The sequence below is a fragment of the Copadichromis virginalis genome, linkage group LG23, assembly GCF_057382275.1.
Source record: "Copadichromis virginalis isolate Kocher_CV1m ecotype Utaka linkage group LG23, C_Virginalis_male_GT1.1, whole genome shotgun sequence".
Lineage (NCBI taxonomy): Eukaryota > Metazoa > Chordata > Actinopteri > Cichliformes > Cichlidae > Copadichromis > Copadichromis virginalis.
In genome coordinates this window covers 46,023,619-46,145,678 of record NC_140639.1, presented here as the reverse complement: position 1 = coordinate 46,145,678, position 122,060 = coordinate 46,023,619, and the positions used below count along the sequence as shown (strand labels likewise).

Genomic DNA, 122,060 nt, shown 5'->3' with positions numbered 1-122,060 from the left:
GTCTACCACCAGCTCCTTGGTTTTACTAGTGTTGATCTGGAGGTAGTTCTGCTGGCACCAGTCCACAAAGTCATGGGTAAGTTCTCTGTACTCCTTGTCGTCCCCATCAGTGATGAGGCCGACTATTGCAGAGTCACCAGAGAACTATATATATATATATGTATATATATGTATATATATATATTAGAGATGGACCGATCCGATATTACGTATGGGTATCGGTCCGATACTGACCTAAATTACTGGATCGGATATCGGAGAAAAATAAAAAATGTAATCCGATCCATTAAATATCACGAAAGCACCTCACAAAACTTGCAACACGCCGTAACTCACCTCAGAACGTTAGCATGTCGGAGCAGTATGCATCACGTGATAGAGCGGCTGTGGCATGCAGGACCTGTCGATGGTCTGGATAGCATTTGGAGCTTCGCTAGCAACCCGGCATTTCATCTCCGACAAAGTTATCCCGAGAGAAGTAAAGCAAGTGTGTAAGTCCATCTCTGAATGTTTGTAAAGCATTCCTGCGTTAAGCTTAACAAACGATATATGGAGCGACTGCCTCTTCTTGCTGCTACTTCAATCATGAAACTGCTTAACGATCAGCTGATCGGCTTTTCTGTCGCTAGTCCGTGTCTCTAGTTTGCTTTTGGCTCACTTTGCACCAGAAAGAGGAAACCAGCGGCTGAACAACAGCAGCACGTTTAAGCTTGATCAGCTGTTGTTAGAATTTATTTAATATTACTTTCTACTCGAGGATCTTTTTCTACGTAGCTGACGCTGGTAACTGTGCAGGGGCGGATCTAGCAAAGTTTAGCCAGGGGGGCTGATAGGGCATTAACAGGGAAAAGGGGGCACAAAGACATACTTTTCTTTCTTATTCTCATTTAAAATGTCGAGCTTTTAATAAATAATTATCTGACACCCAAAGTTTTAATTTGATGCAAAATGAATAGAAGTCCATTACTGTATATAGTAACTATTAAGTCTAATATATATACCCTAGTAAGCTATAGTACTTTTTCCTTTGGGAAGGTACCATCTGTGCAGTCTGCAATTTTGTTGAAGAAAGATGTTGAATCTATTTAATATTTCTTGAAAAATAATTGATTTCTGTGCATTTTTTTTCCACACTGCATCAAATTAAGGTTGATTACGTCGATTAAGCATCATGAGGTGGAGCGTGAGGGGTGGTTCCCTATTTTTTATTTATTTATTTTTGTTGTTGCTGGGAGTTGGAACCCTATTAGTTAGGTTGCTTAATATTTATGCTAAGTACTCTTTAAAATACCAGAATAGGGAGGATGGTGTAGGTTTAAGTTTATTAGATTGATCAGTATTGCTGAACTATGAAATATTTTTTTTTGCATACAGGTATAACAGAATAGCTTTAGTGTAGTTGTTGTTTTAAACTTGAGTATGAACTTATACAAAATGCAGCAAGATATTTAAAAAACAGTTTTGTTGATTAAAAAACACTATATCGGATTCATATCGGTATCGGCAGATATCCAAATTTATGATATCGGTATCGGACATAAAAAAGTGGTATCGTGCCATCTCTAATATATATATATATATATATATATATATATATATATGTATGTATGTATGTATGTATGTATGTATATATATATATATATATATATATATATATATATATATATATATAACATCAGCAACATCAGGAAGAAGGAACACGAGAAGCTCGAGAAATACCAAGGGCTCAGAGAAGAGCTCGAGAGGATGTGGAGGGTGAAGGTAATGGTGGTCCCCGTGGTAATCGGAGCACTAGGTGCGGTGACTCCCAAGCTAGGCGAGTGGCTCCAGCAGATCCCGGGAATAACATCGGAGATCTCTGTCCAGAAGAGCGCAGTCCTGGGAACAGCTAAGATACTGCGCAGGACCCTCAAGCTCCCAGGCCTCTGGTAGAGGACCCGAGCTTGAAGGATAAACCGCCCACAGGGGCGTGCTGGGTGTTGTTATATATATATATATGTATATATATATATATATATATATATATATATATATATATATATATATATATATATATATATATATATATATATATATATTTGTGTGTGTGTGTGTACTTAATTACTGTGGTGTAGTATGTATGGCAACTGAGGAGGTCTTTATCAGTAGTAAAACTTTCACATTTTCTGCAGCCATCCAGTGGGCCAGATTGGAGTCTGTGTTGGGCCACTTCTGGACCCCAGACCTTATGTTTGACACCCCAGATCTAAAGCCCTAAATGGGTCGCGTAGTCTTCTTCTTTTCTTCCTTTTTGTTAATGAGCGAATAACAGACTACAACTTTGTTTTGTGGGCGCGTTCTTTTTTTTTTTTTGGACGTCACGTGGGCGGGGCTTCTCTGAATATTCATCAGCGAGTGGCTGAGGCGGCGCACGCGAGGAGAGAGCTGGAAGAAGCGCCGACGTCTCAGCGACACGCAACTGGAGGAGGATGTGAAAATTTGACATCTGTCAGCGCTGAACAGTGAGAGAGAGAGAGAGCAGCAGCAGCTGGAGTCACACACAGGCGGCGCGAGGCCGTGTGAAAACAAACTGCCCGCTTTTTAATGGTCTGACTTAAAGACGCGCACAGCTGTCCATCCGTCCGGTGAGCTGCAGACAGACACAGGCAGTCATGATGGACTCTATCTTAGACAGTTTAACAGCGGAGAAACTCTATCCGTCCGGAGGGACCAACCTGTTGGACCTGGAGGAACTCAGCGACGGAGATTTTCTCACTAATGTGGTGAGGCTTTTTTTTTTATTACATTTTTATCACCGCAAACTCTTAGTGCTCTTTCTCTTTCTATCTTTTTTTTTTCTTGCCATCTACGTTAAAATCAAACGCACCTACACTGCCTGTTCCGCCCGGAGCCGGACCTCAGGAGGGCGGTGTAGCTGTTAGATCCTGACAGACATCCGGGGCTCGTAACCTGTGCTCATAACCCCATGTGTGTACGTGTGTAGGGGTGTGTGTGTGTGTGTGTGTTTAATTGTGTAAACTAATGTGTTTACGAGATCGGGAACACACACAGGCTGGGGTGTTACTGGTTAACTTGCGTGTGTGTGTGTTCAGCTGGCAGATGTTGCAGCATTCACCAGCACACCTGACTATTAATTTAGTTTGTGTGAGTGTGTCAGTGTACTAGCTCTTTCACTACAATCTCAAGTGTTTTTATTTCATTAAATCTTAATCATTTTATAAAGAAAAAAGAAAATAGTCTTTAATCCCTCCTTTATTGTAATCTACCTAATTATTGTATTTATCTCGTGATGACTTCATCCGATTTCCAATCTGTCTTTTTATGCAACCTTGTGGAGTCATCAGTGATAACCCTAACCCCAATTCTGTGCTATCACTATATTTTTTACTTGTATTGTTATTTTATTTATTTAATTTTTTGGCAATCTTTCTGATTTAAAAAAACAAACCCCCAAACAAACATTTTTTGCTTCTCAGAAACATGGGGTTAGGATTGGGGCTGGTCATCATCACTCATGGCGACTTAAACCCCCGCACACCCGCGAGTCCAACGGCACCTGTTTCCCTCGGTGCTCTGAGCACATCCCCATCCTTGCAGAGACACCTCGTCTGTCACTATTACAAACAACAGGATGTGGCTGTATAGAATCATGGTTGTTCATCAGTAGCACCAACAGTAGATTTCTTGATATAGCAAAAGTGCTGCAACAGCAAGCCAGGATTTGATAAAGAATCAAGGGTTCAAATTGCTCCATGAATAGTGAGTCATTGTTATGTGGAGATTGTCTGTTTAACGCTGGCAGCCGAGCTCGTGTTTCTGGTTCTGCACTTTTTTTTTAGCCACACTGTTGAATGTAAACACAGTCAGAGTTAATAGTGATGAGAGGATCGATAAAAGCCTGTGAGCATGGCGGGACGCGTTCATCCTCGCCAAGTACAGTGAATGTGCGCCGTGCTCCAGAGAGTTCCTGCACCCTTCTCTTTAGGGACTTAATTGCTGCAAACCACAGAGGGCAGACTCTGTTAAGAGCAGCATCTTTTGTCTTTGTTTCCCTTCATTCGCTCACTCTTTTTCCACTTTGTGTCATCCCCACTTTCCATTTTTTAAACGCCACAGGTTTTTTAGGCAGACCTCTATTCTAGTCGGTGAGTCAGCCGAGCAGTCTGCTCGTGGTTTAAAACCCCACAACACTGTTCTAAATAAAGTAGTCCACTCTGCTGTGAAGCCACTAGGCTGGGCTGCACCACAGAGGACATGGGAAAGGATGCCTGATTAACTGAAATTTCAGTCTCTCTCAAGTCTGCAGCATGAGCTGAGAGTTCTGCATGCCGTTGGTTCATTTTTCCTTTTATTTATTTATTTTTTTTCAGGTGTATATAACTCTATTACTTTTCTGTAATAAATGAGTTCTTATTTAAACCCACAGTAATGTGCTTTTTTTGTTGTTGTTGTTTTTTTTTTTTTGCTTTCCTACTAACCATAGTAGGAAATTGCATATTTACTCCTTTTTGGCTCCATTTTAGTCTCAACCAACTTAGTTGCAGTTAACAAGTCTTTCATGTTACTTGTTGTCTTTTTATTCTCATTTAAAATAAAAATTACAATTCTTCTATGTTTATGTACAGAATTGTTTGAGATTGTGGTTTGTGCAGAGATGAGCAGAGAACTCTGTTATATATATATATATATATATATATATATATATATATATATATATATATATATATATATATATATATATATATATATATATATATATATATATATATAAGTGGCATTTATTACCACAATGGACAAGTTTTTAATAATGTGTTAAAAGCTGGAAGGCTCACTGCTTGGATGCAGGGAGACCTCAGCTCTTTGGTTTTTAATAGGCTGTGCACTGTGGTCCAGTCCAGCAGGGGTTTAAACATTTTTTGTTCTGCTTTTTATTTACCTTTTTACAGTATATAGCTTTTCATAGCCAGTGGGTACAAGAAATAGGTGTGGGCAGCAAGACAAAACAAAAATCAATTGTCAGCTAATGGGACAATTTACTGCAAATTACTGCCCGTGAAATGAATTTGCCGGGCCTGACAAAGAGCAGAGTGCGACCAAATATGAGCACAGACGTGGAGTTTTATTGATTTATCATTTTGAACTCATATAATTCCTCAAGCAAATTCCTCAAATTTCCAAACATAAGGTGTTTGTACAAGAAACCCTCCTCAGCTCTTCGTCTGATGACTACTGAATAATAACAAGAAAGAAAAATTAAGACACACGTAAGCATTAAGCGCGAATCACTTTAAAAACACAAGAGGCACGGTTAAACGGGAGTGTCCTTCGGCTACTGTTAAACCTTTACAGATGCTTTGATCATGCGTAGAGAGCACCAAATTACCACCTGCCAGCAACTCATAAATGTTCTCCTTAATCCTAAAGGAAATGAGATTGGAGGCACAGCTAATTATTTTCTCAGAATGGATTAATGTGCCTTTTATTTTATTTCGTAGTCATATGACCCACAGCTACATAAGGCAGGGGTAACGAAGTTGTAACTATGGCAACAACAATGCAGCCTGTTAACAACTTCAAGTATGAATAAAGAGAAGTAAAGCCATTGAAGTTTTTTTTTTTTTTTTACTATGTCTGCTTAATAAAATAAAAATCATTGATTAATTTTTAAAATCTTTTGCTTATAAATTGTTCAAAAGGCAAGATGAAAAATTTCTAGTATACATCCTGGTTAATCCACTAACCCTAAACTCAAATGTATCCAGATTACTCTCACACATGACAACAGAAGAAACAAGTGCTCACTTTGACGATGCTGTTTAACTTTATCACTTAAAATATTACAAAACTAAAATGAGTAATGGATAAACTGACATAGAAATCACTATATACACTACATGTGTGTGTGTGTGTGTGTATATATATATATATATATATATATATATATATATATATATATATATTATTAGTATGATATGCTGTTTTTTCAAGTTGAAAATCACACAAATTGAGCTCAAGCAGTAACACTGTTAAATATTTAGGCTGTAAAGCTTCTTTCTGCTCTAGTCTTTTCACCTTCCTCTCCATCCACACTCAATTCTTTTTTATTATTTATTTTATTTTATTCTATTCTACTCTCCATTCAGACCCTGTACTCCAGCTTTAAAAGGACACGCCCAACTTATTTGCGTACTGGCTGCCCATTGGCCGCTCAGCTGCCAGAAGGAATGTGTGCAGGCATGCAGCAAAGTGTGTGTGTTTGTGTGAGAAGAGAAGGAAAAATACTCTTCTGCTGTTTTATTGAGAACTATAGCTCATTTCATGTCTGTCTCACACACACACACACACACACACACACACACACACACACACACACACACACACACAATAACCACAGCTCCCTTTTCTCTTGCTCACAAATGTAGTTCAAGTGAGGCCAAATCCAGCCAACCCACTGCAGCCACACATCACCACATGAAGCCAAATACAGTAGAGAACATTACCATTTTCTTATCTGCGGCAGCCAGCGTTACAGGATAATGACATGATGTTTCCAGGTCTCTCAAAAATGCAGTTTCATTTTACACACAAAAAAAAGGTCTAGGGCAGTCATTCAGTATTTTACTGAATTTTAAAACCTGTTTGAAAACTCTACCAGTGCAGTGAAGGATAATTTCACCTGTTTCGTGATAAAGATGGAAGAAATTCCTTTAATCTAGGAAATATCTCCTACAGACTGGAGCAACCAGGAATTTTTTGGTATTTCTTTTTTCTTTTTTTTTTAAGCATGCAAAATAATCCCTGCTTTTATGTAAGGAAAAAAAAATCAAGGCTTAAATCAGAGAAAGCTAAACATAGACTAGACACATGAAACACACGTGCGGCTCATATAACTCATTTATAGGAAACACTTTAAACAAATGCATCAGGAAGAAATTTATTTCTTCACTTTGTCTGGATTTTTTTCTTATTTTTTTGAAGGCATAAGTCATGCGCATGGTCGGGTATGAGAACCAGATTTATTTCACTGTGGGATTCATTATAATGGACCTTAGTCCTGCAGGGTTTTGGACCTAAAACTGTCCAGGTTACTGCCAGCAATTATGTGAGCGTTTGAGCTAATGCTAACAACCGTTGCTGAGGCAGTGGCACAGAAGTGCATAATCAGAGAGGAGGTCTGCGTAATACAGGGAGTGCAGAATTATTAGGCAATAGAGCTGGGCGATAGAACGATAACGATATGTATCGCGATATAACTTTTACTCGATAGAGAAATTAAGCTATCGCGATAGACCTCGCCGCTCTTGTCCTCTTTAAAAAAAAAAAAAAAAAAAAAAAAAAAAGGTCAGCCAATCCAAATTAAGTAGCGCAGAGCCGAACCAATCACAGCCGCAGCGTCACATCGCGTGACTTGTTACGTACAGCACAAGTGCCAAGCCGCACGTGTGTTTGTTTGGGAAGCAGCCAGCGCATAATGGAGGAAATGAGTGTGCCGACTAGAAAAATCAACCGAGCGTGACCGAAGAGAAAACAGATGATGGTTCCAACGCCGGAGAGATTGTCGAACGGAAGAGCCATAGAAGCTCCGTAGTGTGAAGGTATTTCGGCTATTTCAAGTCTGACAAAAAACAGAGTAGCGTGCACTGTAAATTGTGCCGAAAGCAAGTCTGGAAATACAATAAACTGGTGCATGCGTCACACTGTGCGCCACGTTATTGTTTCGGTGAAATGAATTTCTACAATACTGTTACTGTTAATTCTACTCTCTGCAGTGTTTAAATGCTTACATATACACACAGTTACTGTCCCTCCACACATACGACTCGGTTCTGCTTCTATGCCCCAGCTTTGTTTACTTTTTCCCACCGAGGCTTCTAGACTTCTGATTGGCCAACATTTCTGCACGGTTAGGAATCTAGCGCCACCTGCTGCTTTGGCATGTTCATAGCAGCGTTTTCCTTCATTTCTGCCTTTATGTGTGGACGGGATTATTTTTTAAAACGAAAACGGAAAATCTCAGTTTTCAAAAACTGAGATTTTCCACACGTGTACGTGTACGTGTGGACGTAGCCTCAGTCTCTGAATGGAAGCGCTAATTCGTCATTCGGATTTTGTCAGACTAAAGTAACTGTTAAAAACTGTTTGAAAAGCTCAGCTATACAACAAGGAGAGATTGAGAATTTCCTTTTAGTTCTCAGTTTATTTGATATTGACAAAAGTTAGTCAGTTTTGTCTGTTCTTCTGTAAAACAAACTAAGATTTATTTTTAGAATTAATATTTTGTTTCTAAGTGGATTTGACAATTTAGTCGTCTGTTTCGTTTGTTCTATTTTGAAACTTAAACGCTTTAGCGGCTGCCTTTTGTGTAGTTTGCAATATTTGCCTTTATTTATCTGAAAAAGTCTCATGTTCCTTAAGTACATCTACCCTGTTGAACTTATTATGGGAAATAAATATTTAAATAAAAACAAGCTGCTGATTATTTCACATTTTACTTGTGAGCAACGGCACATTTAAATCTTACAAATATAGTTATTTGGCTTATATCGTGATAGATATCGTTATCGCCTGAAATGAAAAAAACATATCGTGATATGAAAAAATCTCATATCGCCCAGCTCTATTAGGCAAGTTGTATTTTTGAGGAATAATTTTATTATTGAACAACAACCATGTTCTCAATGAATCCAAAAAACTCATTAATATCAAAGCTGAATGTTTTTGGAAGTAGTTTTTAGTTTGTTTGTAGTTTTAGCTATTTTAGGGGGATATCTGTGTGTGCAGGTGACTATTACTGTGCATAATTATTAGGCAACTTAACAAAAAACAAATATATACCCATTTCAATTATTTATTTTTACCAGTGAAACCAATATAACATCTCCACATTCACAAATATACATTTCTGACATTCAAAAACAAAACAAAAACAAATCAGCGACCAATATAGCCACCTTTCTTTGCAAGGACACTCAAAAGCCTGCCATCCATGGATTCTGTCAGTGTTTTGATCTGTTCACCATCAACATTGCGTGCAGCAGCAACCACAGCCTCCCAGACACTGTTCAGAGAGGTGTACTGTTTTCCCTCCTTGTAAATCTCACATTTGATGATGGACCACAGGTTCTCAATGGGGTTCAGATCAGGTGAACAAGGAGGCCATGTCATTAGTTTTTCTTCTTTTATACCCTTTCTTGCCAGCCACGCTGTGGAGTACTTGGACGCGTGTGATGGAGCATTGTCCTGCATGAAAATCATGTTTTTCTTGAAGGATGCAGACTTCTTCCTGTACCACTGCTTGAAGAAGGTGTCTTCCAGAAACTGGCAGTAGGACTGGGAGTTGAGCTTGACTCCATCCTCAACCCGAAAAGGCCCCACAAGCTCATCTTTGATGATACCAGCCCAAACCAGTACTCCACCTCCACCTTGCTGGCGTCTGAGTCGGACTGGAGCTCTCTGCCCTTTACCAATCCAGCCACGGGCCCATCCATCTGGCCCATCAAGACTCACTCTCATTTCATCAGTCCATAAAACCTTAGAAAAACCAGTCTTGAGATATTTCTTGGCCCAGTCTTGACGTTTCAGCTTGTGTGTCTTGTTCAGTGGTGGTCGTCTTTCAGCCTTTCTTACCTTGGCCATGTCTCTGAGTATTGCACACCTTGTGCTTTTGGGCACTCCAGTGATGTTGCAGCTCTGAAATATGGCCAAACTGGTGGCAAGTGGCATCTTGGCAGCTGCACGCTTGACTTTTCCCAGTTCATGGGCAGTTATTTTGCGCCTTGGTTTTTCCACACGCTTCTTGCGACCCTGTTGACTATTTTGAATGAAACGCTTGATTGTTCGATGATCACGCTTCAGAAGCTTTGCAATTTTGAGACTGCTGCATCCCTCTGCAAGATATCTCACTATTTTTGACTTTTCTGAGCCTGTCAAGTCCTTCTTTTGACCCATTTTGCCAAAGGAAAGGACGTTGCCTAATAATTATGCACACCTGATATAGGGTGTTGATGTCATTAGACCACACCCCTTCTCATTACAGAGATGCACATCACCTAATATGCTTAATTGGTAGTAGGCTTTCGAGCCTATACAGCTTGGAGTAAGACAACATGCATGAAGAGGATGATGTGGACAAAATACTCATTTGCCTAATAATTCTGCACTCCCTGTATCCCTGCAGAATGCAGCAGGTTTGATACATTTAATAGTAGTTGTATTACTTCATGATTAGCTAAAGCATGGATTAATGAAGTCTGGAAGCTTTGATTACAAGTAGTCATTATGTTTTACCTATTAATTTACTTATGATACACAAGAAATACTTTCTTGCATAGGCCATTATAAACATTATTCATCAAATCCAAGTGCCAATTTTATATGTGTGTATGTATGAATTGATTGATTTGTTTATGGCTTGAGGACCCGAAGACAATTTTCCATTGATGTGGATAATAAAGTTATTCTATTCTATTCAAACCTCGAGACTTAAAAGTCGAGCCATCACAGATGGCCACTTGAGGTTGGTACAGGATGTGACTTTCCATAGACTTCCTTTTTAAAATGTCCAAATTTAGAGCAGAAATAAACATGTTTACAGTAAAAAATAAGATTTTTCTCTCTCTTGCTGAATTCCCCCTTCAGGACAACTGAATGGAAGTGAATTTCAATATAACATCCATCTATCTATCTATCCATTCCATTCTGCCACTCATCTGGGTCTGGGTCGTGGGGGTTGCAGTCTAGGTAGAGACTCCCAGCCTTCCCTCTCCCCAGCCACCTTTTCCACCTTATCTGGGAGACACTAAGTTGTTCCCAGGAAAGCTAAGAGATATAATCCCCCCAGCGTGTTGTAGGTTTGCCCCGGGACCTCCTCCCAGTAAGACATGCCCCAACCACCTCGTCCAGGAAATGTCCATGTGAAATACCCAGACCACCTCAACTGGCTCCCTTCAATGTGGAGAAGCATCGACTTTCTCTCAATTGACCAAGTTCCTTACACTATCTCAGTCTTCATAAAAGTGTGGTCCGGCTCTCTCTGGTGGTATGTGGGAAATCTCCAATTTTTTTTAAGATGAAATAATATACCATTGTGAAGATATGCAAAGACGACACGAGAGTTCCCGAGGCTCTTCTGGGAGCCGGAGTCAACTCCCTGAGCATGAGTTCTCTATGAAGAGTAGCCTTTCCTTATCCCCAGCGGTCACGGCCGCTACAGAGCGCTGGCGGACTAGTTTCCCTCGGCCTTAAAACTGCAAAGGCACACTGGTGCCACCATCCCAGCCACCATCGATGAGTCGTTGAGAATCGGTGGGGGCGCGGGAGATGCCATCGGTGAGTCAGGAACTATTGCTTGGATGCCGAACCTCCTAGTAGCCAGGAGAATGCGATCCGCTTCTTCTGCAAGTGAGTGGTAATCCTTCACAGCCAGCAGCGGGGAGTTGGCGAGGCCAGCTCGCACCGGCAACTGTCGGAGGAAGACGTGTGAAGAGGAATCTGCCGTCATCCGTTCCTAGCAAGGACGGTGTGCTCTCCATAAGCTTGAGTGCGGTACCATCATCCAGGCACGAGAGAGGGATTCTCGGGCAGCTCTGCATTTGAGAGGGAGTAGCACAACAGCAGCAGCGCCTTGAGAGCGGTGTATTTCCTTTGGGTGGGGGGATCCTGGAGGAGGGTCATCACACAGCAGGTGGACAGCGGATCCAGCGAGGCCACCACATGATGATATTTCGTGTCGACGGCTGAATTATCAGCGCCGGAGAAGCGCCCGATAAGACATCGTGAACGCTTCCTGGCCATCCGGTGAAACTGCTGGGAAGACAACGTTGGAGAAACGTTAACATTTTATTTGTACTGCATAATCTGCAGATTCTGACAGAAATCTGCAACTATCCTTTCATCAGGCCATCACTTAAAGACCGGATATCCCACCTGCTGTGAATGTTTTAATGCCGTACAGTTGTTATTATTATCACTTGAACCACTCCAGTGTGAGCTCACCACCTCTATATGACTTGTGCATTTAACTTAATGAGTAGCGTGGCCCACTTGATTGACAGGTGGCTGCAGTTGTGAGCTGTAGCTTCGCTAATTTGAATCAATGAACAGGACTACAGACTGTGGTGCTGGTGAATTTGAATGCAATTATCTAGTAAATTAAAGGGCTTAAGCTTTCAAAACATTCCTTTTATAAAGTAAGTAAATCTCCTTTGTCAACATTAATAGCAGGTATCAGTCTCTGTGTCTCTTGCACCTTGCTAAACAAGTTTACTAAAGTTAGCAGAAACGTAGCGCTCCACCATTTCATCTAAATTTCATGGTGACAGCCAGTATGCTTGATGGGAGGCCTCAACACAGTAGTCCACAAACCGCTGGGGGACGTCACAGCGGCTACATCCAACTTTTCTATGAAGCCTGTGATCAAATCCACATGATTGTCAGTGACAGTTTACAAGGCTACATGACTTCATAAAGATATTTTTCTTTCAGTGTATTTTCCTTTGGCCTTTTACATGTTGTTCTGAAGATTTTTACGATACTTTCCACTGCTGTATTCCCTCCATAATGACATACAGTTTTTGGCCTCAGTGATCCAAGTCTGTGCTTTCAGTCCTCGTAAAGATATAGGAGGTGGTTCTTCTTGCCTGTGAACTCTACTACCGCTGACTAGTGGCTAGGCAGTTTAGTCCATTTTTTTTCTGCCATCTTCACCTGAACCAGCGAGGTAGCTGTATGAAAGAGAGAAGAGAGAGATGTGTTAAGACTCCACACGGTTAATTACAGGCATAGCAGAGCTGCTCTCTACATTTATAATTACCCCATACCTCTGTCTTTCCCAGTTCTCTTTGTGTGGTTTATCTCTCAGCTTTGTCCCCTCTAATGACACATCAGCCCTGAAATGAGCTATAAAACTTGTCAACTGCTTTTTAACACTGTTTTCTTCTCTAAAGTGGATCTTTTCCCAGCAGAGAGGGGAAGCGTTTCAGGTAATAACAGGTTCAGACTTCGGCTCCTCCATTCACGGATGCAGATTTTTGAGGATCGAGTATCGAACCCGAAGACACTCTGTGTTTATTAAGCTCCCCAATAATAAAAGTATTCTTCTAGTGTGGCTGCGCTACACAGGGTGTTCTCGGTACAGATTATAAAATAGTTCATTGCGATAATAAATTAATTGCAAAGAAGGCAGTTCTAGGAATGGGAAATGTTGCCGGTGCGTTTGCCATTTGAATGTCAGGTAGTGCAGGTGTGATGCAGATTAGCATCGGTGCATTTAGCTCAGAGAAATTGTCAACTGAATATTGACCTTTAGTCTGAAAACGGATTGGTGGGGCACAAAAACATTGCTTTATCTGCGTGCATAAATTTACTTGTGGCCCACAAGTTAACTCTGTAGCTGCCACAACAACAGCTTGGCTTTCTCCATAGAGTCTTATTTGTGTCAGCAGCTCTTCACATGGTGGTGTGAGGGATGATTGATTGTAAAGGAGGTTGTTGCTGCTGCTGCTGTGTTGAGATGCAGGGACTTTTGGCAGCATCTGATTATTTCAGTTATTACATTTGGCTCAGTATTGTGGTGTATACATCTACACTCTACACAAACTGGAAAAACATTTATTAACATTAAAATGAAAGATTTCTTAAGTTGTCATCGCCACACCCCTCTTGCAGCATATTCCATTGCACGTGAAATTCACCCTCCAGGTTTTTTTTACCTTTAAGGTTTACCTGGAAGGATGAAACTTAGCCGAGTCTTGAAACTGCAGATTTCCCATTGTTTTTCTAGTGAAAGGAGTCTGCACATGTCCAGCCACAAGAGGAAAAAGGCTTATCAGCCAGAATACTTGAATGTGCAGGATGCAGGGGGGGAAAAAAGTCAGCGTGGCCGCGCATACATCAACCCAATGCCAGGTGATGGATAAGCAAAAGATTAACCTCACACAGGATTGTGCTTGTATTGGGTGAGAGCTGCATCGAAGGCTCCAGGTGTGTTGGAGGTAAGCAAGTGGAAAACAAACCAACCCCCCAAAAATAGAGTCGCTCTTCCAGCTGAATGCAAAACTGAAGCCAAATGTAGACAAATATGAAGTAAAACCCAACACAGTATAGCAGAATAAAGAGAAAACCACATATTGGCTGCACTGTTGAGCTAATGCAGCTACTAGAACTAATTTTAGATGCATAATGCTTCAATTATGGACCTTTCTCTGCTTTTTCTCTGTCCCTCTCTCTACATCACTCCCATTATGACCGCAATTAGGAAACTTTTCTCGATTTGTTTTTGAATAGGGTGGTTTTAAATGTGACCTATATTCCCTAATGGAGCAGTATTATAGGGGCAGTGTCGAGGTTACTTAAACTGATATTTTGATGGCATTTAGTGCAACAGGGCTTCTCTTGTCACGATGCATATGCTATTCCTGTATGTGTGTATGAATGGGCGAGTATGCACATGTGAAAGAGGATCACTGAGTGTATGCTAGACTGATACTAAGATATGAGCTAATATCTGGTCATTTTGGATTACTGTATACATGAGTTATATTCAAAAGGGAAAATGATGAGATGACTGCACCTTCTGCATTGTATTTCACCACTGAGTTAGGTTCACACTAGAGGGTGTTTTGGACCATCCATGTCAAAAGAGCAACCGCCAGGCCCTGCTAAACACAGTCCTTTACCGCAGGAGGTCTGCAGTGAAAGACTTTGCACCTCGGGAAAACTGCACAAAAGCCACAGGGAGGACGACGGGTGGCCAAGACCCCGCAGGTTCACTGCTACAGAAACCTTGACTTTACTTCTTGTTCATAGATGTTTTTGACCTGAGGCTTGGCTTATGCTGTCTTGGCTTCAACTGCACTAAGCAGCGACTGCGTTTTTATTGGAATTTGCATGACTATAAACAGAAGGAGTTTGCTGAGTTTATAATAGGCAGCACAGTCATGTAGTGGTTAGCACTGTCTCCCTGTAGCTAGAAGGTTCTGGGTTCATGTCTGCCTTTCTGGCAACCTGTCCAGGGTTTACCCAGTCGTTTGCCTTAGGATAGGGCAAACCCAGAGGTGGATAGGTAGTAAAGGAAGTGAAAGTATGGATGAATTCAAAACACAAGATTAAAAGAGAGCGACATTGAGAATGTGAATATGGAACAGAAAGCTTTTTATTTGATGGAGCCACCGTCCTGGACAAACTGCGCTGTTGTTTGCACGCTGATTTGGAACCAACTAAACTTTTCATATCATAGCGTGAGCTATATATCATTCGGGTTCTTGCGTATGTACACACTTCTTTTTTGCCTGGAGGTTCAGTGAGCCTTGAGGTTCAGGTACAAAAATTGATCTGGTTCATGGACTTCCTTTTATCTTTTTTTTTTTTTACTCCAGCGGACCATGACTCACACATGCGTAGGTGGGTTTAAAAGATGCATGTGTTGATATAGGACAGAAATACATATAATTACAGTTGCCGTTGTGTGCAGGACTATTTCCTGGCTTACTGTCAAGGCCACCCGGAGCACCTCAGTGTAGCAGAGATCTTTAAAATTTTCATTTGCACCTGTACATCTGCTGCATGTCTGCTGAACCTCCAAATCCCGAACCTTCCTCCCTACTTCCAAACCTAACTGTCCCCCTGTGAAAAAAGTAACTTCCCTCATTGTTAAATCATGAATTAACAGTTATTAACCACATTTTTCTTAGAAACTTGAGTTTAATGTCACCAGTCACACTCCGTCCTGATTGCTGCCAGTCCTCTTGAGTCACGAAATCATTTAAATACAACATGTCTGATAAAGTGAAATAGGCTTGATCTAAAGAAACAGATAAGAAACAAAGTTATTGACATCTATCATTCTGAAAAGGCTTATAAAGTAATTTCTATGGCTTTGGGACTCCAGTGAACCACAGTGACAGCCATTATCCACAAATGGAGAATACCTGGATCAGTGGTGAACCTTCCCAGGAGATGACTGCTTAACAAAATGACTTCAAGAGTGCATCGACGACTCATCCAGGAGCTCACAAAAGAACCCAGAACAAGATCTAAGGAACTGCAGGTCTCACTTGCATCAGTTAAGCGAGCTCTGCAGAGTTTTTTTTTTTAATGTTTTTTGATGGATACATTCAGCAACATTTGAATAAAGCCAATTAATAAAAGTCAGATATACTTTTGAAGAGGTTAAATCTGTTAAAAGTAAATTGCTCATGTGAGCTCTATCTGATAGTATTAATTCACAGGGGGAAAAAAATTCCCCCATAATAGACAGACACGGGAATCTAATCATAACAGGAACGCTTAGAAAGTAATGTTTACCTATCAAATTTAAAATGTGCTCTAAAACTTAGTGTTTATGTCAGCTCCGTTGGTAGCCCTCAGTCGGTTTCTTACAGTTCTTACAAGCCCTTTCCCTCCGTGCATATGATCCATTGTTAGTATTTGAAATATTGAGGTAAGCCTTGTATTTATTGTCCCAATCATGTCTTTATTGTTGCTCCTGCACTGATTTTATCTGTTGTGACACTTCTGGCAGTTCTGGGAGCTTCGCTTAAGCTAATTTCCAGGAATAAAACATGTAAATCAACTTTTGTGTTTCTTGCTAATTAAATCAAGTTATTTCTGTCACTGTGTCTGAAGAGCCTCCAAGCAGTGTGTTGATGGGTTTCCAACCAACCCATGTGTATGTGCGCATAGGCTTTGGTTCAGCTTTTCCCATGTTTTCTGAAGACCAGGGTGACTCATATCGTGTGTGTGTGTGCGTATTTATGTGTGCATAAACCAGTGAAATCAGAGCACCGTGCTGTCCCTTGCTTCCAGAACACCGTCTCTCTCTGCTCAGTGACTCATTCATCCAGACTAGAGGATTAATCTGTCAATGCTGTTTCCCATTGACTGACTCTTCGTGTCATCAACACAGCCTATGTTGTCTTGTTTCTGACACTGAGAGATAAGTCTGTCGTAGAACTGAAACTATAGGTCCATTATTTGATGAGTCGATTTGCAGAAAATGAAGTAATTTTCCAGCTATTTTCTTGTCCCAGCTTATCTAAGGTTGCCACTTTTGTCTTTTTTATATCACTGAAAGCTGGATGTTTTCAGATTTGCACTGTTGGTTGGAGAAAGAAAAGCATTTGAGCGCCATACCTTGAGCCCATCTTCCCTTGTCTTTATCCTTGTGCTTTTCATTGAACGTTGAATTGCATGAGGTTCATTGTACCAGAGTGGTTTTATAAAGTAACGTCAGCTAAATACTCCTTTGTCTGTGTCTGTTTCTGTATATGTTTTCCAGCCTTTCTCGGGTGACCAGATGGACGACTTCAGCAGTGAATTATTTAACAGTTTCTTCGACGACCATGTATTAGAGCGACCCCTACTGGCAGAAAGACCTTCATTTTTACACATTGACATGGACAGCAGCCCAGGTGAGCTCCTCTTGTTTTATTATGAGAGATAATCCAAATCCACCTGTCACACCCACCCACACACAGCTCCTTATGGCTGGGCTTTTTTTGCTCCGTATCATCCCTTTTAGTTGTTTAGTTCTCACTTGTTTTCCGTAATCACCAGTAATTCCAGGAGCACTGATTGATCCTTGGATCGAATACACATGGGTACAGCACCAGGTTGGACTTACGTATGCTGGTATGATGACAATAGCTATTGAACTGTAAGCTAAGGCCAGTTGCTGCAATTCATTTGCTGTGTGTTTCCATTCTTTGTACTCTTCTTTGGCGCAGTAATAACAGATGTCTGGAGCCGCGACTCAAGAGAGCACCGCAGTTCTTTTTTTGTTGGTCTTTGTTCATTGAGGGCAGCCCAGAACTGTACATTTACCTCTTTTTCACCAATGAAGCACCAATCCTGGTGCCTACTCTAGAACCAGTTTCATGCATTTTCACCAAATGACTGGCGCCAGGGCCAGAATTGCTGGGCACAAGTTAGAAAGTTGGAACCAGTCACATCTGTGGTTATGGGAAAAGCCACTGTAAGAAGTTCACCGTTCAAACCTGTCTAAAGGTCAGAACTAGCTCAACTGTGGCAACCATATCATTGCTTTAGCCAACCTTTGGGGAGAAAAGTCCCCAGTCTCATTACTTGGGTTGAATCAAAAGCCTTCTCTGACATCAGCGCTGGCTCCTTCTGTGCCCAAGAGTTCAAATTTCATGATATGAGAGCCAGCTTTTGTTGCCAAAGTCTGACTTCCAGAACTCCTGCCTGTGGAACGGAACAGATTAAACTCACTTGTTACTGGATCTTGTTTATCAGCTCAAAGTTATTGCAAAATAGGCGCTCACAGCCTGTGGAAGCTGTCATCAGCTCATCACTTGAGACAAATGAGTGTCACTGTTAGTCGTTGCCATAGTCACAAAGTCATTAGAATGATTAGAAGAAAGGACAAAAAGCAGGATGTTATGTTATTATCATGTCTCAAGAACGCCTGAGTCACTTTTACATTAAAGTCTTAACAGCACTCTCACTATGTATGGACATATGTATATGTACTACATGTGGATATGTACATAGCATCATGAATGTATACATTTATCCAGAAAATAGTACTTTTAGTACTCTGGAAAAGTTTATTCTAATGAGTTTGGTAGTCACTATTTGGCATGACCACCTTTATTCTGAACTCTTTTAGTCAGCTTTCCTTTAATTTCTTTAAGTAGTCTTCAGGAATAGTTCTCAAGGCTTGTTGAAGGACATTCAAACCTCTTCTTTGAACGTTGGCTGCCTTTTCCCTCTGTCCTCTGTCAAGATGTTCCCACACAGTTTCAGTAATGTTGAGGCCTGAGCTCTGGGGAGGTCAATCCATGACTGGTACTGTATGCTTTTACTGCATTGATAGTGTGTTTTGCATCATTGTCATACTGAACAATGAAGCTGTTCCTGATTAGTTGCTTTTCAGATGGTATTGCATTGTGAATCACAATCTGATGGTGCATTTCTGTGGTCATAATTGCATCAGTTTCGGCAGGAACTCCAGCACCACTGGTTGAAATTCAGCCCCAAACCATGATAGGGCCTCCACCGTGTTTTACAGATGACTGTAGACACTCACTGTTGTACCTCTCTCATAACCTCTTCCACATATCCTGACAATGATTCTAACCACATTTGAATTCATCACTCCATCAGACCTGTTGCCACTGATTTTCAGTCCAGTTCTTGTGTAATTTGGCATATGTCAGCCTTTTCTCCTCATTTCTCTTTCTTAAGAATGACTTCCTTGTTATCCTTCCACTGAGACAATTTGTAATGAGCCTTCGCTGAACAATAGCTGATCACCTAAAAGTTCAGTATCATCTCTCAGGTCCTGTGTCAGGTCTTTGCTGGATTTTTCCTGTTTCCTACGGACATGAGTTGCAGATACTGTTCATCCAAAGTGATTTTTTTTAGGTCTGCTTCTTCTTCTTTTGTTCTCAATTATTTCCTCAAGATTTTAAGGATACACTCAACTTCATGTTGAGATATGGCAAATTTTCAGCTAATACCTCTTTGGGAATCAGCTTGTTGGTGCAACAATACTTTTTTAATCCTGTGTTATTGTTGACATTCTTCATAGATTTAACTATGAAGAAATGGGAACAAATGATGTGTTTTTGTGACAGTCTCCTAGCAACAAAGTGCCTAAAGATACAATTTAAAATGGGTTCTTTGCTACATTTTTTTTTATTTGTAGGATCAACACTGGTTCATCCTTTGAGTTGTTACATGGCTTAATAAACAAAACATTCCTGTGACAATAGTCATGACTGGACTGATAATAGGTCAAAAGGGAGCCAAAGGGAAATTGTTGAAAGACCTTGGAGAACTATCGCTCCTTGGAAGCAAACTATAAAGAAATGATAGGTAGCTCGAGACTTATGCACAGCACTGGGAGTAATTGTGAGAGTCTTAAATCTTGGACATCATGAAGTTCCCAGCAGATTTTTCTGTCTAATTAAAGAAAATCATGAATATTGAGGGGCAGCATTCATGAGGAACCCGTGCTCTCATGATCATCATCGATTAAGGCCTTAATGACAAGATATGTCTTAATAGCTATCACTGATGCAGCCAAGAGACCGGAAGAGCACTGCAGTGACACCGCTCATTCATGAGGTGTCGGGCACTGAACTGGCTTTGTGGCTTCCTTCTGTAATCGTGCTGTCATGTTATAACTCTGTATTTACATGACAGAGAGTGTGACTGAAATCTTTTTAAAAATTGGAACTGAAAACAATTGACTCAGAAGATGAGAAAGCTCTCAAATATGCACACACAGAGCTTGCACTGCTACATTTTCCATCCTTGTGAGACGGCCTTGTTAATCTCACAGATATTCAAGCAGAGCACAGCTACTCCTTGAGTGAAGACTCAGCCCCCCAGAGCCCAGCCCTGTCAGTCAAAATGGACCAAGACTCTGGTAAGTTTGATCTTTTCATTATTTCTTAGCCTTGGCTTCTTTTTAAACCGCTCAGAGCCAAGCAAAGCTCTCCTGCTGATGTTTAGTCTGGCTCTTTATCACGCTGGCTGTCCCCTGGTTATCTGGTTGGCTCAGGTTTCTGCCTGATATAACACATAGCAGGCAGCCTGACCCTCTCTGCTGCCTGTCAACTGTCGTGCACTTCGATTGGCTCAATCCTGTCATATATAATCAATGGCTTAACGATCCACTTGCACTTTGTGTGCAAGTTGAGGAGAAATGTTGCATATTCTGAGTCCTGCTTTCTTCACCTTCCTCTGTCTATTCCTGACTCATCTTCCTCATTATCCCTACCCTCCCTGTCTGCGTCTCTACCTGTCTCGCTCTCGCGCCGTCTGTCTGGGTGCTGTCTGTTCTCCGTTTGTCCCGGGGATCCTGCTGTATGAACCCAGTATGAGCAGCTTTCCTCCAGCTAAGCCCTGCCCACCTAACACACACAGACACACACACACACACACAGACACACGCACACACACACAGACGCACACAACACTATGACAAGCGTATGGTTTTAAATCTGCAGCTTTAGCCGGAGCCAGCGGAAACTCTCTCTCTCTCTCTTCTGTCAGGTTATCTCTCTCGTTCTCTCTCCTTTTCTCTGTCTCTCTGATGCCTGTTTATCTTCTTTTGCTTCTCTGTCTCCTGTAATCCAATAAAATCCACTTCATTCGTATAAATATCAAATTATCTGCACTGCCAAAATGCCACAATTTCTTGAAAAAAAAAAAGCACAATCCTTGATGGACAGATAATACTTTGCTCCTGAGAGAGAGAAAGAGAGAGGGACAAAGGATGAAGTCATATCAGGCTGAATAAATCAGTTTACAGTGACAGTCACTCCGGTCGGTCCAAACTTCAAACAAAATATGAATATCTGCACAGTGATTCAAACCCAAACAGGAAAATGGAAAAGAAATACAGCATTAAATATTTGATATTGCACAATTAAAAAAATTGCTTAGTTGTGATTTCATGGTACTTTGTGGATATTCTTTTCTTTATTTCTTCACTGTGCAGTTGGAGCACTATCAGTTCACATATGGTGCACACACACACACATTGACAAACCCACGTTGTATGCATTTGTTATTGGACATGTGCATGCATGCATTTTACAACCCGCATCTGCTGCATGGTGCCTTAATATTTCACTCTAGAGGCAGCGTTCGAAAGTTTTAAAGGGAAATGGTACAATATCGCTTAACCAACTGTGCCCTAACATGCCTTTTCCGCTTGTACACTGGCACAAAAATAAGACGCTGCAAGACTATGTTAATGTTGCTTTGCTTTTCTTTTAGGACGACAACATCTTGTCTTCTTCTCTGCTTTTGCATGAATGTTAAAAAGTTCTCCCACGCGTCTCTGGCAAGCAAATGGCAAACCCAGCAATGTGTTATAAATAATCATAAAACGGATTTAGTCCCTGTTTTCCAGCATTTCCTTTTAACCTTAACGTGGTTATACTGGAGAGGATGACCAAAAGGGGTTTTACTGTGTGCAGCGGCGGTGAAAGAAAACTGTCTTGCATGCAGCTGGTTGTACATGTTGTCTCAGCGGTTTAAGAAGCTTTTAAGAAGTTTTTTTTTAGCATTAGCTACTATATTAGGCTCTGTTTTATGCACAGTGCTGTGCCTGTTGAATAAAGAGCTGCATGTCAGATTAGGCCACTTGTTGAATGCTCAATTTTCACTTCTAGATTTGACACTTTTCACAATGACAGATAAGTTGTGGCACTCCTGGACTATTAGCTGTCATATTGGCATGTAGCAGTGTTTTGACAAGACTGCTGCATCTGAGAAGTTCTGCGGTATCGCTGCATGAATGACTTTTCAGGGTTGGACTTCTGCGCACAGTTCCATTGCTGTGTGTTATTGCTTATGCAGTTTGGAGAAGGGGACTTTGATAATAATAATAAAAAAAATGCACATGTGGTCACAGCACATGTCTTGTGAGATTCCAGGCCATTTAGCGTGCATGCTAAAATGTTTCTGAGACGGCAAGTCTTGGTCATAAATCCTAGTATCTCAGTTCCCAGAATCAAACTCTAATCCTTGCAGCCTTGCCAAAGATGCGCACATCCTTGCAGGCCTTTCCAGCTTCAAACGAGAGCACGGCAGTAGAGCAGCTGCTTGTTTGTCACGATGAGTCAGGTTAATTAAGCACCAAGAGGTGTTAGACGTTTTTGACCTTTCAGAAAGCACGTCAGTTCTGAATGAAGGGATTTGTGGATCTTAGTGTGCTTTGTTGGACAAGAAGGTCCTGTCCAATTAGAATTACAATGATGGGTAAAACAGTGGATGCAAGGATCATGTAGCACTCACAGACAAGATCAGACTTATTTGACACCCACTGCTGGGCTGTTTATACGAGAAGCGTCCTGATAAACACCCAGAAAAAGTTGCCCCTATTGCCCCAGCAAGTATCACCCATGTTGCATTGCTTGAATTGCACAGTGGTTGATAAAAGTGAGATCAGATATTAGCCTGATGAACTGCATCCAGGCCACTTTTGTCTTAAAGTACCCATCACATACAGTGAACACAGCACACAATAGATGGAAGGTCATTACGGTTTATATGGAAATCAAGAAATCAGTTAGTGCTTACTTAGCCTCAGTCTACAACAGCAACGTATCACTGTAACAATAAAAGATTATGATGTCCTCCTATTTGGGCGGTTCCCAACAAATCAAGTCAGTTCAATCCTATTTTATTTATATAGCACCAAATTGCAACAGCAGTCACCTCAAACTCATTTTACATCACGGCCCACTTTGATTTTAGGTGAGGCACACTGGGGAAACTGCCCTCTCTATTAGTGTAAAGAAGTTTAACTTCAATTTAATCTCCCAGTTATCTCAATGTAAGAAACAGAAGTGCGATTTCACCAGCACATTTTTAGTTTTTGTGATAAAGAAATGTTGCTGTAGTAAACAAAAGAAATCTGTCAGCACGACTGTTTGGGCTTAAACTGTAAGAAATAAATGTGTAAAATTACAGCCAAAGTTTTGGCAGCTGACTGCCCAGACTGTTAATTCACAAAAATGTCCTGTTTTATTTATTTATTTATTGCACTGTGAACACAGTGTAAAAATTCAAAATTTATGTAGCCCACGGTGAAAAAAAATCATTTTTTCTGTCATTTAATTGTTTATCTGAATGGCTGTGGTGGACAGAGAGGCAGAGATTAATAATAACTAATGATTAACTTATAAACACAGAGAGAGTTAAAAGAGGTGAGTGAAGAAGAACCACTCAATGCATCATGGGAAGTCTCCAGCAGCTTAGGGCTATTGGAACATCAATAAGGGAGGATTCAGGGTCACCTGATCCAGCCCTAACTACAAGCTTTGTCAAAAAGGAAAGTTTTAAGCCTAATCTTAAAAGTAGAGACGGTGTCTGTCTCCTGAATCTAAACTGGGAGTTGGTTCCATAGAAGAGGGGCCTGAAAGTTGAAGGCTCTGCTGCTTAAAATCAGTAGTGATCAAATGTGGTTTGGTGGTTTCTGGAGGTCTTCAAGGGTCACTTGGCTGCCTTGCTTTGTTGTTACTGCAGGACTCACACTGCTTCCAGCAGAACACAACAGCGTACAGATTGTCTGTGGTCATTTTAAACTTTCTTTCTTCCTCTCAGCGTGTGGTCTTTGTTGTTGTTGTTGTGCCTCTTATTCGGTTAAAGAGAAGCTGCGTGTTTTACTGCAGCTCCTTTTTGCGCTGATCCATTGAATGTTTTAATGCTACTGCTGCCCCGCTGAGATCAAACACAGCAACCACCTCGCCTCCATTAACCCCCCGTGGTGACTGCCAGGAGCCATTTGGTCATTAACGCCGGATTTCTTACCTGAGCTTACAGCAATTTACCCACACAGGAAGACCTTTAAAGCTTTCTTTCTTTTTTTTAATTAACAACATTCAACGAAATTCCAAAACGTGGAGAGTGAAACAATTGGTTTTACTTGTCCTAAACCTTACATTTACATTTAGACAAGTGTGTCACTGTGATGTCAGTGGAAATATCACAGTGGCCTCTCCGTGTTCAGGACCATTTTCTTATGCATTGGCTAACAGCTAAGAGCTTCTGGTATTCATTAAAAAAAACAGTGTTAGAGGACTTAACGAGGGCAGGAGGCTTAACGAGACTCAGGCGAGCAGCAGGACTGGCCTCATTAAGGAGAGGACTCTTTCTGATAGGCAGGATGTGTGGCATAGGTAAATGTCGGATCCACCCCCAAAACTGGATTCCTGTCTTCCTCCTGATGCCTTTTGTGCGCTCGTTGATTTCCTAAAACATTTCAGGCTCACGTTGCTAATCAGCAACATTAGCGGCGAATGATATTTTTCACAGGTAGCTGAGCCGTAATGAGTGTGAGATCATGCAGGAGTCGGGGCAGCATGGAAAAAAATACTGAAGTGGGACTAATGAGCTGTTTGGGGTGGGGTCCTCGCACTGCCAGTGGAGGTTTTTATCCAGCTACATTATCATTATCATCACTTCTATGGCAGTTACGCTTGCTAAAGGGACGTCTATTACAGTGATGCCGTGGCGTGGAAAAATGCGATTAACTGATTAGGCATTTGCTTTTTGCTTCACTGCAGTCAGATAAAAACCAAAAAATGTTAGGATTTCCTGCTTTTAACTGTTTTTTTCTGACTTTTGAGGAGTTGGGGGCCTGTTGATGGGACAAAACAAGATATTTTGAGATGTCACCTCAACCTTCAGGAAGTAATAACAGGGATGTTTTTCATCAATTCGCAGACCTAAGGACCTTTTTTGTGTAGAATAATTGAATAAATTAGGAATAAAAGCGCAGCGATTGTTAGCTGCAGCCTTGGACTTAAGCTCTTCCAGCTCAAGGGGGAAGTGCTGCGGTTGGACTTATTAAGCCCAATTTTCTACGCTCATGTACTACCTACTGATGTACAAACTCAGATAATGCACAGTCCATTGATGGCAATAATTCGTCCCTCTATTGCCTGCATCGCTTTGAACATTCAGTCAAGTATAGGCTAAAAGGCAGATTTTTATAGGGTTGAGAGACCCTTGTGATTTCAGAAGCAAATGGCTATCCATGTTTGTGCCCACTGTGATTGAACTATTGGGTTCAAATAATCAGCAGCAAGTAGATTTAGATATATTGTAGCTCATAATGCTTCTTATCATTGTTTTTCACTGCCCTGAGGTGTTTATTCCTCACATGGCTGCTGACTTTGGGCGTTACCCACACGCCCAAAGTCAGCAGCCATGTGATTTATTCTCTCTCTGCTGTAGTGATGGACAGGATACAGACACAAAAGCACGCAAGCAGCTGTCTGATTGGGAATACACCTCCGTCCCCCCTCTTTGCTCTCACCAATCACGCACACACTCACGGCTTGTAAACTTCAGTCCGTTTTTTACCAGCACAATGTTGCTAGGAAACCAGGATGTGATTAACGTGACGTTCACACACACAGACGCATGCACGAAAAAGCAAAAGCCCTCTTTCAATGCACCAGGGGAGCCTTTAGGATGCGTGTTTGATGCGACAAACATCAAAGTCACTGGCGTGGCGTTCGTGTGTCAGTGCTGACATAATGAAACATCCTCACTCCTCCCTGTCTGCCCGCAGTTAACTCTTTAAAAGTTGTGTCGTGGTTTCGCTTTTAACGTTGTAGGAAGAAAACTTTTAATGCGTGACTTTTGCCTAATTATGCCCCGTGGAGCAGCTCACCTTTAAAGGGCCTTAATTCAAAGCATGTGCAGCTGACCCTTTAATTCTGGTTAGACATACTCGTATGTCCCAGGGTTATAAGCGCTGTTCAAATAAACAGGACAGTTGTATTGAAAATTTCCATTTGAAAGCTCGCGGAGCCTTTTAGACTTTAACTTTTAGACCTTCACTCACTCTTAGGAGTAGATTCAGAAATAGGTACATTAGAGGGACAGTTCAGGTTTGAGCAGTTTGGAGACAAAGTTAAAGAGGCACAAGATGGTGCGGGCAGGTGCAGAGGTGAAGATAAGGGAAGAAGCCACAACTAGGACCTGTCTTCTAAGGCTAAGAAATACTTCCTAAGCACTGATCAGCCTCCTGAGAACTAGGGAGGCCAGGAGGTTGCTGTCACCAATGCATCCATTCTGAGACATTAGGTGAAATAAAAGGCGACAAAACTTATCTTTCTTTCTTTCTTTCTTTCTTTCTTTCTTTCTTTCTTTCTTTCTTTCTTTCTTTCTTTCTTTCTTTCTTTCTTTCTCTCCTTCATAAGCTGAGGTGTGGCATTTGGCATGTGTAGTTGGCATTCTTCCAGTGACTGTGTGGGTTCTCTCCAGGTACTCGGCTTCCTCCCACAGTTCAAAGACATGCACTTAGTGGGGTTAGGTTAACTGGTGATTCTAAATTCCCCATAGGTGTTAATGTGAGTGCGAATGGTTGTTTGTCTCTCTGTGTTAGCATCAGATCGGCCATCTGTCGGGCGTGTACCTCGCCTCTCACCCTGTGTTAGCTGCCAACTTGCCATACAATTGTGAATGAGAGAAACAGAAGACAGTGGATTGATTGAGTGGCTCCATTTTTTTTTTCAATCTAAACATTCAATTGACGATTGGATTTCTCTTTCATCAACCACAGTGTCACATGACTTATAAATTATTGCACACCACTTTCAAGGACAGTTTCTTTTAACCAGTGCCTCAACTTGGCTTGACTCGGGTTTTGTTTGGTTTTCCGTTATATTTAAGTACCACCTCAATGTTTTCCATTTAAACGTTTGCCCACACACACACACACACACACACACACACACACACTTCTGAGATGAATCTGGCACAATTGCCTCTAATGCAGAGTAAACTGAACTCCATGTGCAAAATTGGTGGAACGCTACTTTAAAGCCACCTATTTGGAAAGGTCAGAGTTGAGTTGCAAGAAATAGACCACCGAGTAATGTATCTATGGATTAGATGACGCTGTTGATTGCAGCATCTGGATTCTGACTCGCAAACAGGAATCTTGTTAGTTGGATAGAGCAGCTTGGAAAATCTGGAACCAACCAAATCTGTAACCAAACAAAACAGCTGTTTGAGGTTTTGTTCTGTGCAGTTATCCAGCTAACTTGGTCATTTTGTTTTGTGAGACAGGCTTCAGGAGACACGACACTTTCTTGTGGATTTTCCTCCGACCCTCTTTCAGGGACAAAATATCTCCAGAGGGCTACTGTGCTGTGTGGGAGTTAGCAGAACTTGTGCTTAGAAAAGGCTTTAAAAAAATAAAAGTCAACGTCTATTTTAGATCGTCTTGCTTCAGGTACTGGTAAGAATGTGAAATCTGGTCCCGGGGGTGCAAATGTGAGGAACAGGTCGATGAGGTTACAGCTGTTTATCTATTTATCCTTTCCACTCGTCGTTCTTCTCTTCCCAGGATCCTTCTGACTCAGCACCCCTCATGAGTCATGGCAGTATCTAACAAAGCTTCCAGTGAATTTTTTCTTGTCGTCTGAAGACAGTCTTGTCAATCCCCTTTTCTTAAGATCACTCAAAATCTTCAATGTTTAGTTAAAACAGTCTCAGAGATTTGAATGCTGCTTTCATGCCACTGTTTAAGAAGTTTTAGACAAAAGAAACAGTCCAGCAAAGATATGAGGCTTGTCAGAGTGGAAAGAAAGAAGTTCCTCATTAGCTGTCATCAGTCACTAACAAGCAGCACGATGTTAGTCAGGCCTTGTCAGCTTTGTCTTGCCTCAGGTCGTTTCAGGAGGTTGGATGCACTGGCATCTCTGCAGACACACTAAAACTTCCTAAAAATACTTTCTGGATTTCAAAGCAGACTAAACAACGATTTACCTGTGCTCCTCTAGAAATATACCCACATCGTGTTTAGGTGAACCCTCCTTTGAAATTGCACTCTCGCCTCATTGCCGGGTCACTCGATTATGCATATTTTCAGTGTTTAAAGGCGGCGACTGTTTCTCTTCCCAGGAAGCATAATGAGGGCGAGTTGCTGGTTCAGCCCATCTTTTATTTCAGGGTATATACACCAGCTGGAGGGAAATTATGCACCGCAGTTGCCAGAACGACATTGTCCAGCCTTGTCAGGAAGAGCTCAGATATTTTGAGCTCCTTCAAAGTGTGATTTGGAAGCTGTCAATTACTTCCCGTTGGAAGACCTACAGCAAAGCCTCCCTGAAGAGAAATAAGGTCAACTTTGCTCAAGTTTCTCAGTTAACTAGAACCTTCTTTTCTAAAGAATAGGAACACTTTTCTTGAATTCTTGAGACTTTTTGTTGTTGCTGGTGGTGGTTTTTCATTATTGCCACTGGTATTTCATTTGATAGTTGAAAGGAGTTAGCGATTGAACCTTAAGTTGGGATTGTCTGTTCCAATACACAATAACACTGTGGCCTTTAATTGTGAATGCAAAAGTCAGGGCCATATAGTCGGGGTACAATCGTGGTTGTATGTATATGGTTGTATTGGAGTCATGGGGGTTAGGGTTAGGGTTTGCCAGGGTTTGTGTAGATGGGACGGTGTTCCCATGTTGCACTGCTATGACATCAAAACAATGTGATTGCCCGTTCCCCCCCTTCCCCTTGTGACACATGGAAAACATCTGCAGGTATTTCTGCAGTTTTTTGCTCTGCTTTAGCTTTTTCTTTGTGTTTTTGTTGTTCTCACACATCAAACCATTTGGTTCAGATTAAATACTTCAGTATAAGAAAGCTGAGGATGACTTTAGGGGAGCATGATCGTTTGGTGGTTAGCATCGTTCTTTCACAGGAAGACGGCCTTTCTGTGTGAAATATTCTCTCCAGGTACTCTGGCTTCCTCCCACAGTCCAAAGAGATGCCTTGGGTTTAGGTTAGTTGGTGATTCAGTATTGGCCGTAGGTGTTAATGGTTGCCTGTCACTATGTGTTCGCCTGCGACAGATTGGCAGTCTGTCCCGGGTGTATTCTACCTCTCACCATGTGATAAATGGGATAGACTCCAGCCCCTTGTGACCATGCCTGTGTCTGTGGTGTCTTTTCTGTAGAGTTTGAGTGGAGCTTCAGCCAGGACCTGTCAGCTATCTTGGTGAAGCAGGAGGAGCCTGATGTTGGCCAAAGGTTAGATCCTCAGCCTTTGGAAGCCCCGCCTCTCATATTAAGCCCTGCCCCTCCACACAGAGGCTCACCATGGAAACACACGGTTAGCATCCATCTGTCCTTTGCCTCAGTGATGAAACATTTAAAAAAATAAAATGAGTGGTGTTTTTGATGTCAGGTACGTTTGTTGTTTCTACAGGAGTGCAGTCAAGAGGATATGAAGCTCATTGCTATAAAAGATGAACCCAGAGAGATTGGACAGTACCTCAGCCTGCCCAGCGGTAACAGACACACTCACAGTGCTATAGTGGTTTGTCTGACTCAGATTATTTTAATGTTAGAAGTGGCTTCCTAGTGTAGTGGTTAAGACATTTACCTAACATCCCTGGTTTGAAACCAGAAGGAGACACAAATCCCTGGGATGGCTGAGTCAGGAAGGTCATCTGGTCTAAAAAATCTGTGCCAAATCAAATATGTGGATCCACCCATTGTGGTGACCCCTTGTGAAGGAAGTGAGCAGCTGAATGAGTTAGTTAGTGCACATTTTCACCTAAAGTATTACAAAATAAATTACCTCAAACATTTGTTGGAACAAAAGCCTTCACTTTAAATATGATGAGGGCTTAACCACCCCAGCGTTAGAGGCACTACTACCTTGCAGACCATAATCAGGGCAAAAATACTCGCCGAGCTGTCTCTGCATATGCCACAATAATCACAGCAGTATAATATTTGGGGTCTGGGAGAATGGACTTACATTAGCTATGAATATCTTCAGTGGTCATTTGTTTAAAGTAGAAGCACTGATTCCTTTCACGTGCTGCGCTCCTTTTTAGATGATGCTCTCCAGCTGCCGCCCACCCCTCCCAGCAGTAACCACGGCGACAGTGATGGCTCACTGCCCCCCTCCTCCCCACACCTCCCTCTGCCGCCGTCTTCCCCTCAACCACAACAGAGGCCAGGAGGTCGCGCCTCGTCCTCATCCTCATCTTCTTCGGCCATCTCCTCTTCGCCCCTCCTCACCGCGCCGCATGTGAGTTAAAGAGCCCCTACCCTCTGTGCCCTCTGTTGTTTTTTTCCCTCTCCGTGCCCGTTCTGCAGCGCATGTGGGGGATTTAATGTGTCAGTGGTTTGGTGTTTGCTATAAGAAATGTTCAAATGACTGTGTCCTTATATAGCGCTGTGAGTTTCATAGGCTGCCCTTCTGTTGTGAAAGCAGACACTGTAGAGTTGGGATTTTTGATCTGTAAATCAGCTTAATTTGGGGTTAAATACATCCCATAATTTGCTGAAAGAACAGAAAGTCAGAAAATCCGTCCGTCTGGACGTTGTTTGTCTGATTCAGCAGCTTTTCTTAGAATAAATGAATCACATTTGCACTGAGGCCATCGTGACCCAATCTTGTTTACTCACAATTGTTCAGTGTCAGCAACATTTTTCTTTTTTCTTTTTTTCATTTTTATTAATGAAACACGTGAACAGCTAAACCATCGCACAAACTCCAACAGTGTTGTTCTCGGGTGTAATGCAATGTAAGAGAGATGTGAGATTTTGGTGTGCTCGCTGTCAACATGCAAATTAAAAGCAGACCGACATAAATAAGAGACTGAATTATGAGAGCTTATTAGCATTATGCGCTGATGAAGTGCTTGTTTCACTGTGCAGAAACTGCAGGGTTCGGGACCCCTCATGCTGACAGAAGAAGAGAAGAGGACCCTGGTTGCGGAGGGTTACCCGGTACCTAACAAACTTCCTCTCACGAAGAGTGAAGAGAAGGCACTGAAGAGAGTCAGACGAAAGATCAAAAATAAGGTAAGCAGGCACTGCACCTTTTTGTCTTCTGTTAGTGTGCACGGCTGAACTGAACATTTAATTAACCAAAAAAACAAAAACGTGAGCTATTCCCAGAATCTTGGACTGCCTTGTGTTACTATTTCAAACAGAAATAGTAACACATTTACCAAAAATTTTGCTCCAATTAGAAATGTGGTTTTGTGGTGGAGCAATGATTGGTTTTGTGCCCGTTTCTCCAGATCTCAGCTCAGGAGAGTCGGAGGAAGAAGAAAGAGTATGTGGAATGTCTGGAGAAAAAGTAAGGCTGGAAAAAATGTTATCTTTCCGCTCCATGCACATTTCTTTTGGTTTACATTCGTAACTGTCGTCTGTGCTTTCCAAAGCCTTTAAAAAATAATAAGAATTGTAGTTTCCTTAAAATTATATTAAGAGCATTGTTGTCATTGTTTAGAAGACTTTCACACCTTAAACTGCTGACTCGACTCAACTGCTGACTGCTGTTGTCATGCCAGCCCAGCAGCTGTGCATGACTCTCCTAGACTGGCTTAGCATGATTCACATTTCAAAACAAGAGCACTCAGAGAGTGCAGCTTCCTTCGAAGGGCAAGGGCTTTACTAAAACTTTTATTTTTACGAAGTTTTTATTACAAAATGACGTCAGCCTGTTAAGGCGTCACTGTGAAATCACAGGGCGTCGTATTGAACTGCTCTCTCCATCCTCTTTAATATAATGTGTATATATATAGATATATATATATATATATAGATATCTTTGTGTCTGATAGAGAATTTAAAAAAAGCAAAACGCACAAAGCATTTCTTCAGCACTCGTCTCCTCCACTGTGATTCACTGAAGAACAGCAAAACTTAACAGAGACTGCTTTTCTCTCCTCTCTACTTTCCATTATTCCAGCCATTCCTTGCTATGGCAGGACTCCAATAACCTGCTTAACACATGGGCCAGATTCACTGACTTTCCTGACAGTGGCAGTGAAATAGAGTTGAAAATATGGGTTTTCTTTTACACAGCTTCCACTGCGACAAATACAAGTGCCAACAAAGATTTGTACAGGTATACAAAATGCCCCATTAATCCCATTAGAGCGAGGGGAGAGAGGTGTGTCAGAGTGCAGCCTCTTTTAACTGAATCAAAGCAACCAAAGCAGCAGAGACATAAGAGGACGTGCATAAAAACAGAAATCCATCTCCTTCTATTTTTTTTTTTTCGGACATGAGGAGGGGATTATTGGACGAACCTTTAAAAAAGAAAACAGCGGGATGCTTTCCTCAAAGGAGTGTGCATGAATGAGTCATATTCCAAGCAACACACAGCGGGACATCGGGAGGATTAAAGGAAGCGAGAGATTAGCGAGACGTTACCCTGATAATGGAGATCAGTAGGATTAGTAGAAGACAGACAGAGGAGGAAAACGGGGTAGGGAGAAACTCTTGCAAGTGAGGCATTTTTCTTAAACTTTGTAACAGATTTGTGTTCTCAAAGATGCTAGTTTGACACTGTGCAAAGTAAAAAAAAAATGGTGTTGACATTACTGGGACCCACGGAGTGGTTAAAGTACATCTGAGCCGAGCAAAGGATTCTTTTCTTGTGAAATGATGAGCTGGTTAAATGAATTTGAGAGGCTTTGTCAGTTACGATAAACTTATTGACCTCATAGTTCTGAATTAGGACCTTCATGTTTTGCATCATGTAGTTTTTTCAAAGATCCAGCTGTTAGCGCAGTAACTTAGAAAAGCTGGTATGAATCAGCAATCGGCTGTTCACCTCCTTTTAAGTCAGGTTAGCTGATTAGGCTAGGTTAAATCATGTCGTAGCTACAGACTGTACCTAAAAGATGACTGCCCATTGCTTTAATTGGGGCATATTTGGATCCAAGGATGGAGAGCCAAATTTATCAGATTACCAAGAGTTCAGTCACTAAAATGAGCAATGAAGGGAAGCTCAGGAGCTCAACAGCCATGGCTAGTAGGGGAACTGCAGCTTTTGGCACTTGTGCATTGCCTTCATTTGTCAGCTATGAAGTTTGTCACTTGATGATCCACAGTCACTCTTCCTACTACAACCTTCAACCACCTACAGAGGCCAAGCTGAGATGGTCTGGATAAACAGAGGCAGGATAGTGGCTATATTGCTCAAAGTATATTGAAGATAGAGATGCCAGGCAGGAGGAAAAGAGGAAACCCACATAGAAGATTCATGGTTGCATCTTCCATTGTCCTCCAGTGGAGCTAGTTTCACTCATTGTGCATGTACTGTTTAAAAGGTTGCAGAAACCTTCAGTCAGCTGAGACTGAAGACGTCACTAGGATGAGTGACAAAACATTTCTCCCAGTGAACACACTATGTCCAGGTGAACACAATTAACCTTTTAGGATCCATGGATGTAGTGTAGAAGGACATGCAGGGGGTTGGTGTGTCGGGATAGGGTTAAATGGAAGCAGCTGACCTGAAAGGGAGCAGTCTAGAGAAGAAAAAGAAGTTTTTCACTTGGCAGAAGATTTGATTTTTTGTGCCTCCTCAACAATAACAGATAATTACCGGTCAAAATGTTGTGGATTAGTGGTCAAAATGTACCGTTCATGATACTCCAGCCTTTGGGGATAACGCTGTTTTTCATTAGAGCAACATATGCAGGGATAAGACAATAAAAACAATGTGTGTATCTCTGACTGTGTGTGTATCAGGGTGGAGAATTACACGTCAGAAAACAGCGACCTGTGGAGAAAAGTAGAACACCTGGAGACAGCCAACAGGTGAGGTTTTCACTCACATGCACGCACACGTGTGCCAGCATACTTTACTTTATCTTCCAGCTTTGAACAGACTGAAGCTGTTTTATGCTGGCTCCACACACCAGTAATACAAACCCACCATTCATGTAATGATGTTTGGATTGCGATCACTGAGAGCAGCAAGTGTGCAAAGAATGCAGCCTGGTAAACTGAGAGCCGGACGAGCTGCAGAAGGCCTTACGAAGATGGTTCTCATTTTTCACCCAGAGAGAATGAAGATGCAAAACTACAAACAGGACTGTAGCTTATACACAAGCGTATGCACACACACACACACACTCACACGCGCTCTGTGGGTAAAACCTTTACGGGATTTTAATATCTATGCAGCGTGAGAGAATTAAAGGGGTCTGAAGTGAAATTTATCTGTGCTCTATAAGCAAAGCGTAGACTCACCGAGGTGCCGCTGTCTCCTCTGTTATTATAACAATATGAAACCAATCTGCTATTATCCTGGAGTGGGTGGTTAGAAGGGTGGGTGGGTGTGGAGGGTTGGATGGCTGAGGAGGAGGGGGTAGGAGAGTCTGTCTGTCTGTCTGACTGTGGCACACTCAGCCTGTCATTAAAGTGGCGAGTTAACAGCAGCTTTCATCATGGAAGGCAGCCCCCTCCCTTCCAGCCACACACACACACACATCGATGAATATGTTAAACCACTGCAGGGAGGAACAATGAATTGGCGCAAACTGGGAAACGTGAGTCAACACGCAGCCCCGTTCACTCTCATAAGAGTAAATGTGAGTTTAAAAAAAGGCTTTAAACAAACGCACTAAATTTAAGCTCCCAGTTCCTAAAAGTGTCCCAGATGCAGTTATTAGTGGTCATTTTGTTCCCCTGTGCTGTTTTCTTTCCGTCTAGTCGGATCCACGCAGGACTTGGTTAGGACTACCAGTTTGTTAGTTGTGTAACTCACACTCGGGGTTGGATTTGGATTAGCGTCTGCATATCCACATCAGACAAACGTTTAGGATATGTTTCGTTTAGCTTAGCTTCCAGCACTGAATTTTAATTACCTGACAATCATTTCCATTGTCCTTGTTGCTTTTTTCACACACGTTTACTCGCTCACTGCCGTGTATTTTAAGCTGCAATAACTTGAGGTTTTACATCAAAGACTCGTGCGAGTGATGCAGGTCAGCATCATTCCTACACGAGTTTACTACAGCTGACAGGTCGCGTTTCCCTGCTCTATTCTGGGGCCTGTCATCGATTTCAGCATGGAAATTTGAAACTATAAAAGCAGCAACAGATGACTAAGCGTCTGACTTTTTAAACGTTTAACTGACTTTCTGGTTTGCATTGCGCGCGTGTGTGTGTTTGTGTGTCAGAAACTTGATCTCTGTCTCCACTTAGTGGTCAGAGTGTGTCCTCACAGCCACAGACAGCTCATACCATCAGAGCCCTGCTCCCCAGATCCCACTAATATGCTGTTTTCTAGTGGTTTTATTCATGCACTCTATTCAGCTTAGCTTTGCTCTCTGCTTGTTTTGTTGGACACGGAAAACAAAAGTAAATCAGGTGGTTAGAGTTCTCTTTGATGTAGAATAAACCTGATAATGAGAGCCGTGCATCTTTCGGCTGAAACAAACTGTACGTCTGAGTTTGTGTGTGTGAGACCTTTGTTGTGGGTTGGGTGGAGATCGAAGCCATGCATGCACGTTGTGGGTGCAGCCATATACATATTATAGAGATTGAAATTCCCAAACGCTCTGAGGCCACAACCTGTGAGAGTCAAAGTCTTCTCTGTACACTAAATAATGACTACTGCCCTTCTTGTTCTTTAATCCCTGCCTCTGTTCCTGTCTCCAGGTCTCTCCTACAGCAGCTCCAGAAGCTTCAGTCGCTGATTTCAGGGAAGGTCATCCCCCGTTCGTGTAAAATGGCCTCAACTCAGACAGGAACATGCCTCATGGTAAATACTACTGCCGCTGTTGCTGTTCACACACATTTATGTTAATATTTTTGTTGTAATTGAGGTGATTTTATTTGCTTTTGGACAGCATTTGGATTTATTATAACTGTATAAATATTACAATTAATATGTCTCTATGATGTTAGCCTACCTGCCTCCCATTTGAAGTTTAGAAGATGCATTCTCGTTTGGCTAAATCATCTTAAAGCGGTCAATGATAATGATTGGCTCCTATCACTATATGTATGCTAAGCACAACTGTAGTGGTCATATTACTCATATCAAGCAAACTCATATTGATGATCACATGCATCTCCTCTTTTCCATCAGTCTCTGTTGAATGGATCCATTTTTCCTCCTTTTTCCTTTTGCCGTCTAAGAAGTTTAAAAAAATGTTTTTTGGTTCTTTTTTCTTTTCTTAATTTGGAATATGCACTGAAATTCAGAATTCAATAAGTTTGAAGTGTCTGCATGAGCCCAATACATCACGAGCATCACAGTCTGAGCGCTCTGGTGATTATTATTAACACGAGTGTTATGTTCCCCTCTCTCCGCAGATGATGGCCCTGTGTTTTGTCTTGGTGTTGGGCTCCTTCTCTCCCTGCATTTCTCCCCTCTCCCTGGTCAGTCACACCTCCTCTTTGCCCTCCTCCCCCGCTTCTTCTCAGTCCTCCCCCTCTTCTCATTCTTCTCCATCGGCGGACCTCTACACCACCAGTCAGGGTAGGTCTAGAAATATGTTCGGTATTTAGCATCTTAGTGTTTATGGCAGATTTGTCATCATCAAAAGGTGTCTATCCTTTGCTGAAGTTTCCTTTTGTAGCTCCAGTCTAATGCATTCAATGCATTTCCAGTTATTAGACAGAGCAAAGAGCGGCATCACATTTTAGAAATATAATTTTCTCCATCTTCTCATATATACTGTTACAATTTTCTTCAAAATGAAAGCCCATTTGGAAAGTGGATACAGGTTTTGATTTTCCTTCCGAGCTGTTTTGCACTTCCCTATAAATTCACTTCCTTTAACAACTCACTCCTGGGAAAGCCCTACTGAAACCAGAAGTTAGGCTGTCATCAAATTAAGTGCAACTTCCTTCTGCCAGCAACCATCCTCTGAGTGGTGAGGTTTAATAAGCTCTAACCCCCTAAAATTGACCAGATTCCTCTGCAACTGTCCAGGGAGAGAAAGGCACAGTTATATGTTCCCCATACAAATAATTAAAAGTGGAAAACACATAAGTTAATAATTAAAAACAAAACTGGAGTCACAAGAATTCTGTATCTGGACTGTTTTCAATTCAGTGTTAAGAGTTGTGGTCATATTAGATTTTCTCCTCTGCTCCCTGTTTCACCACACGTGTGTAAGCCCCTCCCACCAAACACAGAACCGAGCAGTCAACCAATAGGAATCAGCTTTTAGCAAAAAATATGAGAAAAGCTCATCCAGTTGACTTTAAACTCAGCATAGAATTTCCTTTGTTTCACAGTTGTTGGAAAGTTTATATATGATCATTTCTGATGGGTCAGGGTCTTATAGTCAGGCCCTGACCCTTACTATGAGAATGAACTAAAAAATGTAACTGGGATGTTGTTCGAAATGGGAGATATTTTGAAATATGTACAAAAAGCTTTTGGTTTCACATAATTAAAAGCAACGATGGCTCACAAGGGATGTCCAGTGAACGGTGCATGTTTCTGTGTCGTAGTCCGCTCCCGCAGCCTGCTCTTCTACAACGAAGAGGCTCCACTGGAGGAGAGTTTAGCGACATCAGAAGGAGAGAGGCTACAGTCAGAAGGCCACTCCCACAACCAGATCAGCCGATACACAGCTGACGGCCACAGCAACCAGACAAGCGGGTCCAAGATAGAGCAGAGGTACAAACAAACTCCACTGTATGCTGCAATATTTACACGCCACTTGTCAAACATTAACCAGCCGTCTCTGCCTTTCTCCTCTCCTCAGAGAAACAAAACCAGATGGAGACTCTGAGTTTTTCTGACACAGCTCAGCCTCTCCTCATCTAACTTCTCAGCCCTGAATCCCTCCAAAGGACCCCAATGCTCCAGGTTGCTGAAATCAACATCCAGCTGGACCAAAAAACGTTTTCTGTTAAGTTTGTTAGAAAATCCATTATCATCATCTCCTCTAGTGAGCTTAGATTACGGCTCCCATCCTGCACCTCTGTTACCATGCCTTTATCTACAGCGTCACTTCTCTGCTTTGACAGACTCTGTTGTACTTGAACATTCTCGATTTTAAACAGACCTTCGTGCTGGAATCTCCATTGTTATGCACAAAAAAGAATCTTGCATCATTTTAAATACTCAACGAATCTTTTTTTATATGTAGTTATTAAAAAATAGTTTATAACTCACAAAACATTAAAAACACAGTCGCCTTACTAAACTTTAAAGAACCTGCAGTCAGAGCTTATAGATTTGACTGGCTTAAACAGGCCATGAGCACAAAATAGCCACAGCTGCCAAAATGAAAGGCATATATGAGTCACTTATGCTGTGATCACGCGTAAAGACCTTTTGTGTTACTTTGTTAGACAGCCCTAAAGATGACCATCTAAAACAGTTGTTTCCCGTTTCCAGAAATATATTTAATTCCTCCCCAAAACAAATGAAGTGTAGCGTTCCTGTTCAGAGCAAAGCAACGCGGTCTTTTTGCAAGAGCAAACAGAAAGAATTATGGGAATGTGGCTGAAAGAAATGTAAAAAAAAAGGCAGTGTGCATTTAAAAACAGTGAAAACGTGACGTCCACTGTGGGATTCTAGTTTTTATCATGTAGTTCTTGTACTTTTATTCCAAGATGCTCCTGATGTGCCACATTAGGTTGGTGAACAAAGCACGAAGGGCTGCATCTGCTTAATATGTCATCAATGTGTATTTTTTCCGCAGTATGAGCCTCTGTTGTGTTTTTAGGTCATCTCTCCTCTGCTCTCTGTTTCCCCGTATACGTGAAAGCCCTTCCTGTACACACAGAGTGGAGCAGAGCAGTTGACCTAATAGGAACATTTGTAACAGGAAACACTTTTAAGCCAAGTGTGAAATAGATAACAGCATGTGTAAGCACCAACACCAACTAGGCATCAACATATGCTTTTGGAAGCCGTGCCATTCTGAAAGTGCCTTCCACTTCGCTCAGTTGAATATGACCAACTTGGCCTTACACCTAAAGTCCCACATGGAAACACAGGCCTGAAAATGTTCCTCGAACTAAACGATTTGTTTATTCTGTTGCAGAAAATGGATGAATCATCTTTTTTTAAATCTGGGTGAAACCTTTTTATTTCACATTCCTTTACACATTTGAGATCACAACAGTCGCAACTTGTTTGACAAAGATCTCTCTTACAGATCCAAAAAAAGTTTCGCTTAGCGCAATCAACACAGGGTGTGGATCTTTTATCTGGCTTTAAGAAAAAAATTCTTTCCATTACGCTTCAGCTTTTTTACATCTGCATCTGACATTTGAATAATTGAATAATTTTTTCCAGCTCTGACCAAAATTCTGCTCTGTTTCTTTTGGGAGAGAGATCATATTTTCATACCGAGGGATCATAAAGAGGTTGGGGAAACATGACAAAAGTATTTTTATGAAATTATAAAATGTATATGTAATATATTTGCAGCATTAAAAAAAGAGCATATTTAATTTATGCATCAAAAAAAAGTTACTTTATCTTATTGTCTCCATTTTTTTTTAAAAATAACGTTTAAAAAAAGCATAAAAATACAACTTATAATATATTCTGAGCATCAAAAAAAGAGCATATTTATTTTATGCACAAAAAAAAGGAAACAAGGAAATAGTGCTACGTCGTGTTTTGGCATTTAGGATGATGTAACGTTTTACATGCTGATTCATCAGGTGTAAAGCTTTGACATGATCTGTTTCTGTCTTTTAACTGTAATACAGTGTTTATGTTCCACTGCTGTCGCATGAAAATCTCTGAGGGTTCCTCGCAGTAATTTGACCAAAAATAATCTCCAGAATATAAGAAAACAAAATATTTGGGAAAAAAGTTTAATTTCTATATATATTTTTTTGGTAATTAAATGTAAAAAGTAAACTTTGAATAAACTACACAAAAAGTATAGCAATCCTGATATAAAAATGTGGTCATGCGACAGCAGTGTATGTTGTATTTATTCCTGTTTGTAGAAAGTTTGTATATATTGATGAAGCCATTTAAATGACTAATACATTCCAGGCAGTAAAACACCACTAGTTTTGTTAATTACATAACTTGATTGAAAACTGACCAAAAAAAAACAAACACTTTTTGACAAGGTTCAAGAAACAGTGGGAAAAAAAACACCCTTAATGACTGGTATTCCTTCAAAATAAAAGCCTTATTCATTATTTAAATCCTTTAAGAACGTTCTGCCACTTCAAAATCAATTTTAAGCGCCAAAAATTTAGCTACCACAGATTTTCTGCTTTTCTTACTCACGTCGTCTGTATCTGTTTCACGTTGTGACTGTTCCGTCATGCCGCACATGCTCCAAAAAAAAAGAAAAAAAGAAGAAAATCATGTGACTGCAGCCTGTCATTTTCACCCGTGAGTCTTAATGCACCGATGTACATAAAAAAAAAAAGACAACTTAATGTGCAGTTGTTGTAAATAAGGGTCTTGTTTTTGTATTGTGACATAGTCCAAGATCTTAACCTGTGGAATCTAATGGGGAAAAGAAAATTAGAGGGGTGGGATTTAAAAAAATAAATAATGGGGTGGGTGATTTTTTTTTTCAACTTGTAAAGAAACCTGGATGACGAAGCAGCTGCACAGTTTGAATAGTTGTCAAACACCAGGAGGTGCTTGATTATTCCAACCACTCCATGAAGATTTGGAATCTATTTGAATGTCCTGAGGGAATAATCAAGCATTTCCAGGGAGTTCACTTATTTGAAATGTGTATGGATATGTCGCCTTGGTTTGTTGTATAGCGTCTTGCATGTTTCTCCATACATAAATATATCTATGTTATCTTAGTATAGTCAGTAGAGTAGAATCCAGCAAAATATTAAAAAACTGCATCAGCAACAGCGTGTCGGTGAACGTTCTTGCTTTAAATGTGTTTCTTGTGATATTGAGCTTTGCACTGGTCCCAATCTTCGTCCCCTTTAACCCCCACAGCTTCAGCTGAAGTGTTTGAATATGAGCTGCCTTCGAAGATCCTCTGCCTGGCTGTCACGGTCCTCGGGTCTCTGGTTGAGGCTCTTTGGCTGCTCGAGAGGCTCTGTTCTTTCCAGAGTCCAGGCGTCTAATCCAGACTGCAAGGAGGCGTTGTGGAGAACACAGCAGGCCAGCAGGATGGATGAACTCCTCTCTGGAGAGTACTGTAAACAGGAGAGGAGGGGTAGCGGCTACAGATGCAAAAACCAACTCATTACTGGCAATACTACGCCAGATGCATTGCTATATTTCACTCACAAATAAGGTAAAGGTCTCATTTTCGGTTATGACCGTGGCCTGTTTGACTCTGGTACTGATGGTGTATCATTCTAATACCGTGAACTCAGCAGATTGTCAGATGTTATCAGCAGATATCACCTATTTGCCGATCTATCAGTATTGGCTTTTATGACATCTGATAAATAAAAAAAATAAAGAGGACACTGGAGAAACATCCTTCAGCTTTTTAGTTTGTCCACCAGAGGGCACTCTGCTGGGCAGAACGTGAACAAATAAATACACTGTTTGGAGGTTAAAAATGTCTCATGGTTTATTTCTACTAAAATGTTTGGGCCTGATTATTGGCTGTGACACATTTGCCATACCTGTAAGTATCCTTTGGTGCCATCTAAACATCTGAATCTGGTTTGGATGGCTCTGAAGGTTCGATCCACGATCTCACGTGTAGCCGCGTGGGCCAGATTGTATCGAAACTCTGCAGGGGATTCTGGGCAGTCAACTGGCGTCATCAGCCATTTCCTCAAAGGGTAACGGCTGTCACCTGAAAATCGGAAAACTTATAACCTCTGACTCCAACGCCACAAGCTAACTTCTAATAAGGAATAAAAAGTCCAGAGCTCACCCAGCAGCCAGCCCTGCTCTGTGTCCTGCAGCTGTTTGTAAAGAGCAGATCTTTCTAGAACAACAGTGTCTTGGAGTCCACCTGCCCAGTGCGTTTCTGCGCTAAGTAACAGTCCCCGGGGATCACAAACCAGCTGACAGGCCACAGAGTGAAAGCCCTTCTTATTCACATATGAGGAGTCTTCGCTGTTTGGTGCTTTGATGGCCACCTGGAAATTAAATTAAAGTAAGAGAGATGATTAGGTTACCCCTGTAAAAACAAATGAGTGCATGAGCGTGCATGCACATAAACACACACACTAATTACACAATGTCATATAATGAACCTGAACACAGTCCAGCACCCCCAGGACTCCAGGAAATCCTGCGACCCTCTGAAACTCCCGGAAGGACTGCTCTACGGTGGATAAATCTCTGTTTGGAAAACATCATTATTATTATTATTCAAGTGAGATTTTCTTTTACTTCTTTTGAAGTAAAAACAAGTTTCTGGGAACACAAAGTTACAGTTTCAAATTTTTTTGTCATTCCTGCCTGACATCAAGTGGCATAACATCATCGTACCTGTTGAACGTGATGAACTGAGGTGCTTTCTCCACCAGGGCTCTCGTCACATTGGACACACATCTCGACATTGACGCCTGGCTTATACCGATCGTATCCCCCATAGATGTCTGGAATGAACCTGATGTGTAGAAACCCAGTGCGGCCAGCACCTGGACCTCAGGACTGATGGCTCTGGAGCGCTGGGTTCGCCTGCATAGACCCTGGAACACAACAGAGTAGTGTTTGCATATTTCATAAAGACAAAGTTAAATTGATCTCTTAACATGACATGAAGGCCCACAAACCTCTCTGAGTAATTCCACCAGATACAAGATAAAGTCTCTGGGGAAGCCAAATTGCGTGATGAGGAAACTGTCTGAGACTGAGTCCAGGTCAAAGCGGTCAAGGGTCTTGTGGCCTCGACCATGCAGGAGTAGATCACAGTCCAAGATGGCTATAGGGATGGCCATGCTGAGGATAAGAAAACGTTTCCTTTTAATTGCTAATAAGTGCAACTCAATTTAAATACTTGCTATAGCCTTATTTCCTCAAACCTGGGAGGAATTTTACATACAGATTAATCTGCAGCATATATTATTCCACTAAACATTGCTACAATTATTAATGTGCTATTTTGCTGATATTATATTTTCGCTAATAAGGAAAACCACGTTCACGTTCTTTGTATACAAGAACCCATTAAATACCGAGAGTTTAATACTAGGCGGGAATGTCCTGATGTTTTAAACGTTATTATCAGCAAGCCATCATTAGCTTTAGGGATAGCTCCAGTACATGTGAGCCAAGTCAAGCCAGCGTGCTAACGTGCTACCCTAGCTTGCGTTTATTATTATTATTTTTTTCTTTGCTCACTTGAGATGACGACTTTGCTGTCATGTAGTAGTGGGACAGTTGCAAATCGAATTGAAAGCACTGATAAATAATTTTTGCACGATTAAGGACAATACTCTTACCTTCAGATAAAAAAACAAAGCATTTATGGACCCAAAAAACAAGTCATTGAAATAGCTAACGTTAACCTGCGGCTCTGAATTCGCAGATTCGCCACACAGACTGGCGTTTATGTTTTAGATATAAGTTCAGTGTGGTTATAATTTTTTTTCAAATCGCGTAAAAATACTTCCTGATTATTTTGTCAAAAACTTGTTTTTTTTACTCTAAATGTAGCAGTTTTGTATTTTAACGAAAACGCCGCGGTGAACACGCCGCTACACAAACACGTCGACATGGAGAAGATAAACAGAAAAGTGGCACAGCAGCTGCTGACGTTGTGTACATCTCAAATGGGCGTATAAAATGTCTGTGTGACACAGCTCTGGGTCTCGCTTGCATTAAACTGGCTTGCATTTTATTGAAGCTCCGTTGTTAAGGTCACAGCTAATGTAAGTACTGTTGTTTCGCGATCAAGTTAAAGTACGTTATTGAGCTGGGTAGCTAGTGTTAGCTGCAGGCTAACGGCAGCTGCTCCGTGGGTCAGTATCCTCATGCTTCACAGATTCGGCTTTGCGAACCTTAAACCTTTCGTAGTTGTCCAAAAAAAGACGGTACTGTAGAATTTGAATTTACCATCGGTTGTTGTGTAAAGAGTAATAAGGCTGTCAGGCTTTTTTTGTTTTCTAACATGACCTCTAACTATAATTTGGACAATTTCAACGTGGAGGCCTAACCTGCTAGCCTGCTTTTATTATTATTTTTTTTGTAGTCCACTGTTGTTTGGAGGGCTAAGACCACGGTGATAAAGTTTTCCTTTTATTTATTACTATATTGTCCACGTTTTTCAGTTAAAACGCTAAACTGTTGCCAGTGTGGTGAAAAATGCTTATTTTGTTAAAGTAATTGAAATATTTTCTTAGGAACTGTAGTCCTGAAATGGGGAGATAATGGGGGTTGAATTCAGCTTTTCCCCAGTATTTAGGTTTTTCAGTCACTTTTACTTAAACACATGTAATTCCGCATGCACATGTATGTACATGAATAGTTTACGTTTTGTTTCTCACTCTTGTTTGGTTGAATGTATACACCATAAATCTGTTTTAAAAAGCTGTAAGAAGGTGTATTTTTGTATTTTACCCTCTTGCAGCTGTTTCTTAGATTTATAGTGCACATATTACTTATTAATTATTTTATTTGTTAATGTAATTTGCACTACTTGTGCAATTTCAGTCTTATCTTTTACTTTCTTTGTGTTTATCATTGTTTTACATGTAAAGGTTTTGCACTCCCACAGTTTAGGGCCCTCACTGTGCTTTTACACTTTTACTGTAACTATCCTCCTTATTTGTTGTGGGCTGTATTATTTTTATTGTGTTATAACACAATAATTTCCCTTGTTTCCTCAATAAGTTTCCATTGATCATCTATCTTGCAGGGTTGTAACAATATGGAGAGTGACCTGAAGCCCCAGGATCAAAAGGACTTAGACAAGTTTATTAAGTTCTTTGCACTTAAGGTGAGACACTAACATAACTTTTTCTATACATCTGTAATTGCAGGTTTCTAAATGGACATTTGAGGCTTCAGAAGTGAATAAATAAATAAACAATGGAAAGCCAGGTTTTTATTAGTGTGGCTCAAAGCACTGGAATTAAAACAATCTTTTCCAACATATGTCTCTTTCATAAAAGTGCCTGTTATATTTTGGACAGGCTTGTCAGCAATTTTCTATGGATTGTTTCTGTAAAACCAGCTCATTGTTTGAGCAGCCTGTTTCTGTATCTGTAGACTGTCCAGGTGATAGTCCAAGCCAGGCTGGGAGAGAAGATCTGCACTCGCTCGTCATCATCGCCTACTGGATCTGACTGGGTAAAACAACGTAGTCATTCTCTGTCATGATTGTTTGGCTTTCAAGTTAACTGTGGATCTTTTCATGGCATGGATTATGGATATTCAGGTTAATATTCCTTCTAGTTTAATTTGGCCATCAAAGACATCCCAGAGGTTACCCATGAAGCCAAAAAGGCACTGGCTGGCCAGCTTCCAGGCATCGGGCGCTCCATGTGTGTTGAGATCTCTCTGAAGACATCAGAGGTAAAAAAAAAAAAAAACAAACAAAAAACCTGCATCCTGTTTTCTTGTTTTGTAAAAACTGGGCTTTGGGATTTATCATTGTTTTACACATTTGCAACACCAGCCAGACCACATCATTAACTAAATATGCAGCCTCTTTAATGTAACTGTGTTCGTTAGTTTTTCTTTGCTTTGTCTTCCTTCAGGGGGACTCGATGGAGTTAGAGACTTGGTGCCTGGAGATGAATGAAAAGTGAGTGAATTTTGTTTTTGCTTTAGTAAAAGTCTTCTGTAGGCCATGTGGTTCAGGGTTGCTGATTTTGCTTCTCCATGTTTGCACAGTATCAGCCAGCAGGACCACAAATCTTTTAACTATAGTATCTGAATCAGTACTGTTACTGATTTTCTCTGCCAAAACTTAGCTGTCAGACACCCGTACTAAACGTAGAGCTTTGTGAGCATCCAAGTCATGAAGAAGCTCAGAAATGCAGTAATAACCAGCAGTTTGAGTAAAATAATTTGTATATAAACAATTGGACATCACCCACTTTAATGGACAATGAGGTCCTATCCTCAAGCCTCAAGCTGAGAATTTTGACCCTCACCTTCTTGGTGTCTTGAAGCTTATTTCATTGTAGGAACTTGTAAATCAGAAGGGAGTTCTCTGTAAGTGTACTCTGGTCTATGGCTGTTTTTTTTCTCTAATGAGAACCGTAATTTAAAATAAACGAGTGTCTTGCTGTATTCAGTGAGATGTGAAGTCAGTGATTGAGCCCATAAACACATCAGTAAAGTGGGTCAGTGACGAGTGGCATTAGCTTCTCTTAAACCTCTTTAAAATCAGACTTCTTTTAAAACTAGAAGAGTCGAATGATAATTTGACCTAACTGCTGAAGTGTTTCCGTTTGAAAACTGTGTCTGAACTATTTTGTTTCTGTAGGTGGTAAAGTGAGCCTGTCGGCACCCTGTCAGGTCCACCAGCACTGTACAAAACACTGTTTTAATTTTGGTATTACTCTGTGCACCTGTGCTTTTGAAAGTACAGTCAAAATGATCAGTAATGGTCTCCATTCCCCAAGCACCACACTGCTTTATTCATACAAGATAAATTTAGAGAAGGGGTATCAAAGAAAGGTAGTCGGTGAGAAGCAGACCTGGAAACACGAAAACGAGCTGCCTTGCAGAGATATTTTTAAAATCCCCTTAAGCTGCTGTATTGTAACACATCACCGTGTTTTCTGTCTGCTGCAGGTGCGATAAGGAAATCAAGGTGTCATATGCAGTCTATAACCGTCTGTCTGTCCTCTTGAAGTCTCTGCTGGCCATCACCAGAGTCACGCCTGCTTATAAACTGTCCAGAAAGCAGGGACACGACTATGTCATACTCTACAGGTACATTTGTCCTCACTTCCAGAATGCATCATCTCACTCCTTTTTATCTTTGTGCTGTTTTCAGTCCATTCTTCTAAACTGCGTGTTGCTTCTTCTGTCTAGGATCTACTTCGGGGAGGTCCAGCTGAGTGGATTAGGAGAAGGTAAGTTTAAGACCTGATTTAAGCTTCTGTGAAAAAGCTTTGTAGAGCCTACAACTGTTAAATATTCCTTATATTGAGACAATGATTGCTGTTCTTTCTCTGATAAATTCAAAACTGCGTTGACAAAGTAGCTGTAAATGCCCCGGAGGAGTTGATGGTGCTAAACAGGCCATTCACAGTAGTTGTAGACTGCAACCTGATATGTAATGACCCTTTTTTCAGACTCATGTGATGAGGCACATGATCAATAGTGGGTCAGCGATCCTTTTAAGGGACAACAACATTAGGGCTTCAATACCTGGGACTAGAGCTGGGCGATATGAGATTTTTTCATATCACGATATGTTTTTTTCATTTCAGGCGATAACGATATCTATCACGATATAAGCCAAATAACTATATTTGTAAGATTTAAATGTGCCGTTGCTCACAAGTAAAATGTGAAATAATCAGCAGCTTGTTTTGATTTAAATATTTATTTCCCATAATAAGTTCAACATGGTAGATGTACTTAAGGAACATGAGACTTTTTCAGATAAATAAAGGCAAATATTGCAAACTACACAAAAGGCAGCCGCTAAAGCGTTTAAGTTTCAAAATAGAACAAACAAAACAGACTAAATTGTCAATTCCACTTAGAAACAAAATATTAATTCTAAAAATAAATCTTAGTTTGTTTTACAGAAGAACAGACAAAACTGACTAACTTTTGTCAATATCAAATAAACTGAGAACTAAAAGGAAATTCTCAATCTCTCCTTGTTGTATAGCTTAGCTTTTCAAACAGTTTTAACAGTTACTTTAGTCTGACAAAAGCCGAATGACGAATTAGCGCTTCCAGTCAGAGACTGAGGCTACGTCCACACGTACACGGGTATTTTTGAAAACGGAGATTTTCCGTTTTCGTTTTAAAAAATAATCCCGTCCACACATAAAGGCAGAAATGAAGGAAAACGCTGCTATGAACATGCCAAAGCAGCAGGTGGCGCTAGATTCCTAACCGTGTAGAGATGTTGGCCAATCAGAAGTCTAGAAGCCTCGGTGGGAAAAAGTAAACAAAGCTGGGGCATAGAAGCAGAACAGAGTCGTATGTGTGGAGGGACAGTAACTGTGTGTATATGTAAGCATTTAAACACTGCAGAGAGTAGAATTAACAGTAACAGTATTGTAGAAATTCATTTCACCGAAACAATAACGTGGCGCACAGTGTGACGCATGCACCAGTTTATTGTATTTCCAGTCTTGCTTTCGGCACAATTTACAGTGCACGCTACTCTGTTTTTTGTCAGACTTGAAATAGCCGAAATACCTTCACACTACGGAACTTCTATGGCTCTTCCGTTCGACAATCTCTCCGGCGTTGGAACCATCATCTGTTTTCTCTTCGGTCACGCTCGGTTGATTTTTCTAGTCGGCACACTCATTTCCTCCATTACCCGCTGGCTCCATTACCCGCTGGCTGCTTCCCAAACAAACACACGTGCGGCTTGGCACTTGTGCTGTACGTAACAAGTCACGCGACGTGACGCTGCGGCTGTGATTGGTTCGGCTCTGCGCTACTTAATTTGGATTGGCTGACCTTTTCTTTTTTTTTTTTCTTTTTTTTAAAAGAGGACAAGAGCGGCGAGGTCTATCGCGATAGCTTAATTTCTCTATCGAGTAAAAGTTATATCGCGATACATATCGTTATCGTTCTATCGCCCAGCTCTACCTGGGACTCGCCACCGTTTGCTCTTAGAACTGAAGAAGCTTCTCGGATGAGAGGTGGAAACGTCTTCAAGAAACTTCAAGTCCAGTCGCTTTTCTTTCCAAGCTCCTTAGATTACTATGACCTGGATGACCGACAACCTGACATGTAGTTAAATTTCTAGGGAGGTGTGCGCCAGGTTATGTTGTACTTTCTGTTGTTCAGAGGTGTTTGTGGTTGTGCCATATGTCGCAGTGTTTTCCAACTGAAGCATCACCAATTTATGCTTCACTGGGAAATCTATGATGAAAACTGACGTGCACTTCCAGAGATACATAAGGAACAATAGTCACAGCGTCAACATAAGGACTCGTGGTAATTAACACGTAATGCACCCGCACAAGCATAAAAGTCTGCAACGACATCAGCCAGTCACATAGGTTGCGATGTGGGCTCTGCAATGGTGTACCACAGAAGTCTAAATCAGGACCAACTCGGCTCCATGACTGACATTTGTTAAATCAATACAGAAACACTGAACAACACACATCTCTCCATGTTTTCTGCTCCAGTTTGACACAGCAGTTTGATTTGCTTGTACTGTAAACATTTTTTCAAAAGTAAGCTTTCATCACTACTGTATTGCATTAAGTACTTTCACACTATAGGGCTGGTTTACATTTGCTTATGTTGTGCTTGTTTTTAAGGTTTCCAAACGGTGCGCGTTGGAGTTGTTGGCACCCCTATCGGTACAATCACGCTTTCGTGCGCCTACCGCACCAATCTGGCATTCATGTCTAACAGGTAACCAACAAATCAAAGCCACAACAGCTGTTCTTCAGAGAAGGTTCTTGTATATTTATTCCAATGGGAAACGCATCTTATGAGCAGTTTAACTGTCCTCCTCTTCAGGCAATTCGAAAGGTCGGCTCCCATCATGGGGATCATCGTGGATCACTTTGTGGATCCTCCCTGCAGCAGCCAGCGTCCGGCAAACATGGGCCATCCCTGCAACTACAGGTAGCTTCGCCACTCAGTCTGGTTTTGTCTCCCACAACTGCAGAGAAGTTTAAATGACCTCCAAGTGCAGAAGTTGAGTAGTCAGATTCAAGGTGATGCAATCCATCATTCTGAGGTCACACTTTATCTCCCTGTCCTTTATCTCCATGAGAGTCGAATCGGTGTATCAGAAGGAAAACATACAGTGTCTTAATCTAATATCACTCTGTGTCATTTGACCTCAGGCTTTCTGTTATCTTTCAGTAAAAGAAACAAATGTATACATGTCTGCCATCAGCTCAGAACTTCAACTACAAATATCTCTGTGTGCAGGGCTCCCGATGAAGAGGACGGAGGGCAGTTTGCAGGCGTTCAGGACTCACAGGAGGTCTGCGCCACCTCCTTCTCCACCTCCCCTCCCTCTCAGGTTAGCGTACGCTCCCTCACCCCTCGTCGTCATCTCTTTCTTTAACCTGTGGATTCTTCTCTCCATTTTCACTCCTGTTTTTCATTTCGCTTTCTCTTTTTCTCTCCTTGTCTTTTTTTTCTCTTTTCCTGTTGTCTTGTTGTGCGTTCTATCTGTGTGTGTGTGTGTGTGTGTGTGTGTGTGTGCGCGCGCCTGCTTTGGCTCAGTGTGTGTGTACGCTGAGCCCGTCTCCCTCTAAACTGCCCAAGCCCCTCCCGCTGGATAGTCTGCAGCTCCCATTGGCTCCTGGACTTGTCACTCACACTGTGAGTCTATACTGACCATTGGGAGGGAGTGTGACTCTTTGTGTTTTTGTGAGACACATCCTGATTCTGCACTGAACAGATCTGTTTTCTCAGACTTAACATTTGCTTTTGGGCGTGTGTTCATCTAATCCTGTTCTTTCCATCTTCTGTTTAAATTTCCACTACTTTGTTCAGTGCACAGCTTCAGTTTGCTGCTGATCACTAGACATGTTTGATCATCCACATCACATGGCACCACCTCAGTAAATCTATCATTGTGATAGCTCAGCATGTCCCTTAAAAGTCACACAGTATATGATAAACCTGAACTCCTCCATGCTTAATCGTTCCTCCTGTGTCTCTTCCTGTTCAGCTGTACGCCTCCAGGTTATCCTACCAGCCGACAGCTTTAATAGGAGCTGCAGAGTTTTGTCACCCTGCTTCCAATCCAAACCAGGTGATAACGCCATTCACACCATCAGCAGTTAATTATGTTTTATGCCCAGAGTTTATTTTTCTCTTCACAAGAACACAATAGGAAGACAGAAACAACAGAACTCAATTAAACAAGAATCACCAGTGGCTACAATGATCTGAAGAAGTGTCAGAAAATAAAGGTTTAAGATCCGAGGCAGCCGTGGAAAGACATCAAAGCTCTCAGCTCAGTAGTTTGTGATGGAAGAGGTCAGGCATACTTTTTACACTAAACAAAAAGCTGTGTTTTATTTTAAATTATTGAGCCAGCTGTTGAACAAGAATCTTCCAACTTCATATTTGTAGGTCATAGTAAGAGGACCTTCTTGCTGCAAGGCTATCACCGCAACATTTTAAAACTATGATTAAAGTGTTAATAAGTTCATAAAATTAGTTCCACATAAAAAGAAAACTGACACTGAAACACTGACTAAAAATAAACATGATTAGAAAGAAACGGCAGTGGACTAAGAATCAAACCCTGTGGAACTCCATTTCTGAGGTGATTGCAGGAATGCATAAAACGTCCCACTTATGATGAGGACGATGCGATCAGTGAAGCAAAGACTTCTGACTGTTATAAATAATGATGTTATGGTGGTTTATTCTCATAGTTTGATATTCTGTTTTCCAGAAAGCCTAATGAAGGACTGCAGTTATGATTTCTTCTATTTACTGATTAACATTCTTATTTCCTAATTAGCTTCTTAAATAACTAAACAATGTCCATCAAGATTCTTGTTTATGTCCTCTCATAACCCTGCCATTGCTTCTTCTCTAGGTCTTGCATGCTGGGAAGGAAGGCGGGGCTCTGTTGATGCCTCCTCATGGAGCAGATGTTCATCTGACAGTAGAGCATGCCCCCAACACACCGAGCAGCAGGTGATTGTCCGCTGGCTTTGCATTAACCAGTGAAAACTGTAACCTATTTTTATTCCCTGAACTCCAGTGTTGGTCCGTAGTTCCGTTAAATCATTTTGAAATTTAAACTTCCTGTCTTGTCCCTCTCTCTCCTCTCAGTGGCGATGATGACGGCTTGTCGCAGAGCGGAGAAAGACGCAAAGAAGAAGGGCGGAGGAGCGTTTCTCCCTCGGACCCTGTGGAGTCGCTCAATGCGTTCACAAGGAAGGTCGGAGCCTTTGTTAATAAACCCAGCACACAGGTACGTCATCTTAAGCTGCTTTTTACACCGATTTTAGTTTCTCACCCACCACACTGAACCCTGCTCTGTGTGTATCTATGTAGATAACAGCAGCCAGTCTGGACCTGCCATTTGCGGCGTTTGCTCCTCGAGGCCTGGACTCAGAGGAGAATGATCCTATGGTAACTTCAGTGTTATGGTGGACAAAAATAATGCTCCCAAATGTCTTGTCTTGCACAACAAGTACAGTTGAGGTTCACTTTAAGGCTGACGCCTTTTCTGCTGTGCGTGTGCGTTTGTGTTCAGGTTCACCCTCCAGATTCTCCTCCCTGCCCATCTCCCCTGCAGGGCAGCCTTCATTCTCAGGGCTCAGAGGGGTCAGGGCAGCAGGACGACTTCGTCATGGTTGATTTTGTATGTAGTTATTTTTTTTATTAGGGGAAAAAAAAACAGTGCACAGCTGGGTTCAAACAAAAAAAAAAGTCCAATTTAAAGCAAAACAAGATTCCAGGTGTTTTATTATGAAGCTGAAGTGGTTTCTCTTCCCGTCTACCTAGCGTCCGGCCTTCTCTAAAGACGACTTGCTGCCGATGGATCTGGGCACCTTCTACAGAGAGTTTCAGAATCCTCCACAACTGGCCAGTCTCTCACTTCACATCAGTTCCCAATCGATGGCCGACGACCTGGTAAATACCTTCTTATTTGCAATTGTGTTGACGGCGAAGCTTTTGGCGCCTACAGAATTGACAGCACGGAAATGAATCTCAGTAGTCACGTGAGTTTGCGTTCTCCCTCCGCAGGACTCGCTGCCGGAGAAGCTGCGCGTCTATGAGAAAAACATAGACGAGTTCGACGCCTTCGTGGACATGCTTCAGTAGGCGAGGAGTGAGGGGGGCGAAGGCTGAAAGTAGAGAAGGACTTCCTGAGGAGACAAAGACAAAGAAATGGACACTGAAAAATGAATGAAAGGGAGAAGCAGACTGGAGGCTCCTCTGGTTGTTTGTCCTGTGGAAATTACTCTGACTTAATCACCGTGTTTCAATGTGAAATTTCCCTCTCCTTCCTGTCAAGCACACTTAACAGCTTGTACATCTTCACTGTAAATACTATGTTATCTCCTGTGACACTGACACACACACCCCTTTGTGGTCCGGTAGGGTTGATCCAACTCAAAGGTCTTCATTTTCTCTGTGGCGTAAATCGGCTCTCATCTTCAGTGTTTAATCAAATCAGATGATCGTGGCGTTTTCAGTCACTTCAGACAACCACCCACATCCGAGGACAGGCTACCTGCATTCTTGAGAACTGTAGCTCACCGCCGAACACTAAAATCACCTTGCTGATCATATCTGAGCTGAAGCTGACGGATCTACAAGTCGAATGAGTACGTTTCACATTATGAGTTTTCTCTTTAAAGCCAGTCTGGACAAATAAAGTTGCACATGGCCTTGTAAGAGGATTTCTGTGCTCTGCTTTACAGCGAAGGCGGCGCTCGCTTCAATGTCCCTCAGCAGGTTTTCCCAGCTGGTCTGGGGATTTAAACTGCCAACTTCAGCATTTGCAAATGTCCCCAGTGGAATGTAAAGTGAATTAACTGCTGTACAGAAAACATTTCCACGCTTCAGTTTGCTTTGCAACAACACTCAGTTGCCAGTTAAACCACGTACTCCTAGCTGAAACTAATACAACATCCCACCCCTGCGATAACACGTCGGTTTTTGTTGAAACTTAACGATCATTTTGAAGGTTGGTAATTGTGAATCAAGGGGAATAATGACCCCCCCAGTTCAATAAAATTTACCACCATCTTAAATCGCAGCCTTGAAAATGACCATGAGGTTTAACCAGCCCCAGTTTAATCAAGAAGTCAACATAACCTGCGTGGATACTGGATTTTATTGCAGGATGTTAGTTTGAGCTTTCCAGTAGCCTGGTGTTTACCGTGCGCTCTTCGACATGCTTATGTTTATTTTGATCTTTTTTTGATTAAAAGAGGGAAACATTTCCAGTTGTCTTCAGAGGGTAACATCCATGACTGTTCAGTTTGGTTGAAAGCTTTAAACTTTTCTTTTGGTGTAGATGTCCCAATAAAGCTCTGTACAAACTACATGGCAAACCTGTGACTCGTGTCTTCAGTGGCTGGGATGTTTTACCAGGATCCAGAATTACCCAATAATTCATAATTTAAAACTTTATATATTTTTAAAAATATATACATGTATAAATATAAGTGCGTAATATAATAGACACTTAAAAAAAATTTCTTTTTAAGCGTAGCAGTTATATCTTGCCATTTTAGTGTAACAGCACCTGTAAACACACTGCAAGAATTTGAGTTGTGACAAAGTATCCTGAATTTCCCAGAAGTACAACCTCAAGAGGAGCTTTCAAAACCTCTGAGACAAGATGGGGAGAAAATTTTAAAATTGATTTTTAGTTGTGCCATCCAGGAGGGGCTCAGAGTAGAGCAGCTGCTGCTCCACATCGAAAGGAGCCAGCTGAGGTGGTTCGGGCATCTGACAAGGATGCCCCCTGGGCGCCTCCTGGGTGAGATGTTCCAGGCATGTCCCACCGGGAGGAGGCCCCGGGGCAGACCCAGGACACGCTGGAGAGATGATATCTCTCGGCTGGCCTGGGAACGCCTTGGTATTCCCCCGGATAAGCTGGAGGAGGTGGCTGGGGAGAGGGAGGTCTGGGCCTCTTTGCTTAGGCTGCTGCCCCCGCGACCCGGCCTCGGATAAAGCGGATGAAGATGGATGGATGATTTTTTATACAGAAACTACTTTCAGCTGTGCCACATGTTTGAACACTTTAATCCTGGCTGTAAACACTACTTTGGGTTAGAATTGAACTGAATTTCAGCTTACAGAACATGTTAATCAGGATGGCACTGGCAGAATCAACATCTTATGTGTTGCGAAATTAAAGCCAGTTTAGACAAAGCTTCAAAATATGCGCGTGTAGACATGTGATGACAGTTTCCCCTGGTTGTCCAAGATGCCGAATGACTGGAAGTTGCAAGCAGAAAATGAAGACCACTTTTTCAGAATTCTCAAATGTAGTTTTATTCTTGGTAGTTTCTGGATTTCCATCACATACCTGCAGGACTGCAAAGGGTCAGAACTGTAAAGTTAAGAGTAAGGTAGTACTTAAACAAATACGTTTCATTCTACACTTCATATTTCACCAACGCGCCACAGGCTTTACAGCTGTGACCAACTTCTTAGAGAGCGCCGAGTCGTTATGCTGCTACCTAAAAAGGGCCCTTAACCGTTCAAATGCTTCACTTCCTGTGAACAGCTGTCTGGAAGGCTATGGAGGAAAGCTGCTCAAGTCGATATCAACTCTCCCAGACAACGATGACGTAAATTTCCTAACGATGAATATTTTCTAGGGTTAGCCACTTAAACATGCCATTACTTTTGAAAGCTCTGAGCTGCAGTAGTCAGAGGACATTTCCCCCCAGGAAATGCTGGGGTGATGTAACGAGAAAAGAATAAAAATAAAAATACAAAAAAATAAAATAATAATTTCACAGGAGACAGGCAGTGATTGCCCAGTGTGCATTTCCACCTCGTTCAGTTGCTCAGTCCACTAGAATTGTCCTGTCCCCACGTCCCCCCCCCACTGTAGCTCCTCCTGAGCCCGACTGTCCAATGAGTTTGTGTAGGGCGACTTGGTGATTGAGTCTGGGCGCGACAAGACCGGTCACATGTCTGGGAATGGTTGGGAAAAAAATAAAAACATCCGAGTAGAAGACGTGTAACGGTGATGAGACAAAACCTTTTACTCTTATCCCACTCCCGTCAATACAGGTAAAAAGTCTTTAAAGCAGATGGCCAGAGTCCTCCTTCGTCATTCATATCCAACCTGCTCCAAGTCAGTTGAATGTAGGTGGAGTAATGTAGTTGGTAGGGGGTTGTGGTTGGGGTGAAGCCAGCATCCATATGCACTACAGATCAGAGCAGGAGGAAGAAGAGGGAGTGTTTGGAGGAGGTTCAGGAGTTCAACTTTTCTTAATGGGCTTGATTTTTAATTTTTAAAGAGAAGGGAGGTGACGGAGGCGAGGTTCAGGCTCAGGCAGTACTCAGAAGGTCCTGTATGGCTTTCTGCTGCGTCTCATTGAGTGTCGATATGCACTGTGTCCACAATCCTGCTGAGGTCTGGAAGATATGACAAGAATATGTTTAAATGCTTTGCAGATTACCCAAAGTAGATTTGAGGGCTGTGTCTACATTTCTGGGCTTACCTGCACTTGACGGATCACGTTAGCGAGCCGCTTGCTGCACGCGTCTTCGCTCTTGATAGATTCATTTGAGACGCCGTCGGCTATGATGAAGAAAATTTTAGGAAGATTTGCGTTCTCTGGTCCGAGGACAATCGGGTTGTTGCTGTGGAGAAAGGATTGAGAGGTCAGGTGTGCAGGGTGGAGGTGGTTCATAGACAGTCAGGAAAATGAAGTCTCGGTACCCTACCTCTCAATGAGGTCACAGAGGAAGTCAAAAGTGTGGACCGCCTCCTCTTTGTCCTCTTTGAGCGGTAGCCAGCTGAGCCAATGGGGAAGGACCTCGTTAACGTTGACGCACTCTGGTCGGAACCTCATGAGCTTTCCCACAGCAGAGACGCAGTTCTCTGTAGCGTTGACGTTTTCCTTTGAGCGCGAGTCAGCTGCCTGGATGACTCTGACCAGCAGGGGGAGGGCCTCTGTGACGAAGAAGAAAGACCAGAGCACATCATGTAGGTGTCGCTAAACAACTGAACTGCCAGCAGGTAAAGTAAAGACCAGGTCATACCTGTGCAGAAGGGGCGGTAGTTCTCGCCTCCGAACTGAGCCATGACGCCGACGCCGTAGGCAGCTGCCTGCCGGACCTCGGGGCTCGTGTCGCAGAGTGACTGGATCATCGGCCGCAAGAAATATTCTGCGTATTTGAACGAGGAGGGGCTGCAGTGCTCCACCACATCGTCAAAGATGCACAGACCCCACTGTCTGTCAGCCCAGGGCCTGTTAGGACACTGAAGACAAGTGAGACAGTTTAGTAGTATTCATTTCCAGTTTCCATGTACATATGATACTAAAAACAGTGCTCAACAATCACTCACTATTAGCTGGACAATGAGCTGCAGCAGCTGCTCAAACCAAGGCAGCACCTTCTCTTTGTAACTGCTGAACACCGAGTGCAGGATGTCAGATACTTTGGTCAGAATGTACACATCGTTCTCATCCTGGGAGAAGACAAACACCATGATGGCTTGGAGTGTCTTGCATCATCATCATCATTTTTGAAGGTTAACACACAAAGCAAAAATATTTACCTCATCTTGTAGTGTTTCCTCTACCTGCTCATCATAATCTTCATCCTGTCTCTTAGCTGGATAACACAAGTATGTGTTAGGATTTTGTACCAGCATTTAAAATAATCATGCCCTCATGGTATTTGTGATGTATCATTTGTCATGGGTAAAATATTTGTGTTTCTGAAGTCTCACCCTGCCTGAGCTCCTGGTTCTTAAAGTGCTCCTCCAGCTTCCCCTTCAGGATGCCGCCCAGCTCCTCAAAATGCTCGCTGTTCAGACAGCCGTCTCCCATCAGCTCTATGCACTTTAACAAACACACTTTTGTCAGTGCACAAAATAACATGGCTCACGGGGAGGAGAAAAAAAAAAAAAAAAAAAAAAAAAAAAAAAAAAAAAAAAGCCCAAAATGTAGCTACCTTGGCAAACGAATGCATGATTTCTGACAGGACATCCGAGTCTGGCTCTGTGCCGATGGCCTTGATGAGGGCGTCACACATGAAGTGCCACATCTGGGTGAGGTATTCTGGTCCTCGAACCCGGGCACACTCAAGCAGCAGGGGCATGGACTCAGCTGCTGCCACCCGCACACGTGAGACAGTTAAGGCCAACGTCACCTGTATTTTCACTTAATCTGAACAGTGGAACCATCAGAGACGTTCATGCTGAAGTCTTTAACATCTAAACATGGAATCTGATCGTGCTGCCTCCTCCTGAATGTTTGAATCCAGCTAAACTATTTTAAAGGTTGAATGCCCCTGCCCCCCCAAAATCATGCAGCACTGAGTGCCCTGGAAGAATAGGAAATTGCTATATAAGAATCAGACCATTCAATTATACTGAAGTTTAAAATGTCATAACAAGAGGATATCATCATGAAAGTAGAACTTGAGCAGAGGAACCATGAGTTTCACCACCTGCTCTGTGTACTCAACAAAACCTTCCTTCAGCTCTTTGGCATAACACACCTGAGAAAAAGAAAGAAGAGGAAGAGTGAGTGATGACCACATCCACAGCTTCTCAGGACAGTCTTGAGTCTCATTTTCTTCTCACCAGCATCTGACAGGCAGTAGCCTTCTCCTCCAGGCCAGCTGTCTTGATTCCAAAACTCTGCTGGTCTCCCAGGTTGACAAACTCCCAGCCATCATCCTCTGATATGTTCTCCATGTCCTGGGCTTTAAAAGGAGAAAAGTGAAAGAGTTTTAAGTGAATCCTTTACATTACACATACAAGAATCACATATAGAAGTCCCAGCAGGCAGCACATTACTGCAATATTAAATATGAACACGTGACAGTGAGCAGATATTCTTCAGAGATTTGTGACTATTAATCTACGGACACTGATTCGTTGCAATATGGGTAAAGGTACATGGCTGCAGCCTTTATTCACCACTGGATTGATCAGGTTTAAAGCATGCTTTGGTAACTGATCATTTGAATGCCTGCAGACTTTCATTTCAGGCTTATAGAACAAACTGGACACGCATCAGAAGTCAGTGCAGGAGGCACAGGCGGCAGCTGTCTGTTACTTACTGTCAAGCAGGGCCACCTCAGGCTTGATGGAGGCAGTCTTCATCAGGGGGCCCATCACCACCGGCAGATACTGCTGGAACTCCTTCCCCAGAATCTTGCACATTCTCGCCCAGGCTGAGATCATGTAGGAGATCTAAACCGAGAACAAACCATAGCAGCTGACTGTGTGTGACCACCACCTTGAACTAGATAGTTTTAAGTTTTGTTCAAGTCGTCCTACCTGGGGATCATCATCCTCCAGATCGTTGAAGTCAGTCTGGGTCTTGAGGAGCAGCTGCATTACAGCCGATGCATCTGGCATGAACTAGAAGGGCAGAGAGAAAGATGTGCGAATATGAGGGTTAAAGCTTAATTTAAAGGGAATAACCTTGAATTAGGATCTTGGCACATGGTATGCTTTGGTGGTCAAAGTATACCTTCTCCTTGCCGACAGCCAGGCCGATGAGACTGATGCACTCTATGGTCTTGCCGCGCAGCAGCCGGAGCTCCTTCTGCACGGCGTTTTCTACAATGTGTTTGAGCGAGGGCATGAACATGTCGTAATATGGCACAAACTTCTCCTCTGCGGTGTCGGCCACTGAGGCGATGGATGTCACCACCTGCTCCAGCACCAGCTTCGTGCCCTTCTGGATCAGCTGAAGGTTGAAGAAATGATTTGTATGAAACAGACCACACACACACACACACACACCGACTTTGTGAATGCACGGTCTCCTCAAACACTTTACTGTACCTCCTGCAGCTTGGCAACCATGATGACATGAAGGTGCTGCACCAAGTTGTCCAGATAAAGGATGAGCAGCGATTTAGGACAGTCCTCTGTAAAGTTTATGAGGGCGGCGGCGGCATGGGCCTGCACCCGAGGGTTACTCTGGTCCTCCATGGTCTGCAGCAGGGCTGAGATCACCTAAAACGAATAAACAAACTGTCTTTGTAGCCATGAAGAAAATGAAAATGCTTGCACAGCTGTTTAAGTCACTTCAGATACCTTATCATGGAATTTCTTTTGGAAGGTGGGGGCAAAGTCTGTGGCCATTTGTCCAATAGCATTGCAGGCGGCATACCGCACCCTTGGGTGCTAGGAAGGAGAAAAAAAAAAAAAAAGTGTAAATGATTAAGAAATGGGAAATGATGCGACTAAACATTGATCAACCAACCATTAAGACAGTTAAGTAAACTGAGTGGCACTTTTGTACAACGGCTGCCGTTTCCTTACAGGGTCGGCGCAGAACAGGAGGACAAAGCTGACGATCTCTTGGAGGATGGCCTCCATCTGCTGGTGGCAACCCTCACCGATGGCCGACAGCGCCATTAACCCAGCATGGCGATACTTCCAGTCAGCTAGCAGGAAACACATAATTGACACAAATTTAAGCACTTTAGTACCAAAGCAGCTGTTAATTTTGCTGTATGAAAACAAATGGTAGCTTAATTAAAGTTAAATCAGTGCTGCAGTAATGTGCAGCTTTACTTACGATTCTGCAGCATCTGCATGATATGCTGTTTGATCATGGGAAGAATGATCTTCCCTCCCAGACCACAGGCAATTCGATCAAGCGCGCTCTCCCCAGCCACAGCGTTACTGGTGAAGCACAAGAAACATCCAGGAACTTATGGACATGCACACATCTACTGAACTTCAGAGTACTTTAAGAAGTAGGGGACGCAGATGCTGTACCGACCCCTCAAAGATGGAAATATATTAGTGCATCAGGACGTACCTGTCAAAGTCTTCATCTTCCAGCTCATCTGCCATCGCCCACTCATCATCATCCTCGAGATCCACCATCATAGCCAGCATCTGAGGCACTAATAAACATAACAGACTTCTATCAAAACTACTCCACTCATCTTATTTGGGCACATCATTATAGAGGCCGCTGAATCAAACTCTTACCACTCTGTGCTACAATGGCCGTGTGTTTTCTTAGCATGGCCGCTGCCGTCTCTGATAACGTGACGATGACTTCCAATGCCAGCTGCCGTTGCATATTTGTAAGGTTGGTATCAGCGCACAGCTGAGGAGACAGGACAATTGCACATGAAACGATGCCTCGAGTCTTGATCAGTGGTAAAGAGATATTCACCATTTAGAGGTTGCAGCTTACCCTCAGACAGAGCTGCAGTGTTTCCTCCAAGTTGGGTCTCAAGTATTTGGGTGCCGTGTCTGCAATTTCCACCAGAGACTTGAGCACAGAGTCATCTCCCTGGTAGCATGACTCATTCACTGCCTGATGGGTAAATCAAACAAACAGGTAGGTTTGTAATGCAAATATATTCAACAGGTGTGGCAAAGTTAATGCCACATTCTGTCCTGACTTCCTCTTCCACCTTTATGAGTCAAACACAAAATATGCTACTGCAATAGAAGATTTGCTACAGGATCCAAGATGCCCAATATTTCATAATGATGCTGCATTATTATAACCTGCAGGAACAAACGCTACCAAACACTTGCATGTGTATTTGCTTTCACATGACTTCAATAACCTCTCAATGCAGAGACTGTCGTCAGAATCGATCATAACAGTATGAAAACATGTCACTCCGAGTAAGCAGTAGACCATTTACTTTGAAGTTCCAGCCTCCATTTGCAGATATCCAACATTAAACTTTAATTAATAGATCTTAAATGACTGATGCTCTTAGTGCTCAGAAGCCATTACCGGTGCAAAAACACAAGTACTGACAGGTTCCGTATCTACAGTACAAAGTGATCCGATCTGAAATCACAAACACACCAATGTGTTATAGCTTACCTGCAGGATTCCCGGCAGGAGATCAGCAAAGTGTTTCAGCAGAGCTGTGTTGCTTTCATTGGACAGAACAAAAGATGCTGCAGCCCGAGCCGCCAGGGTACGAATCTGTGAGATTAATTTAAATACATAAAAGCAGCTAAGAAAGGGAACTGAGAGGTGTGTGATATGAAAGAAAGATCCACACAAAGTTAAATGACATCACGTTTCAGCTACCAGGCCATGCCCCATCCTAAAACCTTACCTGTGGGTTTGCCTGGTCCTGCATGCACTGAACAAGCATGCGCTTGATAACTTCCATATAATGCTGCTGCTGGTTGCCAAAGATTCCTGGAAAGTTCCTAGAAAGATATCATTGGAAGACATCAGTCAGCCATCAGTGCATCCGCCTGAGTAAGAGTTTGAATTCATCATGCAACATGAGCTCACCAGAATATGTGCAAGGCAGCTTCTCGGAGGCCGACATTCTCAGCGTTGACAGAATCAAACAGAAACTTGAGCACCTCTGGCCACTGGTTATTCCCATCGTCATCTACATTAAACAAAAACACCAAACATTCCTCAGTAATTTCCACTTTGAATGTTATTTGATCAACATCTGAGAATTTCATTAATGACCCATGAGAATGTTTGCCCATTATTCCTGCATAACATGGGAAATACTGAGTCATGGCTTATCCATAGCGTTTAATCAACAGCCACCAGAAGAGAGTGAGAGAGAAAAAATAAATAAATATAAAAATCACCGATCAGGTTCCGGGACAGCTCGGCTGCAATGTCGCAGATCTTCTTGCGGATGGTTGGGGAAGTCTCTTGTTGGATGCCCGTCAGCAGCTCTGTTTTGATGGCTGTCTGCATCTCCACGGTCAGGCCTGGGTAGATCTCCTCAAAAGAGGAAGACAGCAGCCGCCGCAGCAGCACTGCTGCCATCTGTTTGACCTGTGGGGGCAAAAAAAATTATTAAATACAATGCTGCTTTCAACATGACGTCATACCTAAACAGTCATGTCAGACACCCATACACAAGTGTTCCTTTTTCAGTTTAGTTGGGCAGTTGGCTTACTGGACCAGCTAGTTTTATAGTTTATGCTCTCTATTTAACAAGTGTTGTGAAACAAATCGTTTCCTTCTGCAAAGACATGTTACCCGTTTGGTAAACCAAAACCTTTAGAGTGAGTGGTCATTAAGGGGAATAAAAAAAACAAAAACAAAACCAGACCGAGTGTCTTAGAATGGCAGAGTCACTCTCCCTGGGCCAAGCACCTCTCTGCCTGCTCCCATTTCAAGCCTCTAAAAATATCAGCCTTGAGGTAAAGTAAAGCAGAGGAAGCATGAGGACCCAAGCAGCTGGTGGATTCAGAGTAAACATGACTGCCTGAATGCCAGAACTGTGACTCACAACAAGCCGTAGTCAGGCAGCGCCGAGGCCTCACATGTGATAGCCGGACTACATACTTGAAATGCCAGCAATGTTGCATCTTTTAGAGAGAAAAGGTATTGCAGGCTTCAGTGTCACGCATTGCATCACTCTTTCCCATGTGTACTGCCATCTGAATGGGTAATAATTACGACAGACATATAATATTTCACCATCCTTTTATTAGATTCTGACAGAGGCTGGAGCGCATCCCTGATTACTTTGGATGATGTTTTTCCAAGTTATTGTGTGTATTAAAACCCACTCAGTACAGTATTCATATAGGGCAAAAATGCACATAATTCATTTATTTAGCATGTAATGTCTCATATTAACTGTGACACAGCACCCAAAAAACCCACGGAGATGTGAACGAGTGAAAAACAAATTTCATACGCAACATTTGTTGACAACTTAAGATTTTAAAGGTGAAAGAATTACGTCAACTTTGTCTGACCTTTGGCCTAAATGGTCCGTTTTTGGGTGTGTCAAGACTTCATTGAGCACAATACAACAGATCATAAATGTCTCAGATGGGCTCTTAAGTGGCCAAGTTTTTGAAGTTCCCCTGCTTCAGGCTGAAAAAATTCACCATGTCATGCCACAGATATGTTCACAATCCGTGTACAAACCTCCTCTGCAGCAGACGCATCTCTGACAGCTTGTAGCAAGAATGTGATCTTATTCTGGCCTGGAATATTGTCGTAGGTCTCCTGAAAAGAAAATGAAAGCACCGCGGTTAGGATCAGACAGGCCATGCACAACATGAATTTCTACTGCCAATACAGCATCATGTTCCCTTTACTGCAGTTACAAAGAAAACCAAAAAAACCCCCCCAAAACAAAACACTCAAGCTTAAACAGATGCTGTGGTCAAAATAATAAGGACTGTCCAGTGAGGTCATATCAGGGATTACCTGAAATATAAAGGCAGGACTGAATATTCACTTTTCCCATTTTTACTGAGGGTTAAGCTACAGAAGCATGAATATATTTTCCTTGTAAAAATGGCAAAAAAAAAACAAACAAAAAAAAAACCCCACAGGAAAATACATAGACATCTGTCAGGTAAGGTAACACTCTGCCTCAACTCACATTGTGTTTCTTTGCATAATCGCACCCCAAATGTCCAGTTCTGAGCCAGGAAAAACCCTGTACATCACTGATGTTTGCTATAAAGACAATCAGTATTTTAATGAGCAGTAAAAGTGTGACATTTGTGCAAGTGTACCAAATATGGCTATAAACTGAACATGAGCCCTAATGGGCTCATACACAAGAGCCACCCATTTATTTTACCACTGTTATGCTGGTTTACCCAAGTTAAATGAGACTCCACAGGGATACAGTGAAACCTCTGGTGTGCGCTCTGGTAAAAGTCACTATGTGCATGTAGTTTCAGCATCCCCATCATGTGGAAGGATCGAATACAAACTCTTAACACAACTGCACGGGAGAGCCACCTTCAATGATTCCCAAACTGACAAAATGAGACAGGGAGGAGCACAGATGTGCCAACGGCTGGGCTAAAATCAAATCCCAAACAATTAGAATCAGAATGACCAAGCGCTCAGGTTGAGCAACCCTTGAATTACCTGCAAATCAATCTGCAAAGTCCACTCCTCTTATAACCTGACTTGAACTACTGCACTAATCCATTTGTCCACCTAAAGCCTAAATGAGTTTGGTTGCCACACAAATTCAAATGCACTTCATGGCTTCTCACAATACCACCACTTGGATGAACTAGTGATGGGATTAACTACAAAAAAATTAAAATAAAGGGTGACTAACTGTATCTTTCAACTGTTAAAATGTGAGTTTAGGTCCCATACAGGTGGATCAATTCCTATTATGCGAGTAAAAGAACGGGAGGAGTTCCTATAAAGGATGAATTCCAGTGAGCTTAGCATCCCGGCAGACAGTCTGAGTTTATCAAAGAAAAACGCTGACTGGTAGAGAGAGGCGGTGTGTGATAAGATTCAACCACCTCATCCAAAAGTCGGGGTGCCGGAGAGGGAGGGGGACGCTGGTAACAATGCTCTGCGGCGACAAGAGGCTAATAATGGTGGTTGTGAGGGGGGGGGAGAGAGTGAATAGACGAGCTAGACACAGCCTAAACAAATCCTCTGAGAGAAACTAATCCGAGGAGACGAGCCTAGCTACTGACGTGTCTGAAACTGAGATGATCAACTTCACGAAGGGAAACACGGCTGCTAGTTTAAAACTGTCTGGTTAAGACTTGACTTTTAGTTAACACGACCGGAGGCCATTGCATAAGTAATCGCCCCTTTGAATGAACTACCTCACCATCTACAGCCTATCCCTTTGATGGTTTGTTTATCACCGCAGCAGTAACTCAGCATATGTGCCACGTTCAGTCTCAATATTCCGCTTTAATATTTTAGCAAGCCAATGTGCTGAACCCTAGCGTGCTAGCTAACAAACCTAGCAGCACTGTGGGTAGCTCATTAGCTTGCTGCTACTTCCTGTACTCTACAGGCGCCACTGTCAGCTGGAGGTTGGTTCCGACAAACGGGTCCGTTCACTTTTTACCGAACAGCCCGAGCTTTGCCGAGACACGTACGGCTACATGGTGTCATGACAGCGCTGGTATCTGTGACATCGAAATTATGTCCACGTATAACTACGCAACATGGTGGTAGTTAGCGTTAGCTGACTAGTACTCGGCTTCACAGCGCACGTGGGCTACCGAGCTTGACGTGAGAGGCTGCGCGCGGCCAGGATGGACAGCTAAGTGGTTAGCTTCTGCTAACTTGGCCACACGACTTCCAGCATTCGCCGAACTTGTCAGCCACTAAAAACTGTTTTTTTCCTCGTCTTACCTCTGCCTGTTTCCTGACGTTGTTGTCAGGGCTCATCAAGTTACCCAGCAAGAGGTAGAACTGCTGCTGTTCCGCCATTGCAGTGAGATCCAAAAAGAGCAGCCGGGTGGAGGAGCGGCGAAATGAACCCGGCAGACCCTGCCTCGGTCACACAATGCTGCTAGCGTCTTATTGGCTAGCTTTATCGACCTTACTCAGGGGTCATTGGATCGAAGACCTTAGGCATGCGCTCGCCATTGGCTGGCACGCACTCTCTGTGTCTATTGGTTGAAATCGACACAGGGAACGTGAATGCGTTGTTTCTATTAGCTACCGGTGAATTACTAAAGCGCGGGAGTTTATTGCGTCATGGCTGAGAAAATAGAAACAATCAGAGCAACAGTTCATCAACACGTTATCACAGCTAAAAAAGCAAACAGGTTTACTCAGTTGGATATACTAAAAACTGCAATTAGATAGGACTGAACGATGAATCAATTCCCCTTTATTTTCTAAATAACAAGATTGAAGTAGAGCTTTGAGTGAAGACTTTAGAAATGGCATGATTTGGTAATTTTACAAAAGAAATTAAACTTAATGCTTTCTCAGTCACTGCATATTGTTAGAATTAACCACATGAAGCCAAATGCATCATAGTTCATACAGGAGTTTTTGAGACCTGTGATTTTTTTCTTCTTCATGAAAGCCTAAATAAATTGCACAACAATGCCAGATGCAGATTATAACTCATAAATGCAAAGTAATATTTAATTCATTTTTTTTATTAGTCAGAAGGTTCAAGGAACAGTCCAGTTTTTTTTTTTTTTTTAAATACCATAAATAAATAAATAATTTTCTGGCAATTATTTTATGGTTCAGGCTTTATTTATTACGTTGTAATTTCAGGAAAAAAGTGCTATAATATGATGATGATGATGATGATTAGTATTATATGCAGATCATAAAGAATGAGAAGAAGAAGAGGCAGAAAAACAATACACTTGTTGCCCTATTAGATTTGTAGCTGATTTGTCGTTGTTTAGTTTTTTGTTCTGTCATGTTTCCCAACATTCATTCATTCATTTAGTTATGTCATATGCTCACATGCTTTTTTATGTTGAACATCTACCATTACAAGTCCAAAAGCATTCACATCTTGCAAGTAGAAATAGGTAAGAAAGAAATAATTCTAGATTTAAAGCCAAACTATGGTTGAAAATTGCATTTTTATATTTATAGTGTATATAGAAGAAACACCTGAATACAGATTGCAAGGTAAATTGTCTCATTTTTTTAATCTTACATTAACTGTATTATATGTTGAACTTGTTCTATTTCTGACTGAGTTTTTATGTGTTTATGTTTTCAAATCAAATCAAATCACTTTTATTGTCACATCACATGTGCAGGTACACTGGTACAGCACATGTGAGTGAAATTCTTGTGTACAAGCTTCACAAGCAACAGAGGCGTGCAAAATACAATACAATAACGTAAGAACAAACAAAATATAAGAATGGGTAAATCTGAGGATTATAACAATAAATATATGTACAAATATAAAGTGTATGCACATTACTGAATATGTATAGTATATATGTATATCTACGTGTGTGCATGTACATACATATATATATAAAATTAAATAAAAATAAAATACACAGAGGTCGTAATTGATTATTTTAATTGAAAAACGTGTTTGAGGCTTTTGGAAATATTCATAACTTATCTGAAATGCAAACTGCAGTGCTTTAGATACAGTCATTGTTTACATAGAGTACATGATTAGGTTAATGTTTTGCAGTGGGATTGCGTAATGTTCTCCCGCTAGGTGGCAGCCAAGCTTTGCTCAGTGGTTTCTTGATTGTATTTTTCTTTTTCTCAATGAGCTCATCCATGTGCCAGTAATAAGTGGCACATGCCTTCTATCAAGAAAGAGAAGGCAACCCTTGGACAATCCATAGCCAAGACTAATTTTAGCACAACCTTCCTGACTAAGTGGATCCACTTTTTTTGTAAAGTTTTTAAAGTTTCTTTAAAAAGCGAGGTTTGTCTTACTGGAGAAAATGTTCTGCAATACAGTGTCACAGACTCACACTGGCTATCGGCTCTGGGAAGTCATAATGACTCAATACGGGCCTGAGACTGACTTTTATAAAAAACAAAAAAGCAACATAACTTCTTGTTTTCTTTCTCTTTTTGTTTTCCGTCATGCATAAAGACACCTGTCAAATCACACTTATTGCGGTATTAAACGTAGAAACCACTCAGTTTATCACACAGCGCCCCTAGTGGTCTGAGCCTGCCTCGCCCTGCCATCACAGGGCTGCAGCAGAGTGCACAGCTGTGGACGGCGGGTCTGCAGCGAGTCCTGCATCTGTCTCTGAGCCCGCATAACTCCCCTCACCGTGAATCCTGTGATGACCCAAAGGTGAGAGGTAAGCTCGCGCTTCCATTAACATTGTTTTCTTTTTTTGTTCCATTTTTAAACTTTATTTCATAGACAAGCTCGTGGAATTCATCAGCCCGTCTGTGGTTAATGCGTTGAACGAATTAGCGCCGAACTTCATTTACAAATGTAAAATTTGTATTGCCTGGAAAGCTGGAAAGCATATTTCAGTTTAAAACCGTGAAGTATCCTTTAGTTGGAGTTCCCCCTCAAATTCGGCTCTAATATTTTCTTATTTAAATCACATGTTGGAAGCATTAAGTACTAAAGCTTTGAAGTTGACAGTTTGATGAAATTATTTGTTCTGTAAGTCAGAACTTCTTAACACTGCATCACGTGCTGTGAATGCATTTTAATATCTTTAAAAAGATTAGTAAAATTAGACAGTGTCGTCGGTGCAGGATTTATTTGTAACCGGTTAACCAAACTTTAGAAGTAGACTACATTCCTGGTGGACTGATGTGCAACGGTAAAGCTACAGTGACTGTACTGCAAGTGGATAACATGATGGATTGGCTTCACATCAGCCCGTAATTTTCCTCCAGGTGTTCAGTCAGTATACACCTCGGACTGTGAACCTGGTGCCTGTAGGTGATATAGTGAGTGAATATTTTCCTTTTAGGACACTGACAAATGGGTTTTGCTTCAGAGTGTATCCAGCTTTCTGAAAGTAGTTGATTTGTGCAAAAGTACCCGCCAAACAAACTGCAGACAACTGCAAACCACTGCAAAGATACATTAAAACAACTTTTGTAGCACCGTCTTGGGCGGAGAGCACACCATGACTTCCGTCTTCCCTGCACTATTGCTGTTGTTGTTGTTGTTGCTGTCATTGAAGATGGGGCAGAAACACAAGGTGGTTATTGTATTGTTATTGTTATAAGGTCAGGTTATAGGACTGCTTTTTTTTAAAAAATTTGCACAATATCTCTAAAACTTCTGTTTCAGAGTGATGCTGAAAAACTTGTTCATGTGCCTGATTCTGCCAATGGTTTCTTCCTGTTAAAAGGGAGTTTTTGCTTCCCACTGTCACCAAGCGTTTGCTCCTAGGGGGTTGTCTGATTGTTGGGGTTTTCTCTGTATTATTGTAGGGTCTTTACCTTACAATACAAAGCACGTTGAGGCAACTGTTGTTGTGATTTGGAGCTATGAATAAAACTGAATTGAACTGAATTGAAGAGATCCATGTGATAGAAGAAGGAAAAAAGGCCGAGAACTTAACAGATATTTCCTTCAGACAGACTGTTCAGACTCTAAGTTTACCATACTTTAACTGGTAAACATGAACGTGCTGCTATCATTATTATGATTATTCCTCGGTTAAATGTGTGACTGACAGCAGGCAGTGGAGTCAAACATGTCAAATCTATGACAAGCTTTACAGTTAGACTGTGCAGGAAGTATTAAATGTGTTTATTCCTATATAATACTCAAATAAATAACAGTTTTAGTTGCAATTAATTTTTCTTTCTGCCTCAGCACTAAATAGAGACAGGGCTTCTCAGAGCCCTGACTATATGCAACAGCCCTTCTGCTGCTAATGTATAACCCCTGAAATGGAAGTGGCATTCAGTCATTAAACTGGATTCCTGAATGTGTTACCCACAGACCTCCACAGTGTCATGAGGTTGGGCTGGAGTGGAAAAAGAGCAAATGAGCAAGTTTATTCCCGAGGCCCTGATGGACAGACTGAGACTGTGTCTGTGTGCCTAACCTTTATTTATTTAAATAACCTTGGTACAAATCTCTGCATTTTGTGCCTTGCATTGTAGGACAATGGTGGTAATTATGAGGAAGAGCAGAAAGCTTTCTGGAAATGAAAAGCAGCGACCTTCGGATGGCATGTGAATTTTGGTAAGAGATTTCGTGCCGCTGTGCGAGATGCTTACCCTCCCGAAGTTTACCCGATAAACAGCAAAAAAAAAGTTTGCAGCTGCTAAAACCATCTCTCATTTTTGCATTTCTATTTCTGCACAAGTAAATAAACAAGATATGAAGAGTAAACATGATATTTTAAAAGCTGCCAGACTCTAGTTTTGACAGAACAAGACCAGCTGCATGCTATAGGTTGGACCCAAACATGACTTATGCAAATCTACATGTTTGAGATCTGATTTTAGCAAATTTCCCAGAATGTTGCTCAGTGACTCACCGTAAGTGTCTGTGGGCTTCTTCTCTAACCTCTAAACTGGACCTAGCCCCTGTTTCTTCTTGTGTGTGTGAGTCTTTTTTTTATAGCTCCAGTAGAAAGGTAAACCTCAGTGACTGCAGGGTTTTCGAAAATCAACACAGCCAGTGTTTAAAGCGGAACGAACTGAATGTTTGAAGTGTTTAACATCAATATTTCTTTGTGACACGCAGACGTGCTTCACAGTGGAGCCCTATGTGCTGCACAAGGAGTCCATTGAAGGCGGTGACGTGGGTGGTGGTGGCGCTGGTTTTGGGGGTTAAGAGTTGTTGGGCTACCACTGTAGCCCTCCTCTGCAGCTGGTCTGTGATTAATGGAGCCCATTGGGGATTGGCTGGTGTGTTTGGATTAATTGATTGTGACAATATTAGAGTGTTGATATTGTGATATTCAGTAATAATATTTGCTAATAAGTTTGGAGGAAATGTGATCATAGGCAAATTTAGTTTTGCTCCGTGATAGATTTCTTATCAACAAAATGGTCAATAAGTTGATTTTGAACATAACTCGCAGTTTAATTGACACTGAAAATAATGCTTTCTAATACCTCAGACAAGCTGCGGGACAGATGTCAGTGTGCATGACTGGAAAATAAGTTTGCTAGTTCAAGTCTGAGCTGCTGAAGTTGATTTTACTAAATGTAACCAACGCCAAGATCTAATTTCCAAGAGTTCATCTACAAGTGCCACAAGTCACATAAACACAGGAGTGGATAACGAGTGCATAAAAGCAAATTGATTCAGAAACACAAGTTTAAAAAAGTTGTGTAATATTTAAACAAAAACTTACATTTTCTGAGATTAACTTCGCAAATTCACAAAGAAAAAAAGTCCTGGAGCTGCCCTGATATTAATGTGGTGCAAAAATGTAATATTGTCTAATATTATGAAGTTAAAATATGAGCAAATAATACAAAATCAATTTGTAAGAAGAGAATCTGAAAATATTCTGAGATTAAAGACACAAAAACATGGAAAAAATTGGTTTTTTATTTTGTTATCGAACCATTTTTCTTGACTTCACAAGCGCAGATGACGCCTCTAAAAGGGGACGTCAGAAATATTTTGACATGATGATGCCAGAATTTCCAAATATGGGATAAATAAAGTACTTCTAAACTTATGAGCGCATATTTATCCAACAGTAAACAGAGTGGCACTTATATCCTACTCAGTTTGAGCATTCAAAGTCTCATTCACCCAAGCTTTTATCGAACATTCACACACGCACACACACACACACACACACACACACACACACACACACACACACACACACACACACACACACACACTCAGATGGATGCATCTAGGGCAGGGGTAGGCAACTCCTGGCCTCAAGTGCCGGTGTCCTGCATGTTTTAGATATCACCCTGTGTCCACATACCTGAATCAAATCATTAGTTCATTCCCAGGTCTCTGGAGAACTTCAAGACATGTTGAGGAGGTAATTTAGCCGTTTGAATCAGCTGTGTTGGATCAAGGACACATCTAAAACCTGCAGGACACTGGCCCTCGAAGCTGGAGTTCAACACCTGTGGTCTATGGTAATGTAATAAATTGTATAAGCCTGTATCTCGTATTAAGTGAACAGTTATGTATATTCTCCGGTAGGGCAGGGCAATATGGCCAAAAATATTTATCATGATATATATTATCATTACTCTATAATGTTCCGAGCTGGTTGTTTTTCACCGGTGCTGCTTCGGCTTGCGCTGAGGCTCCCCTGCCGCCTCACCGTGCCTGCAATCTTTCAGCCTCAGCGCTGACAGGAGGGGCAGCAAAAACACAGCCGGAGGAGGTCATCCTGAAGTTTGCACAGGAGCGAGCCATTCATCCTCTCAGGGGGTGGGGTGGTGGTGGTGGTGGTAGTGGTGGGGGGTTTGGTTCTCCGCTGTGGTGAGACTGAGGCTGGGAGAGATGAATATCCTGCCCTGTTAAAGTTGGGGATGAGACTGGACAGTGTTATTTGTCTCTTAGGCTCCGCCGGGCCCACGAGAAGCTAAACGAGCCTGTCGTTTTTCAGTGTGTTTGATTTATCGGTGCCATTAATTTCTGAACAGGAGGTCACCCCTTCGCCTTATCAGATTGGCAGCCACTTGTACAGCCGCGCCTGGCTGCTGTTTCTGTCAACAGTGTGAGGAGCTGTCATATTTCCTGCTTGCTGGCTTGACAGATATGATGGTGTGCATCCATAGGAGAGCTATTTGATCTTAGTCCGTCATACAGCCCGCTGATCAGGCTCATTACAGCCAGAAGATTTCTGTATTTATCATTTTAACGACAGAAACAGTATTTGCGATCATTTATGCCTTTTTGCATTCCATTTATTAGTCCTTAAATTTCATGATGCACTTAGATATGCCCAGAATTCTTATGGTGGGTGAGTTTCGGCCTTTCCTGTACTCAGCAGTGGTCAGTGGCAGCACGGTGCAAGCTGTCCATAGCATGCCAGCAGCTGTGTTCGCTTGCTTAAGCAAATATCACACATGTATAAGGAAGCAAAAAACCTTTCAGGAATGACAGAAAGAATGTGATTATGCTTCTAAGTTTGAAGGAACCTGGACGGGCAAAGATCATAAAGCACACAGCGGTGGAGAGTGGAACATCAAAGATATTAGATGTAAATTAATACAACAGAAAGATTGGACTGCATTGCCATTTCTAAGGTTGTAATTTAAAGACGCCGCGTGTTGAATTGGAAAATGTATATCTTATTTCCTGCACTGGATGTAGATTTCTGCATTTTTATTCAAACAAATACCCTTACCTCTTTTTATTTCTTTGAGTATTTCCCAGTAAAGACACAAGCAAATACACACACACACGCAGCATACTGATTTTCCCCATTCAAAAATGCCATTAAAATGCCGGGATCTCTCAAATATATTGAGTCTCATATCACCGAGAAGCCTCAGTCTCTCTAGATGCAACATATTTACAATTCTTCCCATCCAAAGCTCAAATGTGAGTGCAGAGTCTTTTTTTTCTCACCCGACTGTCGTACTATTAACTTTCTTGCAATTGCCATTCCAAAGTGGATTGCAATCTGTTCATACTTATTAACACACGTCAAATCACTGGTCACCCCAAGGATAGCTGTAAATGCGTCTGGTTCCCAGCTCTTTCCAAATGCTTCAGAGTAACAGTAAAAATGCTCTTCCAATAACTACATGACCAGAAAGAATAAGTCAAATTACCAGTGGTGGATTTGCATTGATGACAGACAGGTGGAATATCAGGGGAGAGAGTGTGTAGCTGATAGTCTATGGCAGGGGTGTCGAACTCCAGGCCTCGAGGGCCGGTGTCCTGGAGGTTTTAGATCTCACCCTGGGTCAACACACCTGAATCACATGATTAGTTAATTACCAGCCCTCTGGAGAACTTCAAGACATGTTGAGGAGGTAATTTAGCCATTTAAATCAGCTGTGATGGATCAAGGACACATCTAAAACCTGCAGGACACTGGCCCTCGAGGCTGGAGTTCAACACCTGTGGTCTATGGTAATGTAATAAATGGTATAAGCCTGTATCTCGTATTAAGTGAACAGTTATGTATACTCTCCGGTAGGGCAGGGCAATATGGCCAAAAATATTTATCATGATATATATTTAAAAATTTGTGATAACAAGATAACTGACGATACAATTGACTTCTCTTTCCACATGCTGAATGAGCATCATATCCCTGGCTAAACAATGCATCACTGCATTAGTTAGTTCCTCCCAGCGTTTACTACTTTTGTCATTAGAGATGCAGTAGGACTGGGCGATATGACCCAAAATTCATATCTCGATATTCTTTAGCTGGATGGCGATATACGATATATATCTCGATATTTTTTAAAGCCATAAAGTAAGAACAAAAAGAGAGTTCTTAGTCACACTGTGTCCCAAATCTCACACAGGCACTTTTATTAACATACAGCATAGATGTACAAGAAAAAATTACTCAGAAATAAATGATCAGCATTTATTAAATAATAATGCTCCATAAATAAAATAAAACAATGTTGTTTTTGTGCATAACAAAGAGCTCACAATTGTGCAGTCAAAATGTAAACTAACAGACGCTGAGCATAATAACAAGCAGCTGCTCTGTTCCCAGGTTCTACTGCGTGACTGACAGCCTGGAGTTTGAAATCCTCTTTGTAACCGTGTCTCTGAACAGGTGCCATTTATGGTCCTTATACACACAGTAAGGTAATATTACGTTGAAGCAGAGTACGTATCACTCCGCGAGGCTCCTTGGTAGCTATAATGCTCCAACAGTCCTTTAAGCAGTGCAGCTTTCGTAGCTTACCAAAGTCGTACCAAAACACTTTTTGAAAGGTTTCTGAGCACTGTGTACCACATAAAATCGGTTTGCGGTCAGTAAGCACAACAAGAATTCATACATAAGGCACACTGTCGACATTTTGAGAAAATGAAAGGATTTTAGGTGTCAACGCGTTAGCCCGGTTAGCTTGTTAACACGTTGACGCCGTTCAGCCTCATGCACGGGGCGATGCGCGGTAACTCGTTAACAGATATTTGCCCCGTTAATGTAGTTATGGCGTTAACGTCACGCTGACAGCACTAAAATAGTAATCTCCAAATGTTTTCTTTTTACCGACCAGCTCCTCTGTGATAGCTGCCGTGTCCATCTTGTCGTTGCCTGCAGGTGAAGCGATGGGGGCGGAGGAGCTGTGTTCAGTGAAGGAGAGAGGCAAGGCAGAGTAACGTTGCGTAGAGACACAGTGGACGAAAGAGAGGAAAACTTGCGGCTCCACAAGTATAGTTATAACGTAACGTAGACTACATCGATATATAAACGATATTGTCACATCTCATATCTCGTATAAAACTGTGTCGATATATTTAAAAACTCGATATATTGCCCAGTCCTAGCGTGCAGCTATTTAAAGCTACTCCAATTGTTTGTTGAGTCAGCTTCTTTGGTCTCACCACCGTGCTAGTTGAAGCGGACGTTTCTTCACGTGCTGAAACAGCTTTGCTGTACTCCAACAAGTGCTTCTGGTTCGAATGATGAAATAGGTTTGTGGTGTTTCCTCCCTTTGCCCCCATGGACCGCTTCCATGTTCTACAAAATTTTTTGCTTTGGTGGGTGTCTGACGGATGAAAACCAAACCAGTTCCAAACCACTGAAGTTGCAGCATTTTTACAAACCAATTTTGGTTCATCTGATTCATTCGACAATCCGCTTTCGCCCTTCTCATTCTCCGTCGCCGCCATGCCTGTTCGCCATGTGCATATAAGCGTATGAAAACAAAGGCACTGCGCATGCATGTTTTACCCATATTCTAGCATGATATTTCATTTTCTTATCGTTGCCTAACATTATACCGGTATTACCATGAAAGGTATAATATGGCCCAGCCCTACTCTCCGGACATTCCTCCCACCCCTCATTGCTTACTTCCATGTTCATTTGATCTGCCAAAGGCATGTGTAATTACCAGGTATCCACTAGTGATACTCTGGTATTGATCTGATACCAAGTTACTGTCTAACTAACAAGTAACTAACAAAAAAGGTTCAGATATTTTTCACAGAGTGTGTTCAGGGTATGATAAGCATCAATCTAATCGCACTGGTATCAATCTGATACCAGTGACAACAAGATACCAGTGGTATCGACTAGGGCTGGGCTATATCATACCATTCACGCTAATACCGGTGTAATTTTGGGCAACGATAAGAAAATGAAATATCGCGATAGAATATGGGTAAAACGTGCATGCGCAGTGCCTGTGTTTACATACGCACATGGCGGTGACGCAGAATGAGAAGAGCGAAAGCGGATCGTTAAATGAAACGGATGAACCAGAATTGGTTTGTAAAAATGCTGCAACTTCAGTTTGGCTTTCGTCCGTCAGATACACAACAAAGCACTATTTTTGGTAGAGCATGCTAGCGGGCCGTTGTTATTACCATGTTTTTTGGAAAATACGGCACACTTAAAATCAATCCTTTGATTTTTCTGAAAATTGACAGTGGTTGTAAATAGAAAATAAAAGTCTAATGATACTGTAAAGATACTGCTTTCTATAATCCTGTGTGCCTTATGTATGAATTCTGGTTGTGTTTACTGACCTCGAAACAATTTTATGTACACGGCGCTCGAAAATCTGTCAAATGTTTTAGTACGACTTTGCTGAGCTACGAAGCCGCACCGCTTGATGGATTGTTGGAGCATTACGGCTATCGTAGGCAGGCGCCTCGCGGAGTGATACGTACTGTGCTTCAACATAATATTACCGTATTGTGTGTGTATAACCTCTTTTTAACTTTAGTGGATATTATACATGGTTATGCTGAGGATATGTCGGCCAATTTCCACTGGAAATGACTTTTGGTTAAACTGTCAGCAAGGAATTTGCACTGTTACGTTTTTATATAACTTTAATGCACATAAAAAACAGCTGCTTGTTTACGTGAAAATACATTGATGGGGTTTTTTGCACTAATAAACTTGTGGAGTTGTAAAGTATTTTGTCTAGTGTCAATTATATCGTCAGTTATATCGTTATCGCAAATTTTCAAATGTATATCGTGATAAATATTTTTGGTCATATCGCCCTGCTCTAGTATCGACTATCAATATTTGGATTGATCCACCCGCCTCTAACATCCACTGGATGAAGTTTCTGTAAAGCCTGATGGGAAAACCAGGCTGGCTCACAGCTGTCAATATTAAATTTATTCACTGCATCAAGAGTTAAAGAGTTAGACTCATGTTTTCTGACATGATCTCTAATTATTCTACAGCTAACACAAAAATCCACAGCTAGTTTCTTTAGGGTATTTAAAGTATTCGTATTCAGTTGTAAAAGTACTCGTGCTTGTGTTTGAACTTTTTTGCCCTTAATGGGTCACAGTCAGTTAAATTTATTAGCGGATGTTATCACAGTTTTCTGCTGGGCATCGGGTCTCTCAAGAGGGAAGTCTGAATTTCTTTGTTTAGGCAAACGAAATGTTTGTCTGAACTAATGGAATTTGGTGTTGACTCTGTCTCCTGATTCATTTACACATCGGTGCTACTGCAGCTGTGTTCAACCAACACCAAGTCTTACTTTAGTATCCAGATGATTTCAGATGTAGCTGAGAGCACTTAACCTCTTTTTTGTCTGCCTTTGTGCCTGCTGATTAAAGCGTAAATAGTTAGTTTGAGAGTTCGTGCATCACTGTGTTTTAATTCTTAGCACTAATGTTAAAGGTTTTGCCATAAACACAACATTTTCTTTTACTTCAGAATGCTTCTCAGATAGAAGTGACATTTTCCTATCATCCATTATCTATCTGCTGCTGATTGTTTTTGCCACACTATATAATATAGCAAACCCAGCAACACTTGGTGCGTGTTTAAGGTGGTTTCAAACCATGTTAAAATGCTCAAATTTACAGCAATAAAAGGGCATTTTTTAAATAACTTATCCACCTTCATAACTGAGTTACGGGTGTGGTCACTGGAAGTCTCACTCCATCTGTCTTGTAACTCAAGCTTCGCTGTTAGCGTTTTGGTAGTACCAGGGACGTGTTAGTCCCTCCCTGTGGTGGCCTTTCTCATGGTTATAAGAGTGTGAAAGAGAAAGCGAAAGTTAAATGTTAAACCACCCCTCCACCTCCACCAAAAAAAACAAATAATTCAGTACACAATCCTTTTTTTATATTGTTTTTTGTCAATTGCCTTTATTTGATAATGATAGTAGCGACAGACAGGAAAGTGAAGAAAGTGGCAGGGCAAAGCTCCACAGGTTAGATTGGAACCTAGGTTGCTGCCGTCTGGAAATTGAGCACTTGGTTACCTGCTCACCCTTTATGTGCAGCTTTTTCATCTGATTTCCGTGCTTATGTTTTGCTGCTCTCCTCTGCTCGCTGTTTCACCACGTGTATCTCCTCTGCTCCACTGAGCACACATGAAAGAGGGCAAAGGAGAGAAGTGCAACTTATCTCTTGAGCACTCCTAGTGTTTTAAGTGCTCAAAAGGGCTTTGAGTGCTCAGTTAAAGGAAAGAAGAGCTTTGTAAGTACCAGTCCATTTACTATTGATCACGATGGTGGGCTCACGCACAGCTTTCTCATTGCTTGTTTTGTCCTTTTAATGTATTTTTCCAATACTAACTGGGAATCATGATTTTCACCAGCTTTTGAGTTATTTGTGCTTGTGTGATAAGATGATCGATTGATTTGGCGTATGGCTGCTTTGATCCAAAGCCAGCCCCTTTAGCTCAAGATTAAAGGTGTCCCCTTAAATGCCATTTGCTTTAGCTTGAGATTATAGACTGAATAAAACATGCACGTAGCTTCCAAGTCTGAAAAGTGAAGCCAAAGTGGAATCTGCCTTAAAACCAGAGGACAGTGTTTCTGGTTGGTCCACTGCTGAACAAAACATCAAGTACATTTTGTAAATTATGGTTATTACTAGAGCCAGAAAGGAGGTTTATCCCGGGCATGCTCATTGGCTAACGACGTGCCCATCGCAAATCAAGCGGCGTTTTCATTTTCACAGTCAGCTTCAAAAAGCTTAAACACTCCCCGCTGTTGTTAATCAACAGGTGACACCACAGTGATGATGTCTATATTTTATATACACTCTATGCTCAAGATGCTAGCTCTGATTATTCTTTAGGACTCATAAAAAGGTGTCGGTCAGCAGTTACTTTGCCTGCTAATCAGCTACTCTTCATCAGTGCATCAGTCTGAGGTGACTATAAGTGAATAACAGGACATGTCGATAAGTCATCAGTCTTAAATGCAGTGCAAAAGCACAGCAATACTGAGCTTGTAACAAACCACAACTAATTCAAACGCTCAAGCTGGCTCCCGCCATACTGTGACCTAATTCTTTAACAGAATCTAAAACTGGATCTCACACGGGGCAGAACATCTCTGTCTATTGAGTTAACAGTTTGCTCTGCACAGATAGAAATTCTTTGCCCCCCTCCCTTATTTTCCCCATCACAAACACACACTCACACACCCCTTTACCTCCCCTCACCTCCCTGCACACTCTCTGGTCAGCGTGCCACTGTGTGCCGATGTGTAACAAGTTCTCCCTCTCTTGTTTTTCATACCTTCCTTTCTCTCTCTCTCTCTCTGTCTCTCTGTCTCGCTCTCTCCCACCATGTGAAGCGCCGGGATCTGTGCCACGCTCGTTCATCTGCCGAATCTGTCTGGTGCTGATGGTGAACTAGTAAGTTTATTTTCTTCTGTGTGATATTTGTGCGGCGTGTGTGCGTTGCTTTCACATATCCCATGCGGAGATTGGCTGCATCAGTGCAACTGCTTATTCTTTTGTGTTGTCCTGTCCATTCTGTCTTTGTGTCTACTTTTTTCTGCCTGTTTTTTTCCTTCTGCCTGCCTGTCAGTTTTCGTGTCACTGCAGGCTCATTTCTTCTCTAATCATCTATAATATGACCCTTCACCTACCCCTCCTCTTTTTCCCCCTCGCTCGTCTTCAGCGTACATCACCCTAGCTGTGACTTTGGAGACTACATGTGGGGATGTGTTTGTGTAACGTGTAGTGGATGTTTCCTTTGTTCTGGTTAAAGCATAAGTGCTAAAACTGACAGAGGAATGGGGTGGAGAGAAGCATGGGAGACAGAGGAAACTCCCAGCCCTGGATCAATACTCCTAGTCTGGGTTATTATGTCTGAATGTGTGCGTGGGGTTTTTTTTTCCCCCACTTCAGTAATGAAGCCTTTCTGAAGCAAAAGCCACATGTTGCACGTGTGCAAGTGTAATGTTCCTGTTTGATGTTTTCCCACAGAGCAGCATGCTTATTTATTTCTATTTTTAAAATTGCAAAGAGTCGCCTTTTACTCTTCAATTAATTACTGACATCATGCTGTAATCTAGTTAATCACAGCACCAACAGTTTGCTGATTAATGTCTTCGGGGTGTTTTTACACTATGAGCATGATTTATGTAAATTAGTCGTTGGTGGAAAATAGTAGCCATGATCATTTTTTCTGGTGGGTTATAAGGACCAGGTCTTATGAGATTTTTCATGACAGCAGCATCGGTTATGTGCAGTGGATTAGTAATTAAAATGCTCAGACTGTCAGCCACCCAAGAAATTCAAAACCCAAGACAATCATATTTGGAATGATAATATTAACTCAGTTTGTATTTGCCGTGCACAGTTTTGGGGAGTAAGACATTTACGAGTCATTTTAATCAGTTACTATGAATGAAATTAAAGCTGATAATCGGAAGGTTGCCCATTCGGACAGTCTCGGCCGTTGTGTTCTTGGGCAAGACACTTCACCTACCGCCTACTGGTGTTGGCCAGAGCCGATGGCGCGATATGGCAGCCTCGCTTCTGTCAGTCTGCCCCAGGGCAGCTGTGGCTACAACTGTAGCTGCCTCCACCAGTGTATGAATGTGAGAGTGAATGAATAGTGGCATTGTAAAGTGCTTTATTATTATTAGTAAAGGGCTTATATGTAGAACACAGTAGCCTTGACAATATAGGGCTTTTAGGACCAATATCAGAAGTTGGTGATTTAAAAGTCAGATATAACAGGCAATTCTGTAGGTCACATGAAACACAAACAGATTTCCCTAAAATTATTGTGTAGTTATTTATTTACTCGTTTAGGAGTTCAGCATGTCTCTCTGCAGACTGTAGGGAGTTACAGGCTGCCCGTCTACCTGCAGAGATCGTCTCTTCTCAGATGGAGGCAGTGTCCCAAGTTTGTGGTACAACAAGGGCTACTCTTGCTTGTGCTGTTGTTGTACCATTGGTCAGCCATGGAGAAGAGCAAGGTTATAACGAACAAAGTCAAACCCGTCTTTGATGTTTTTTCACGCTTCTCCTGTCACTCCTTTGGCTTGTCAACCAATCAGCTTTTGACTGACATAGAGTTGAGCTACTCAAGCGTTACACTCTGCCCAACTCTGGTCAGATGATCTGGTTATTGTGTTTGTGGCGTTCCAATCACGTGTGTTACCAACAGGGTAGTTCTCAGAGTGCCCTCTGGTGGACAAACTATGCAACATCAATCCTCATAATATGGTTAAAGTTTCTTATATCTCTTCTTTACTTTTTAAATTTCATTTCATTTGTTGGCTAATATCGGCCCATTCATTCAAGACATAAAATTAATTTCGTTATTTTACATCTTTTGACCATAAAGGCTGGCTGTCCTTTGGTATTTCATGACAGCATGAATAAGAATTTTTTTGGGGAAAAATTTGAGTGGATTGGGATTTTTATTAGTTTGCCAACATATCGTTGTGCACCATCTGTCGTCTACCAGTCAAATCACTAGGCATTGCTTGGAAGAGTCTGACAGTAGTTTGTTTTGACTGCACTTATGGCCATGTCTTGATGCATTCTCAATCATCCAGGAAAGTAAATCTCCAAAAGTTGATTCTGTTCATCCGGACGTAGCGTTTTCGTCACTCATCCAGGTGACTTCTTCAGTCTCAGCTGACTGCAGGTTTCCCCAATCTTATAAACAGTACGTTTGCATAATGACTGAAATCAGCCCACTGAAAGAACAATGGCCTGGGAGGTCAGTTCCTTAATCTTGATTATGCAAATCGTCATGACCATTGATCAACAACCACTGATCAATGGCCATGAGCACCATTCACAGATAGTTGGGGAATGGCTACAATCACAGCATTGTAAGATGGCGAAAGATGTACCCTTAGGCCCGTCCTCGATTCAGAGATGGTCTTTCCCTTTTCACTTAAGTCAACTTTTGGAGACTTATGGCCATGGTGTCTACAATTCCTACTACTACTACCAGTACTGTACAAATCTCCTCCAACCAGGCCAGAAATAGTATAATAACAACAACTATAGCTCTGTGACCAGCAGTCTGCTTCAGTCCTGGTAGACCTGTTGGGCAAGATTGGTTTTCAGTGCTGGAAGTTCACCAAAAAATGTTCTTTCTGAAATTCTTTCTGAATTTTTTCTATGCCTGAATACTGCTCTTTGTTCCTTCACATACTGTTCAGTATGTGAAGGAACTCTTAATACAGATTAGAGAGGTGTGGATTGATCTCTATGATTTGTTTTGGCAGCTGCACTTTGTAATCTAAACCGTGTTAGCACTTGAGTTTAAAGTTCATCTTGGCGGATCAGATCAAAAGTGGACAGTGGTCAATACAAATGTAAACAAGCGCTAAGACTCTTTAATACCAAATGTTAAAACACTCATAAAGGATGTGTACAATTTAACACATCGGCGTTGTCTGCGCTCTTATAACATGTGAATTAATGTATTTCTGTTCTTTATGGGAGGACTTTTGTTGAATGCATCCATCTTCTGCCTTCCAAATTCAGGGTGTCCCAGTGGTCACAGAGCAAGAGGCAGGGTACACCCTGGCCAGCTCACCACTTTGTCACAGGCCTAACAAAGACGCCCACATTCAAGCCTAGATGTAATTTAGAATCACAAATTAACTTAACATGCAGCTGAATACCCCAGTTGTGCGGTGGTTAGCACTCATGGAACAGTTTGGCACCTTTGTAAACCATCTCCTCCATATCAAGAGTGTTTGTAGCTTCTGCACAGCTCCTTAAATATTGATTATCAGTCTTGCCTTGAAGTGAAACACAACTACTGTCTTTTAAAAATTTTAGATCAATGCAAGCATTAGAGCGCAGCTCCGTCTCTGCATCATCCACTCTGAGATAATCATTAGCAGTCATGCATACTACATGAACTGTTACTAACGTTTTTGCCATTCAGAGCTAAGTAAGTAAAAATACATCTGTTGATAGAGCAGATGACATTAGGGTTGGCATTAAAGTAGCTATAGGCTGTAAATTAACCAATTATTGATATAAACATCTTGATCAGTGACACCACAACTCTTCAACAACTGCTTAATGGATAAAACTAAAAGTTTGATGCATAAAAATGTTAAATAAATTGTTGTTGTGGTACCGTTCAAGCGTAGCTAAGGCCATTGGATGTTTGTTTTTTGTGATTTTTCCATCACCCTGGCTTCACGTTGAAATTCATGTTACAGGGAATGAGCTGTCCAACCAGTAATCTTCAATCATGTCTACTGACAGAGCGGCTCCCTTCAAGTGGGGCAGCGGGTATTGACAGAGAGTGATTGCAGCTGTACGTGTTTGGTTATACATCCCAGTCGTGTCATCTGGCAAAAAAGCAAAGCGAAAGAAATGGAGATCATGATAAGAGGACGGAGGGAGACGGGGAGGAGCGAGGAGAGAGATAGGAAGAGAGGGATCAGTGCAGCTGTGTGCCTCTTTAGGATTCCTGCTCTCTACCTCCTCTCGCCCGGGCCAAACCGGCATCATTAGGTTTGGCAAATTACCCGGGCGGCCATTGTGGCGCAGCCATGGCACGTTAGTGTGTCTTTTTAACTGTGGCTAAACTCAGTCTATTCACTTGTAAAAGAGAGCAGCCATTGGCAGATAGTTGGCAGGTTGCACAGAGAGGCCATTCACCCCGGTAGGAAGGAGCTGAGAACACTGCCTCGGAAATGGTCCTCTCTGAATATTTTGATGGAGGGACTTTGGGTGCCCTCTCAGTGTCCATTTGCTCCAGCTAACAAATCTCCATCAACTGACTTCATTGGTAATCAATATCAGTGCTCCTTATAGGTGAGGGCGAGCAGGAGCTGCGGTCAGAAAGAGAATTTTAGCAATTTGATTCAGTGTTGTTTTGATGTTGTCTTTTCTTCCTTTTTTTACTCAAGGAGGAATTTGGAGTTTGGAATCCAGTTTTTTTTGTAGTGGGGTGTAGTGGGGTGGGGGGTTGGTGTTCACTCTGTCTTTTCATGATAGTTGGACGCTGTCCAAAAACTCGGGTGGAGAGAGTTTAGACAAGAGGCTGATATACAAGGGTCAGATGCTGGACTCCCTCCTTTTATTTTTGATGCCACGCAGGAACAAATTATAGGGCTTCTGAATGAAGAAATAATTACTCGTTATTAATTTCGCTGTCATAGAGTTCCTCCGTGAAGAGGACATGTCTGGATTTTAATGAAGCACACTTAACACGCGTGTGTCTTAACACAGTGTTGTCGGGTGCTCGGTTTGTAGCTGGTGTGGCGGAAGTGCTAAAAAGCAGTTTCAAGGTCTTCTGTAGTGCGTCTTTTTGTAGGCAGATCACGACATGGATAATTACCTATAATAGCTGTTTTGCAAGAAATGAGGGAAGAGGTTACTCATGCTGACAGAAAAGGAAACGGCCCCTTCACAGTTGCCGAGCTGACGTATTAAAGCTTAATAATCTGCCGGTCACATGGTTCACAAAAGAGGTTCATCCATGCCTTGTTTTTTTACTTAGAGTCAACTCAAGCCCTCGGACCACACTCCATAAAGGGGCCATCTCTTTGGCCTCTATCAGAGTCCTCCTAAGTTCTCTGGGATACGCTTGTTTAGTTCTTCTAAGAGGAAAAAGTCAAAGTGAGCTTGCATGGTTCCTCAAATAGAGGCGGGGGGAAGTTCCATGTTTCTTAAATTTTGCATGAACATCACTGTGAATCACTCTGGCATCAGCAGAAGTAGTTGACACTCAGAGACAGAAAAAAAGTTGTTGTCAAGAAATCTCACAAACTTGAAGGAAAAAAAAAAAGCAGCAGGGAAAGAGTCCAGAAAGAAAAATGGAGGATTTGACAAAGGCCTCTGCTGTGTGAAGTTTGTACAACTGTGACAAAGTGCTGCAGAGGCACTGCTGCTCTGTCCAAACACTTGTCAGTGTGTCACTACACACATTTCCACTTAAATGTTAAACCAGGGGAGAAACGTCAGCGGCTTCTACTTGTGTAGCTGTAGCGTGTAAGGGGAAGGAGAACAGGGGGGAAAAAGCTTTTTTTTTTTTTATACTTTTCCTGACTTTTCTAAGGAGTCGATGGATCATTTTTACATGTTCAAACAACCAACAACGAAAGAAAACAAACTGTCTGGCTTCTGAAGACATGACACAGCCTCTTTTTGAAGGTTTGTAATAATGCCCTGTGTGGGTCACTTCTGCAAAGTTGTTGATCCCCCCCCCCTTCTCATGGCTTACAGGTTGCATTTATACAAGTACCTGTTGCAGTAAATGAAAGAAATCTGTCAACACAACACTTTGATGTTAAATTACTTTACTTAATTGGGGGGAGGGGTGTCTTTATCAGTAGGAAAACTTAAAAAAAAAGCATAGTCAAAGTCTGAAATTTAGCCTCCTTCACATTTAGAAGGAATTTATTTCCAACATTTTTCACTCTGAACATGGCATGGTCATTCTGAGTATGAGTGGGAGGTCTCTGGGTGAAAATGCCTTGCTGATGTCAGAGGTCAGAGGAGAGTAGCCAGACTGCTTTAACCTGAAAGGAAAGCAACAGTAACTCAAATAACCTAGAGCTGCGCGATTGTGATTATCACTATTATTCTGATTGATATTAAGATTACAGTTAAGTTTAGTTATTTATCCTTTCATTTTAATGACAGAAATGTTTTAATTGTACTGTTATGTAAACACTGCTTTCACATTCATGTTCCTCTACGATCCTGCTGATGTACAATACCAAAATTATGTAAATACAATTAACTTTACTAAAACTTAACATGAAATTAAATCAGCAAGGCACTACTTTCATTTTTACATTGTGCTGCACTTCTTGGTTAGTCAGTTAGTTAAAACACCTTCACAAAATCCCATTTTTACTTGACCTGCACTGATGATTGAGTGCATCCTAGAAGCAAAATATAAAGTCTTCCACTCCATTTTTTTTCCAAACCATTATGATAGTTTGTGTACAATGTCGGTTTTGCCAATTTAGAAAATTAATTGCATGAGGGGAAAACATCTTTTGTCCACGATGATCCTTCATTACTCACCATGTTTAGTGGACACATATCTTTGGCCAAAAAGCATGCGATTGCCTCGATGATTTCAATAGGTCTTTGTGTGCTGGACGGATATGCAGACACGCATACAGGCTCGCTTTTATGGACGCCTGAGTGCACGGCGGATGATTCACTTTTGCAAATATTGCGTTGTTTCTCTTGTCCTTCATGCGTTAATAATCCTGCAGTTTGTGGTGCGTTTTCAAGCAGTTGTAATAAATTATCGTGCAGACGCTGTAACTTATTATTAGTTAACATCACTTGCCCTAAATCCAAAGTATTTCCAAACGTGTGATGATTTGCTCTGAGGGACAAGCTCTTGGTCTTCTGCTGTGCCAGACATTTGATTTTTGTTGTGTATCTGTCTGTTAATGTTGCGGTACTCATCTAGACTACAGCAGAAGAAAAGGAAACTGAGGCTACAGTTTGCACGGTCTCACCAGAATTGGACAACAGAAGATTGGAAAAATGTTGCTTGGTCTGCTTTGACATTTGGACGGTAGACTCAAACAAACGAAAGCATGGATCCATCCTTCTATCAGTGCTGTAATGGTGCATGGGCACACTCTAACCGAGCACTGTTTATCCACCACAACCTGTTTGAGTATTGTTGCTGATCATCACTTTATGACCACAGGGTACCCATCTTCTGATGGCTGGAAGCACCTCAAAAGCTCAAATCACCTGTTGAACATGACAATGAGTTCACTGCACATCAATGGCCTTCATACTCCTGACACACACCAGCTCTCAATCCAGTAGAGCACCTTTTGGATGTGGTAGAATGGGGGATTCCCATCATGGACGTGCAGCCAACAAATAAGCAGCACCTGTGTGATGCTGCTGTGTTAATATGGAGTGTTTCCAGCACCTTGTTGAATCTGTGCCGTGAAGAATTAAGTTTGTTCTGGAACCAACAGTGGTAAGAGTGTGGCTCCAACCAAGATATACCGATTAAAGTGGCCTGCATATATCATGATAGATTTTAATATAAGAATCAAACTATCTGTACTGCAGGAAAAGTTCAAGCACATTTAAGCTCTGTATTGACTCTGAGTGCCATTTGGTGTGAATGTGTAAGGGGAATTAGTTTAACCTTTTTTGCCAACTAAAGCTGTTTTTTTTTTTTAGCTTAAGAAACTTCTACAACTCAAGTGCGGCAATAAATGTCAAAGTAAATTACAATGGCAGATAAAGAGTCTATATATGGGCACAGATGTGAAAGTGGAAGGTAGCCATGAGCTGATTCTGTTTGCAGGGTTGGTTTACATCGCAGGACGTGATGGACAACAGACCCGTCTCCCAGGCTAGTGCTGCTAATGACTCTGAGGCCACTTGTAGTGACTACTTTGCTCAGGAGAAGTTACTTTCAAAGTCACATTTGCTAGTAACGAGCACAATCCTTAACCGCTTGTTTGGATCCATATAGATGCTCACGTGATAACACAGTAAATGCTTAATTGCATTGCTGTGTATCTCCTTTAAATATTTAACAGATGCAATTTCATTCAGTCTTGCCTCAACAAGCTGCAGAACAATCAATACAGTAGTTTGCAATTGTGAAACAATTCCAGAGCAAATCTAATCTACCAAAACATCTATGTTTAAAAGGCATCCCAATAAAATGAAAAGCATACAGAAAAAATATTCAGCCTTAAATACTGCTGCAAAATTTGAGTAGAGGTTACAGTTTAATGTCTTTGTGTGAGGTTTTGGAGTTGCTGCAGGAACATGAAGTTATCTTCATGTTTCAGCAGACGCACAAGCATCTTAGATTTGTAGTGTGTAGTTTTGTCCGCAAGATGTTTGAATCAGCTTTCGCTGTTGCAGAGGAATCACATGGAGAGGCACCAGTGAAGTAGGAGAGACAAATTGGCAGGCAGCAGGGGTTTGAGTACACACCTGTCATGCTTAGCTGTGTTGATACAGGGCGGCCCAGTCCTCAGCTTTATTTACTGACATGGCCCTGCCTTAAAATCTTGGCCGTGTTGCTCCAGTGTGGTGGTCACATGTTCACTTTGTGTTCCCGGGTGATTTTTTTCCCCCACACAGTCCAAACACGGACCGGTCACATGAATTGCAGACTCTGTGTTTCTAATCCCATCACAAGTTGTTATTTCTTTAAGGTGTTTTTCTATCGCAGCCAGCTACACGAGTGAATGAATGTTCAGACACGCTCCGTCTCTGGGAAAACAGCTCTCTGATTTTATTTTTGAAGCAATTTATTTCCAACTTTCTATAACAAATTCAAAGACTGTAGCTCAGGTCCGTCTGCCACTGTCGGGTCCATAATATTACATCGAATCACTCAAGCCACATTTAGAAGCATCACACGACCATCTACTTATTTTATGTGTAACATATGTCCTCTGTACTGATGCGGTCATTTGCTTACTTCAGATTTCAATTAAATTCAGCTAATCCAATGTTTTTTATATACTGCCAAATCACAACAGTCTCCTTAAGGCGCTTTATATTTATAAGGTAAAGACCCTGAAACAATACAGAAAAAACACCAACAGTCAGAGCACCCCCTATGAGCAAGCACTTGGCGACAGTGGGAAGGAAAACTACCATTTAAACAGGAAACCTCCTGCAGAACCAGGCTCAGGGAGGGGCAGCAATCTGCCCTACCTTTTTTTTCAGATTATATTAAATTCATATGACTTATGTTGAAACATTTCAGGAAAAAAAGTATTTTTGTTTGTTTAGATACAGTATTGAATAAAAGCCTTTAGCCACCCCTCATTTCTACTCATTCCTTTTTCAGGAAAATTGGGGAAGAGGTGCCCTGATTTACTAAATATTACAGTATACATTTACAGTATATAAGACACAGAAGGAATCTGTACAGTCAATATTTGGTATGGCCACCTTTTGTAGCTGTCAAAATGTTGGTGCAGCAACAGTCTGTAACCTGGCAGTGCAAGGAATATAAGTTTCATTAGCAATGTGTTGTTATAGTTCACAAAGACGGTTGGACACACAGCAATGATGTTGGAGATTGCAATACTCAAATAAGACTAATGAAAGTCAACCAGCTGACAGCATCATACTGTAAAGCTTATATTCTACACAGTACTAAAAGTTTTGTTGTGGATACCAGCTTACTGTAAAACCTTCAGGGTATTTCTGGAAAGAACTTATCAAATTTCCCTGTTACAGGGTAAGATGTGTGAAAAGGACAAGTATAAAGGCACAGCCATACAGCTTTGGGGGGCAGTACTTAGAAATAGCGTTGGCGACAAGTGAACTTTCATGGTCATATTAGAGGTGACTACCTTCTCTCAGAAGCAAAGAAGGGAGCACAATGCTTTTGTTAATGCACAGTTAAAAACATTCAAGAAAAACATCAGTGCAGATAGTTGGGCTCACAGTGTGTCTAAAGAGTTTGTGTGTTACTTGACTAAACTTAACCAAACCATAAAGAGGTCCTAGCACACTTTGTCATGTAGACAGAGGATGATGAATATGCGCTCTTTGTCTTTAACTAACGCTAATCACCAAGGGAGAGCCTGCGTCCACACATTTCCTACTGCCCCCGAAGAATCTGACTGACGTCCACTGTCGCTCCCCCTCGTTGGGCTGAATAGACAAATCCCAGAACATTAGGCCTCTCACTGGCCAGCCTTTGCGCGGTGAGAGGACCGTGGCCCCGTAACAAAGGCGAGGCCAGCGGTGGAGGCTCTGCTCCTGTCGCTTCATTAAGCAGCAATGTAAGACCCAGCAGGCTGAAAAACCTCTGCCTCCACACGTATTCAGTCCTCCCAGTGAGCAGTAGACAGGCAGACATTCACCACCTCCATTCTTTGTAGTGCGTAGCAGCTGCACTGAAACTGGTTTAAGGGTTAAAGAAAAAGACGCCGCTGTGAATGGGCAAGAAATATGCTGCCCTGTAGTGTTGAGGATGTTCAAGTTTTCAATACATAGTTGGAACATTATGGCCTTTTCCATAAACTCATTTATCACTCAGCTCAGACATTTTCAGAGTCAAATTTGTGCTCTAGTCCCGCCTAACCCTCAGGCGACAGTGTAGCTAGATTCAGGCATTTCACGTGCTCTCATGGTGAAGGTGTCTCCTGTAGTTAGTCTTCAGCTACTTAAACGCTTGCTCACATCTGAATGGTTCACTGGCCAGTACAGGAGTGGAGCTTAAAACAGAAATTTATTAGATGATTCAAAAGACATTTTTTTCCATTTCAGAGCTCATACATAGAGTCATTTCACATGCAAAAACATTTAAAGGTCTTTATCCTTGTTTGCATCCACATTTTTTTTAATTTAGCAAACTTTAAATATCTTGGTGAATGCATGCAGCCAATGAAAAGTGATAGTAACATCCTTTATTGGTGGGTGTCACTCTGTCCTGTCCTGCTCTGTTTCCAGTCTGTGAATTTCTAAATAAATGAGAAAATGTAGCCCCACAGAAGTGTGCGTGAAAACACAAAGACCCAACACATTTGGATTAGACGTTAGCCTGTAACTAACTTGCCAGCGTCAGTATGTATGCTACAGCTAGTATGTGGCTGCATTTACTCTACCAAACAGAGTATCTTGAACGCTGCCTCCCTCTGTGTGCTGCACGTGAGAAAGCAAAAGTCTGATACTTGTCTGACGCAGCTGGATGGAAATTTGTAAACTACATAAAAGAGCCTTTGATCTTTGTGCCTAAAGTCACCATCAGATCATCACCTTTGAGCAGATTCTGATTCATATAAAATGAATTCGACCCTTCATGTGGCACACCCTCCTGTTTGGCTCTGTGCCCGGGGCTCATCTCTGAATGGATCCCCTCAGTCAGAAAGAGGCACCCAAAGTTTGAGAGCTGGCGTTAGTGAAGATTGGCGGCTCTGGCCTTTTGAGGTGAATTAGCCATGACCGAGTCCTGCTGACACTGAGGCGATGGACACCAAAAGCAGACAGACTGAAAGTGAGGAGGGACAGCGGGGCCGGTCGACTGGCAAAATTAATTTAGATGAATGGGCAGGAGGACGGAGAGAAGAGAGTGTGTGCAAGTGTGAGCTATTACTGAGTGGATATGGATTTTTAGAGTCCAGCACTGATGTATTGAGTTTTCTAGAGTGATTATCTAAATGCCAAAAAATATAAGGATATTTATTTGTCACAAGGCTGATTGGTTTACTCTCCCTGCCATTACTGTCTGGTTGATTGACAGATATCACTTCTGCTCCGACAGGTGATTCCTGAGGACCTGATAGAAGACTGGATGTGGTTGTAACTATGGTAACATCAGGGTGGGGGGTATGGGCCCTCTCCCCCTGTGGCCTTGTGCTGGTCATCTGTTTATCCATGTGTCTGTCAGAGGAGCCTCACATCAAGCCTGCCGACTGCAGCAGAAAGGAACATCCTGTTGTTTCCTACCAAGGTGAGCAAAGAAACACACCACTGATAGAGTGGGGAGGAGGGCCACGAATGAAGTTAGGGCTCAAAAATGAAGGCACGCTTGCAAAATCAGGAACTTTGTACATTTTAATCACTTTAGTTTAGGCCCACCCCATCGTAGCAACTTATGTGCACATGCCAAACTGAACAAAGGCTCCAACCTAGCACCAAAGTTCATGCTGAAGGGAGACACTTTTTTAGCTGAAATAAGAGACTGTGTTGCTTGCACATTTACCCATTGTGAAAAGAGGACAACGTATTTATTTTCCACAAGACAATTTCTGTTTTCAAACAACATAATTTGTGTTGTTTTTTTTATGTAAGAGTACACACACAAATATATGAGAAAGCCGGCGAATTGAAAAGAGTCACGCACACAAAGGCCGTGTTTCTTTGAGCCCACTTTCAAAGTGATGATTTTCACATGCAGCCGGTTAGTCCACGTACCCAACATCAAGATCAGAGATCTTAACCTTGTCACACAACGATCGGGTTGTCATGCTGATGTTGACAATTAGGCAAACTTGTAGACATGCATGTGTTTCCTAGACTGTCTACAGTTCTCAAATTCAGGCTCTTTAAGCAGGTTGTTGTGAGCGAGCAGTGTGGTAGCCTTATTTTAAAATGGTAATCAAAATGCATCTTTTGCTTGAATAAGTGACGTAAAGGCTTTGGATTAAGGGTTGTATGAGGACCAACTGTATGCAAAAGGCTACATAAGATATACATTTTCGATTTAAATTAAAGTATAAAAAAACTGTATATGTCTGCCCCTTCTGATTTTATCACCCTACATTTTGATCATACTCTCATGTCAAACCATGGCTGCTAAACAGTGCTTTACTCCAGTGCTTCACTGAATAAGAACGTACATATATGGATCTAAAGATCCCTTGGTAATGTTTACTTTAACTTTGCACAAGGAGGTTCTCTGGCCAGACCCTGCTACACAAACAATAAAGAGTCCCTGAAGCTGAAATGGTATCTTTGTGAAGGAGCTTTGGTTGGGTCACAAACATTTTATGGTCCTTTGTAAAGTTAAATAACGATTGCATAATTGTATAACAATCTTCACTTATCCACCGACTTTAAATCAATGCCATCTCTCAACATTTCATTCGCCGCTCTTTAAAAACTGATTTTCGTTGGGTTTGTATATTCAGCTATAACCACCACAGCAACAGCGATTGATTAGTTTGCATTCAAAAAATGCTCTCATGAAAATTTATCAGCACAGCAACCTGGGTGCTTGCACAAAAGTCTTGTCCAAATCCATAAAAGCTTTAAACGTTTAGAATGTCATTTCACCTACTTTTGTTGCTCTAATCACTGCTGTCTAAACGCTGTTGCACGGCTTGTTCTATTGCTCTCACAGCCATATTGTAACCAACCATAAAACCCACAACAGTCTACAGCTTTTGAGAAATTATGTTTGTTAAATGCCACTGGAAATGGAAATAGACAAGGAACAGCAATAATAAATAATAATTATTTTTATCCTGGACAAGTTATGTTTCCGTCTGAAAAGAAGAGAAAAACACAGGACACAGAATGAAGATGATATAACAAGCAAAAGGTGAGTTTTAACTGATATAGAAATTGTAAAAATCATTAAAGAAACCAAAAAGGAACAACTGACAAAGGGAGACACAAAAAGCCACCATGTATAGCAAGGTAAAACGATAACAGCTGGAAGCAATCAGGGCATTGTAGTGGTGGAAAAAGACAAAGACAAGAGGTAAATAGAACACAAGAAAACAACAAACAATAAAATAAAGCAGGAAATGACACAAGAGCAGACAAGGAAGCACAGAATACACAGGAAATACACAGTAAATCTGAAGAAACGGACCAAAGAAACCAAGCATCTGAATTGGGAAGAAAGATGATTGAGAAAGATGATTATTTCAGAAACTGCTGATCTGCTGGATTTTCCCAAATAGGTATGCAGAACAGCATCTTTGCACCCTTGGAAGCACTCAGCTCTGCTGCAGCAGCAGAAGACCACACTGGGCAGTCAGCTAAGAACAGGAAACTGAGGTTACAATTATCACCAAAGTTAACAATGGGTCAGACTGGTGGTGGTATAATGGTGTGGCACACTTAATACCAGTCGATTGTTTAAACTCCGCAGCCTACCTGAGTCTTGCTGCTCACCATGTCTGTCCTTGTATAACCACAGTAGACCCATCGTCTGATGGCTGCTCCCAGCAGGATAAAGCTCATATCATCTGACACTGACTTCAAATCTAGCAACTGCGTGACTCTATCACATCCAAAATCTGCGAGGAACGTTTCCAGCATCTTGTTCAATTTATGCCATTAAGAATTCAAGTTCTTCTGGTGCCAAGAGCAGGTCTGACCTGACATCAGCAAGGTATCCCTAATATAGGATCCAGGTCCAGTAATAACAATGATCATTGCTGTAATCTTATTTTCTTTCCTGTGCTCATTTTGTTAAATAAAATTGCTAAAATGCAAAGAAGTTTACAAGCAGCAGACGGCAACTTACATAATGCAAAGTGTAGACAGTTCTGCAATCTGAAATGAAACTAGACGCTCTTAGTTAATTGGCTCTTTTGTTGCAAGAATGAGTGTCGATTTCTGATTCCCTGTAGTTAACTAATTTCTTCTTAAAAGAGAAAGTCCAAGAAACAAGTCGCTTCTCCTTGTCAGCTGTCAGATTGGTATTTTGAATGAGAGACTTAGACTGCCTGCCCTTGTCCGCTTTGCAGCAGCTCATTATGTACACAGGGAAGTGCACAAAAGCAATTTGGATTCAATAGCTCTCCGAAAATCACTGCTGTTCAAGTGATGGTTTGTATTCATGTTGTTTTGTTGCCCTCTTTCAGAGCTATTCAAAGCACAACTGAGACCAGACAAGAATGATAGTTCAGTTTCTAATAAGCATCTTGACACGCTGGTCAATTTGTTGTTTTATGTGACATTAATTGAGATTAACCAATACAAAGTGTGAAGCGTGACTTTAATATAAGGTTGTGAAATCTGGCAGCACTATGAACTCTTAGTTGGAATTAATTTGCATTCATAAGGATTTGTTGGAATTGTGTTTATCTCATGCATCGAGGCTTACAAAAGACACGTTGAAAGTTGAAACTGTGCTTGGCAATTTCTGCAAAAAAATTGAATGTAAAGATTTATGTGAAATTAATAAAGGTGTTGATGTTGTGTCTGCAGCATGGCCTCATTAAATGCTCTTCTTCAGCTGTCTAATGACTGTGAAAGGGCCTTTGATGTCATTATTTTGACTGGATGTCAGTTTACATTCAGCTCAAAGTGTTTGCCTGGCAAACCGTGCTGCTTTTGTTGTTGATACATTTTTTTTCCCACAAGCTGGCTATCAAATGAGAGGAACAGGCATTTAGTCCTGAGAGGCAGCAGTAATTTGCTCTGAAACATTGCGGGAAGCATTCATTTGTATGTGGTTTGTTCGCCCTCCCCGAAGCTCATGTAAAACAGCTAAAGCAACTTTATTTACCGTTCAGTTCTGATTGGCTGTCATACTGCTCAGGTGGTGGTTTTCAATTAAGGGCATGTAATATCAACCATGATAGACTAAAGTTATAAAGAAACTTTCAAAACAAAGTTCTTGATAAGATGGAAAAGTCTTAAGCCACCCCTCATTTCTTTATATTTTGCTTAAAGGGAGGCAGACATACTTATCTTTTAAATTGGTTTTGAGCAATGTTTCTTCAGGATTGGATGTTGTCTTTTTCACATGTTTTTAGCCCAGTCCTTGTACTTGACCTGGCAAAAAAGGCACCTTACTCAAGCGATGAACCAGTGTTGGGTCTACACACAATGGACAACTTAGGAAAGATCAAAATTTTAATTGGTTCTTTGTGTATCTTTAGGCACTTTGCGACTAGCAACCCGTTACAAAACAAATAATTTGTTCCCATTTGTTTAATAGAAAGACATAAAATTGTAGGTGTGTCCCAAAGAGCTACAATGTAAAGGTCTGTAATATCTCAGTATGGTATGCAATGTGTCCTTAAAAAAATCTGAGACAACTGCACAAGTTGAGAGAAAAAAGTAAAGACCTGACAGATATACCTTACTTATCTTATTACTTTGACATTGAACAGTCTTATGTAATGGTAAATTTATGTTGTTGAATTCAAGATAAATTATTTCAAGAGATTGCTAATTAATTAGAACAAGTAATATAATATGAAAATTGGGAGACTTCCAGATCTTTATTTCCTACCCTATAATTTTGGAAAATAAATCAGTACTTTCAGTCTGTTTAAAAGCCTCCTTTCTGGTCTTAGGCCCTACGATTAAAGATGAGTTGTAAAGTTGGCAAAAGGCAAACACTGGATAATGGATCTTTTTCATCTTCTTCTCTTGTCTCTCATATTTCATGTTATCATCTCCTGCTTTTCCTTTCACTTACTTTTATACTCTTTCTTCTTATTTTTTTCCCCTCACTCCTTATCATTTGATTATTTGTGCATCCAGCACTGAGGTCTTGGGTGTCTGAGTTCTCACATCCAGGTGCAAAGGACTTCTCCCAACTTGCTTTGGACCTGAGACGAAACCAGCTTGTTGTAGGAGCAAGGTACCAAATAGCATGCATTACTCAAACAGTAATCATACAGCATGTTACTAGCATACAGTGGTGTAAAGTGGATACATGATGTGTCATCATAGAAGCGTGCCAGCGTTCATATCCTGGACAAGCCCCCAATTCTTACATGATGATATTTCTGGACATAAACACGGGAAATACACACAACATTTATTTTTTTAAATTAAAACACAAAGTCCCGAAAGCTCAAAGACAGCACTAAAGGGTAAAGACAGCTCTTAAATGGAGTAAAAAGACCCAAAAGGAAGAAGAAAAAATCCAGCAACACAAGCTATACAGTTATTTTGCCCAGGCGGCACAAATGTGTTTTGATCAAACTGTGTCTGGACAGAAGTTGGGAGATACTAGAGGATAACATTTATATGCTGTACACTGCTACTGTGAGCAGTCTGTTGTTTTAGCTCTAAAATAAAATATCTTTTACAGAAATTTCCTCTTCAGACTGAGTTTGAATAATACCTCCCTCATACAGGTAAGGTTAAGACTACACAAAAATGAACTACTGTCAAAGACATTTTATTTTTAAACATTTTAACAGTATCTCTTATTAAATATAAAAGGTCCAATATAAAAAAAAAACATTCTACAATTGAACATTTCTCCTCAGGCAACAGAATGGGCATCCGATGAAGACACAAAGCGCTCATGTCAGAGCAAAGGCAAATCTGAGGTATTGTGCTGTGACTGAAATACAGATATTTGTCTGTGTATTCAGAAACATATTACGTTAGACTGGATTATGTTATTATATGATTATATTATATTGGACATTTTGATGACATGTCATGAAACAGTAAAACTGAGTTCTGGCGTATTTGTCTGCAGGGTGAATGTCAAAACTATGTACGGGTTTTGCTGATAAGCGGAAGGACGCTCTTCACATGTGGGACCAATGCTTTTACCCCGGTCTGCATAACCAGACAGGTTAGTAAAATGGCAGTTTTTGCACTTAAGTAGAATTAATGAAACTATATGACAAGAAAATACATATTTTATAGTCTAAAATCCTTTTGGGGTAATTAAAAGAAAGGCAATTATAAGTTGCTAGAGCTCAATGGAAAATGGAAAAAGGACATGGAATTTAAAAAGGATAAAATCAAGAAATCTGACAATAAAAGTCATTTTCTTCTAGTCACTTTGATTAGCTAATTTATCTTTTCTCTATATATTTTGTAATTATATTTAGTAATTATAAATAGTTTTGGTGCCTTTGTGATCCTCAGATGTCTTCAGCAGCTTTGTGCATTTGGGAAATGATAGAAACTGAAGATTACATTATTAAAAGTTTTGAAATTCATTAAAAGTTTTGAAATAATGTGAATAAAGCGATAAAAACAGAAAGAACAAATCGCTTGTCAACCCACTAAAATAGCAGGAAATGCTTAGTTCAGTTTTCCCTTCTTTTCGTCAGATTTCTAACCTCAGCCAGGTGTTAGACACTGTGAACGGTGTTGCCCGATGTCCCTACGACCCGCGTCACAACTCCACTGCCATGATCACAGAAAAGGGCGAGCTGTATGCTGCCACAGTGATTGATTTCTCTGGACGTGACCCAGTGATCTACAGGAGCCTGGGCAACATGCCGCCCCTGCGCACCGCCCAGTACAACTCTAAATGGCTCAACGGTTAACAAAGCACCACAAAGTTTGTCCTTTTCATCACTCTTTCGTTGGTCCATCACGCTGACCTGTGTCTCTGCCTCTTCTATTCTTCTAGAGCCTCATTTTGTGTCTGTTTATGAGATTGGTCGTTTTGCGTACTTCTTCTTGAGGGAAACTGCAGTGGAAAATGACTGTGGGAAAATGGTGTTCTCTCGAGTGGCTCGGGTCTGTAAGAATGATATGGGTGGACGCTTTCTATTGGAGGACACCTGGACCACCTTCATGAAGGCTCGCCTCAACTGCTCACGCTCAGGAGAAATCCCCTTTTACTACAACGAGCTCCAGAGCACCTTCTACTTACCTGAGCAAGATCTGATTTATGGCATTTTTACCACTAATGTGTGAGTTCTGTTTGTTAATAATGTCATTTCATAGACTTTATGTCACAGTCTGGCGAGGGCAGACTGTATGAATTGACAAGAAGGACCCAAAATGCAGACTCCAAGGAACAGGGAACAACACTTGAATGTTAACAAAAAGCAAGCCGTTTAATATGGCTGGTAAAAAAGGAACAAACAAAGGGCAAGGCAGACTGAAGTAAAACTAACATTACCCTAAACTGGGAGAACTAAACAAACAACAAGAAAAACCTAGACATGAAACTTGGAAACATGGCGTGGCCAACAGACGACCTGACAAAGAATGACCAGAACACACCGACTAAATACACACAGGAGGATAATGAGGGAAATGGAAACACATGGAGAAACAGCTGACACACATGAACATAACAACGTCACAAGAGGAGAGTAAAACTAAAAACATTGAACATAGGAACACCGGACCCCTTCAAAATAAAACAGGAAACATAATGCAGACATGACAATATGAGACTCACAGACATGAAACACATGAAGGGCAAGGGAGACTTCACAGGGGTTGAAAACACAAGAGGGAACTGATAAGCAAATGAACATAGGAAACCTAATGAGCTTAAACATATAAACATCAAAATGAACTAAAACTCAAAACACTGGGTCACTAGGTCATAGAGTATATCCTCCTGAGAACCAGTCTGTTCATTTATGTCCTCTTTAATGGACGTTTGTTTTTGGTCAATATATTTTGACTTATTTGAGCTACCCTAATAAGTCCTGTTGTTTTCAAAAGTGTGTTTGAGTGGCCTCTTTCAGCTCCAAATAGGCAGGACATCACAAAAAAGTTACAATGAAAGAAACTTTCCTCGGTTCTCAGGAGGATATGAAAGAAAGATGCACTCACTGTAGCCTCACCAACAAATTTTGTGTTTTTGCTGTTACCAGCTTGCTTAACGTGGCTAAATATAGACACAAGGATGGAGTGCTAAGCTAGCTATTGAAAGCTAGCTAGGTTAGCAAATTGTGTTCCACTGACACACATGCTGCCACACTGACACACTGTCAGTGTCTGTATATAAGCATGTGTTTTGCTATGTTCAATTTTAAACTTGCATTTATTTAATATAAATTAACACTGTCGCTAATAGTCCTTTTGCAACAGTAGTCATTAGCCAATTTGTCCTAAATACAATCAATAATGCATAGAATTGACTCAAAAGAGTTAGACAGCCTGTTAGTACAATGAACTACCCAGAAGGCAATACTGTCTGTCACATAATTTCACAAAATTGGTGGAAAATATGGGCATGAATTAGCTGAGGTGAGACTATAGCTAGCAGCTACAGTTGTCTGTGCACCTACAGGTCACTCCAGGTCTACACAACCTTAATTACACATAGCTTTAAAGCATTTGTTCCTGGACAGCTGCCATGTACTTTGTCATTGTCTATAAAAACCAAGACAGGTTATTATACTGTGCTAGAAATGTGCTTTTTTCTTCTTTAAAGTCGTAAATGTTAACACATTGGCACTTGTACATTGCCTTATTTAAAGCCAAGTAAAAAACACTTGGTTTGGTAAGTTACAGTGATATTGTGTACATTAGTCTTTTTCTGGCTAATATACCTAGACAGCATTTTGAGGCTTTTTAATAAAACTTTGACCAAAAGTACTAACTATTAATATCTCTTATCATGTTTGTATGAAAGGTAATTTATTTTGGCAAATGTGTCCTCTCGCATATCAGCTGTGCCATTGGGGCTTGCTTTAAGACTACACACTAATGTTTATTCCATAGAGTAGTTTCAACTGAGGCAACTAAAAGGTTATGTTTGTATTTTACTGTTAAAATAGAAATATGTGCTTTTCTGTAGAGATGTGCTCAAGAATGTTTGCTTTCCTTCACATTCATTAGCTAAGACCTGAGCATTGTAATTTCCTGTGCTTCTCTAGAAACAGCATATCAGCTTCTGCTGTCTGTGCTTTTAATCTGAGCGCCATCACCCAAGCCTTCAATGGCCCATTTCGATACCAGGAGAACCCGCGCACTGCTTGGCTGGCCACTCCAAACCCTATACCCAACTTTCAGGTAACTCATTTCAAAACATGGACAATGACAAAGAATTCAGACCTCTTCATACATATGTATTTTTCTCTGAGAACATGAGGTTGGTGAGGACACTAAAGCAAACAGCTTTATCTTGCCACAGTTGCCCAGCAATTCCACGAAGGCTTGTAAAGAAATTTTCAAAAGACTGACATCCACTTCATCACTCTGTGCTGATTGCAGATATCTAAATGCAGTGCAGCAGAGAAGTTTTGCTCAGCTCCAACAAATACATGTCCCCAAAATAAATGCTTGGCAAATTTCCCAATGCATCTGCAAAGTGCTGTTCAGTTTGAGCTACAGGGAAACTGTAGTCACATTTCCTGTTGTATAATGTCTGTATATAAGCTTGTGTTTTGCTATGTGCAATTTTAACCTTGCATTTATTTAATATAAATTAACACTGTCGCTAACAGTCCTTTAGCAACAGTAATGATCTTGCCTGAAATTTTGTCCTTAAATATAAAACAAAAAAAGCTTAACAATTTTTTCATGAAGCATTTGTTGCCTGTAAGATTGCCATTAAGCTAGCATGCACAAAACTATTTACATGCCTAACGATAATAAGATATCCATCATCGGACTTTACCCTTTTTCTTTTTTTTTTACTGTGGACACTGTAAAAACCAGGAACTTTTCTGTCATTTAATTGTTTATAACTTCATTACTTTGGTGTAGCATGCATAGCTGCAGGGGAGGTCTTTATCAGTTGAAAAAGATATAAAACTTGTGAAAATACAGTTAAAAGTACCAAATATCTCTCCTCCACATTTTCTAGCGCCTTCCAGTGGGCCAAATTTTAATCTTTACTGGGCCAGTAAAGATTAAGGCCTTATGTTTAACACCCCTGCCTTATGTGGAGGTGCAGTGCACAAACACTGAATGAGGAGCAGCATCAGAAGAAAATGGGCTTTTGAGGTGGAGAATCTTAAGAGACGTGTGTTTAAATGCATGTTTCAGCTAGACGAAGAACTAAGAGACTGCATAATTGGCCAGTATATTACAAATAAGACTTTTCTGGATTATGAATTATGCAGACTGTCTATAATAACACAGTATAAGAAGTCTAAGGAGCTTGGAAAGAAAAGCGTCTGGACTTCAAGTTGCTTGAAGACGTTTCACCTCTCATCCGAGAAGCTTCTTCAGTTCTAGGGTCAAATGGTGGAGAGTCCCAGATTAAACCCTGTGGGAGTTTCCCCCCAAGAGGGACAAAAGGACCCCCTAATGATCCTCTACCTAATCACATGAGCCAAGGTGTGAAAACAGGCTTCTTTCCAAGCTCCTTAGACTACGATGACCTGGAGGACTAAGAACCTTCACAGACACAATATGAGAAGCTTCCCTTTCACTAAACGCCCTTCTGCTGCCTCCTTCTTGACTGCTCAGTGTGGCACGTTAGAGGAGGGCGCCAATGGGGGAAACCTGACAGAGCGCAGCCTCCAGGACGCCCAGCGGCTCTTCCTCATGAATGACGTGGTCCAGCCAGTAACCGTCAACCCCCTGCTCACCCAGGACAACCTACGTTTCTCTAAGCTGGTGGTGGATATCGTGCAGGGCCGACACTCTCTCTACCACGTCATGTACATCGGCACGGGTGAGACATGTTCTAATTAAAAATTAGAAAATAATCACTCGAACCGTTTTTTTATCTGCTATCCTGGAGCTTGCTCTTATTACTATTATCTTAAAAGAATATGGCACCATTCTGAAGGCTCTCTCCACAACCAATAAAAGCCTGCATGACTGCTACCTGGAGGAGCTCAGGATCCTGCCCGAAGGGAAAGTGGGGCCAATAAAGAGTCTGCAAATTCTCCACAATGACAGATCACTGTTTGTGGGCCTCAATGACAGATTGGTGAAGATCCCATTAGAGCGCTGCTCCAGCTACCCAACTGAACGGTTTGGTCCAAGATTTTCTACAATGCTTTTAGTCTTTATACCAAATAGAAACAAATATACCTACAGATTAATGAACATAAGAACCATAAATATGACCGAGTATAAATATTTAGCATAAGAAAAATGAAAAATTGTAGCCTTTAGTCTGTGTGAGCCTGCACATATATTGATTTTCTGGTGCTGGTGATGAGTGGGCAAATCTACTAAGAAACACACGCGGGTGTCCAAGTCTTAAGGGCCTGTGAACAAATGCTGACAAAGATGATTCTGTTAAGAGCCCTATTTATCTTCCCTACAAAGAGACACATTTTGGACTGTCAGGGTACAGTTCTGCAAGACTCAGAGCAGACATATCAAGCAGGCTTTTATGAATTTTGTTGACAATGAGTACACTGCTGGAATAGTTGACAGCTTTCTCACTCAAAACACAACAGGAGATCTTTTATGAGCAGAAACACAACAATCAGTAGATTGTCCGACTTTGTGTCAGCTTAAAAATCTGCAAACTGCTAAAGAAAGGCATCTACAGACACTGATAGTCTATCTAAATACCTGTTAGCTCCTGCATGGAGGCCCGGGACCCTTACTGTGGCTGGGATCATAAACAGAAGCGGTGCACCACCATCGAGGAGAGCTCCAACATGAACCAGTGGACGCAGAACATCACTGAATGCCCTGTAAGACACTGGGTTTGTCTGTTGTATAGATCTTTCCTGTCTCACTTCTACGGTAATAAGAATTTCATCACAAGTTCCCTGTTTGATAATAAAAAACAAAAACTCATTATCACTAGCCTAATATAGCATGCTAATTATCATATGTGATTCTCTAATCCTCTCTGGAGGTGAGGAACCTGACTCAGGATGGTGGTTTTGGTCCGTGGAAGCCTTGGCAGCCTTGTAACCACGATGATGGTGATGGCTCCATCAGCAGCTGTTTGTGTCGGTCGCGCTTTTGCAATGGACCGGTGGCCAGATGTGGAGGGATTGAATGCAAGGGCCCGACGATCCAGGTGGCAAACTGCTCCAGGTATATTTCTTTTCATGCAGACATCCATTATTCCCATACTAATCCTTTGAAATCAATCTTTGAAAAAATGCACTGTTATGTAAGTAAATCTAAAAATAGTCCTTTATGTTCAACTATATTCTAACAACTAATACACTCATAAAAGGAGACAGTTTGCTTAAAAAACACATTCGTTTTAAAACATCAGGCTCAGTCACATCCCTTCTTATGTTCTCTTTCTCAGGAATGGCGGCTGGACTCCCTGGTCATCGTGGGGCCAGTGTAGCAGCAGCTGCGGCATTGGGTTTGAGGTGAGGCAGCGCTCCTGCAATAACCCCGCACCTCGCCACGGCGGTAGAGTCTGTGTCGGCCAGGGACGGGAGGAGAGGTGAGGAGGTTACTTCAGAATTTAGCGATCAGGCCCGATTACTGCATTACAAAGCTCTGTGTGTGAGTGAGTGTGCATTCCTCTTTGTATTTCCAGGCTGTGCAATGAGAAAAAGCCATGCCCACTTCCCATAGTGTGGACTGCGTGGGGACCCTGGGCTCACTGCAGTGCTGACTGTGGTGGGGGGGTCCACTCCAGGACGAGAAGCTGTGAGAACGGAAACAGCTGTCCTGGATGTGCTACGGTATTTTTGCTCTATATGTGAAGAGAAGAGAGTAGGCAAAATAATATCCGAGTTGATTTGCAGACATGAGTGACCTACTTGTCTGTTTTTATTACACAACAAGATTAAGGACGTTTGTTTTCCCCACAAGTACCTCAGATTGTACAGCAGGTACACACAGTCCCCGCTCTTTCTGCTCAGTCTCAGTCTGCTAGACTTGGGGGAAAACATCTGTCTATCTGTCCACATCATAGGCCACTTTATTAGGTATACATTTGAACTCTGAAGCCCTGCCATTTTTTGGAAACACTTGGGAAATCTGAGCCAACCCAGTCTATCTGCTCTGCTATTCTATTTCTAGAAAACTTCTACATTTTTTTTCATTTTGTATTGTCAGAATTATTTATTTATACTTACTAACAATATTTATACTTACTTTTTTGAGGGCAAAAAAAAAAGTCAAAGTTAGCTGTTGTAGAGAAAAACTTTCCGAGCACTACCCAATTAAAGGGCTGGAAGTCCTTCTGCATTAAACTTTAATGTCTGTACCTGGGGAAAACTCACATCTAAAAAGGGTTTTGTTCTTCATTGCATTCAATAAAGCTCAAGTTTATGTCCTATTAAATACAGTAAGTTGCTGCATAATTGAGCCCTCTCCCAGGAAAACTGTAATGTTTGTGTTGTTTGGCAGGATATAATAAGGCAGCAGGCTCTCTCTGCAATCAATTGGGAGATGTAGCTGTGATAGGATAGACAGCAGTAGCTGTAGCCTGCTGGGATTTGCCTTTTCATTAGCTCTAAAGTTGATGAGCTGTTTCCATCCTGTTCTGCAGGAGTACAAAGCCTGTAACCTGGAGGCTTGCCCTGAAGTTCGTCGTAACACCCCCTGGACCCAGTGGATGCCCGTCAATGTAAGCCAAGACGGGTCACGGCAGGAGCAGAGATTCAGGTACACATGCCGGGCACTTCTGCCGGACCCCCAGCAGCTCCAGCTGGGCAGGAAGAAGGTGGAGACCCGTTTCTGCCCCAACGACGGGTCTGGAGCTTGCCAGACTGACTGTGAGTACTGGAAATAAGCTGGGAGATGTGGAAAAGCGAGTTTAACAACTTAAGGAAACTAGAAATGTTGCCATATTTTCTGTTTGTAAGTCACAGCAGATGTGCTTGATTGTAAATGTGCAAACACAGCTGTTGCTGTGATTACCTGCTAGAATGCAGGTGTACCTGGATTCCACAGGGAGGGTAAGCGGGGGTAAATTTTTTAAGGTTTGAATCATTTTTGTGAAGTTTTTCGACTCCATACAGCAGTCGTACACACGCTATCTGCCTAGAGCTGTATCTGTCTGAGCTTTTATCAGCACTGCTGGTGGCATATCTCCCAGTATGCCACGCTAAACACAGCTGGTTTCCTGTCTGTGGACATCAGTCAGCAGATTGATTAAACATCATTGAACTGTTGTGGGGAAGCAGATGTCCTCTTCCTTCATCCCTCAGAGTCATCTAAGCTTTTGTTTTTTTTCTCTTCTCCCTCATAGAATCTGGATTGTATCACCCTTTGGGTATTTACTCCAAAATAAGTAAAGCTGAGGAAGTGGGAAATGTCATTGTTTTTCGCAGCTTGTGTGACTGCTCTCAAGTTGTCATCCTCAGAAAAGAAAATCTTAATGAAATGTTTCTGGTGGCCTCATTTAAAAGCCTCAGGAAGCGCTTCTGATTCATATGTAAATAATTTGCAATTGTGGGTATACCAACTGTATGTGTGTGTCAGCGTACAGGGAAATCTAGCTCATTTTGTGCCTGCATTGTACCTCGCTAATTGTTGTTTCATAACAGGCTGGCTGCTGAGCTTAGCAATAAAACCATACAATAGCGTGTCTCCGATTTGAATTCAGAGAAAATTTCTGACTCGTTCAGCAGATTGTGGCAGATGTTGTGATCGACTTGTATATTTTTTTAGTGTAATTTGTTTCCCTTGTTTGGATTCTAAGATAGAGAACAAAATGTGTTTTATATTTGTTGCCAGCTTTGGTTGAAGACTTAATGAAGACAAGTGTCCGAACTTCATCCCAGCCACAAGGTGCCCGATGGGGATCCTGGGAAACGTGGTCCAGCTGTTCCCAGCAGTGCTCCAGAGGCTTCCGAACTCGGAAACGCAGCTGCTTGACGATAGAAGGGAGGATCAACCCCAGCGCCTGTGTGGGATCGCCGGTGGAGTATCAGGACTGCAACACTCAACCGTGTCCAGGTAACAGAGAGCTTCTAGTGCACTGTACCTCACAGACTGTACATAAATGGTGGACACAACCACAGTGACATTACCAGCTGGACACTGAGGTCCCATTAAGCATTAAGCCTAGAGCTGATGTTGATTGGGTGGTGGATCTGACTGCAGAACTGTGGTCACTGCATGCTCACTGCATGCTCACGTGTTAGCGGCTAACAATCATTAGGTACCCACATCCTAAAGCATGCATACATTGATTTCCTGTCTGTCTTTATTCTAGTGGGGACGATCGTTTACAAGATGAATGTATGTTGTATGTCTCATTTATTGTTGTGTTTCATTAAATAATCAATCATTAAATCATTAATTAATTCAGTATATAAATAATTGAATATTCATTCATTTAATTGAATTTAATAATTCTTTTTTTCCAATTTTAATTTATTAATGGCACATTTGATTTATTATTTAATGATATATTTATTTAATTCGTTTTGGTACTCATGGCCCTCCGCAATAGACCTCTGCACAGTTAGACTTTTTGCTACTATATGAATCTCCCCCTGGTGGCCAGTGGAAAAAAATGCCAATTAAAAACACTTGTGCACTGAGGTCACAGCTACATGAAACTGTTATATACCATCATTAGCTTGCATTACATTGTGTTACATTATTATGGGGTTTTCTTCTAAATCTAGTGAATGGAGCCTGGTCTTGCTGGTCTGCCTGGTCCCAGTGCACGTCCAGCTGTGGAGGCGGGCACTACCAGAGGACTCGGACATGCAGCAGCCCACCCCCTGCCAACGGAGGAGATATCTGCATAGGCCTGCATACTGAAGAGGCCCTTTGTAATATACACGCCTGTGAGGGTATGAAGGGATATGTGAAGCCGCACTATGGAAGGTTTCAGACAAACCAAAGATGTGTAATGGTCACAGATGGATCAGTTGAACATATTACATCACTAGCAGATTTTGTCTGTGTCTAGGTTTGAAGACAAAAGCTTTCTAACTGAAGTGAAGATGAGTAAATTATGGTACAGATATTATCAGCAGTTATAATATGAATTTCTGTGTCTTAGGGGGGGGGATTCACTACAAAGGACTGCAGTTAATCTGATTTGAACATTAATGTTGTGAAGTTAAAGATAAAAGTCAGCTTATAACTTTCTTACAAACAACCCCTTTATCCAAATTTCTAAATTTTTAAAAATTCATTACAATTATTACACCATTAAAAATACTCTCTAGATTCTCTCAGTCTATCTAGATTAAATAACTGCTTCTTCTTTGGCCACTGATGGGAAATCTCCCCCACACAGGCCAATCAATATTTGTGATGAGAAGGAAAACAATGTGGCCGTTGGAGCCTCTCCCAGCATGCGTCGTCTGAAGGTCGGAGAAGGAACGGAAAAACAGTTAATGAAATAGCTCCAAATTTCCCTATCGACGTGAATTTGGATGCGAGCAGCTTCTTGTATATCTTTATTCCCTTGGACTTTGAAAAGAAGAAAAAAAATGCAGAGACACGGGAGGCAAATCGGTGTAATCAACTCCTCGTCCATTTTAGGCTTTTGTTCGCGAAACAAAGCGATCCCGGGAGGCACACAAGGTTGCTGACTGATGATGATGACCATTGCACTGATGCACTGTGGCCAGAACTCGTCAGGCTGCACTCTTGGTGACTTACCACACAGTTCCTCTCCTTGCAGAGGAGGTTGAGTTTGTTGGTGATTGGAAAAATGCTCATTTATTTTCCCGTTTCTCATTTGGACGTTTGTCGTTTTCCCTGATTCCTGTGTTTGCAGGTTGGGGTGAATGGACAGAGTGGGGGGACTGTGACGACGAGGGCCTGCAGCATCGCACCCGCCGCTGCGATGAGAACCAAGAGGCTGAGGTCAGTCTCTGCCAGGGCAACGTCACCCAGTCTAGGCCGTGCCAGCCTCACGAGGTGCCGGGTAAGCGCATGATCGCACATGTAAACAGGACCGCTGCAGACTGTTGCAGATATAAGCTGGAAAAATTAACTTGAATGAAAAGTTTAATCAGGCACGCTAAATGCTGACTTGTTCACTCTGCATTTGGAGAAAATTAAAAAGATGAATTAGCGGAGATGTCAGCAGCGTGCCTACCTCGAGAACAGGGAAGGCTTTGTGAGAAATTGAAATTAACTACTTTTGTCTTGTTTGATCTCTCAGAGCTGCTGTGATTTTCTTTTTTCTTCTTCTCTACATTGATGGCTTTTTTTTTTTTTCATTTCTCTTTCTCTGCAGTCATTTTGCCCGGTCAGGAGGACCAGAGCTGTGGAAGTGAGTGAAAACAACTGATGTCTTTCTGTTCACTCTCCCCCAAATAATTACACATTGTTCCCAGCTTACACACATACACACCTCCTGCGCTCTTCAATTCCCAGCATGAAATATCTGCAGGGTTTCCTGCTTTTCTTCCAGCGTTGCATCCAAACCAAATCAGTATCTCCTCGGTTTAATTGGAGGATGTAGCAACAACTAGCCATTCTTGTAAAAGTTATTGGCTTTCTTCTTCTCCTGATGTGTACCACACAGTTGGTACCATATTGACTTTTGTTTGTGACTTCGGCCCCGCGTGGCACGGGATTGGCCGAAAATGTGGAATCGATATTGGTCCCATTCAGGTAGTGACATGAACTTTGAGTTGCTTTTAGTTCCTCGCTTTCTTTCCCTTCTAACAAAAGCTCAAATTTTTTACACCACCTTCTAGACAGACTATTTTCTATTACAGTGAAAATTTTACCTCAAAAGTGTTGCAAATGCATACGACATGACCCACGAGCACGAGAAATTTCACACTGCCAGCTCTTCACAGATCCACAAATATAAGCTGCGTTCAAGTGGAAGTGGAAAACTAGGAAATATAAATTCTGTATATTTTGAATATCAATATAATCCTGGTCAATGTGTTCTCGAATTTGGAAGGAAGGAAGCTTTTTTGCAAGAGAAAATGATACACAGCTGTTTGATCCTGTGTGGTCAAACAGCTTATTTGCGTCTGGATCAGACGCAAATAAGCTGTGCACACAAATAGTTACACACAAATTGCACACATTCGTAAACTTAGTTTATGCTTGCGGATCATATCGTGTGCATTTGTAACATTTTGAGGCAAACTTCACTTAAAACTTCATCAGTGTTATTTAGTGTCCTCGATTGTTTGTCATCTCAGCCTATCATTACCCATCCCCTTACAAGGCTACATTTCTCACTGGTTTAACAATGGCTCTGTTTCTGTGCTCTTCCTTCCCCGCCTCCCTGTGTACAGCCTTTACCTTGTTCCAGCTGGCAGCTGTGGGCTTAGCCAGTTTCTTTGCAGCAGCCCTCCTGTCAGCTCTGGCCTTCACATACTGTCACCACCTGAACCGACCATCGGCAGAGTCAGCGGTAATCCACCCGAGCACACCAAACCACCTCACTTACAACAAGCAGGGCAACGCCACGCCAAAGAATGAGAAGTACATCCCCATGGAGTTCAAGGTGGGCTTGTAATTACTTTAAATACATTTCTAAATGGTTGATAGACTCTAAAGGTTTTTAAGTGAGGATTTTTATAAAACACGGTTTGCCATTTTGTAGATGCTGAACAAGAACAACATTCATGTCAACGATGAGACATGCAACCATTTCCCCTCTCCGGTGCCCTCAGGCAATATGTTTGCCACCACCTACTACCCTTCCAGTTTGAGCAAGTACGACTTCCATCCAGACTCGCCCTGCAGGACCTACATGCACAGCTGAGAGAGGCCGGGCTTCAGCCAACAAACTCATCCACCACAATGTGCTCATCATTCAGAAATCAGAGCAAAGTCTTAAATAGTCTTAAGGTAAATACCAAAATGATTTCTATTAGAGTTATTCATGAAATACCCAAATATTTGGCCATGCAAGTCATTTTGGTTTTGGACTATTTCTTTGCTTTAAAGCAGTTCCAGCTGTGTGTCACAACTCAATATCATTTTTGACCACAGCGCTGAGATTATAAAGATTTCGAGTATAAATCACTCAGATGTAAAATTCCTGTTTAAAAAATCTGACCCGTCTGCGCACCATCTCCCTGCACGATTTGTCATTTTACCCTAACAAGAATAAATGTCTGCCAGCCCAAAAACCCCGCAGTCAGTCAACGTGGACTGTGTGGTGCTGTAACTAGGGAAGATTGAATTTATTAATCCCAGATTTGGGGACTAATAATCTTCAAAATAAGGTCAATTGTGTAAATATAAAGGAAGAAGCAAAACAAAGGTGATCCCAAATTACAGTTCACATATAAAGAAGCGCTACTGAGAGCACATCGTGAGTGTCTTTTTAGTTTTCCGCATCTATAGGAAGTTCTTTAAATTCTTATATTTTGACGGTACTTTCAGTATCCCACAAAAGCCGGCAGCCTTTTCGTTTCCTCCCTTTCTTCACCATGTAGCTGCCTGTTTTCTTAGAGCCAGAATGAGAGGTGACTGGTTTACTGATTGCAGAGACTATGAGCCAGTAACCAAGAACGAGCTGTGGGTGGTCCGATCGATCCGGCCCTTGTTTCAGATGTTGTGCGTGCATCTGTTCGTGAGCCACAGTGCATCAACTTTTACCTCCCAGAGGAGGACTTGTTTTGTTTTGTTTTTTAAGGCTCGTTTGTTCTCTGATGAAACCACCATCTACAGGGATCCCCCCCGTCTACTCACTTCACCCTCCCTGAAGTGCCCTGGTCATGCTCAGGGTGCCAGAAAGCAGAACCCAAACCTCCAGGGCTTGAACTCCGCTGACATTGTGTGTAACTGGATCCACTGGACTCTTTTGCAAAGACTGATTTCCATGATAAAAAAACAGATCCATGAAATGATGGGTATTAAGGAACATCTCCACTCTGAATAAAGCTAAGAAATAAACAGACTCGCAGCTTATTCGCTTTAATTTTCATACTTAGCTGGCAAAACGATGGACAGCAATCCTGAAGAGGACATTTTTGACACGCTTGACTTCGTACTGTACATTGGTAAAAAAAAAGAAAAGAAGAAAATGCATGTTTGCCAACTTTTCTATCAGCAGAATGAACAAATTATTTTAGGGGTGTTCACAGATTCATGCTGATTCAGCTATGGAAAAATATGGGGGCGTACCGCCCCGATTTTACAAGGCTACTGTTCAAAAATCACCAAAAACAATACAGCTGTTCATGTATATTTCAACAGAATGTGAATAATTCATTATCAGTGTTAGACTTTTCAAATGAATATTAATTTCATGCAACAAAATGTAACTTTTTTGTGATTAACTTGCTTATGGTGGCTACAATTTTTGTTTTTATTTAATAGCACATACTGAAGTGACTGGGAAACAACTGCTGCCCCCAAAAAATACAAAAATGTTTTGGTTTATGTTTTGGTTCTGCACAAATTTAAAATGTAAAACTTTAAGATGATAAAATGTGCTTAAACGTTGGTGTTTTCCATTGAGGAAGACAACGTAGAAAATAACTGGTTTCTCCCTGCACGTCTCTTAATTCAAAATTGATCAAATTTTGAAGCTGCTGAAGTTCAAACTGAGCAACAGAATGATGAAGAACGATGAAGACAACAGTAACTCAAACCAAGTACGCAGATGAGCATAGGCTACAGCAGCAGAATACCACACTGGATGTCAGTCCTGTCAGCTAAGAACAGAAAACTGAGGCTACAATTAACACAAGCTCACCAAAATTGGGTAATAGATGGGAAAAATGTTGCCTGATCTGACAAATCTCAATTTGTATTGTAACATTCAGACGGCAGGGTCAGAATTTACCTTTAATCAAACCTCAGCAGGTAGCAGAATTGTGTGGGGAACATTTTTTTAATATAGTCTTTTGCTTAAACTCCGCCTGAGTAATGTTGCTGACCATGTTCATCCCTTCATCGCTACACTGTACCCATCAATCTCTGAAGAATGCTTCCAGCTCCTTTGTGAGTCTATGCCACAAGGAATTATGACAGTTATGAAGGCAAAAGGGAGTCAAAGTTATTACTAGTAAGGTGTATCTAATGAAGTGGCCGGTGAGTGTAACTTAAGTTTCGTCTCGTGATGGCGTGTCTCATTACTTGGACAACATTGCACACACTTGTATAAATGTGTTTTTCAGCTATTTGTTGCTTATTTCTTCAAATGGTGGGTAATTTTTCTTACAATGTGCCATTTTTTACATAATATAAAATATAATGTAATACATTTCCTGGGGAAATTATTAGGTAAATAAATAGGGGCATCTTTGGCACGGTTACTCGGTTAATTTTCCACTGTTAGGAACATGGAAACAAAATCGTTGCTTTTAGCTGAAAAAGCTGTTAATGTAACTGGATTGGAGGTGCACTGGTTGATCACTGGCTCTAGTTTCCTGATGATTTGTGCCAGATTCTGTTTTGATTTGCCGAAAAAGCCCAACCTCAAACTCTACTGCTGAAAATTTCCCACATAAAAGTCACTGTGAGAGGAAATTGAAAAATGTGTTGGCTTCTAGTAATACCAAAAACACTTTGCACCCTTAACCTCTAAATCATAACAAATTTGAACCGAATTGTATATTTTTATTTTAAAACAAATAAACTTTACAATAAAGTAAAGTGATTTTTTTTGGTGTTAAATCCAAGCCCTGTGTTGTTAATGATAAAACGTATATTGCATATTTTGTGTCTCTAATTTGTAAATACCAAGAAGTGAATGCACCAGTTTCTCAGCATTTTTACACAGCATGAAACAAAAAGCCCCGATAGTACAATATGTGTGTTTATATACATGTAACTGCATGTACTGACATTCTTTCATGAATATACAGTCCATGTTTGTGTAAAGTGTACAAATGTTTGAATGTATTTAACCAAGAAAGTGGAAATGTCTTTTTAAAAACGGTGTTCCTACCCTGTCTGCGGCAGAGAAAGTGAGTTTTGTATTTAAAGGCCACTTTGGTGTCAAATCTGATTCACACTGGACACAATTTATCCTCATATTTTAAGAAAAATCCCCAAAATGGATTTGTTTTGCTCCCAAAAACGCTTGTGTTAAATATGATTGATGTGACTTAACACTGCCTTTTGGACACTGTGAACTTTTGCTACTCTATATTTTTCTATAATGTACACTGAAAAAAACAATGAAGATGACAAAAATACATTTTGGTGCCAATAGTTTGATTGTCATTGCTTTTTTTCCCCTCACATCACCAGCAGGTAAAAATTGAATAACAGTACTGCTATATGGTGACGACCACACCATTTATTGAAAAATATATCAAATAAGTGCAAAAAATCTTTCAAATTCATGATGAAATCTGCTCGTTTTGGACTACAAATGTCTTCTTTTAAAACGGAGACAATGGATTTTAGGATTTTTAAGGATGAGGAAGTAAAAATTGCAAATGCCTAGTACGCCTTGCAGACAACAAGATCAGGAATGTGCAGTTTTAAGACTCTTTATGCCGTTCTATTCAGTTCAAAAAGATCAAATGAACTATTTTATTCAATCGATCTTTCTGATTGATTTAATATCTTGGATGTCTCTACACCACTCTACAGTATGCTGACTTTACAGCTATCTGCAAATAGACTAAAGACTGAGCTGATACAGCAAAGTTGAATAGAGCACAAGGCAACATAGGCTGGAGCTTTAAGTTTAGAGGTTAGAGGATGTGCTGAATGCCCAACAGATCAGGAGAAATATGATGCCCACACTAGCCTTGCTTCCAGGCAGTTGTACCCGAGGATACGAGGTCAAACTGGAGAAACTGACCATGATGATGACATATTTTGCAATTTTAAATCACAGATATTGGAATTTGGGGGGGGGGGGGAAAACTGCACAAAGGATTTAACTGTAATAAGATTTATTTTGTGTATTAAACCAAAATCAATATTTCCAGCTGAGGTGAGGAGAACCACTGAAATGTCAGCACTTTGGTTTCTAAAAATGATTGTTTCTTCAGCTGTGAATGTTATTAGGAAAAATGCTGCTGTCAGAGTGCCAGGCCAAACGCTGAGAAAGCAGAACCAGGCAGTCTCTATGTGTCCCGCTGTATTAGACCCTCTGAAGTGGTTGATTTTGGTAAATTTTGGTACCTAAAAAGAGTCATGCACCCCCGCCCACCCCCTCACACTTTACCTCATTTATAGGGACAAACTGGGGCCACAGCCCTGCACAGTTAGAGGTAAGACTAAGTGATGAGCAAGCACAGCTACTTTGTTTTCTTTCTGATGTCACACAAAATCACTCCAACTCCAAGCATGGGCTTGAGCAAATAAATATAAGCTTAAATAAGAGAGGACAGTCATGAAAACAGTGTGACATCACTATCCAGCCCCCAAAATAGACTAGAAATAAAACAAATGGGCTCAAAGGCATAAAAATAATTGCTGATATAGCTTTTCTGTGCACTCAGGTGTTATTCCCTGCAAGTCGTTTGACTGCAAAAGGTCACAAGGTGTTCTTCTTTTAGCGACTTCACTGCCTCCACTTCCCTCATGTCTTTAATATTTGACGTTGTTTGAGAGCAGACGAGCTTACAGGTAAGTCAAAATGGCAACTTTACCATTTTTTTTTTCTTTTCTTTTTTTTTACTTCTAACTTTTTTTTCTTTTTTTTTTTTGGCCTGTCCCGTTTGGCTCTTTTGCCATCAGAATTGTTGTCTAAAGGCAAAGAAAGATGCCCAACGGATTTACTTTACCAAACTGACCATCCCAGCCTTGCCGTAATGGTCCATTTGATTCACCTTTTATTGTTTATTTTATTTTCACTTACTGAATACGGGACAGACTTGACTGGGGGAAAGAAGGGGAGAAAGAAAGAGGGAAAGAGAAACAGCTGAGAAGAGGGACGGGGGAGAAGGGCAAAAAACAAAAACCAACAGAACGGGCAGAGAAAAAAAATGCATATATCAATCACCTGGATCACCTGCTGAGAAAGAAAAAAGAAAGCAAGCAGAAGAGAACAAAAGTAATAGAATAAACAACATCACAATGATATATGGGAATATGACAGTAAATACTAAATGTTAAACATTATTGTGCAGCACATAAGATCAACAGAACACAGTGTGCTTTGAGGTAGGAGCCAAAAAGGGTGTAGTTTGTGGGTGTGATCACCCGTGTGTACACCTGTGAGCATGGACGCGCTTGTTTTTTGTTTTTTTAAAAGGTTCCTTCATGTAATAATCTGCTAGAGGGTGTGGGGGGGCCACAGCCCCGTCCTCCAGGGCGTGAAGCAGGTGTGGAGGAGATCAAAACTCCAGACATCCAGAGGCCCCCAGAACACAAGAGACCAAGGAAGACCAACAGAGGGGCAGCTGCGCCACTGTCCCAGAAAGAGCTGAGGAGAGTCCCAGATGAGGGCTCACTCAGCAGCCGTGGAGCAGAAGCCAGGGGGAGTTGCAGTGACGCGCCCGTGAGCTCCGCCGGCAGCCAGCTGCGCCTGAGTGACCGAGCCCCAGGCCGAGAGGCCGGGGGCACCCCACCTCCGAAGTGGCCCGAGCGAGCCCCAGGCTCCAGGCCCCGATAAGCGGCCGCCAAGGAGTGAGCCGGTGTGTACCTGGACGCCCATCCCCGGACACAAAGAACCACCAACGCACCGATGTCTGAGGGGGTCCGCCACTGGCAGGGGAAGTGGTGGTAGGGGGAGATAGGCCTCCAAACCTTGGAGGGCCTGAGATGTCCCCAGAGAGGTGGCGCCTGACACCCAACCTGACATATAGACACAGACATACAGGCACACACAGACACAAACATCCATTCCCACCCTCATGCTCTCATATGCACTTACTCCACACTCAACCAACGTGGAGACAGACATAAAGATCACACTCCCCAAGCGTACTCTACAAACCGGGTCTAGGTGCCCCCGCCCCTGGAGGGGGGAACTGCACCCAGACCCAGGTGGTGTTACCCTTTTCCCTGCGGTGGGGGGAGGCAGACCGCCCCGACTCCGCAGCAGCAGGAAGGCTCCACACTCCAGACCGCAGTCGGACGGCCAACTCCTCCTCCTAGTCCTAGCCCCCCTGCTCCAGCAGGTCGCAGAGAACGGGGGTGAGAGAAGACTCCAAACCTCCCTCCACCCGCTCATTGTAATGTTGATGCATGTGTGTTCTAAGGTGCATTTAAAACCCAGGAGGGCATGGAGCTACCTGCCAGAGAGCAGCAGGTAAGCGCATGGTCCCTCCTGCTAGCCCTCAATGTCTACGTGTATTTAAAATTGAGAGGTGGGCAACGATGCCAGGGGTGGGGTGTACACCCTGATGGTACTTTGGACTCCGTGTATCGTGCCCACCCCCAAGATCCTATATGTATGTGTAATGAGAGTGTGAGTAATGTGAATGTCTAAGTTGTGGGATAAAATTGAGGCAGAGGCAGCCAGAAGGGGACAGGGGGGGGGTAGCCTCCTCTGCACCCTGGTGACATACCCCTACTCCAAGGCCCTGCATGTGTGGGTGGTTGTGGTGGAGCGGGAAGAGGGAGGCAGCTGGAGATGGGGAGGGAAGGAAGGGAGGGGCAAGTGACCCCTCCCTGGGGCCAGCTCCCCCGCTGACCCCAGTAGGCACTCCCATACTCCGCGACCCGCCAGGGAAAGGGGGCCCAGGCCCATCCAGACCGGGCCCAGTGCAGCAGCGCCGCCCGGCCCCACAGAGCCCGGGACAGTCCACCCAACCCCACCACAGAGAAAACTGCACCCACCCCACCATCCACTCATCTTCCAGACTACATAAGACAATAAACACCCAGGCTGAGATCTTCCTCCACCTCTCCTGTATCTCCCCTTCCTGCAGAGGGAGCTCCTGAGGAGAGGAAAGCTCCTGCAAGATGTGACAATCTCCCCCACCAGTTGAAGAGCCCCCCAGGTGGCTCGACGCACCGGCGGCACCCTGCTCCAGGGCTGGGCCCCCATGCACCCACCCGCCCACAACCCCGGCAACACACCAACCAGGACCCAAGCCCCCGAGGCCCGGTCCGGGTCCCAGCCCAGAGACGGAGCGCCCCCAGAACCTCACGCCCATCCCGGACCCACCCAGGGGCAGCCAGGCTACCAGGTCAGTAACCCACGTCCGTCAGCACAGACCCTCCCCTAGCCCCGCTGCACGCAGCCGCGAGGAAACAGTCACCGGAGAGCCAACAGAGCCCCTAACCGGACATGACCGCTACCCCGGGTTGAGCCCCCCAAGGAAGATGCCTCCGGGGAACCCCCCGACGCCCTAAGCCTGTCCCTACCCCCACACCAATCACAACAGTGAAGGCGGGACCAAACTATGACCCCCCACCCCTACTAGGTGATGGAGCTGATCAAAGGAGCCCAGAGCAATTGATCTGATGTGGTGGCAGAGGCTGTATCAAGACTAATGTAATCTAATAGATAATTTCTATATTGGTTAGAATTAAGATTATTTTTATTTTTCCAGTTCATGAGGACAGTTTTCTTGGCTATGCATAGGGCAGTGAAAACCATATGGGCGATATTCTTTTCTGAAGTGACATTATCTAAGCTGCCCAACAAACACACTAAGGGGGATGAAAACAGTGTGACATCACTATCCAGCCCCCAAAATAGACTAGAAATAAAACAAATGGGCTCAAAGGCATAAAAATAATTGCTGATATAGCTTTTCTGTGCACTCAGGTGTTATTCCCTGCAAGTCGTTTGACTGCAAAAGGTCACAAGGTGTTCTTCTTTTAGCGACTTCACTGCCTCCACTTCCCTCATGTCTTTAATATTTGACGTTGTTTGAGAGCAGACGAGCTTACAGGTAAGTCAAAATGGCAACTTTACCATTTTGTATACCGGGGTGAATATGTTTCTATCTTTGCAGGTCAACAGAGTATAACTGATAAATAATACAAACAGCAGGAGCAGGTGGAGAAGGGAGGGAAGGTGCAGGTGCCAGCAAAGCTGAAAACATTATCTGCACTATATCCTCCGTTTGTTTACTTACTCACGTTACTAATCTGTTAAAGAAGCAGACTTTTACTTTGAAATCTTTTTAGAATGAGCAATTTGAAATCATCTAAGCTTTTGACTAAAGCTTTGATTAAATATCTGGCACCAGTATATTCACAGTGCAACTTAACCGGCTCTACAGTTTTGGGCATGTTACTGGACTAATCAAGCATAACGTTTCATCACTGAAAGTAATTCTTCTGTTCATGAATGCAAGTAAATGACTGTAATTTGGCAAGTAAATTAAAAAAAAAAAAAAAAATAATAATAATATGCTTTACCTTTTTCTTAAAACAGTAGATTTGTAAATTCATGGATAACAATTAATAAATTTTAGCCTTTGGTAATTAACCAGTAACTACCAGCACTGTTACTCTGACTGTTAATAACTTCAGTGACATAATTTCATTTAATGTGGTAAATTGGTGGCATTACCCATTACAGTACTGGATAACACTGTATAATAATGTCACATTATTAAGCATTAGCAGGTGCTTAATTTATCATTTATATGTTATTACGCCTCCAGTGTGTTTCATTTATAAATACAGATATGTTTATAAATATATCTGTATTTACAAATGGCATACTAAGGAGGAGTAATGATATATAAATGATGAGCACTTTATAATACCTTAATAATGCTTAATAGTGTGACATTGTTATCTACCTAGCACTTCTGTAAATAGTACTATTATTACTACCTTTACTTCGAGCACTTGAACGTTATTTTTTATGGCATACTTTTGCTGTAAATGTACACAGGCAGACAGTGTGAAATGTACTTGGCATCCTTTGGTACTCATGTGAACAATTAGAATATGCAATGTCAAAAAAAGTAGCGCTAACTCAATAAACAGGATGCACAACACTCTGCATGCCTTCATAATGGTGATTTATGCAGAATGTGGTCTTGGGATAGTCACTGCTGAAGAGCTCTTGATTAGTGACAAATTTCAAAAGCTAAAATTTCAAAGCTGCAGTCAGGTCTGTTGCTTGCCCACCGCTGATTTACCGCGGCCTTTGTGGGATTATTGCTTCTGTAAGATAAAAGGCGCTGCAAGGCCGAGTTCTTAGAAATCCTGCTTTCTGTGACTGAGGCTGTAATCCTGTTTGTGCTTCCCACTGTAAGAGCAGTGCTGCTGGATCATGGCAGTAACAGCTATGTCTGCTGTTGGAGAAGCCACACCTTCCTGCCCCAAAGTACATGACACATGATTAAAAGTGTGGAAGGAAAAATCTTTAAAACACGTAATACGCAACGATGTTTTCTACATGTGCGTGCTTTTTGTGCACATTAAATAAATTCATGGTGTTTCTATGCTTGCCAGGATAAACACCTGCCTGTTTGAATACATACATGCACTTACATATGCTGTTTTTATTAAATATATTAAATCATTTAATAACTATTTACAAAAGGCACCAACCGCTGATTAGCTCACATTTTTAACTATAATGGGGCAGGGATAGCTCAGTAGGTAAAGTGGTCGCCCCATGATCGGAAGGTCGGCGGTTCGAATCCACTTAACAGCTACCCTGAGGTACCCCTGAGCAAGGTACCGTCCCTACACACTGCTCCCCGGGCGCCTGCTTAGTGGGCTGCCCACTGCTTCACTGAGTGAATGGGTCAAATGCAGAGAAAAACAAGTAATTTCCCCATGGGGATCAATAAAGTATCCATTAATAAAAGACCAGCGTCTACCCATCAAGTCTCAAATGCTTTACTTCACACACATCACTGCCCCGAATAGATGGCACTCCAGTGTTTGTTGTTCACAGTCCAGTGAGCAGTTCTGCTCTGCTGTCTGAGAGTTTAATCTGCTGCTAACAAAACGCCGGGTCACCAAAATAGTCAACCCTCACGCAGCATATTAATTTATTTATTCATGTGAATTTCTGTTTCCACCCCTTCCCATTTAGGAGCAGGAAAAGAAGAGTGTAGAGTCCATAAATATTTCACAGTACAAAGAAGATGAACTGCGCTCACTAGTCACTTTATTAGGTACAGCTGTTTGTCTAATCAGTCTCTTTACACAATCTCACCAAAACTGAACAATAAAGACTCGAAAAAAGTTCAGTAAACAATGTGAAAGCAACTTTTCTTGGAACATTTTGGGTCCTTTAGGGCCCTTTAATACCAAATGATAATGATTTAAACCTACCTGAGTATTGTTACTAACCATGTTTGTCACTTCATGATCACAGTGTACTCATTTTCTGATGGCTTCCAGCAGGATAACACATCATCATAAGCTCAATAATCGTGGTCATGTTTCTTAAACTAACCACGATCTCAGTCTAATAAAGCATCTTTGGGATGTGCTGCAACAGGAGATTTGCATGATGGATGTGCAGCCAACAAATCTCCAGCAACTGTGTGACAGTATCACGTCGACATGGACCAAAATCTCGGAGAAATGTTTCCAGCACCCTGTTGAATCAATAATGTGAAGAATTAAGGTAGTTCTGAATGCAACAGGGGCCCAACCCAGTACTGAGAAGGTGTAACTAATAAAGTAGCTGTGCAGTATTTATTCACAAAGGTGTTGTCACTCACTGTTTGCACCTAGTTGGTCCCTGATTTAATAACTTTGAAGGGTTTTTTTGTTGCCAGATATCATTTCTTGTTTGCTCATTTAGTTAATAAGCAGCAGACCCTAACCCATAGTTTCAGTCACAGACATATGCAAGCAGTTTAATAATTTAAAGTGTGAAATCCACCTTTGACATTTACTCATGGAGCTTTTTCCCAATCTTACATAAATACATTAAAATGTAACCACGATTGAGTCTCTGTAAGAGAGCTGGTTGTCTTTACATCCCATAATACAATCCATATTATCCCAACTTGAAGCAAAAACAACTTAATCTGTCCACTTTAAAGCCAGTTAATCTGCTATGTTCACTTGTTTGAAGGTTTCTCTGATCAAAGTGCCTCAGAACATAAATCAGTGTATCAAAGTATTTTTTGTTTTTTTCAATATATGAAAAAAAAGTGCCACGCACTGACACACAGAGGAACATTAGCAATACCTTTATTTTTTTGTTTTTGCCCTACGGGACACTATACATCACATGCTTCCTCTGCAGAAGCCAAAAATAAAGTTTCTGCTTAGATTTTGTTATCCTTGCCAGCGGACCGTTATGTTTTCATCCAGGCTTCATGCGATGCACGCCTGCAGATACAAGAGATCGCGTGAGAGAAGAGATGGCTGTAAAAGCACAGTGACTAAGATATTCTCAGGCTATACAATAACTGTGTTATTGTATAGCCTGAGAATATCTTACTCACCTGGTCAATAATTGACCAGGTGAGTGCAGAGGCATTCAGGTACCTTGGAGGAAAAAAAACAAACAACAGATAAGAACCACTCAGTGTCTCAGAGGGCTGACTAATGGAGGAGCTGGCTTGCGCTATAACATGTTCTTTGTTAAAGCTGAAGCTTCTCTGCAGATACAAGTAAAACATACTGCATGCATCTGTTGTGACATTTTGCTAGAAAATTATTTTAAATGATCTAATAACAACATAAACTCAATTATCTTATGAAAAAAGAAAATGTTGCAGATCTACTCTCAAAATTTTACAGCCAAAAAGCGTTTGGCACAATTCTCAGTTGGAAAACTGTGATCTTTATTTGCAGTTAGACAAACTGAACCAAGAGCTCTTCTAGTAAATTAAAATGTGTTTTTGCAGTTTCAGATGCAGGACAGTCCATCAAATTGATTGTGACCACTTCATTGACTTAAAACTGATGTGTGCT

At 41.6% G+C, this 122,060-nt stretch overlaps 5 protein-coding genes across 10 annotated transcripts; 3 read left to right on the top strand and 2 right to left on the bottom strand.

The window, feature by feature from the left end:
* The first annotated feature begins 2,419 nt into the window (after positions 1-2,419).
* creb3l1 (cAMP responsive element binding protein 3-like 1) lies at positions 2,420-40,592 on the top strand. Of its 2 annotated transcripts, XM_085447601.1 has the most exons (13): positions 2,420-2,762; positions 17,276-17,408; positions 20,309-20,395; positions 29,458-29,612; positions 29,709-29,790; positions 30,346-30,542; positions 31,175-31,321; positions 31,543-31,601; positions 34,007-34,075; positions 35,924-36,026; positions 36,584-36,749; positions 37,733-37,901; positions 37,990-40,592. In XM_085447601.1, exons 1-13 carry the CDS (start codon positions 2,652-2,654, stop codon positions 38,024-38,026), a joined length of 1,515 nt encoding a protein of 504 aa, XP_085303727.1. In that variant the 5' UTR covers positions 2,420-2,651; the 3' UTR covers positions 38,027-40,592. The 2 variants fall into 2 exon arrangements, with proteins under 2 accessions (XP_085303727.1, XP_085303728.1); XM_085447602.1 differs by lacking the exon at positions 20,309-20,395.
* harbi1 (harbinger transposase derived 1) lies at positions 39,307-43,828 on the bottom strand. Of its 2 annotated transcripts, none has more exons than XM_085447603.1 (7): positions 43,598-43,828; positions 42,929-43,094; positions 42,642-42,844; positions 42,404-42,491; positions 42,079-42,286; positions 41,822-41,997; positions 39,307-41,407 (listed from the first exon to the last, which is right to left on the bottom strand). In XM_085447603.1, the coding sequence occupies exons 2-7, from the start codon at positions 43,091-43,093 to the stop codon at positions 41,180-41,182; spliced, it is 1,068 nt and encodes a 355-aa protein (XP_085303729.1). In that variant the 5' UTR covers position 43,094; positions 43,598-43,828; the 3' UTR covers positions 39,307-41,179. The 2 variants fall into 2 exon arrangements, with proteins under 2 accessions (XP_085303729.1, XP_085303730.1); XM_085447604.1 differs by having other exon boundaries at positions 39,307-41,380; positions 43,598-43,826.
* Positions 43,829-43,847: 19 nt separating this feature from the next.
* Positions 43,848-54,306, top strand: atg13 (ATG13 autophagy related 13 homolog (S. cerevisiae)). Of its 3 annotated transcripts, none has more exons than XM_085447598.1 (18): positions 43,848-44,026; positions 45,013-45,093; positions 45,366-45,446; positions 45,552-45,671; positions 45,857-45,903; positions 46,902-47,042; positions 47,145-47,185; positions 49,580-49,676; positions 49,785-49,892; positions 50,205-50,298; positions 50,505-50,603; positions 50,956-51,039; positions 51,838-51,938; positions 52,077-52,218; positions 52,302-52,379; positions 52,504-52,611; positions 52,755-52,883; positions 52,998-54,306. In XM_085447598.1, exons 2-18 carry the CDS (start codon positions 45,025-45,027, stop codon positions 53,073-53,075), a joined length of 1,617 nt encoding a protein of 538 aa, XP_085303724.1. In that variant the 5' UTR covers positions 43,848-44,026; positions 45,013-45,024; the 3' UTR covers positions 53,076-54,306. The 3 variants fall into 3 exon arrangements, with proteins under 3 accessions (XP_085303724.1, XP_085303726.1, XP_085303725.1); XM_085447599.1 differs by lacking the exon at positions 43,848-44,026 and adding an exon at positions 44,069-44,116; XM_085447600.1 differs by lacking the exon at positions 50,505-50,603.
* A 681-nt stretch (positions 54,307-54,987) lies between these two features.
* ipo5 (importin 5) lies at positions 54,988-66,322 on the bottom strand. Its single transcript, XM_085448118.1, has 26 exons — positions 66,044-66,322; positions 63,830-63,910; positions 62,527-62,719; positions 62,210-62,312; positions 62,025-62,121; positions 61,784-61,888; positions 61,133-61,255; positions 60,922-61,042; positions 60,746-60,833; positions 60,500-60,606; positions 60,241-60,365; positions 60,013-60,102; positions 59,758-59,931; positions 59,441-59,659; positions 59,245-59,328; positions 59,025-59,157; positions 58,543-58,664; positions 58,361-58,457; positions 57,909-58,081; positions 57,685-57,796; positions 57,511-57,566; positions 57,298-57,420; positions 56,991-57,210; positions 56,673-56,901; positions 56,447-56,588; positions 54,988-56,360 (listed from the first exon to the last, which is right to left on the bottom strand). The coding sequence occupies exons 1-26, from the start codon at positions 66,119-66,121 to the stop codon at positions 56,274-56,276; spliced, it is 3,282 nt and encodes a 1,093-aa protein (XP_085304244.1). The 5' UTR covers positions 66,122-66,322; the 3' UTR covers positions 54,988-56,273.
* A 3,935-nt stretch (positions 66,323-70,257) lies between these two features.
* Positions 70,258-113,507, top strand: LOC146681769 (semaphorin-5B-like). 2 transcript variants are annotated; one of them, XM_085448094.1, is made up of 23 exons: positions 70,258-70,325; positions 79,793-79,853; positions 91,684-91,872; positions 96,375-96,474; positions 96,931-96,976; positions 97,112-97,174; positions 97,330-97,428; positions 97,916-98,129; positions 98,221-98,506; positions 100,436-100,571; positions 101,976-102,183; positions 102,281-102,488; positions 103,048-103,165; positions 103,333-103,517; positions 103,741-103,884; positions 103,981-104,128; positions 104,941-105,166; positions 106,131-106,352; positions 107,030-107,200; positions 108,139-108,288; positions 108,604-108,639; positions 109,628-109,839; positions 109,939-113,507. In XM_085448094.1, the coding sequence occupies exons 3-23, from the start codon at positions 91,728-91,730 to the stop codon at positions 110,098-110,100; spliced, it is 3,279 nt and encodes a 1,092-aa protein (XP_085304220.1). In that variant the 5' UTR covers positions 70,258-70,325; positions 79,793-79,853; positions 91,684-91,727; the 3' UTR covers positions 110,101-113,507. The 2 variants fall into 2 exon arrangements, with proteins under 2 accessions (XP_085304220.1, XP_085304221.1); XM_085448095.1 differs by lacking the exon at positions 70,258-70,325 and having other exon boundaries at positions 79,658-79,853.
* The last annotated feature ends 8,553 nt before the right edge of the window (positions 113,508-122,060 follow it).

What these genes read in the sequence shown, in the direction of transcription:
- creb3l1 (XM_085447601.1), top strand. Translation starts at nt 2,652, where the DNA reads ATGATGGACTCTATCTTAGACAGTTTAACAGCGGAGAAACTCTATCCG. An exon ending in GAGATTTTCTCACTAATGTG is followed by an intron (nt 2,763 to 17,275) that starts GTGAGGCTTTTT and finishes TATGTTTTCCAG; the next exon opens with CCTTTCTCGGGTGACCAGAT. An exon ending in CACCTGGAGACAGCCAACAG is followed by an intron (nt 34,076 to 35,923) that starts GTGAGGTTTTCA and finishes TCCTGTCTCCAG; the next exon opens with GTCTCTCCTACAGCAGCTCC.
- harbi1 (XM_085447603.1), bottom strand. Translation starts at nt 43,093, where the DNA reads ATGGCCATCCCTATAGCCATCTTGGACTGTGATCTACTCCTGCATGGT. An exon ending in TGGTGGAATTACTCAGAGAG is followed by an intron (nt 42,845 to 42,928) that starts GTTTGTGGGCCT and finishes GTTGTGTTCCAG; the next exon opens with GGTCTATGCAGGCGAACCCA. An exon ending in GCACCAAAGGATACTTACAG is followed by an intron (nt 41,408 to 41,821) that starts GTATGGCAAATG and finishes TTGCATCTGTAG; the next exon opens with CCGCTACCCCTCCTCTCCTG.
- LOC146681769 (XM_085448094.1), top strand. Translation starts at nt 91,728, where the DNA reads ATGGTAACATCAGGGTGGGGGGTATGGGCCCTCTCCCCCTGTGGCCTT. An exon ending in CAGCTTGTTGTAGGAGCAAG is followed by an intron (nt 96,475 to 96,930) that starts GTACCAAATAGC and finishes TATCTTTTACAG; the next exon opens with AAATTTCCTCTTCAGACTGA. An exon ending in TCCAGCTACCCAACTGAACG is followed by an intron (nt 102,489 to 103,047) that starts GTTTGGTCCAAG and finishes AATACCTGTTAG; the next exon opens with CTCCTGCATGGAGGCCCGGG.
- atg13 (XM_085447598.1), top strand. Translation starts at nt 45,025, where the DNA reads ATGGAGAGTGACCTGAAGCCCCAGGATCAAAAGGACTTAGACAAGTTT. An exon ending in TTAAGTTCTTTGCACTTAAG is followed by an intron (nt 45,094 to 45,365) that starts GTGAGACACTAA and finishes CTGTATCTGTAG; the next exon opens with ACTGTCCAGGTGATAGTCCA. An exon ending in CCCAACACACCGAGCAGCAG is followed by an intron (nt 51,939 to 52,076) that starts GTGATTGTCCGC and finishes CTCTCCTCTCAG; the next exon opens with TGGCGATGATGACGGCTTGT.
- ipo5 (XM_085448118.1), bottom strand. Translation starts at nt 66,121, where the DNA reads ATGGCGGAACAGCAGCAGTTCTACCTCTTGCTGGGTAACTTGATGAGC. An exon ending in ACGTCAGGAAACAGGCAGAG is followed by an intron (nt 63,911 to 66,043) that starts GTAAGACGAGGA and finishes TTTTCTTTTCAG; the next exon opens with GAGACCTACGACAATATTCC. An exon ending in TCCTGCCGGGAATCCTGCAG is followed by an intron (nt 61,256 to 61,783) that starts GTAAGCTATAAC and finishes TTTACCCATCAG; the next exon opens with GCAGTGAATGAGTCATGCTA.